Genomic DNA, 106,800 nt, shown 5'->3' with positions numbered 1-106,800 from the left:
CAAACTGCTGAGCAGTTAAGACAGTGAGTACTGTTTAATTTTGTTAAATGTAGGTTGTGCCTTTGATAGGCCTGGAAAGTGTACATTTGTAGAGCAAAGAAATTGGGAGATCCGTCTCCGTGATTGCATAAAAGGCAGAAAATTAGCACCTTTTCCAACAATGAAATCATTTTAGCAGAAAATTATACTTTTGTCAATTCTGAATTTCTTTGAAGGGTTTTCAACTACGTCAAAACCGTGAAACAAAAATATGAAACATATTTTCCAATAATACATTTATGAGAAATTTATGTGGGTTCGTGACTCATTTCTGGCTTACAGAGAAGAGAATGACCTTCCGGTATCGAAGAATGAACGGCCAATTAATCTGAATCTCGCCTTCATTGCGAAATAAACACCCCTTATTACCTGAAGAAGCACCGAAAATCGTCGAGGAAATGATTTTCATCGCTCCTTCGAAATACAGAAACTGACTTAATGTATGTGTCGAACTTACACTGTATTTGATTGATTGATCCGGATATTCAAGAGCTCTGCAAGGAGCGACAAGCTCAGCCATCACATAAGCAGTGAGTAGTAACATCATGTCAAAGTTATTGTTTCTTCTCCCATTGTATGTTCAAAACATTATTAATTCTTTGATGAACAAATATTAAGAGTCTCTTCAATACATACTTCACTTTTAATAGTTCATATCCAAAATCATAACTGTGTTTGGTATGTTGTGAACAGTAGAGTATGCCACAAATGTTAATAATATACACATAGGTAAAACATTATGCCCATATAAGTCAATGTTCCATAGAATTATTTCTGACATTTTACTGGTTTTCGGGTTGAAAAAGATTGAGAAACGATGTTGTAGATGAAATAGATCAGGGGTTTCCAAAAGGCGGCCCGCGGGCCGCATGTGGCCCGCGAAGCCTTTTTTGCGGCCCGTGAGAGCACTGTAAGAAATAATGTGAAGAAAAGTCACAAAAATATGTACTAGCTCGTTCAAAAACGTATTAATTTTTATACACCTTTAGACCCAAGTCAAAACTAATTATTCTTTAATACTAGTTCCTCTTTTCAAGTATTCACTTGTTCTCAATAGATTGCATTTAATTTTAAAACATTTAAAATCAAATTTCAAGTAATAATGTTGTTTTTGCATCCCACTGACTACTTTCGATGGTTTTCGGAGACGCCGAGTTGTCGAAATTTTGTCTCGCAGGAGTTCTTTTACGTGTCAGTAAACCTACCGACACAAGGTTGGCGTATTTGAGCACCTTCAAATACCACCGGACTGAGCCAGGATCGAACCTGCCAAGCTTGGGTCAGAAGATCAGTACCTCAACCGTCTCAGTCACTCAGTCCGGCTCCAAATTTCACTCTTTTATGCAATTTTAAAATAATGTTTTAAGCAATTAAAATTATCAAATCCTCCTTTCAATTGAACTATGCATATTACTTCATAATGGTGCTTCTGTACTATTTGCAGAATTTTAAAAAAATTGGCCTATTCAAGTGCGGCCCGCAAACATAACTAAGGTTTTCAAAATGGCCCTCGAGCCCTTACTAATTGAAAACCCCTGAAATCGATTATCAACAACTTAAGACATTCATATACTTCAAACAAGGAAAATGCATTTTGATGTAGGCCACAAATTTTGTCCAAAATCTTGTCAGGTAAACTTGAATACCCTGAAATTCTAGGTAAGATATCTCTCAAAGTTCCTATTCATGACACTTGGTAATGTTATCTCCTTTGTGTTCTTTATCACAGCATTAAATGTAGTTACTACAGTGTAGTGCAGAAGATCGTCTTCAGCGCTCTGCTAATAAGTTTCCTAGTTTGGACTTTTCCGAGTGTACTACTCAGAGTATTAGTAATATTGTGCTAGGTTAAGTGTGTATTTCAGAGTTTTATATGTTATTTATAGGTGTATTTCATAGTATTTTGTTTTTTCATTATTTTACCTACAGATTGTTATCTAAATTAGATATTTGAGATTTATTTCACTTTAAAGTGATATTAGTTGTGTTAGAAAAAATCTTGTACCCAACGACATAGTCTAGTGTAACTTCTGAAGTATTTTTTCGCTTCTGGTAATTTTAAAGAAAAGTTGTAAAGTGTTGATGGAAATCAAATGACGTACCGTAAGATAGTTTATACGGTATATTAATGCAATGCATTTATAATAATTGGAAGTTGTGTACTAGAAATTGCATGGAAGTAATGTTGTACTGGGAGTACTTTGCAGTTAAATAAAACCACTTTGTAACAAGTAAGACATAGAAAACATTGCCGAAAAAATAAAAAGTATATATCAAATAACATTAACAACCAATAACGTTACCCTGGTATGTACTCATGTACGCAAACATACATGCGTGTGGGATACTACTGTAGGATGGTACCTTACGCGCACAGACGCTTCCTCACACGCACTCACTTGTGTATGCTTTTTAACACGTTTGTTATTTTTAAAGTATGTATATATATTAATGCTATTTGTTGCGTCGACCTATGTGGATCTTTTGCCCCTACTGGCACCATATTGTATGAACCTGCGTGTAATTGGAATGGCGGTAGTGTGGAATGTGGTGTGTAAGGAAAGGAAGATTAAGGACGCCACAAAAAACCCAGTCACCGGGCCAGTGATATTAAACCCCCGACCTGGCCGGGAATCGAACCCGGGGCCTCCGGGTGACAGGCGGACGCGTTGCCCCCTACACCGCGGGGCCGTACTTTAGAGTATCTACTTTTTTATTTGTATGTGTAGTTGTTTAATTTTTTGTCGGGATACAAAGTGTTTTATTTTTATTTACATACAGGCTACTTGTAGTTTATATTGTTTTTTGTTTTGCTAGTTGCTTTACGTCGCACCGACACAGACAGGTCTTATCGCGACGATGGGACAGGAAATGGCTAGGAATGGGAAGGAAGCGGCCGTGGCCTTAATTAAAGTACAGCCCCAGCATTTGCCTGGTGTGAAAATGGGAAACCACGGAAAACCATTTTCAGGGCTGCCGATAGTGGGGTTCGAAGCTACTATCTCCCGAATACTGGATACTGGCCGCAATTAAGGGACTGCAGCTATCGAGCTCGGTACTTTATATTGTATGCTAAATGAAGAAAATGTGTCTGACTGTATTTGCCTGAGGAAATTAATAAATAAAGGATCAGTACATCGAATGAAACTGAATCAGTATATCAGAAGATTTATTTACTATTAACATAAATATTACAAGTTTATGAATTCTTGTAGTTTTTGAGACTATTTGTTACATACCAAAACAGTTATTTGAATACAAATGATCAGCCACAGTATATGATTTGATGGTGAATTCACGCAAACGAGTACATACAATTTAACAACCATTAGCTTCGTAAAGGTACGTCCACACCAAGATATTTTCGTTAACTTTGTTAATAAACATTGTTAATGAACAATGTTAATGAACATTTCTGTCTGTTAATAAACAAAATAGCGTGTTCATTAACTTTTCGAGCATGTTGATAAACAAAATTTCTTTAACTTTTGTGAATGAAACTTTTCATTAACTTTTCGTGTTTTCGTTAACATTTCGGTTCGCACATGCGCAAAGACGTAATTGGAACACGCAAACTCGTAGCGCGCAATACGATACTTCTTTGTTTCTCGAAATCGACTATCGAATCGCAAGCAACTCGTATATTGCGCGGAATTACGAAATACCAGGAAGTATATGACAATATTATTTTGTTGAAATGGAGTGGTCAAATGAAAAGGTCTTGGCGCTCATTGAATCCTACCAGAATTATCCTGTTTTGTGGGACAGTCGGCATCCAAACCACAAGGACAGGAATGCTCGAAAGGATAGTTACTCGGAACTGGCCTCTGAGTTTAATTGCACTCAACATGATATTGAGCATAAAATTAACAAACTCAGAGGTCAGTTCCACAGAGAATTTTTGAAAGTCAAGAAAAGTAAAAAAAGTGGGAGCAGTCCGGATTGTGTTTATACACCAAAATGGTTTGCATATAAGAGCATGCTAGCGTTTATGGTAAGGGAAGAAGATAGCGAGACCACAATAAGCAATTTACAGGTAGAGGTAAGTAAACATGTAGGCTATTTATTATTTTACACATATATATTTCTTAACATTGAGATTATCCATACATAAATAATGTACATTACTGTCAGGGACTCAATATGTAGGTGACCCCTTGGTTTGAAAAGAGTTAACAACATAGTAATAATAGCATACTTATTTTTCTATTAGCATGTAAGAGTCAAATAAAAATTGATGTATCATAAGAACAGTATTGTGATTACATTCTTATACTAATGAGCTATGTAAACAAATATACCATAGAAGAATAACAATCCCATTGCACTAACCAAAACAGATTTATGCACATTGATCTTGCCATGGCACACTTCCTTCCTCACTCAAAAAGTAATTTGTAAATTCAAGGCGCACTTTCTTAGCATCTTGTGCTGGCTTGCCTTGTCCTTCCTGTATAGGTTGCAGTTCAAATTCATCCAGTCTCCATAAACCTGGAGTGACTGTCCCAGTTTCAGTATCTTCACTATCAAATGAACCTGGAGGAGTGTATGTATTTCTTGCAGCTTTATTTCTACGCAAAAAGTTGTGAAGTACAATACATGCAGTCACAATAATTCTAGCTTTAGCTGAACAAGCATTAGTGGTTTTCTGAATGCTCTGAATTTTGCTGTCATTATTCCAAACACATTTTCAACCGCCCGCCGAGCCCTGCTAAGCCGATAGTTGTAGATCCTTTCGGGTGATCCCCTTTCAAAACTACCATGGAATGGTTTCATTATATTCGTGCACAATGGGAATGCTTCATCGGCTACAAATACATATGGAGTATCAGTTTCTCTCCCAGGAAGTGGGCAGGGTTTTGGAATATCTAATAGGTCATTCGTAATTGCTGGATATAGACTAGAATTCACATACACTCCACCATCTGATAGTCTACCATTAGATCCCACATCAAAATAGGTAAACATATAATTTGCATCCACTGCAGCCAAAAGGACTATGCTGTGGGTGCCTTTGTAGTTGTAATAGTGGCTACCACTATTTGGAGGGGATTGTAGTACCACATGTTTACCATCTATTGCCCCAATACAGTGACTGAAATTCCATACTCCAGAAAATCCTCTCTCTATTCTTAACCAGTCTGTGTCAACTTGTGGAATCTGAAATGAGCAAAGAAATAAAGGTTTCATAGTACCTTAACTTACACTCAAAAATTATGGTTGAGTGCCCTTTTAATAATTTAAGACCAAAGAAAATAGTATGCCTATGAAAATGTCAAGAACCAATCATGTTTCAACATTATTATAACAAACCTTGTAACATTTCAGATTGATGATACACAAGTGGACTTCGACCCTGACGATGTATGCAGTGTGAGCACTGAAAGTCAGTTTCCTCTACTGATGGAAATGGAGGGGAGTACTCAAGGAAGCAGTACCTCCTCACAACAAATTCAACCCAAAAGAAAAAGGAAAAGAACTGTTAAAAGCACAGATGATATCATAGCGGAGGCATACAGTGCATTTCAGCAAGTGGCACAAGCGCCAGTGACACCAGAGGATGAATTTGATGTTTATGGACGTTTCATTGGCAATGAACTGCGCCAATTTAAAAACAATCCTCATCTTCTGGCAAGAGTGAAGTTTTAAAGGCATAATATAATATTTAAAGCGTCAATGGAACAATTTCCTAATGAAGGTGGTGAAGCTATAGTTTTAGAAATTCCAAGCGAATAAACTTCATAATGTGCAGTATTTTTATGCTATATTATAATTGTATATTTAATTGTAATTATTCTGCTATCTTTTAATGTATTTCTATTCTTGTTATGTTGTATTTTTTAAAAATTTTGTATTGTAATCTTGTACCATAACGTGTAACATTTCACATCAAACACACGTGTAGTAACATGTTATAACACGTCAAAATCATCCTCTGGTGTCACTGGTGCTTGTGCCACTTGCTGAAATGCACTGTAAGCCTCTGATTTTATATCATCAGTGCTTTTACCAGTCCTTTTCCTTTTTTCTTTTGGGTTGAATTTGTTGTGAGGTATTGTCAGGGTCGAAGTCCACTTGTGCATCATCAATCTGAAATGTTACACGTCTTGGTGTAGTATAGGGTGGGGTTGAGTGGGACTGCGAGTGTGGGTGAGTGTTAGTGAGTGAGTGAGTTGGTGAGTGAGTGGAGGCAAGTGTGGGATTGAGAGTACGAGTTTGGAAGTGTATGTACGGGTGTAATGTAAGTTTTAATGTATTCTTAATTTTGTATTCTTCTAGCTATGTTCTAAGGTACTGTAGTTTTATTTTTGTATTGTAATTTTTAGGAATGTTTTAATGTACTTTGAATATATATGGTGAATGAAACTTATTTTTAAAGTGGATTGTGGTAAATATAATTAAGTAATTTCCATTTTTGCTCCTCAATGAATAACCTAACCTTCCATAACCACTTGTGTATAATCAGAATAATACTAGCCTAAATAGATTACATAAATATTATCTTTGTTTCTTACCTTTACCAATTCCTTGAGATTTTTGTATAAAGCTTCACACACCTCAGGCACAAGAACTGAAATTGCTTGTTTTGATACTCTAGACAAATACATAAGTGAAGTGTAGGAGTCACCAGTTGCTAGGAATCTTAAAGTTATACCAAGCCTATCATTAATGGAGATGGCATTCCGATAATTTGTATCATTTCTTGCAATTTCAGGCCCAATTACTGTCAACAAGAACTGAAAGTCATGTGGAGACATTCTCAGAAAATTCTGAAAGCCTGCTGCATCATGAATTAAAAGTTCTGACATAAGTGTCCTCTCCAAACTTAATTCTGAACGCTTTTCCAATATTTTTCTTTGCCACACTTTGCGTCTGCATTTTCTCTAATTGCACTCATTAAAATAATGAAAGATGCAGCTGTAAGTATTTTCTTCTTCCTGACCCTATCCATTGTAACCTCACAAACAGATATGTTGGTTTGGACACAATGTTAAAGAAGTTTGTTAACAAATGTTTATTTGGTGTGGACACAATGTTAAAGAAGTTTGTTAACAAAAGTTTATTAACATCTTCAGAAATGTTTTCGTTGACATTGTTTATTAACTTTGTTTCGTTAACATTGTTTATTAACTTTGGTGTGGACTAGCCATAAGGAACACAAAAAATATGTATTCTGCTGGGAGAAACACTTGGGTCAAAGGTTTGTTTCTGTTTCCTCTCATACCTCAGCCCAAAGTATTTAAAGTTACGTGTACAGACAATACATCGGCTCAGATTTTGAGTAGTAATATAATGAGAGTTCCAGAACTTATCAGGACGTGGAGCTCAAAATGTCTTTATTTTGATTATTTAGCGAATAAATAAAAAATTAAATAACCAATGACAATAAAAATGCATAAATATAAAACAAATAAAATACATGGATATTCAAAACATGTAGAGAATACAACTTTTCATACGGCTGTATTCTTGCACTTAAACTCTCTTGGCTGCACTCTCCCAATATGCCATAATAACACAGTGCCGTGATGTTAATTGTGCGATCTGTGGTCAAAGTTACTATTGAGATGTTTCAGTCCGCTATTCTGATGATTTTATATTCAAACAAGTGCACGCAGGTGCGATAAAATGGAAGTGATAACACGAAAACTATGAAATTGTGGAGATAGGCAGCTGTTGACTGCTTGGAATTTCTGATGTCCTTATACGGGATATGCCATTGGAGCGTTGAGATAAATAGTAAAATAAATATACATATAGTCCGCGCACCTTTTAGCGATATTTCTTTGTATGGGGGTGGTGAAGTAAGGAGGGAGCTCTCACGGTTCCGATAATACTGCCAACTGAATGAAAATGAAATCTGAATTGAATCGATAATATGATCGATCGATATGAATTTTCTAAACCTTTATTATCTTAAGCCAACAACTGTGTCATACACACTTTATATATCAATTTATAACATTTCTCGATGCGAATCTTGTTCCCAGCATGAATTCTATAGTTTCTCTTTGCTGTGTAAACAACAACAGTACTAGTACGTAAAGTGTACGCCAGATGTCACACAGCGATGCATAAGCGATCATAGTTTGTGTTTCAAAGGTTGCCAATACGAATCTCGAAGATACCCGAGGTCGACCTATTCAGCACTAGGGTGTTCATGTATTGCCAAAAGGTGCGCGTAAGGTACACACAATTTTACGATGCTGTCGATTAGAATGTTCCGAGTCACTTACCTGAACCAGAAATAACTTATTTTCACTGCGCTTTGTTTGAGTACTTGTAGTGTGTTTGCAGCATGTTTGCTCTACGTTATACTTGTCTCCCACTAACAGATCTGTTCAATGAACTCCACCAAAACTAAAACGAATCCCCTGGCTCAACAGCCTCAAAGGCACGAGGAATTCTATCTAAACCGAGGCTACTAATTCACCGTCAGGTAGCTCCTCAATTGTAATCACGTAGGCTGTCTTATCTCAACCACTTCATCACTTCACTGTCCGGCTCCATGGTTAAATGGTTAGCGTGCTGGCCTTTGGTCACAAGGGTCCCGGGTTCGATTCCTGGCAGGGTCGAGAATTTTAACCATATCGGTTAATTTCTCTGTATGTGTTGTCTTCATCATAATTTCATCCTCATCACTTACGGGAGTCAAATCAAAAGACCTGCATCTGGCGAGCCGAACTTGTTCTCGGAGACTCCCGGCACTAAAAGCCATACGACATTTCATCACTTCACTTCACCACCTCATATGTCCTTTCACCTTATTCTCATAGCAACAAAGTATTTGTGATTGTGAGCTGACCACAGAACTGCTGACCCACCCTTAATGCTCTAGAGGCCTTATTGTGGGCCGTAGGGTCCCCCCTGTCCTTCCGTATAGGATGCAGAGTATCAAGCTTTCCGTTTGTACATGACTCTTGATATCGTGATAATCGTTGCAATCGAGCTATTGATGCGAGAGGTCGTATTGAGTGTGACTGCTGAGCGAAGAATATGGGCATTGCTGTTAAACAATATCGGGCGACCATAGGTTGATGGCACGACGTGTGAAATGCGAGCGTGCGGCATGTGCAAAGAGTAACTGGCAACAATACGGCTTGCAGGTATTTCCAATGACAGCAGCAGTGGTGGCAATACTACTTGTAACAGGGGGGTGTCGAAATGAATCCTGGTCGCGGCCCAGTGGATTCAGCTGGATAGGAAGAGATCGAGAAGATCAAAGAAGTAGTCAGACAGACGGAACAAACTAGAGACCTTGTTCGGGAACAGTATAATGAATTGAAGGAGACAAGAGAGTGTGTAAAAGAGGAACTGAGAATAACAGAGAAGGTTGTGCAGAATACTGGTGAGTCAGAAATACTGAAGGCCAAAGTAAAGGGTTTAGAGGAGGATTTAAGATATGTTAAGTGGCAAGAAAATATAATCAACCAGGAAGTCAGGAGGAAAAATATTTTTATCTCTGGTGTACCTGAGAGTGAAAATGAGAATTTAAACGATGCAGCGAATAAGGTATTGGAGGTTATACAAAACCATATAGAGGCAATCTGCAGTGAAGTAGAAGTAGATGACGTGCACAGAGTGGGTAGAGTGAAGAGAAAGAGGCCAATAAAAGTGAAGTTATTATCGACTTTGATGGCAAATAAAGGAACGTTAGGAATTTAAAGGGGGGAAAATTTTGAATGAAAAGGACATGGACAAAGATACCATCAAGGAGCAGAGAATTATGCGTTTACATGTAGGGAGAGAAAGGAATTCAGAACTCAAGGCGTGTATACGAGGACAGCGCATGGTAGTTGGTGATGGTAATTGGTGGTGAGCTTGGACATCAGTACAGCTGAAGGAAATGGATGAGAAGCAGCAGCAACAGCAAAGTGTGGCGCGTATGACCTATGAAGGAAAGTGCAAGGTTGTTACGAGTAATGATCGTGCTTATGCAGCAATTTGTGGAACTACAGATGGTAGAGAGGTTCAATGCACTGCAAGGTCGGTGGAAGGAAGTGAACAGGCAGCTATATCTGCAGAAGTCATGGACGTCGGTCCAGCTGACTGCCAGTTCGAACCACGTTCAGGATCCAGTAGAGGGCCAGAATACAGGAGAAGAGACACAATGGCCATAGGTAAAAATTTAGGTCCAAAAAGTGTTAGTCACATGAGGACACTATGGACAAAGAAATTATTAATTCACCAGAAAGCAGTATTTTAGAAGCAGAGGAAGCGAAGGTAACAAGAAGTAAGGCTACCAACCTGATAAAGGGTAGAAATAAAATGTAACTAGAATGGAGACTAGGATGTGTGAACATAGGGGGATATTTGGACAAGACGGGAAATGAAGAGGTGAAACAATTAATGACCAAAATGGACATTGTTACCTTTGTTGAGAGTTGGATTGCTCCAGGATATGAAGTCCATATGGGCGGTTTTAAAATATATAGTAAGACAAGAGATAGGAGAACTCGGATGGGTAGAATACTGGCCTTAATAAAGGATGATAGGATAACATTGAACTCATAGAAACATTCGGATGAAAGTAAAGGCAAATCGGAAGGGAGAAATAAGCTTATATCTTGATTTTGCCTACAGCCCTCCTGAAGGTTTTACATTTGCAAACAAAGATTTCTTCCTTGAGTTGGCAATAGAAACAAGCAGATTAAAGGATACGCACGAAAGTGCAGGTTTTGTGGTGATAGGGGACTTCAATGCCAGAACTGCAGATTGGAAACCAGTGTACTGTAAAGAGGTAGAGGAAAGAGTAGTTATGACGAGAACAAGTCAGTATGAAGGGTATAACAGGTATGGCGAAAATTTACTAGAGAAGAATAGTATATTTTGAATGGGTGGTGACCAGGAGATGAAATGGGTTACTTGAAAGATATAATAATAGAAACGGGAGGAACTGTTATAGACCTAGTATTATGTTCAAGAGAGGCATTACCACTCGTTGAAATGATAACAGTTAAAGGCTGGGCGGAATCCAACCACTTATCACTTTATTATTAATATGATAAGTATGGAAGAACATTTGTTATCAAGGAAATATTAGAAAAGAGATTTGTGCCCAAATATAGATGGAGGGAAGACCTCAGCAAAGAATTTGAGGATTATTTTAAAGGAAGGTTTCGAAATTATGAAGATAGGGATAATACTTACGATTGAAAATAATAATCAAATAAATGCGACAATACATCTTATAGTAAATACTATAGGCCTATTGATAACAAGACAGAAGATGCGAGTGCGGGGAACAGAGTTCCCAAGAAATACTGGGTGGTACAATTAAGAATGCAGAAAGAAAAGGGTGGAAGAAACGAAATTAAAATCATACAGGAAGGTAGGTGGTCTTGAAACAATTCTGAAGCAAACGAAAAGAGTACGGTATAGAGAACTATTAGTAAACACAAATTACTCATGGTAGACGATCCAAACTGAAAATCTAAACAGAGATTCTAAATGAAAGGATAGTAAAATATGTGGAATAGAATAAACCAAACCTGAAGAGAAAGAAAAAAGCCCAACTCAAGTGAATATAAGTCATCGTGAATGGATAAAGCATTTCAGACAGCTATTAGATGGAGAGAATAGTTGGAAACCTAACATAGAAAAGACTAGGATTTCGAGGGGATTGGAGTGCACCCTGCCTACTTTAAGCAAGGCAATTTCTGTTATTTAAGGTTTAATATAGCGTATGTAGTAATTTCCAGTACCGGTACTCTTTTATTTTAGTTGAAATGAAATGGCGTATGGCTTTTAGTGCCGGGGTGTGTGCGAGGACTTCGTCTCGCCAGGTGCAGGTCTTTTGATTTGACGTTCGTAGGCGACCTGCGCGTCGTGATGAGGATGAAATGATGATGAAGACGACACATACACCCAGTCCCCGTGTCAGGGGAATTAACCAATTATGGTTAAAATTCTCGACCCTGCCAGGAATCGAACCCGGGACCCCTGTGACCAAAGACCAGCATTCTTATTTTAGTTGAATAAAGGCAAGTATTGCTGTAAATCAGTAACTAAGCTCTCAAATATTTTAAAGGTAGCCAAACCAAGTGCTTGTTTGTACTCATTTCACTTGAGACATGGTAGGACTCGTAAATTTACGTAGCGGGAAGTGTTAGAAGGACAGAAAGAATATTAGCCCCAGCCGATCCAAACTTTTGTTGCTTTTTGAAAGCGACAGTGTAGATTATCCGGCAAATCATTTCTTGGCGGAGGTTGATGAAACAAGAAGAGGGATACTTCGATCACGTCAAAAGATGGAGATATTTCTTCGTTTTCTGAACGATCTTGCATTCCAGATAGGTGTTGCAAAAGATTGTGGAGTTCACTATTTTACAGTTTGCAGGACTGTACATAGGGTGGTGTGAATAAAAATGACTCTAAGCGAGTGAGCGTGTGCTCGCTGAGTGCCTGAGTGTCTTCCTGTCGATGAGCTTCTATTCCGCATTTGCGGTGAATAAAAATATAGTGCGGAAGCACAGCGTACACTCGAGTGTCTGGAGCAGCCACTCAGTGTCACTGATCAAGGTCGTGCACGTGCCATGTTATATAACACCTTAGACTGTGATAACACTTCGATGACTTCCGGGTAGTTCAATGCTTAACATGGTACTGACAGTGTGGAATTCTAGTCCGCTTTTATCTCCGTTTAAAAGGAACATACAGTTATGTTTTCTATTGCTATTTGCTTTACGTCGCACCGACACAGATTGGTCTTATGGGACAGGAAAGGCCTAGGAATGGGAAGGATGCGGCCGTGGCGTTAATTAAGGTACAGCCCCAGCATTTGTCCGGTGTGAAAATGGGAAACCACAGAAAACCATCTTCAGGGCTGCCGACAGTGGGAATCGAACCCACTATCTCCCGGATGCGAGCTCATAGTTGCGCGCTCCTAACCGTACGGCCAACTCGCCCGGTAATTACGTTTTCAAAGTCACAATTACCGGATTAGAAGCACAAGAGAACAAGTACAATAAATGCAGTTCATTGTGAACTACTCGCTAAATTTAACTTAAACATTTCCGTCCAACAACTGTCTGATTGGCTGAATGGTCAGCATTGAGGCCTTCGGTTCAGAGGGTCCCGGCTGGGTCGGGGATTTTAATCGCATCTGATTAATTCTTCTGGCCCGGAGACTGTGTGTTTGCATTTGTCCCAACACTTTCCTCTTCATATTCGCACACACACTACGCTCCAACCATCACAGAAACAAGCAACAGTGATTAAATCCCTCCATCTAGGGTTGGCGTCAGGAAGAGCATCCGGCCGTAAAACAGGGCCAAATCCACATGCGCGACACAACTCGCACCCAGGACCCCACAGAGGTGGGAAAAGCGGTAGAAGGAGATGAAGAATTTCCGTCCAACAACTGTTTGTAAAAAATTACAAAACATGAAAAGAAGACTGATATATAAAATAGAATTAAAATGTACGGGAAACAAATGCATATCGTTAAATAATGGGAGAAACGGCTGATGAATCTGATGCAGAGGGAAAATAACCCTACCATCGGTAGGTACCAAAGGTAGGAAATCATAGCCTGAATATTACGACATCAATAAATTGAGGAAAATGGTAGGCCCATAACGTAAATAACAAACATTAATTATGATGAAAAATATATAGAGACAATTGAATGACATTTTTTAGGAGCCAGATCTGCAGGACCGGATGAGTTGGCCGTGCGATTAAGGGCGCGCAGCTGTGAGCTTGCATCCGGGAGATAATGGGTTCGATCCCCACTGTCAGCAGCCTTGAAAATGGTTTTCCGTGGTTTCCCATTTTCACACTAGGCAAACGCTGGGGTTGTACCTTATTTAAGGCCACGGCCGCTCCCTTTCTACTCCTACGCCATTCCTATCCCATCGAACGCGATAAGACCTATCTGTTTCGGCGTGATGTAAGCAAGTTGTAAGATCTGTAGAAGTTACCATCCCTTCAACTTCCTACAGAGGCGTCATAACCCTGCAAACATCGGAATTTCTCCGAATTCGGAAGTCATAGACAGTCAGGCCGTGATACATCTACACTGGTTGAATTCTTCCTTTCCATTGCAAGTGGCCTGTACGTTAATGCTAGGGACGCCTTTTCTGTAAATGTAGTCATTCCCATGAATATGTGGCTTCTGAAGTTGTACATGAGTACAGTCTACAGTTCCGACAGCATAAGGGAACCTCAAACGTTCTTGTCACTTAGCCCGTGCTTCCTGCATCTAAGCAACATTTGCTGGAATTTTATCTAGTAATCTGCTTTCATTTCTCTTCATGTCAAAACCTGCGAAAATGTTTTTGACACAGTTCTCCGAGATGTCTTCACCAACTCCACTCTGAAACCCAGTTTCACCAACATAACGCAAGAAGATTTACAGTTTTTCTTCATTTGTTAGTGCACCACCTCGTTTTTCTTTGGATTGCCCAAGGAAATGCTCCGCTAACCATTCAGCATGCTCCTTGAAAATCCACAGCCTGTTTCCAGTCATCTGACCGGGCCAGGAATGGAATGAATGTAGCAGTGAGGTTAGGAATCGTGTCGGCTGCTAAAGCCTGTCTCACTCCTCTGGGGCAATGATTAATGACTGACAGATGAAATATAATGATATTGGAGAGTGCTGCTGGAATGAAAGACGACAGGAAAATCTGGAGTACCCGGAGAAAAACCTGTCCCGCTTCCGCTTTGTCCAGCACAAATCCCACATGGCGTGGCCGAGATTTGAACCACGGAACCCAAAGGTGAAAGGCCGGCGCGCTGCCGTCTGAGTCACGGAGGCTCTTCAGCATGCTCCTTACTGGACCTTTATAAAACTCTGCAATCAAGTTGCGATGATTCTCTTCTCTTCTCTTCTCTTCTCTTCTCTTCTCTTCTCTTCTCTTCTCTTCTCTTCTTTCTTTCTTTCTTTCTTTCTTTCTTTCTTAATCTGCTTACCCTCCAGGGTTGGCTTTTCCCTCGGACTCAGCGAGGGATCCCACCTCTACCGCCTCATGGGCAGTGTCCTGGAGCTTCAGACTCTGGGTCGGGGGATACAACTGGGGAGGATGACCAGTACCTCGCCCAGGCGGCCTCACCTGCTAAGCTGAAGAGGGGCCTTGGTGGGGGATGGGAAGATTGGAAGGGACAGACAAAGAAGAGGGAAGGAAGCGGCCGTGGCCTTAAGTTAGGTACCATCCCAGCATTTGCCTGGCGGAGAAGTGGGAAACCACGGAAAACCACTTCCAGGATGGCTGAGGTAAGAATCGAACGCATCTCTACTCACTTGACCTCCCGAGGCTGAGTGAACCCCGTTCCAGCCCTCGTACCACTTTTCAAATTTCGTGGCAGAGCCGGGAATCGAACCCGGACCTCCGGGTGTGGCAGCTAATCACACTAACCACTACACCACAGAGGCGGACGAGATGATTCTCTGCGAAGTTTATATAATTTTCTTTTCCGATTAACCACCACCATTACCTCTGCCATGCTATTGATCGTGACACTATCATTTGGAGTCACCTACTGAGTTAGCTCAAGGAAACATGAGCAGGCGCTTACCGGAAAGAGTGCCTGCTTTATCTTTATTCACCAGCAATCTGGAGCAACCACTCTGCTACTCGAGCGACTGGAGTGTGTGCTCAAGGTCACATGTCTGCTGTGAGTGACTGCTTCCGACAGGCGGTTTTTATTCACCTCAATGCGAGGGCCTGCTCTAAATTCGCGAGTAAAGAGTGCGTGCTCATTTTTATTCACACCACCCATAGCGTAGCACTAGCAGCGTGATAAACTTGACTAATTCTGCTCAAATATAGCCCGTTTCTATGGCAACGATCCTAACGAAGCCACATTTTAAGGATTGCATCGCTACGTGGCTTGGCTTGACTTGCCCCAGCCGCTTTTCTAACATCATTCGGAGTTGTACCGTTTTAATTTGTATTGCTTTAACGTGTTTTCTTTCCGAATATTATGTTTGTTGTTGTTAGTTTATTTTCGTTAGCTCATCAGAGGATAGTTTATTATTCTCATACTTTTATTCTTGAAATGTTCCGTTAACAATCGGCGTTGAAGAATACAATAATATCAATGCGCGTAGTGTTCTATTCTGTATTATAATAACATTTCCTTGTTACTGGCTGATGGACAAAAGATATGCCCTGACTGCAATTTTTATTTTTTATACATTTGTTGATATTAGTTACCAGCGGTTGTTGATTTTGTTATAGATTTTAAGATTCATATTAATCAGCAAAGACGTGTTCTGTCATATAGATCTTTTCACGAGAGTTTAATCCTTATGTAAACATGGTATATCCTCGCCTCCGCCAAAGAAAGAGTTGTGATTCGCTGAGCGTGTAGTACCGACCTTCACCCCGTCAACGTCTCGTGTTCGGACGTACAGCGGTGCGCATTGCATACAGCAGTACGAAGATCTGAACAAACAACTAAACCTGGATTCTGTTAAGTTAGTTTATTGAACACATTCACAATGCATTGCCTATGGTCACTTCTGAGCGGTTTTCCTCTTTTGTGCTTCACTACACGCGATGGTCCTACCTCTTGCTCCATTTATCTCACTATAAGTACTATCTGCGCACTTTTTAGCGATAGATTTACACCCTAGTGCTGAATCGGTCGACTTCGGTTATCTTCGAGATTCGTATTGGCAACCTTTGAAACACAAACTAAGAATCGCTTATGATCGCTGTGCGACATCTGGCGTACACTTTACGTACTCGTACTGTTGTTGTTTACACAGCAAAACCAAACTATAGAATTCATGCTAGGAACACGTTTCGCATCGGGAAATATTATATAGTATTATATATTGTGCGTGTAACACAGTTGTTGGCGTTAAGATAATAAAGGTTTAGAAAATTCATATCGATCGATCATATCATCGATTCAATTCAGATTTCATTTCCATTGTTGGTAGTATTTACCAGAACCGGCAGTGCTCCTTTCTTACACCTCACCGAGTACAAAAATCTATCACTAAAAAGTGCGCTTACAGTACTGACACTGACTGCTGCAAGATGCAACTCCTTATCTCCACACTGTACAGTTTGGGACTTTCCCTCACTACGAGAAAGCTTCCTGTATTACACCACGCCTTGTGCCTTCATTTCTCGTTATTTAATCACTATTTTATATTTTTAAAAACATATATATACCGGTATATTGTACCGGTTACGACCTGTTCATAAGTATTTTTTTGAGCATAAGTTACGTTTATTTCCCACGCGTAATGTTCCGAGCGCGCCTGGTTTGTTTACCAGCAGCGAGGACCAGCTAGCGAGTGTGTGACGACTGTGAGCTGTGACGTAGCCACAGGGGCTAGCTAGACCGCCCGCTCGTCTCAACACGTGTTACCAGCCTTGACTGGTATTTTCTGGATTCCACGTCACTTGTTCTAGAGAGTTCGATGGAGAAAATTTGGAAATTTCTATAATAATTGTGCTAGCGAATCGAGCGATATGTCATCTTGTTTGGGATCACCTAAACGTCCCAATGCTCGAGTTTCAAGCAAATCCATCGAGGGATTCGGGAGATATTCAATCAAACCGTATTATGACGTAGACATCCTGGATTGAATAAAAAGGGGACCTACTGTAGCCTATTCACACAGTCTCAGCTGAGTAGTCAGCGGGGACACTCTTGCTGCTACTATCATCGTGGAACTCTGTCATTATACAAGTGTGGGAAGACGATTCTTCCAAGTACTATAAGTGGACTCATAAGACTTCGAGTGTTGTAGAAAATTTTCTAAGTGTTCGTGAAATGGACTTGTATTATTTACATGGGTTCGAGACCAGAATTCTTCTAAGTGTTAATTGAATGTACTTGTATTGTTTACGTGCCTTCAAGACTGAAACTTTTCTAAGTGTTCACTAAATGGACTTGTATTATTTACGTGCCTTCGAAGCTGGAATTTTTCTAAGTGTTCACTGAATGGACTTGTATTATTTTCATGTGTTCGAGATCAGAACTTTTCTACGTGATCATTGAATGGACTCGTATTATTTACGAGTATTCGAGATTGGAAATTTTCTAAGTGTTCGTAAAATGGACTTGTGTTATTTACGTGGAATATTTGCAACTGTTGAGGAACTCATTCTTCTAATAGACAGTGATTGATTAACATTGCTAGTGATGAACTTTAACTTTCCAACGGCTTTGAACAAAGTTAGGATCTCACTTGCATTTACTCAAAGACTTGTACATTTGCCAGTGTTGGTTTAAAAGACTTATAAATTTCGTCAGTGAATTTATTTATGTGAATGGACTTGTGTTTTCGTCAGTGGTCACTCAAAGACTTTATGAATTTCACCAGTGATTAACTTTAAATATATTCAGACTTCCAAGTGAATGGACTTGTGTTTTTTTCGTTCGAGTTTAGGCAAAGACTTGCACCTTCGCCAGTAATGAACTTTGAGTTTAACTATAATTTCACAAGAAGGGACTTGTATTTTTCGTTGCCAAACGTTATTCAGAGACGAAGATTTTCCTAGTAATGAACTCTAAAATTAGTAATACCACTCATATCATTTTAGGAGTGTTGGAAGTCTTGATGTACAATTATCAAGATCTCTGCTTATAAGTTGATCATCCAAGGTGTTCATGGACTCAGTGCTACTAGTGACCTTGGGAACATCAACCCTCTCAGTCTCATTGGGCTGAGGTAGTACATGACTATCTACAACATCGCCTGGGTCATCGGGGTTCAACTCGGGCCTCAGAGTTCGAGACATCTCTACTTGCCGTCAATCCAGACAGTCCAGCTGCCACTGTCTGGAGTATCTGGAGTCCCCGGAATCCCTGGAGTCTTCTGGAACGTGCTTCAACCAGCTTGGCTTGGTAAGCTGGAGAACCCGAGCCATACTATTGGAATACGAGGAAGACAGTCCATTTCTACTTAGAGGTGATGTGCAAATTCATGACTTATTTGAATAAACTCTTATACAATCAGAGTCAAAGTTTTTCTGTAAATAGGACCCTACCTCATGTACCGAGCCCTAGCTACGATTAATCCAGTTTTTCGCCCTGAGAACTCTATTTCATGCTACTTTAAAATTTAATCTGAGAGTCGGGCTCTTTTACTGATACAATATATGACAACCATATTTTAATACGATTACGTACTCTCTAAATGTAATAAACTAAAATAAAATAAAATTAATGCCACATACTACTTTCCTTCGAGCTCGCATACAGTCGAGTGAGTGCGGCGGTTGCTTCTCCAATCAACTACGTCTATGTCCACGTGCAAAGGCAACGTGCTCCGCCTGTTTGTTTACATCAGGATTAAACTCTCGTGAAAATACATATAGATGCTGAAATTATTAGCGCGAGTTCAGGAACGAGTCAAAGCTTATTGAATTCTATTGGGCTTAGCCTACATATTTTATTAAACACCCAGCCTGTATTAAAAGATGATTTATATCGCAGGCGGAGGGAACTGTGGCAACGCAGTGCATCTCGTAGTTACTGCTTTCACCGCTCAAATGTGAAACTTCAACAGTCATGGGAAATGTATGCTATAGAGACCTACAACAAAGAGGTATCAGGAAGCGTAAAGAAATAAGAAAATGCGTTTATTCTCATAGCACTTATAATACGGAATGCCTGCGTAAGTAACTAGGAATTATACCATATTTACCATAATATAGTTTATGCGTTAATGTAATGCATTGATATTAATTGGAAGTTGTGTAATACAAATTAAAAGTAAGTAATGTTGTATTGAGAGTAGCTGCAGGTAAAACAGAACAAATTCGTTACATGCAAGGCATAGAAAACATTACAGCGAGAAATAAAAAGTATAAATCAAATAAAATCGAAAAAGCAATAACGTTACGTTAATATGTACATGTGTGCAAGCATGCATGTGTGTGGGATACTAGGCTGGTACCTTACGCACACAGACGCCTCCTCACACACACTCGCTGAAGTATGTTTCTTGCCACGTTTGTTATTTTTAGAGTTTCTATTTTTCATTTGTATCTGTAAATGCTTAATTTTTCATTTTTTTGTTTTGCTAAGGTACAAAGTATTTTATTTTTATTTACAAACAGGGTACTTGTACTTTAAATTGTATGTTTTTACATGAAGAAAACCTTCCTAATTGTATTTGTCTGAGGAAATTTCTGTTAAACTATTAAACAGAGGATCACGTTACAGTACATCAAATGAAACTATGCCAGTTAGAGTAAATTAGTATAAACAAATGATACAGTTACTATTGTTAACATAAATGTTGCAAGTTTATGAATTATTGTATTTCTGTAACTCAGAATCCAGTCATATGTCACAATTTATTGTTGATGGATCTAAAGGTGGAGATGGAACAATGTCTTTGTGTCACAAGTTGTTCCCTTTTCACTGCAGTATAGCAAGATGTAATTGTTTTAGTAGAACAGGACGCTGCAGTTCTTGATTTGCTAAATTTTCGGCTTCTTCTGTTTACAACTTGAATTTCTTCCTTAATGACCGCTTCTTTTTCTTTTCAGTGCTTGTAGTAAGAGAAAGATTTGTCATCGTCCCTTCTTCTGAGTTTGCAGGCGTACTCTTCTCTTCTTTTGATCCAGAACCAACAGTATCAGCTCCTAGAATTTTCTTGAAAAGTGGACTTCATTAAAATCTAGAAGTTTTAAAAGCCGGTTTTTTCCCCACTAACGTAACTTATTTTCCGTCCGACTCGTTGGCTCAATGGTCAGCGTACTGGCCTTCGGTTCAGAGGGTCCCGGGTTCGATTCTCGGCCGGGTCGGGGATTTTAACCTTCATTGGTTAATTCCAACGGCCCGGGGGATGGGTGTTTGTGCCATCCACAACATCCCTGCAACTCACACACCACACATAACACTACCCTCCACCACAATAATACGCAGTTACCTACAAATCGCAGATGCCGCCCACCCTCATCGGAGGGTCTGCCTTACAAAGGCTGCACTCGGCTCTAAATAGCCACACGAAATTATTATATTGGTTCATATATCCTATGTTCAGCGACGTAGAGGAGTAAATTCGCAAGAGAACGTTAGAGGTGAAGAGTGTTAATATTAGCATTCAAAATTCCCAACAAAAATACATGGAGTGCGCAGAAATGATGAGAACTTTTACTGGTGAACGGACTACATACGTGAACGCATGGCTAAGGACCGCACAGTATCGGTCGGCTGTTTAAATGTGCTGTGTAGTTGGCAAGCGATACAGTGAGTGCATTGCGTGATTCAAACAATTGTAGGGGAGGAGAGTGGACAAGCGCGGCATCGGTAAGGAGAATTTTAGAACGTAATTTCCTGTAAGTTTTCGCGCTTGTGCCCTGCGCCGGTTGAAACACACTATAAAATGAAATAAAAATGTTAATGTTCATACTATATACGACACATAAACAATACCAGAAAATAATTATACCTAAACATACTTCCTCAATGACCTAAGGACTCAAAAGTCGAGCTGTAAAGACCTGTTCTGTACGTCGGGAAACCTATATAACGTGTGGTGTACATTTCTGATTAACTATCAAGACACAATGATAGCGCACGGATCTACGACGTTGGCCTTCGTTTTATTAGGACGTGCTTGCAATGTTTACTTTTATTACATAACTTATTTTACGTGGGTATGTCATTCAGTAACTATTTTGCAGTGCGGGAACTTTGATATGCGCGAAATGTACGGTGTTTACCGATATGTTTCACAAAAAAAAAAAAAAAAAAAAAAAAAAAAGGCTTTGTGCTCAGCCGAAACCGAGAGGAGTTTTACTGCTAGGATTTAAGTTTTGAAAGCCAATCGCTTCAAGATGCCTTAGTGCATGATAATCGGAAGAAAGACGTTACTTTATCCCGGAATAATGATCAGATGCTGCTTTCAGATACGCCGCCATTACTAGCAAGGTTACATGTGAGCGAGCGACGCGTCAGTGTGCTTACGGTAGCACACCGTCCCAGGCTATCAGGCGAAAGAGTTTGGCCGGCCATACGGTGACGGCCGACAAAGAAGTTGCTCACAATTGAACTTACATTTCTTTGTCGATTTTATGGTGAGATTTAACTAAGAGGAAATAAAATAGGCTGGAAATCGATTTTGGTTCAGAACACTACGTCCTCTTACAATTTCCGTAACTTATTTTCAGACACTCTATGTACCCCAATGACAAATATTACCTTAGAATTACAGCTTTCTGGATATGTAGAGATGAAGAAATCTTGAAAAGCCTGCGTAGTTTTTACAAGTAATATTACACTACTAATATGTTTTGAACGATTAAGCAATCACTTCGTTCACAGGCTTGTGCAAGTTCTGGACAGCAAAGGAAATTACAACATTGTGCTGTCGACCTAAGCTTCACTCTTAAATTTATACGGCAAAAGAAATTCCCAATTGTAGATCACGTGTTTAATGAGTTAGAATTCAATACATTAGAGTAAAGTCATTCTAATATGAATCGAGCCTTTAAAGATTTTCGTAAATACTGTGTATTAATATGGATTGCTATTTTATAAGAACAGTTCTCACAGCCTACAGCATTTTATATAAATGTGTTACGGTACAACACATGATATCCAATACTGCGCAATTATTTCTTTCCAAAATTTAATATAAAGTACCTCGAGCTATTAAAAAATGTCCGCAAAACAGTTAAGTAATGTTTACAAGAGCAACTATACTATTAAAACTAAAGTTCACGTTGACTGTTGATATGGCCTTTGTAAATCTAATAAAACTTATTTCCATTTACCGCAGTCTTAGATTATGGACTAGCTTTCAGCAAATATAAACAACTCGTTCCACGATCATTCCTATGCTTTCCTTACGTAAATTCAGAAAAGAAACAGATAATAATAATAATTTACTACAAAATCGAGTAGGCCTACCATAAATTTATAAAATAAAAGGCCAACTCTAAAACAAGAATCTGTATATTAAGGATAATGATTACTGTATTAAGTAGGCATACCTGAAATTATTAGAGATACAGGTTTGGAATGGAAAGACAGGAGGCTGATACTGTCACTCTATGAAGGGAAAATCACGATGACGGACACTGGAAGAAGTATCCAGCAGCAAAAATCAGGAAAGGTGTAAGGCAGGACTGTTCTCTCTCACCGTACCTTTTTAATGTATTCATCAAAGAAGCCATACATATGTTTAAGGCAAAAACCAAAGGAGTAGAAGTAAATGGACACCGTATCCAATGCATTCAATTTACAGATGACATAGCAATTGTAGCAGACTCCTAGAAAGAGTTGTCCAAGATGCTGAATGTATTGTCATCTGCACTGTCAGATTTACGCTTAAACATTAACAGTTGTTAGTAAACATCCTGAATGAATTCACATCAACATCAAGCTTACTGACAAGATAGTGGAACAAGTCACCAGTTTCCATTATCTAGGAAGCCTCATCATCAATGACAACAGGTGAAGTAAAGAAATCAAAAGCAAACAGTGCTTGCCAGACAGGCGTTTAGTAATAAAATAAGTCTTTTAATCAGTGCAAATTTAGATTTTGGAATTAAGAAATTTGTGATTTCTTTTGTATGAAGTGTGCTGTTGTATGGCTGTGAATCAGGGATCAACAGCCAGATCAACAATCAGAGATCAGGACTGGAAACGAATGGAAGCGTTTGAGATGTGGTCTGGAGACGAATTCTACGGATTAAATGGATTGGAAAGAGAATAAACAAAATCATTCTACAAGAAACTCATGCAAGGAGAGAACTGGTGCTGGTACAGAGAAAAAGAGCTAAAGTCACTGGTAACATCTTCAGATACAACACCTTTCTTAACAACCTTCTGAAAGGGAAAATCATGGGGGAAGAATGACCGAGGACGACCGCGGAAATATTCCTTTTAAGACTTTGCAGAGAGTCTTCATTATTGTACCTATTATGAAATGAAGCGAGGAGCTCAGGACAGGGAACATGGGTTGCGTAGACAAGGCATTGCCTTTAGACACTGATGACTTGAAATAAAATTAAAATAAATGTCACACATTACTAATATCACAAGACAGTGGTATATTCTAAAATTATCAAACTCAATTTCTCACATTTAGTGAGCAGGACATAAATGATAATCAACTTTCCAGAGTGACAGAAAACCAGCATCCTGAATGCTGGCAAAGACAACTTTAGTTACAACTCGATAAATAATTCTTACATGTGTACATTTTTTATTTTGCATGAAAAATATTTTTTTCAATTGGTAAGTAGCAACTTTACCAAGTATTAGTGTTAAAGCAATGCAGTTTAATTAGCAACTTATAGTTTTTGGTGCATATTAAATAAGTTATTGAATTTAATAGTTGTTTTCTTGTTTTCATTGTAGTAGTTAGTTCTCTCAGATAAGCAGTGCATCTTTTCAACCCATCTAGACGTAAAAAGCTTCTTTTAGAGCAACCTTCCCAGTTACTGCCCTAAATAAATCTACATCAGTAAGCATTGCTCGAACGAGTGTAAAATATTTCAGTTGATTTCGTGGTGGCTGGAAGAGTCCACGCTCTTCTAGATCTACGTTGCTGATACTTCTTCTTGATGATCCCGCTCGTCTTGATGAGGAGACACACCAACCGTAGTGTAAAGAAGTAGATCAGTTCTACGACGCTCAGCAGGCTGCAGCCCAGGAAGAATCCAGCAGTCCCTCCATGTGAAACTGAAGAAAAAGTAAATTTATATCATACGCGAGAGGAAAGGAATATCCATAGACTTAACATAACCTATTCACAGAAAAAGTTGAACCACATCGTGTTTGCTAAAGAAGCACTAGGATAGCTATCTTACAACTCATATCAACTCACAATAAAGTTCAATAGATATTATTGAGATTTTAAAATTAGTTTCTTTCTTTTCTATTTGCTTTACGTCGCACCGACACAGATAGGTCTTACGGCGACGATGGGATAGGAAAGGCCTAGGCGTGGGAAGGAAGCGGCCGTGGCCTTAATTAACGTACAGATACAGCATTTGCCTGGTGTGAAAATGGGACACGGAAATACATCTTCCGGGCTGCCGACAGTGGGGTTCGAACCCACTATTTTCCGGATACAAGTTTATAGCTGCATGCCCCCAAACCCGCGGCCAACTCACTCGGTTTTAAAAATTAGGAACAGTACATGTGAGGTATATAGAGGAGAGTCGTATAATATGGAATACCATTTACTTTTGGCAGTATAACTTCTTACCGAAATCAGTTATGAAATATAAATAAATATGGTTTGAAAATTCAAATAATTAGCCAAGATTATCTATATTTTTAAATTGTAAATTGTTGATGTCTTCACGTCAAAGTTATTTCTTTCAAAAAGTTGCACTTGGTGGGTAATACGGAATAGTCGGTTAATATGGAATAGTAGGGTAAATAATATGTAAATTAAAATACAGCTTCAATAAATTCTTTCAGTTATATTTAAGGAACGTTCTTACAGGTGGACGTACAGAAATTTTTAAAAATTGAAAGAATAAAATTGGTAATTAACTTAAATGATAATCTGTATACACTAATTATTCAGAGTTTTCTTTTCACAGTCACTTGTTCATTCAGTGACAAAAGTCACAGATGCAGAAACTGAGATCTATAGGTAGTTACATGTTATAATATACCAGGATTAATGCAATTCATTTTAATTAATTTTAAACGTCATTTTACTTTGAAACTAAAACAGTATTCCATATATCCCGACACACCATGTTTGAATTAAAGGATTCGTCATGCCCTAAACTTTGCACAACAAGGAAGTTACACTGGTGTAGCATTATAAGCAACTCTTGTACAATATATAACATTGGATTTCCCAGGACTAAACTCAGTTTTGGTAATTAATACAAGCTTTAAAAGAATTACCTGCAAAAGCTTTTCAAATATGAAAAACAAATATTCTTGCTCCACGCACTAACCTCACTCACGAGCATGTCGAAACTGAATACAAAGCATCATGAGAACATTTACCGTAATTCGACGAGTTTGCACGTGAGAGCAGTACCTTACAGGCAAGATATTGTGGTATTCCATATTGCCCGACTATTCCATATTACCCGATTCTCCTCTACGTAGATGGAATTAACTATAATATTATCGACCGCATTGGTGAAGTTGTGTGGTCGTTGACCGCCTGTTCCCAAGATAGTAGGTTCGATCTCGGTGTATAAATAAAATAGTGCCATTTCATTAGATTCCAGATTCCATGAGTCAAAACTCGACATCCCTCCTTCTATAAAAATCTTCAGCAATTGAAGTGGAAGGGGTATTTTATTTTAGGGCGAAATGTAATGAGTAATGAGATAATGGTCCTTTAAAATGTAATCATAGCCGACGAATGAAGCGGCTACACCATTTGAAACGTTGCTACATCGGTAAACAAAGGAATGAATCACGAAAGGAATAAAAATATATGACTTGTTAGGCCGATGTCGGAGGAAAACGACAGTCGATTGAGAAAAGTCGCGTAGAGCCGGACACAGTTAGTGGAAGCAATGTGGCCCACCATCTCCTCAGAACTATGACTGTTGCTTATGTAGGCAGAGGTCTCACTCGATAACTTGATTCTTTATGTATTCAGTTACGAATATGCTAACCGCGAGCTGTTAGATAACATACTTTCAACTTGTAAATAAGTACAGTTCAAGTTAGGTAGCCTGAAGTGCAGGTGCCTCGTGGGACTAAATTTTCAATTCCAACTCCCGATCTGTCTACAAACCTCTCTGCTTTACCTATGCAGCGCGATTATTTACTCCAAACGGGAAAGCCTTGAGTAAATGATTAATGAAACGTGAATAAACAGTCCATTTTCGTTACTGTACAGTACCATTTTATTTGAAAAAATATGTTCAAAATACCCGCTCTCTTGTTCTACACAAAACACTACACGCCTCATAACGTTTTCTTGCAGTTTCGACAGCATGAAGATGTGGCTTTCATATGTTGCTCTAATCCTTTCCACATCATCCCGTTATCAGGTAATGTTGTATAAATTATGTCACGTATGTAGCCCCACTAAAAATTCATTTCCTCTACCTTCCTCATACACTAACAGCATATAAACCAACTCATTGTGTTCATAACGCCCCTAGTTTGCATCTGATTATGCACCTGCAGAGAGGTTGCCGATACATTGGAAATTCGGACTGAATATATACTTCTCCAAAGCACCTATACTTCAGGCCACCCAACTTACAGAGCTGTATGTATGTGAAGTACCGGTTCGCGGTATAGTAGTAACTAGTATAGTAGTAACTAACACTGGAATCTTGAATGCCTATTTCAGACGCAACAAGCGTTGAAAGCACATTATACACTTCAACCACAGTTCGTAATTCTTAATACTTGACTAATGACCTGTATGTATGTTTAGTCCTCAGCCCGAAGGCTGGTTGGATCCTCAACAGCTCTGCCATCAGCTGTCATAGATGGCCTAGGCATCACTGAAGAGGCGTACTAGGGAAATGAGGAGTGAGGTAGTTTCCCGTTGCTTTCCTCACTGAGCCAGAAGTTGCTATTACATATCAGTCTGCCAAGCCCACTGAAATGCATGCACCAACCGACCCTATGAGCAATATTTTCACACCATTCATAGCAGGGACTGGCTGCATAAGGAATGGCTTTACTAGCATCACTCATACCTCAGTCACTTCCATTCTGTCAAAGCCAAGGATAAAGCTGAGACAGATCAATGAAAGTAACAAGATTGCTCTAGCCCATACCAGAAGACATAGTGCACTGTAAACACTAGGTCCCGCCAGCAAGGGCAAACTAATGACCTACATTCTACTAATTCTGTACCGTGTGTTTCAGACGCATAGGCTACTCCACAGAATATTGGGTTGCTGCACCATTTTGCTCTTACTTTAACATTCCCAAGTTTCGTTTGCGGCGGCGGAAACAGCTCTCCACTGTTCTTTGTCTTGGGATAGACTCTTTAGAGCTGTATACGTAGGAGTGACAACTGGTATCCCTCATGACCTGATCGATCTATTGTAACATCGGTCTGCCTCTAACATTCCTTCCCTTCACAGCTTCTTGAAGAATTGTCTTCAGCATTACTTCGTGACTTAGAACATGCCCAGTTCATACTTTCCTTCTCTTACTTATTCCTCAGTGTGTGGAGTTGCTGCATCTAACAGGCGCATTCGTACGGTAAGCAGATTGAAAGGAAAATCACAATATTATGAATATTATTTCACGTTTCGTCACAATAAAAATGTATGATAACCCCTCTCTCCTTCGTACAGAATACTACTCTTCTCATTATGCTTTCTCACACTCACACTCTTGTTAACATTGCCGATCTGTTAGTTTCTGTTGCAGCACGAAGTTTGTGCACAAGGTGAAATCTGTTTGCAGGCTATGATGAGTACATTTTGCTCGCGCATTTCTTTCTTTCTTAATCTGTTTACCCTCCAGGGTTGGTTTTTCCCTCGGACTCAGCGAGGGATCCAACCTCTACAACCTCAAGGGCAGTGTCCTGGAGCGTGAGACATTGGGTCAGGAGATACAACTGGGGAAAATGACCAGTACCTCGCCCAGTCGGCCTCACCTGCTATGCTGAACAGGGGCCTTGGCGGAGGATGGGAAGATTGGAAAGGGTAGGCAAGGAAGAGGGAAGGAAGCGGCCGTGGCCTTAAGTTAGGTACCATCCCAGCATTTGCCTGGAGGAAAAGTGGAAAACCACGGAAAACCACTTCCAGGATGGTTGAGGTGGGAATCAAACCCACATTTACTCAGTTGACCTCCCGAGGCTGAGTGGACCCCGTTCCAGCCCTCGTACTACTTTTCAAATTTCGTGGCAGAGCCACCAAACGCCACCACGCTAACCATTTAGCCATGGGGCCGGACGATGATAATGATGATGATGTTTAAAGGGGCCTAACATCTAGGTCATCGGCCCCTGACGCTGAGTGCGTGCCGGTGTAGATTATAATACCATGCAATTTAATATGATCTATTGAACCCGAGTGACTTAGGCCCATAGTCAGTCATGATTTGATTGATAAAATAATATATGGTACATTTATTGAAATACAGAAGTGTAGTTGAAAATATTTCATCTATGTAATGTCGAAATATGAGCGAGGAAGGACGACAGACTGGAGCCTGACGGATTAGCTCGACACAACAACATTTAGCTACTTCACAGCAGGGGATCTCATTAGTTGGCGAACAAGGAAATACAAGTCCACAAATAAGTCTTGGTCAGAAAGAGAAAGGGGGGTAGGTGACACAAAGGAAGCTCGCAACATGAGTAATGCGCTGGGATATTTTTGGCAGGACGGAGATTCCCGTGCCGTCATGGAAAACTACAGCGGTTGCGAGGACATTCGCTAGCCTAGGTTCGGGCAGGTGGAGATTTAAATCACGTGACCGCTTGCCGGCCAATCGCTAAAATTTGATGGAAGACTCAGGGATACCATCTTAAGGAATGATGGATGAGATATTCTCGTAACTACAAAAATAATCAGTAATAAATTATTGTGAATACACGGATCGATGTAATGAATTTATTAGATGTCACGCATGGAAAAATAATTATTGGCAAGTTAAATAAATCGAAGGCTGGATTTCTTGGAAACCAGACAGCTTGAATGTCATTGGCTGGACGAAGACCACGTTGTAAGGGACGCTTCCGAAGGCGTGAAATGTGAGGAGCTAAATCCACCCGTATCTCCTAAATCTGTGATCGCCAGGAGTTCATATTTCATCCAGCAAATATGCTAGCGGAGTGGATTAATTTGATGTAAATTTTAACGTCCAATTCGGAGTGCAAGTACCGATATTAAAAATCCACCCCCTCCCTCAGGGGTATGACGTCAATGAATCCGCGAGGGAAAGCTTCATCCATATATACGAGCGCAAGGGATACTCGCCAACCACACTTGAAATGAATCTCTGGAGCTGAACCATCGGTCGCGGCTAACTTCGAATTCTACGGGCGTACAGTAACTCAACATTTAATAGCGCGAGCATTCGCCAGTGTTTAGAAAATGTGATCGCGCTCAAGCAACATGAACTGGAAATAGTTAACGTAGGACAGTGTTTGTCAGTTATAAAAATCAGTGAAGTAAATTAATTGCACTGTAAGAGAGTAATATAAATTGCACCGCAATAAGTACGTAAATAACAGACTGTGTGACGAACAGTACTTTAAGGGAATAATAGCCTGTACTTTGCAATATCGAACCGCTATCATGAACACTTCAAGAAGGCCGTATGAAACGGGCGTATCGCGTCGGACGACATAAATCGCGACGGGCGTAAAATTTGACACCTCGTCGTACGTGTCCAGGTCCATTGTGCGGTAATTAGACGAAGATTAAAATAGTGTAAAATATTAAATTTTTGGGTCTAGGATATTAATTTGTTGTATAAAAGTTAAAGTGTTCAGTGTTAACGTTGTCAATGGTGAAGTTTTGTGATAATTAAGGTATTAGTGTAAAATGGTAATGTGCCAGGAAATCTTTTGTGGAACTACGCCATCAAGAATGGAGGAGTAAAATGCAGAGAGAGGCAGAAAGGAGCCTCTCATCTGCAAAGCTGTAATGGAATACCGAGAAACTAAGATGAGTACTAAACTGTAAATAATATTTGGGAAATGTTATCGTGATTGGGAAAAATGGGATTATTTGATTAGATTTGGTTACCTTCTGTAACAAGATGAGTCGCTTAACGACCCCATCCTAAATTTGTAGCACGGACAGTAGTAAATATAACAATGTAATTAATGGGGTCTTTTTATGTATTCAGTTTGTTGGAGATGTAAATTTTGTAGATATAGGGTAGTACGTTAAGTCATACATGCATTCATATTTTCTTTGTATTCAAGAATAATTTTCTTTACATTTGATTTTGGTTATTATAGTTAAATAGACCCGATATGTCCTTTTCTGTTTGTCATTTTAACGAGCTATGTAATGACATTGAAGGAAAGTCCAGCCTCGTCATACCAGTTGTGTTTTGTTGTTGATTAGTATGTTCATATTTTCAAAGTTGTTAAAATTTGTGAGAAGCGATAATAATAATAATAATAATAATAATAATAATAATAATAATAATAATAATAATAATATTCCAAGTAAATCATATCTGGATTGATTAGTGCCAGAATAAATCGAAGTTGTAAAAGGGGTTATGCGTTAAACATATTAAGAGTGGACTACCGTGTAACAGGCGAAATTAATTTTTTTTAAAATTAATAATAATAATAAATAAAATAAAACTACTTTTTTAAGAAGAATTTACTTTTTTAAATAATTTGGATATAATAATAATTCATGTGATATCGGAAATTTAGTGAGCCGTGCGTAATAATAAATTTAAGTGATCAGGTGTTGAGTTGGTCGGAAATCATTTAATGACGGGATGTCGTTTTTAATTCGGAATTAAAGTGTGTGGTAATTTAATTTGATCAATTAATAATATTGAAATTTAAGATCGGTGCTAATAATCCGTACATGTTAATGAACGTGTGGTTTAAATTACGGTCCAATATTTTTCTTTACGAATAAATGTCGTGTCTTAAATTTGCAATTCAGTAGCCGGAACACGTAGGACTAATATTACGAAACCATGATTGTCAAATTTTGGTAAATATAATTTCAAAATGTTACGATTATTTGTGGAGAATGAACTAAGGCGTAGATCGAAATGAGATAGAAAAATGTTAAAGAATCTGCAGTCAGATAATAAAAGGTCGTACGATGTCAGAAGTGGAATAAATAAGTCAGTTGATAATTCTGTGAGAAATAAATGAATCAAGGAATATTGAGATAGAAAGGGATATAAATTCCGTACGAGAGACACTTAGGATATTGAAATGAGTGTAAAATGTACGGGCAGTGTCACAGAGAAATACTGAGTTACGTAGCGGGTAGAATGCGAACCCGTGACAGCATGTACGAAATAAATAGACTGCACAGCTATTCGTCGAGATACTACGGATCTAAGGATAATGAGAGTTCAGAGTCCACATAAATGATCGTATAGTGTAATCATTGTAATGACGAGCGATGACAATCATGATGTCGTGATAATAATAATAATAATAAATATTGCAGATAAATGATTGGACCGCCTTACTTAAATGAGCGTTGATAAAGATGTTAAACGGGAATCTAAATGATAATATGCAACCGATAATAATATTAATAATGTTAGGACGATGTTAAATCATCGCGGTCAGATTAATAATAATTGTCATAATAATAACAGTAATGATGCCGTTGGTTGATCAGTGAAATAATTATAATTGCGACCGATATCTTAATAGGTTTTGGCGGAAGTGACCGGTTCATTAATAATAATAATAATAATCTTGAGTGACGTTAATAATAATAATAATAATAATATCTTGAGTCACCTATTCATTAATAATAATAATAATAACCACAAGAGGGATATAATAATAGTAACAGTAATAACCATTTGCGTTTGCATCCCGCATAATAATGACGATATTAATCAAACGTGACAGTGCCAGGAACCGTTGAGTGTAATAATAATAATAATAATAATAATAATAATAATAATAATAATAATAATAATAATAATAATAATAATAATAATAATAATAATAATAATAATAATAATAATTTCAAGGATGATAATTTCGTGGATAAATGAATATTCTGACGATAGTGGATTTAATTAATTGGTGACAACATCCCTCTACTCTTATGTTTCAATAATAAGAGTGATAAATATTAATGTCATTTGTTACCTCGTTATCGTACGGTTTCCGCACGGTATTTCCCACCGCTTCTCGTTATCTCATATGTGGCAGTAGTCTACTGAGGCTACTTTGTAACATTTCAGATCATGTGTAAATAAAATATAAATGCTAATTCTGTGGTATGGCATCAGCTGGACATCGTAAGATAGGAACTGTCCGTGTAATCCATTTTTCGTAATTCACGAGAAACATTACCCAGTCCGAGTACCGGTCTCGGAAAAATGTATATAACCGGGGTACATCATCTTAGTTAAATCGAGAAGCCGACCGTAACATGGGTTATGCTCGGGCTCCCGATAAAAGGAAGCTATATCCTTGAACAACGGTTCGATTCAAATGGAATCGATCCGTAAGTTATACTCCACTTGTAATTTCTTTCAGAAGCAACCCAGCAACATATTGATACCACTTGCGGTATAGCAAGTGATTTATTTATGTGACATGTGTGGGAATTTAAATATCGTTGTCAAATGTATCAAAGTTTCGTACGTCGGAGGTGGACGGGTGCACTATTCCTCACGAATGTGTCTCAGCTCTCGTAAGCCTAATCGTATGAGGTTCTGCGACCATTTTCTGTTCTGAATGTCTTTGTCATGTCCCCAATGAATGCGTACCTTGCTAGTGTGCTATCTTCTCTAGATGCCGGAACATACTGCGATCTGTATGTGCTCTGTCTGGACATTTCTTCTTTCTTTCTTAATCTGTTTACCCTCCAGGGTTGGCTGTTCCCTCGGACTCAGCGAGGGATCCTACCTCCACCGCCTCAAGGGCAGTGTCCTGGAGCTTCAGACTCTGGGTCGGGGGATACAACTAGTGAGAATGACCAGTAATTCGCCCAGGTGGCCTCACCTGCTATGATGAACAGGGGCCTTGTAGGGAATGGGAAGATTGGAAGGGATGGACAAGGACGAGGGAAGGAAGCGGCCCTGGCTTTAAGTTAGGTACCATCCCGGGATTTGCCTGGAGGAGAAGTGGGAAACCACGGAAAACCACTTTCAGGATGGCTGAGGTGGGAATCGCGGGGTGGCAGCTAATCACACTAATCACTACACCACAGAGGCGGACGACATTCCCGCACATAAAGCGCAGACACTCTCCACAATCCACAATTTCTTCATTCTAGCCATTCCACTGCTACGGGATTTACTGACCTGATGTTGATGCGCTAGAGTTATTTGTGTCCTGAGTGTGGAGGGTGGAATTAAACCCAGGCCGAAATATCGGTGGCAAATTCAGCGTGGAAGATTTGGCAGCACTTAAGGTGTTAGTGAGAAAAGTGATACAGAAAAACTGTCAATGGGATAAGGTGCAAGAAATAAAGGACATGATGGAAGAACAGAGAAAGGAGATAGGGAACATGAAGAAATGGTTAGAAACGAAGACTGAGGAATTGAACAATAGAGCGTGCAACAATGAGAAAGAAATAGAGTTATTAAGAGGGAACGTGAAACATCTAGAAGAGGAGGTGATGATGATGATGAAGAAGAAGAAGAAGAAGGAAGCAGTGGGATGCAGGCAGGAAAGAATGAAGAAAGCCATATTTATATATGTGTGGAAAAAGGCGAGAGGGAAGGCAAGATTGATATAATCTATAAGGTGGTAGAGGTCATACGGGATAGGATGAAGATAAATTTCATTGAAGCTGACATAGACGATGTGGAGAGAGTGGGCAAAGCTAAAGGACGGAGACCAATTAGGGTACAGTTTTTCTCTACCCTAATGGCAGAAATTGTGTTAAGAAACGGCAACAATTTACAGGGTCAGAAAGTATGGGCGAAAAGAGACATGGGAAAAGAAGATGGTGAAAATATGAAGATTTTGAGCAGGCATCTTTGGAGAGCGAGATAGCAAGGGCTAAAAGTCCGTATAAGAGGTCAGAGACTAGTGGTGACGAATGGAAGATGGGTTAGAGAGCACTCAGTGTCGAGGCTGAAAGAGATGGACGAACACGTCAGTTCCGAGGTGGGAGTGATGGCAGTGCAAGATGGAAGGAAGGAAGGAAGGAAGCAGAAACAACTAGGGGTGGAGTGGAGATCAACCCAGGTGGTTTGGACAATGCAGTGTGGACACAGAAGAACAGAGCAGTGAAGGGCTGAGTGAGGGCGAGCCGCAAGAACCTGCGCGAGCAGAGTGCAGTGGTTTAGAGAGCAAGAAAGGGCATGAGAAGAGTGATCGACAGAAAGGTAAAGCTGTTATGAACAGAGGAAAAAGTAGGAGCCTAAAAGAATTGTGGGGGAAAGTGTGCAAGGGGATGGAGGATACGGAGGGCATGGAAAGGCAACGAATGTTAAAAAAGGAGGAATAGAAATAAATAATGAGGGGGCTAGAGCTACAAGGAGTAAGATTAAGGGAGGAAATTTAGAAGAGAGGGAAGATAAGTTATAACTATATTGGAAAATAGGATGTGTCAATACTGAGGGGCTAATAAGCAAACTAGGAAATAAAAAGGTTAGAGAAGTAGTAGAAAGTTTTGACGTTGTGGCACTTTTGGAGAAGTGGCTGTGAACAGGGAAAGAGATTTCATGGAAGGGGGTTGTGATTAAATATAAATATGGAAGAAAGGAGAGGTATAAAGGACGCGCTCGAGGAGGAATGGTAGCACTAATTAGGGAAGAAATTAGTGAACTAATAGAGGATATCGAGAGAGATATAAAAGAAGCTATATGGATGAAATTTAATATGGGATGGGTAGAGGGAAGGATGAAAAAATTAAATCTAGCGTTCGTATATTGCCATCCTAGCAGTTCCGTACATACAAATAAACATCTTTTTGAAGAGCTATTGGTGGATATTAGTATGATAAGAGAGAAGTTTGCAGAAGAAAAGGACATGTTGCTATTTGGAGATTGGAACGCTAGAATAGGGGAACAGAGCTTAGTATATAGTAGGCAAGAAGGGAGGTGTATGTTGAAAGGTAGAAGAAGAGAGGATAAAATTATAAACAGCTTTGCGGAGAAGCTCTTAAAGTTGTGCGCAGCGGGGAATGTATATATTCTGAATGGATGGAAGGAGGGTGACAGTACGGGTAAACTGACCTATGTTTCAGAACAGGGAGGTAGTATGATAGATATAGTTTTAAGCTCGAAAGGAGTGTTAGAAGATATTGTAAGGATGGAAGTAGGAGACTGGATTGAATCACACTATTTCCCAGTATGGGTTCTGTTAAAAAGGGGGGAGGAGAAGCATAGAAGGAAAGAAGTTAAGATAAAGGATGAACTGATTGATTGATTGATTGATTGATTGATTGATTGATTGATTGATTGATTGATTGATTGATTCTTGTTGCTTAAAGGACCTAACATCGAAGGTTATCGGCCCCAAAGGGTGAACTAGGGAGTGGGTATAATAAGTACAAACGGACAGAGAAAATGGAACTGGATTGGGATATGGTAGCAAACTAAGAATTACACTTACTGAAGTATGGATGGAAAGTAGCGTTAGAGGAGAATAATATTGATAAAGCCCTGGAATTCCTGCTTCATCCAATAAACGGGATAGCTCAGACGGAAGAAGGTAGAAGGAGAAAAAGAAAGAGGGAGAAGAATGGTTTAATAAAGAGTGTGAAGGAATGCGAAAGAGGGTGTTGGGAAAAAAGGTGGGAGCAAAGAAAGAGGGGTCTTCCGTAAGTTAAGAAAAGATTACAAAAAGAAAATTTGTGAGGTAGAAAAGGCGTGGTTAGAGGAACAAACTGAAGCCATAAATAAGGAATGTAAGTCGAACAACATTGAAAAGGTTTGTAGAAGGATAAACAAAATAATTAAGGGTGGAAGGAGTCTAGAGAAAACGAGTATTGAAGATGTACAGTGGGTGAGCTACTTTAGTGAATTACTCGGACGGAAGGGGGAGGTATGGTTGAGTGAGACGGGGGAAGAAGCAATTTGAGAAGAAACTTCGGGAGTGATAAGAAGAATCAGGGACAAGTCGGCGGGGGGTTGCAATGGTATCAATAATAAGTTTTGGAAATAAATTAGCAAAAATGGGACAATGATAGAGGGCACAGTTAAACTATTCAATAAGATTTTTGATGGGCGGAAGTACCTTAAGGATTGGGAAACAGGAATTGTATGTCCAATATGTAAGGGAAAGGGTAGCAAAACAGTATGAATAAATATAGGGGAATATCTCTGTTAGATTCCTAAGTGAAATTTATACAGGGGTGTTAGCGAACAGGTTAAGTGAATGGGCCGAAAGAAACGAAGTATTGTCAGAGTACCAAGGGGGATTTAGAAAAAAGAAAAGAACAGTAGACAATATAATGATAGTGAAGACGGTTTTGGAGAAGTATATGAGCTTGCCAAGAGGGAAGGTGTATGTAGCGGCAATTGACTTTGTAAAGGCCTTCCATAAGGTGAATAGAGGGGCTCTATTAGAGAAACTGAGTAGATTCGGGGTTTCGGAAAAGATGATACGGGCAGTGGAGGCGATATATAAGATGGTCAGGTGCTGTGTAAAATTGGGTGACGATAGGTTGAGCAGACCCTTAGAGTCCAAGGTGGATTTAAAGCAAGAGTGTAAATTATCGCCAATTTTGTTTATTTTATTTATTAACATATCTTAGATGGACACGGGAGAAACAACTGGGCCGTGCTGGTGATTAATGGGTTGGAGATACCAGGATTGATTTTTGCGGATGATGTGATATTGATGACTCTAACATCAGCTGGGAAGCATAGGAGCTTAAATGCAGTGTCGGATTTCGCAAAGAAATGGGACTTGAAAATTAACCGGAACAAATATAAAGTGCTAGTCATTCAGGTACACAAAGGAAGGGAGGAGGAGGGGAAATGGGTCTTGCAGGGAGAAAGGTTGGAACAAGAAGTAAGTTGGGATATTTAGGAGTCATTTTTAACAGAAAAGGGACTTAGGACGATCAATTTAGAAGAGCGAAAAGCAGGGGAGTGGCCTCCCTAGCCACAGTCGAAAACTAGCTGGCTAAATTTTCGGGTATCAGATATAAAACTTTGAGGTTAGTTTTAAGATCGGTGCTTTTGGTAGGGTAATGTATGGGGCTGAAGTATGGGGTTTGGATGAGAAAAGAGTGGAATTAAGAGAAATCATTAGTAATTTCGGTAAGTCGGTGATCCGGCTCCCGCAGTGCACAGCTAATTCAGGGTTTGAATTAATATGTGGGGAAGATTTGGAATTTGAGTGTGTGAAAAGAATAGTTAAATATTGAAAAGACAAGAGGGCCGGAGGGTGTTACAAGCCGCGTACGAACAACAACTGAAGAGTATGTATAAGGGATACTGGCTAGTAAAAATTAAAGGATACTTGAAGATGGTAGGCTTAGGGTACATGTGGGGGGAGGCGTGGACGAAGACAGAAGGCAGAGGGCTGAAGGTTCTTTCTAGGAGGATTAGAGATATGCATAGGCAGAAATTATTAGAAGAAAGCAGACTAAGAAGATCCCTTAGTGTTTTAATAAAGTAGAGGAAGTAACGTTGATAGATTAAACAGGGGTGGGTTGGTATGGGATGATGGGACTACATAAGAATAGGGGTTGTTTAAAAGGTAGAGATAAGACAGTATGTAAACTATGTGGGGAAGTGAACGAGGATTTTCACTTAATAAGTAATTGTAACGAAACAAGTAAGATAAGAAATAGTTTAATGAGTGAAAATCATCGGAAACTATAAGGAAAAGGGGATGAGCAGATTATTATAAGGTGGATTATAAAGCAATGGGAAGACAGGGGAGAGTTGAACAGGTATCTATGTGCGATAAAAATCCTGTGGGAGAAAGATGAAGGAGGATGAGTCATAGAATGGATATGTGTATGTGTAAAGGATGTAAAGAGAGAGATGTGTATAAGGAGGCGGAGTTGGAGGGTGGAGTTAAAGCCTTGTTGGTAAGAATGAAGGTGGTTTTGAGTTAGTGATGCATTGTGGTTGGTGTTTGTATGATGGACTGATTGGTGTTATGGAGGTATGTGCAGTAAATTCAGAGATGATGAAGTATACCTTAGAGAGGATATGGGGGTATGTGATTGGAATGGTGATGTGTTTTTATGGGAGACTTGTTTAATAGTTTGCTATTCAGTAGATGGAATTTGTATGGTAAATTTAATGGTAAGTGGAGTTCTGGAGATGTGTATATAGTTGAGAAGGTAGAATTTTAGCTTGGTGGTTAAGTGTGGTCAAGTTTTAACGAAGAGTATTGAGTTGGTGAGTTGGTGGAGTATGTGAATTATGTGGTATTTTGCAACTGTAGAGGCCTTATTGATTGTGATATGGCAGAAGAGTATGCAATTGTTGACCATCAGTGTACTAGAATCCACTGAGAGTAGGTCAGTGAGCAAGGAATGCAAAGCAAGTAGCTGAGTAAACAAGGACACATGCAGAGTATGTTGAAACGCGAAGTCGGTGGTTCTTGCAGCAAGGAATGGTAGTATGCAAGGACAGAGAAGAGATAGATTAGTCTTATTTAGTATATCCAATTAGTATATAGATTTTCATTTGATAATTATCATATTATTATTATTATTATTATATTATTCTTATTATTATTGCATTATGAACATGTATTTGGGCTGAACACCTGTTATGTTCAATAAATACTAATACCAATACTAATACTTACCAAGTCAAAAGCTTTCTCTAAATCGATTGCCGTGATGTACAATTTTCCTCTTTTCTTCTTCATGTATTTATCCATTGATGTTTTTTTTTGCTAGCGGCTTTACGTCGCACCGACACAAATAGGTCTTATGTCGACGATGGGATAGGAAAGGCCTAGGAGTTGGAAGGAAGCGGCCGTGGCCTTAATTAAGGTACAGCCCCAGCATTTGCCTGGTGTGAAAATGGGAAACCACGGAAAACCATTTTCAGGGCTGCCGATAGTGGGATTCGAACCTACTATCTCCCGGATGCAAGCTCACAGCCGCGCGCCTCTACGCGCACGGCCAACTCGCCCGGTCATTAATGTTTTAACAACCATTATGTTGTCACTAGTCCTCATACGCTTCCTAAGTCCTGACTGGGGTCCCGACAGGATTGAACACCCCTCTGCCCAATTCATGAGATTTTTGCCAGTATCCCTATATAAATCTTATTTAGAGATTCTAGTAACGTTATCCCCGATAGTTACCAAGATTTGATCTTTCACCCCTTTTCTTATATATAGCGGAAATAACTCCCTCCTGCTCCAGCTTTACCTTTTCGCCCGTTCTCTATTAAATCTTTTACTTCACTAATTGAAATTTCGTGATCTAAGGTAAGCAGAAAGTACTCTAATTCTCTCGAGATCCCAGTCTTTTCTGTGTTGCGTTTCAAATCATCCTCCCCATCTAATAGCCGCTTGAAATGCTTGATCCAATCCCTATTACTTATATTCGCTTGTGTTGTACTTTTTCTATCTCTGCAGAATTGGTTTATTCTATTCTACACTTTCTTACTGTCCTTTCTTTTAGAATCTATATTTATATTTTAGTTAAAGTATAGTGGGAAGGCAGGGATGAAATGGCTTCATAGAGTAGTAAAATTAGCGTGGGGTGTTGGTAAGGTACCTTCAGATTGGACAAAAGCAGTAATTGCACCCATCTATGAGCAAGGGAACAGGAAGGATTGCAATAACTATCGAGGTATCTCATTGATTAGTATACCAGGCAAAGTATTCCCTGGCATCTTGGAAGGGAGGGTGCGATCACTCGTTGAGAGGAAGTTGGATGAAAACCAGTGTGGTTTCAGACCACAGAGAGGCTGTCAGGATCAGATTTTCAGTATGCGCGATTGAAAAATGCTACGAGAGGAATAGGCAGTTGTGTTTATGTTTCGTAGATCTAGAGAAAGCATATGACAGGGTACCGAGGGAAAAGATGTTCGCTATAGTGGGGGACTATGGAATTAAAGGTAGATTATTAAAATCAATCAAAGACATTTATGTTGACAATTGGGCTTCAGTGAGAATTGATGGTAGAATGAGTTCTTGGTTCAGGGTACTTACAGGAGTTAGACAAGGCTGTAATCTTTCACCTTTGCTGTTTGTAGTTTACATGGATCATATGCTGAAAGGTATAAAATGGCAGGGAGGGATTCAGTTAGGTGGAAATGTAGTAAGCAGTTTGGCCTATGCTGACGACTTGGTCTTAATGGCAGACTGTGCCGAAAGCCTGCAGTCTAACATCTTGGATCTTGAAAATAGGTGCAATGAGTATGGTATGAAAATTAGCCTCTCGAAGACTAAATTGATGTCAGTAGGTAAGAAATTCAACAGAATTGAATGTCAGATTGATGATACAAAGCTAGAACAGGTCGATAATTTCAAGTATTTAGGTTGTGTTTTTTCCCAGGGTGGTAATATAGTAAGCGAGATTGAATCAAGGTGTAGTAATGCTAATGCAGTGAGCTCGCAGTTGCGATCAGCAGTATTCTGTAAGAAGGAAGTCAGCTCCCAGACGAAACTATCTTTACATCGGTCTGTTTTCAGACCAACTTTGCTTTACGGGAGCGAAAGCTGGGTGGACTCAGGATATCTTATTCATAAGTTAGAAGTAACAGACATGAAAGTAGCAAGAATGATTGCGGGTACAAACAGGTGGGAACAATGGCAGGAGGGTACTCGGAATGAGGAGATAAAGGCTAATTTAGGAATTAACTCGATGGATGAAGCTGTACGCATAAACCGGCTTCGGTGGTGGGGTCATGTGAGGCGAATGGAGGAGGATAGGTTACCTAGGAGAATAATGGACTCTGTTATGGAGGGTAAGAGAAGTAGAGGGAGACCAAGACGACGATGGTTAGACTCTGTTTCTAACGATTTAAAGATAAGAGGTATAGAACTAAATGAGGCCACAACACTAGTTGCAAATCGAGGATTGTGGCGACGTTTAGTAAATTCTCAGAGGCTTGCAGACTGAACGCTGAAAGGCATAACGGTCTATAATGATAATGAATGAATGAATGAATTTATATTTTAAGTTTATTTCTCCTGCCACGGATACTTCGTGTTTACTAATAGTTCTCTATACTCTTTTCGGTTGCTACATAATGCATTTCTTGTTTCAAAACCTCGTACCTTCCTGTAGGATTTTAATGCTTTCTTTACTTTCGCCCTCTTCTTTTTGCATTCTTCGTTGTACCACCCAGTATTTCTTGGCGGCACTGTTCCCTTCACTCGCATCTTCTGACCTGCTGTCAATATAGGATTTTCTATAAGCTGAATTGATGTATCTAATTGGTTATTTTCGATCTAAGTTCTATACCTATCTTCATAATTTCGAAACTTCTCCCTTTAAAATAATGCTCAAAATCTTTCCTGAGGTCATCCCTCCATCTATATTTTGGCACTAACCTCTTTTCAATATTTCCTTGATAACAAGCCACACTATTCTCTTCCCTACTTATCAATTTGATGATTACTGGTAAGTGGTTGGATTCTGCCCAGTCTTTAACTGTTACCCTTTCGACGAGTGGTAATACATCTTTTCTGTTATATATATCAAGTTACCCACTTCATCTCCTGGCCACCACCCATACAGGATATACAGTTCTTCCGTATCACATAATTCTAGTAATTCATCGCCGTGCCTATTATACCGTTCATCTTGACTTGATCTCTCATTAACTACTTTTCTCTCTACCTTTTACCATACACTGGTTTTCGATCTGCAATCCTCGCGTGGAAGTCCCCTTTAAGTATAATACCTACATCTTCATACATATTCCTTAAACTGTTTATTTCCGTTCCCAACCCAAGGAAAAAGTCTTTGTTTGCAAATGGGGAACCTTCCGAAGGGCTGTAGACAAAACCAAGAAATATGCTTATTCACCCTTCTCATTCGTCTTGATTTTTATCCAAAGAACTTCTTCCATTTCTCTTTTAACAAGCTCAATTTTCTCCTGTATATTATCCATTATTTCACCAGGATACCTGCCCAATCGAACTCTCCTGTCTCTTGCCTTGTTATATATTTTAAAACCGTCCACATGGACTTCGTATCCTGGTTCAATCCAACTCTCAACAAAGGTAATAATGTACATTTCAATAATTAATTGTTTCATCTTTTCATTTTCTATCTTATTCAAAAATCCCCCTATATTCACACATCTTAGTCTCCATTCTAGTTATTTCTTATTTTTACCCTCTGTCAGGTTGGTTGCCTTCTTGTTACTCTCGATTTCTCAACTTCTAAAGTGTTGCCTTCTAATGAAATAGTCATTTCCTTGTCCGTAGTGTCCTCATGTGACTTGCCCTTTTTGGACCATAAGTACTTTCGACTTGAACTTTTACCTTTATCCATTGTTTCTCTCCTCCTGTCTTCTGTCCCTCTGCTGGATCCTGGACCTGACTCTAACCGGTAGTCCTCTAGACCGACGTCCACGGCTTCTGCTGGTACAGCTGTTTGTTCACTTTCTTTCCCCGACCTAGCAGTGCGCTGAGCCTATAGCTCGGATAACACTTCTCCTTCCGCCACAACTGCTGCTTCAGTGTTCTCGTGCGTGCCAGCCGTGACACTGACTTTCCCCATTGCTGACGTCTCTGATCGTTGCACCGTCTCCAGCAATTCCTAGGCAGACCATTTCCTCGACCAAGAATTGCCTACCACCACAAGCCTGTTTCCGGTGATAAATGCTTTTAGACCTGTCTTCCTTGCTTGAAATAAATGGAAGCGTAATAATTTCATATTTTTAATTTTTTCGCATCCAGTTCTTTCCTAATTCAAATTTTTGATCCTTTCAGGCGTTCCGCGTTCTCCAAAATTTTTCTAGCTTTTAGGCTTGACACCATACGTACTTTAATTGGCATTCTTCCCGTATATTTTCCCATTCTGACAGCATTATCAGTGTCACTCACACTACACTCCACTTTGACTTTTTCGCGTATTAAGGCGGTTACTTTGTTCAACATCTCGTTAAAATTTTCCTTCTCCGAATCAGACAGTCCATATATAATTATATTTCTCTTCCTGTCTTCCTTTCTCGCGTTAATTCCTCCGAATCAAGCTTCCTTGTCCTTATATCTAAGACCAGACATGTAATCTTAATTTCCTCCAACTCACAGTTATTTTGTGCCAGACACTCCTTGATCTCACTTAGTTCCGTTTTAAAATCAGTCTTCATGTCTTGCAGCTCCTTGTTCTGGTCCATCAATAGATCTTTCATTACTTTCTTCAGCTTCTCAGTATCCTCCCAAGACAGCCCAGGGCCCGGATTCAGCTCCACACTACTGATCACCATCACAACACATCATGTTAACACAAACTGTGTAAAGTTACAGGGACTGTTGACATTGTGAATGGATATTACTTCCAACCTACAATGCCACCTCCCTATAGCACACCTGTCTTGTTTGGTCGACACTCCCATTCTTCCGCGATCGCACTTTAGTCACACACTCAGCACTACATATCCGTTCAAATTGCTAGTTGGATTACAACTGATGGATGGGAAAAGATCTTAATATGAAGTTGGATTTCAAGAGCAGAAATTGGGGCAAATATTCATTTAAAGGAAGTGGAATTAGAGATTGTAATTATTCACCAAAGGAGATGTTCGATAGATTTTCAAATTCTCTTAAATAATTTAAAACAAGATTTCATAAACAATTGATAGTGAATCTGCCAACTGGACGACCGCCCTAAATGCATATCAGTGGTGATTGAAACGCTCAGCCTTTCGAATCGTTTAGTTGAATTGACTTTGTTGCCTGACGACAGCACAATCAGAATGTCGAAACTGGTAAATAAGCCGCTTCCATGACATTACTTCAGAAGGTCTGCAACACGGTAGCTGAGTACATATTATTATTATTATTATTATTATTATTATTATTATTATTATTATTATTATTATTATTATTGTACCGGGTGGTACACCTCTACGCTGCACGTTTAAATCTTCCGCATTAAAGTACTCCTCTACAGGAGAAACAGTGAACTTAAAACTGGACCTACTCAAACTTTTCCTCTGAAGATGTCACTGTGTGAATTTCGACTTGGTTTTGTTTACTATTTATCAAGAAGTTTGGACATTCTCTCATAGATGTCACTGCCTAAAAACTATGATCATGCACGCTGGTGCGAAGTGAAGGAACTTTCTTGAAGAAATTTTGTATTCATAAGTTTGTTCTTTACTAAATTTTCGTTCATTCAGTGGTGGGTAGGCAATATTTATCCTTCTTTCCACCAGTTTTGAATCTCGCCAATCCAGAATTTCTGTAATTAATTTCTAACCAACCACTGGCTTCTTCTTCATTTTGATGTGTAACTTCAAGACTGACCAATAAAGTAAGAGGGTGTGGCTTGATTATTCATGAAAGGTCTCGAAGTTTCCCCGAGGTTTTATATACTGCTGATTTTCTTGTCTCTTGTCCACTTGACTAACATCTAACCTAGTGTATGGACGTGTAGCAGGAGGCGGGAAGCGCCTCTTTTATCTGGGAGCAGGTCTCCAACAAGGTAATGGCCTTTGAACATCTTTATTTCTTGCTAGCTCAGGAGTTCAACCCGCGGGAAAGGTCCGAAAACTTTACGATGTAACCTAATTTCCTAAATATGTAAATTTCTACCAGCTTATGTAAAAACTTAAGTAAATTTGTAACGGTAATTCGGGGATAGAGAGTGATTTTCCCTCTCGAGCTCCCCTTCATTTTGGTTTGAGGTGACTACGTTTAGGTAACTGAATGTCTTTTCTTCAGTAATGTTCCGATTTCTTTCTTATACGGGTCACCTCCATAGTTTAGGAATAGCCCCTGTTTCATCGGCCTAGTGCATTTTAGGTTTTAAGTTCATGTAGGAGTGCAAATTCACGCCTCCATTCCTTTTGTATGTCGGGCCATTTACTTAACCTGTTCTTTTTCTGCTAAGGCCCAGTAGGTTGGATACAAGATACCCCCGTTTCATTTTGTAAGTTGTGCCTTGAGGGGAATTAATTGTAAAGCCTGGTATGGCCTTTAATAGGCTCGAAAAATTGAGAGCGCGTCAGCTCTTTTATGTATTGTGAACGTGCCTCTGGGAGGCCTGATATTGTAATGAGGAGCAAGGGCTCCGCGTGTTAGGGTATTTCTGCTCTTGAAACAAAATTTGGGTTTTGAGCTACCACTCAAAAATTGTAAAACTAAGGGCTTGTAGCCAAAATGTGTTAAAGATTTAAAATCTTGAAATTTTTTCTTTCTTCTCTTTTCTGAATCTTGTTTTAAATTTGCTATGTAATTGTTATCTTACGAAGCGAGAATTTGTTAACTTGTTGCTGTTCAAAAAATATATAACCTTCCATTTCTGTTTAAATTCTTTCTTGACAGAGTAGTTAGACCCATTCACCCCAGCTCCTTTCACCTCTGCTGATCCACCAAACCACGGTAACAATTATTATTATTATTATTATTATTATTATTATTATTATTATTATTATTATTATTATTATTATTATTATTATTATTATTATTATTATTATTATTATTATTATTATCATCATCATTAATAATAATAATAATAATAATAATAATAATAATAATAATAATAATAATAATAATAATATTAATTTAGGACTCCCTGGTCATTTAAATGAATGATTTACCTAGAAGATCTTCAATGGAGTAGATGACATCTCTCTTGTATCGGCTACGCGGAAACTTTTGAATATTCCAAAGAATATTTAGGTCATCTCTCCGTCTAGGCATCGGGGTTCTTCTGTAAGGAGAGAAAGATAGTACTTGTGTCAAAATATGGAACAATACAATTGTAAAGTAAACTATAACTTTGTAAATAAGACAAGCGAATTCAGTACTAAGTCATTTGTAAATACCACATTTCCTAAGGAAAACCATTAAGGAAAACGGATCAGGAATATTCAACACAATTACTTTAAAGTGACTTGTAAGGGCATTAATCCTTAGAGGCGCAGTATTGTGTACGTGCAAAGTGGAATTTACTTGCTTTCTGTACATTCTCTTAGACAGCTAAGTATTGTTATTTCTGCTTTACAATTTGCAAATGTGCACGTTTACTTGCACCTAAGATGAATTCACCATGCCGCTAGTGTAGACCCTCTTTTGTTTCTAGACTTTACATGCCACTGAGCTGGAGTGACGTGTATACTGTAAACAAATAAGGTACAATCAGCACTCACAACATTAATTAACATGAACATTTTCTAAGACAGAAATGTGAAATTAGCCCCTGTTAATAATAGTTTTGTATAAATGGAAAACATTCTCAACTCATCACTCTTTGACTTAGAATTTACACGCGTTCTTAAAAATATTTTTCTGATGTTTATTTGCTACTTTGTTAATGATAACAAATAATATTTAAAAGACCTGACACATTCATAACCATTATAAACTGCGAAGAAACATTTGAAAGAATGAACTGTGAACAAGCACAAAAATCAGAACCATATTCAAAAATACCGTGTCTCATGGAAATGTAATAAAGCATCAAAGAACTGAAAAATTAATCACCAGAGTTCGATGGAATAGTAGCTGTAATGTTGCAGGTTGGAGGGGATAAGGCAGTGATGAACTTACATCAACTGATCCACGATATATCGGAAACGGAAATAACCACCAGAGACTGGAAATTCGCCGTTATACGTCGACTTCATAAGAAGGGAGGCTGCAACAGCATAAATACCTACAGAGGAAGTTCACTCATACGAGTGTCATAAAAAGTGCTTTCCGAGGCCTTACCAATCGTACTAGAAGAACAGATGGATAATAAATGGGCGAATATCGAAGAGGCTTCCTTCCTAGCGAACTGGCGAGTGGAACAGAGCCTCATGGTTAGTTGGTGGCCTAAGGTAGTATTGTCACGATGTTTTCGAAACAGGGACAACAGAGTTGGATAAAGATTGAATGTGCCAGTGGTCGTAGAGTACAGCACGACAGTGTCTTCGAAGTCCTCAAGAGGCTTGCGGGGAATCTGCATTGCCTTACAGAACAGTGGAACGGTAAAAAAACAACAACAACTCTTCAACGAGGGACGCCAAAGTTTCACACATGCGTCGGCCAGATCGACCTAGCGTCAGTGAAGAAGTGCCGCATTACTCGACACTGGTCAACGCCATACGATTAGTGGGCTGACCCGAGACACCAAATTAGCGCATACGACTGTGCTTCACATTCTGAATAAATGCCTGGGCATGAGAATAATTACACTACGATAGGTTCCACGCCATTTGACAAAAATGCAAAATGGTTATAATTGGACGCTGCCGCTAACCACTTGGAGCTCTATGAACGCGAAGGAGCGGCTTTTTTACGCCATTATCATTGCGCTGGATGACACATGGGCCAAATCGTACGAGCCATATCTGAAACGCCAATCGAACAAGTGTCATCTTTAAGGGTCACAATGAAGATCGAAAGTTCTGCAGAAACCCAGCAATGTGAAAGGTATGGTCATTCTCGTGTACGACTATGGTGGTGTTATCCTAACGCATTACTTTCCTCCACAGCAGACCTCCAGTGCGCAGTGTTACTGTTCATTCATGGAACACAATCTCCGACCAGCTTTTAGAAAGAAGCGGTAACAATTTCTGCAGGACCCACCCATCATTTTGCACGACAACGTTCGGCCGCATACAGCGCAAGCTGTGGCTAAATTTGTTCGGTCGATGGGGCTGATAATTTCTGTACCATTCACTGTACTTCCCGGACTTAAGCCCTCGGAACTTTCACTTGATTCCTAAGATGTAGGAACCACTTCGTGGCATTCGCTTCAGAACTGTTCCAGAGATTCGCCAGGCATTAGACCGCTCCATTCGAACTACCAACACAACAGGCGCTGCTAAACGTTTCGGGTTGTACACAATGCTCGTGACTACTTTTAAGGACAGTAAAACTCGGTAACGTGTATCTCTTTCGTATCAGTTGCAATTAAATAGTTGTCACTATTAAAGTTCCAATCCTCGTGTATTTCGAACTAAAATTAACAAGTGCAATGAATACCAATGAAAACAAAGTCAAAAGGCCAAGATCATCTAGCCGGAGGAAAGGAGGAGGAATCTCAGAAGAAAAATGAAGATACTCTTGGAGGAGAAGGAAAGACTAACTAGCAGACCAGTCGCTGGACCGAACTCGAAAAAATGCTTATCTAAGAGTTAAATACTCTAACACCAAGTGTATTAAATTGGATGAAACGTTTTCCCGTTATGTAAAGTGATCTCCTTTAAGTTTTAATTGTGACACGAAAATTAGCTATTGAACGAAGACGTTTTGATGTGCCCATCAGTGGTCATGCAGCTGTTTTGCAATATTTCCAAAATTTCAAAATGTTGATCAGTGACGATTATGAACCTGATTCCTTTTATAAATTATCTGCACTGGTACATTAAGGAATTCAGTCAACTGAGAGAAAATTGTGTAACATTGATCATGAGTGTCAATGTAGTACTGGTTTGAAAATTGTTACTAATGAGTGTTTGAAGTGGCAACAAATGCAGTTATCAATCAGTAGCGGGAGTTTGAAGTGGGGCACCACAAAAATTTGGGGAGACATCAAAATTAAAAAAAAACACTACAAAATGGCAAGTTCCTTGGTGCTTTCTTAACGAATTTCGATATAAACATAAAATATAAGTCTACCAACTTTAGTGCGGTAATAATAGTACTATACAATAAAACTTTCACCAAAGGAGCAATATTTACGCATGTATTACAATTAAATAGAAGTCCGACATTCTTTTGCAATTAAAATGTCATTTAGTATTTGTCTATACACTAACAATGTAACATACACATTTCCTGATTGAGACCGCCAGACTGATGAACGCGCCCGCTAAGCGGGCGAATCATACTAAATACACAGTGTCGAACCCCCTGCTACCCTTCCTCACAGCAAATGCTACTCGCTGCTGCGCAAGTCTGCACTACTTGCTGTAACGCTGTACGACTCGGTTAGCCGCAACGAATGCGAAATTTTGTGCGAATTTCCGCTTAATAAATAAATAAATTAATGGAAGGAATTCACTGAAAATAGGGATTGTACAAATTGCTTTGTTTATTGTACCAGAGGTACACCTTCCCCGGCTATTTAAATTGCGCGCCTTCTCTACGGCCATCTATACCAACGGACATGGACTTTAAACTCCCCTAAACTTTCTTCTTCCATGGTGAAATGGCTCATGGACTAAAAACAAACACCTTACGAAATTTCATTTTTGTTATTGGAAAAACTTTATCTGAGGATTGTTTTTTTAATATACCGAAGCTGTCAACACTTCGGCTGGTTCCTCCTGTATTGTAATCTACCTATCATATGCTTGTAAATATTATCTCTAGCCAATCAAACCTGGGGGTGTGTTTGGAAATTCAGCCTATCAGCATAGTGTAGCTTAATTTAATCTGGAAATTTCCCTTACGGAACTATATTTACAGGACACTTTAGGGCCTTCTTGTCTGAATTGCTGCAGTGCTTGAGAGTGCGACTTGATGGATGGCTAGGGAGGCAGGGGTGCGGCAGTAGTAGAGCAATACGGGTTCTAAAACAATGGGTGCTACGTCAGCATTTTCCCACGAGGTCATTGACCCGTAGTAGTGTAACTATGCGGGTTGTGAATCGAGGTCATTGACCCCTAGTATAGTAGTTTTGCAATGCCGATTCGCGTATTTTGCATAAGAGAGCAAGCTTAACCTCACAGACGGCATCTTGGAGGGGCCTAACCTCACTTTTACTGTCAGTTTCCCTTACCGACGCGGATTTTGCACAAGAGAGCAAGCTAAACCTTACAGTCTCCATCTTGGACGGGCCTAACCTCACTTTAACGGCTAGGTGCCTTTCCCGACACCATCTGGTGTAGTAGGGCACGGGGATACGCGGATTTTGCCGACGCCATGTTGAGTAGTAGAGCATTGGGGATTCTCATAAGAGAGCTCACGTAACCTCATGGAGGGGCCTAATTACACAGGGCCTAGTTTGACGCTCAAATGCCCATCCCGACGCCATTTTGGAGGGGCCTAACAGAACAGGGCACATTTTTACGGTTTCAGATGACCTCCCCGTCGCCATTTTGATTCTCCCACCAGAGGGAGAAGATATAGTCTAACCTAGTTTTGTGACCAGATGCCTTTGCCGAAGTCATCATGGAGGGGCCTAACTACACAGGGCCCAGTTTTACGGACATATGCCCCTCTCGACGCCTTGTTAGAAGGGCCTAACTACACAGGGCTTAGAGGCTCAGTTTTACGGTTAGATATCCTTCCCGCCCGCCGTTTCGGAGGGCCCAACTACACAATCACTATCTAGGGCCCAGTTTTACGGTCAGATTGCCCGCCCGTTGCTATTTTGGAGGAGTCTAACTAAATAGTCGCTATCTGTGATTTTAAAAGGAGGTGAGCTTAAGGCTTTATGTCTCCATCCGACAGACTACTTAGGGCCGGGTGCATAAAAATCGCTAACTGTAGTTCAGTTTTGGTCGAAGATCGGAAATGAACTTCGTTCTTTTCTCTGTGTGAGTTGTATAACACTAATCTGAGATCACTGAACCAAGTTCAATTTTGATCTAAGGTCGACGAAACAGAGTGGACAACATCACTAAACAAGAGAGATAATTGCGATTGTATCGAATCGAGTTGTATCGAACATGCGATTTAGATAGAAACGATCGACAATTCTGGACGCCATTCGACATTCATTTGTCTGCGATACGTAAACAAAGCCGCGAAATGGAGAAGAAAGATGAGTGTAACAAGAAGACGCGTACTGTAAATTTTAAGAAAGATATGTTAATTGATATTGCGTTAGAACACAAGGACATTATAGAAAATGAAAAGACCGACAGCTCCACTACGAAGTCTAAGGAGGAAGCTTGGAAACGAATACCATTGGAGTTCAATTCCAGGAATGTGGTCCAGCAGGAATGGAAGTCCCTCAAATTATGTTATGAGAACATGAAGAAGAGGGTAAAACAGGCAAATGCCGAAGATAAGGTACAGTTGTACAAAACGGGGGGCGGTCAGTATGTGCCGCCTTCCTTAGACGAAAGTGGGCAAAAACTTTTTGCTGCACTTAAGCCGCAGTTTCATCCCATCGTGTGCGAGTTCGACGACGATGTTGGCTTCCATGCGGAAGTTATCACCGAAGTGAAGGACATGGAAGTCATCACTGTAGATCCCGAATGTCCTTCAAGTTTTTTAGTGATAACGGAAGGTGATGAATTTCAAGTAGATGAGCGAAATGGAGAGGTCGTGTGCAGTTCCAATCCAGGACATTCAACTTCACTGCCTGAAAAGAGGAAGAAGGAAGATAAGGGGGACTTTTTATAAGAAGAGGCTCGAGTGTCTGGAGGAAGAGCATGCAGTGAAAATGAAGGTATTGAATTTGGAACTAGAAATAAAAATGAAAGAATATAAAAAATGAATAAGTGTTAATAACAAGTTATAGTGTAGTTAAAAGTTCAGAAAGTGTTAATGACAAATTATAATGTAAATTAAAAGTTCAGAAATACCTGAAAGTGTTGTTAATCAGTGCAGTTCTAAGCGATGTGTTTCCTCTTCCATTTCCCTGATTTACAACATGTTCAGGCAGTTCCTGATAAATCATCCTTCCTCTGAAAACAGCATCATCAACATCAGGAGTGTCATCATCTGCATTAATGGCCAAGGTATGTAATACAAATGTTGCCACTATGATAGGTGGAACTCGAAGTAACTTTACTGCTAGTTTCATTCTTAAACACGGAAATCGCCTTTTGACAACATCGAAATACCGTTCGATTACCGTTCCTGTGTGCCCTGTTATATGCTCTTCTGAACGGCTATCTTCGTGCATTGTAGGTGAATAGTGACAACAGCGGCGTGCACTATCTCCCAAGAGCACACACCTTGGGGAAATTCTCCAGCCTCAAATTGGGCATGGATTCTAGAATTCCTAAAATTATTGCTTTCATGTGCAGTTCCTGACCACCTGGCAACAATATTTTGAAAACGAAGTTTTGATTCGCAGACAGCTTGTACATTTAAGGGAAACCAACCATGGCGATTTCTGTATATTTCGGCATTATTGCCACCAGGTGATATAATTGGTATATGTGTACAGTCTATTGCACCTAGAACTCTAGGAAAGTTGCAAATGTTATAGAAGTCTCTCATTACCCTTCTTACTTCACCCCCCTCAGTAGGCATCTTGATGAATTGAGATTTTAGAGCTGCAATCTCTCTAGTGACTTTGTGTATAGTCCTACTTGCAGTTCCTTTATTTATATTGAATACATCTCCAATTACTATTTGGAAGCTTCCAGTTGCGTAAAATCTTTGTGTGAGAAGGATCAGGAACATTGGATTCAGTGAATGATTTCGTTTAGTTTGTGTCCTTAATTGTAGATGTAATCTTTGTTCTAGTTCTTCCACTACACGTTTTCCTAATCGAAACCGTATTTTAAATTGTCGATCATTTAGTTCTAACAAGGGATTCCTTCTATGTTGAAACACGCGAGGAGCTCTTTGGAGTTCAAAAACTCCATTCTCGGATGAAACATCAGAGTAATCTGAAATCTGAAAATAGCATAACCTATAGGTCCTAAGCATAAAACAGTGGAGAACAAACAACTTGTTAATAGTAGGATTATTGTTAAAATAATTACAGTTACCATTAGTTACCATTTTACTTTAATCAACAGTAGGACTATTTATTATTTTTCTTTGTTATTATGTTATAGACACCTAAATAGATTTATTTCTCACAAAAATAATAATTATATTCCTTCTGCTGAACTTAGTTCAACCAAGTTAATCTGAGAAAATTCACCAGTCAGATTTGATCTTCCATCAAGAAGACATGATCTTGGATTAATGTTTATAAACCAAAATTCTATGTTCAGCTTGACTGGAGATCAGTTTCAGGTGGTTGAACTCAAGATGAACTTTTATGCAACCGGCCCTTAGTTGTGCATCTGTGTTATCGAGTGGTCTGCTTATGGCTTTACGTCTCAATCTGATGGACAAGTAACGTGACGTCACAGTCATATCCTTGCGTACGAAAGCAAGCCTAACCATACAACGCCATCTTGAAGGGACCTATTCTTACAGACACAGTTTTACTCTTCTTAAGGCTTTACGTCTCCATCCTACGGACAAATAACGTGACGTTACAGCTTGAGTGATTTTACAAGAGGTCAGCTAATGGCTTTATGTCTCCATCCTACAGTGACGAAAAAGTCTAAACATGCATAACCATGACGACGTGATCTTACGCCCCCATCCGACAGACTGTCTCCGACGGGGCTGAGCACTTGCTATACTAAAATCATTCTGTTTTAACATGGAGCGATGACGTCGACATGGTTGGCATGTTTAGACTTGTTCGTTACCAAGGTTAGTCTCTAGTAAACTCAAGCCTTTATAGATGGCATAAGTGTGAATATTCCTTTAGTCTCTGAGATGATTATAGAGAGTAGAGCTCTTTATTCCATCATGACAAGAGCATTAATAGTTGATGTACAAGGCTTTAAAGTACACCGCCCTTTGCTCTTTTGCCAGGAGGAGGAAGCCCTTTTGCCAGGCGAATGAGGAGGAGCCCTTTTGCCTTATGAAAAGAGGTAAGCCCTAGGTTCCATTAACTATGTGTGTAGCACGAACTTTTTTTGGGGAGGGGGGGGTTCTGAACACAAAGTTTTAACTCATGATCATTAGCACGGTAAACTTTTCGTTTTTTAGGACCAGACATTTATCAGTTTCCTGTGTACTTGTAGAAGGAATAGTACACAATGTTGAGCAGCAAACTATAAGTCTGTCAGGTCATTCAATGCAGTTGTTTATTGAAGAATAACCACAGATATACACAACACGAATAGATTACATTACTGTAAGGTACATTGTGAACAGTCATTGATCATGAACAACAGAGATTACACATCGTCGCGAGTTTGAAGTTAGAAGAGATAAACCATTTACCAATAGAGATTAATTTGCTATGCCTTACAAAGTAGAAGCGTTCTTGCAGATAACAATCGATAAGGGTGTTGTTGCTGTCAAAACTGTACCAATTTCAGCTGAATCGTTTATTCATGCTCTTCAGTTATGTTCTTCTGTCGAGTCGCAAGGTTAAAAACTAGAAGAAACGAAAATTCGATTAATAAAGGTCAGAAAAGTAACCAGTTTGAAGTTAGAAGAGAACTACAATTTATCAATAGAGATTAGACGTATGAGCAAAAGGTTATATGCAAATAAACAAAACCTATGGCACTACAGCCCTTGAAGGGCCTTAGCCTACCAAGCGGCCGCTGCTCAGCCCGAAGGCCTGCAGATTACGAGGTGTCGTGTAGTCAGCACGACGAATCCTCTTGGCCGTTATTCTTAGCTTTCTAGACCGGGGCCGCTATCTCACCGTCAGATAGTTCCTCAATTCTAATCACGTACGCTGAGTATATCTCGAACCAGCCCTCAAGTTCAGGTAAAAATCCCTGACCTAGCCGGGAATCGAACCTGGGGTCTCCGGGTAAGAGGCAGGCACGCTACAGGTTATATATATATATAGTTTAAAGGTTAAGCTCGGAAGAAACCAAGTGTTAACCAAAAGAGGTTACACATCGTTGCTACTTTAAAGATAGAAGAGACTAATATTTTATCAGTAGAGATTAAATGTAAATTTTCTAAGAGTAATAAGAGATACGCTGTTAATAACCCCTTGTAGTTCACTTAATAGCTTGAATTGTCGGGGCCTGGTGTGATTCCAGGCTGGGTCATGGATTTTATTAGATACACGGGTCCTCGGCTGTATGATTAGCATACTGACCTTAAGTTTAAAGGCGTTCGGTTCGATCCCCCCGGCGGGTCATGATTTTAACTGCGTATAAATAAGTTTTCTGGGTTGATAACTAAGTGTTTTCGTCGTAATAAACTTTTCTTCATCTACATAAACCAGGGGTTAGGGTTCAATTTTCGGCTAGGTCATGAATTTAACTTGTATGATTACGTTTCCTAACTTGTGAACTAAGTGTTTTCGTCGTGTTGATCTAAATATATTGAAAGGTTAAGAAGGAGGAGAAGAATAAGAAGAAGAAGTAATAACCTGTTATGTATTCTACTTTCCGTGTTTGAAACCATTGTGGTGCCTTATCTCAATAACTAGCAAATGTGCCCGTGCTTCGCTACGGTACTCTACATTCTATACGGATATCGAAGTAAATTACTGCTCATGAAGTGAATAAGATTTTTAAATTGGGTGTGTCTTGGCTTTATCCGAGAATCAGTATTGTGAAATCCACAGACGTTGTTTCCAATGAAAGTGTGATTTGCGTAATTGCGATGATAACGGCAAGTCCACTTGTTTACTGCAATTCACAAAGAAGAAGGTAATTTTCATTTAACGACAGACCCCATTGCCTAGTGGGCGGCCAAAATCGATTTGGGGAGGTTTCATTACAATGGCAGACCCCAATTCCTACTTTCAGATAGATTACAGTTGAGGAACTTTTATTATATTTGCAAGGACCTTCCTTACTGCCAGTCAAAAGTGAGTTGCGTTCTTATCTTTATAATGGCAGACGCATTTTCTAATGCCAGTCAGCTTCCTGCCAGTCACACCGAGTTGGTGAGATTCCATTATAATAGCAGGCCACTATGCCTAACGTCAGTCACATTTTAGATGGGTCAATTTGTTTATAATGGAAGACACCCTTGCCTACTGACAAACAGGAACGGGTAAAATAGTTTTGAAAAAAAAATTGCACGCTCCCTTGCCTTCTGCTAGTCAAATCGAGAAGGGAATTATACATTAAAATAGTGCACAAGAGATGGAGGACGACCCCATTCTTACTGCCTGCCAAAGTCGATGTGGGGAGGAATGAAAACAATAGCAGAAGCCCTCCTTCTGACAGTCACTATCGATTTGCAATGTATTTAATACCAATGACAGACAAACCCTTTCTAGATTGCTACAAATCGACGTCAATGAAAGAATATAGTCGTCATACGGAAGTATAAGGATGTTAACCTTCATTTACAGAATAACTGCTGCTAAACGGTACATCAAATCGAAAAACGGATTGTACGATAAGACGCACCATCTGGCCACATCCTGGGGACATCAGCTTCTCCCGTACCAAGTTTCAAATTTCTGAGATTTCTGGAAGTGCCTCATGAATTCACGTCTCTTTTCATTTTTAAATATTTATATGTACATCGCTCCAGCCCGACTTGCATTTATATATATAGATGACGGATAAGCATGATCACGTTGAAAAGTGCAGACTTTCACTTCGAGATTCATATCTCCTAAACGGTGCATGATATTAAGAATCGGTTTGCGCCATCAGACGTCTTATTTGTCGCTCTATATGTTTGTTTCGGAACCATGTCTTCGTATCTCCCATATTTAGGGGGTAAATGGAGTTCAAAATTTTAGGGTGAAATTTGGGTACATTTTTAACATTTTCATTACTTTTTGCCTACTTATGTATGAGCTAGAATCATGAAATTTGGTCCACATATGGCCCTTGATCGTGCCAATGCGCGCACCCAACTTGATGATCCTATCATTCTTATAAGTGTGTCAAACAATGAAATTTACTTGTAAAAATCACCAAATTTACGAACAATCCAGAAATACGGCCAAATTTAACGTATAAGGAACAGAGATACGACAAAATGTCACAGGACCAAAGTTGTAGATCACTCCGAATTGAAGCGACACTGTGCCATCCGTTTTGTGATACGACTTACCGTTTAGCCAAAAAATAGCTCAAAAGAATGTCTGCACAGTCATTAAAATTGCCTCCATATTTCGATATCTTTGGAGGTAAGAAGTTAAAAAATTGAACATCTTGGAATTTTCCCGTCCTTTAGGGACCAAAAGCTATAATTTCTCCAAATTTGAATTTTCTACCTCGTCTGGCAGGTTGTGCCGCCATCTTGATTTGGGGGGACGGGGGATAAAAATTAGGAAATTCCCGAAAATTTTGAAGCCCACGAAACTTATAGGTTGTCGTTTTGGTTATATTATATGACTGCGTTCTTATGCTGAGCCCAAAATTTGAGCCCCCCAGCGTGCCCCTTCAGGGAATTTTGAGAATTTCCGATTTTTCTAGGGATCCTGGGGTCATCAGCTTCTCCCGTACCAAGTTTCAAATTTCTAAGATTTCTGGAAGTGCCTCACTAATTCACGTCTTTTTTCATTTTTAAATATTTATATATACATCGCTCCAGCCCGACTTGCTTTTATATATAGAGATTATATACTGCTTTGACCGCATCAGCCCGCCTAGTAGCCATGATCGTTAAGTCGTTAAAGTCTAAACGGTCTGACACCGAGGTTAGCCGGTTTGAGTCCCACGTTGGTTGAAACAGTTTTCACCATCAGAATATTAGCCGGTAGGGTAGAGGAGTTGGTGGTATACAATTTCTAATCACTAAATTGCGTGCCAAAAGCCTGGATTAAATTCCAAATCTCTCCACAGTGCTCATATAGAATGTGGGCATATGACGCCGTTGATCGTGCTTCGTCCGTCAGACGGGGGCGTTAAGCCTTGATCAGAACCCTTGACGCTATTCAAGAGGAGTAGGTTATGTGCCGGCACCAGGTTTCACCCTCTCTCTTCCTACTGCCATATATCGCGTCATTCATTTCATCTCATTGACTCCTCTGATGAGGTTGACGTCAGGAAGGGCATCCGGTTATAAAAACTCGCCACGACAGATTCATCTCACCTCATACACGAGCCCGTAGAGCAACGGGGCAAGGGTTGGACAAACACACGGTTTTGTTGCACCGTCCGCTATATGTCCACCATCTTTACTCACTGTTGTTCGCAAGCTCTCGGTAACTGTTTCTTGACCAGCATTCCTGTATTCTACAAATTAACTTCAAAACCAGGTAACAAGAGTTCGCTTAGAGAAAATTTATTTTATAACAGACAAATCGAGGTCCTATATCCGCTACTCTACGCTCAGGTGTTTAGAGCCTACTAGAACCCCTTTTAGTAGCTATTTGAAACTCTTGCCGTAGTTCCAAAAGTTAGACTGATAAAAACTCACTCATACAGTAGCTCAGAACACATCATGCCTAGACTCAGATAAAGACCGCGGGTTGGCTAACCCATGCTCTCTCAAGTCAACTAGCCTCTTTCGACAGTATTCCATAAGACGACGACATCCTATTGTCTCAGGGTGTCAGAGGACGTAGCGCGTAGCACTTTATCTTACCTATCTTGCCATATGGTGACCCTCAACCTTTCTGAACCGGGGCTTGGGACCGACTTGGCATCGGATTTAGCACCCTAAGTATGCATAAGGACGTAGAACTGGGATTTTAAAGAGTTAGGAATTTTATAGAGCTTTATAACATTATGGCTACTCAATCTATCACTAGGCGTAGCTTAAACCAACACGAGCTGCTGATTGAAAAGGTTATGCAACATGTGTAACGCCTGTTCTGGATGAATTTTAAGAGGAATAACTGGAAGAGGAGGATATGGTGCCCCCTCATCCTTTTTGAACCAGACTTGGGTCCGGCTTGGCAGCGGATTTAGCATGGCTGATAAAACTAATATGTCATAAGTTACAAGTTGTGAGCCCCTGAGGGAGCCCTCTAGTTAAGTGTAAACGAATAGAGCATATCAGTTATCTTGCATAGCAGCCCTTGCCTCAGTTCTCGAATGTCAGGCTGATAAAACTAGTAGGTCATGAGTTAGAAGTTGTGAGCCTCTGAGGCAGCTCTCTAGTTATGTCGATACGAATAGAACATAGCCGTTATCTTGAATAGCAGCCCTTGCCTCAGTTCTCGAATGTCAGGCTGATAAAACTAGTAGGTCATGAGTTAGAAGTTGTGAGCCTCTGAGGCAGCTCTCTAGTTATGTCGATACGAATAGAACATAGCCGTTATCTTGAATAGCAGCCCTTGCCTCAATTCTCGAATGTCAGGCTGATAAAACTAATAGGTCATAAGTTACAACTTGTGAGCTCCTATGTCAGACTGATAAAACTAGTAAGTCATAAGTTACAAGTTATGAGCTCCTGAGGTAGCTCTCCAGTTAGGTCTATACGAATACAGCATAGCAGTCATCTTGCATAGCAGACCTTGCCTCAGTTCTCGAATGTCAAGCTGATAAAACTAATAGGTCATAAGTTACAAGTTGTGAGCCCCTGAGGTAGCTCTGTAGATTTAGGGCTAGGAGATCGTCATCATAGTAGCGAGAGGTGTAGTAACGCCAGCGCTAACAAGCTTTGACCTGTAGCTATGGTCTCAGCAGCTCTCTCAAGTTAGGCGCCTTGCATCATAACACTTTGTCAACATTCCTTTACTACACCAGATGGGGAAAATACAGCTTAGCTCACAAGGTCATTCTTTTTCTGATGACGTGTACATGTCTTCACATTTATTGTAGTCAGTACACCTTCATCATGCACACATTTCAATCAGGGTGAGGATACTTGACTTGCACTTAAGTTCTTTAGTTTTGAGTTTATATCAAATCCACGTTCGAATCCTTAGGAGCGGCATTTACTCTGCTCCCTTAGGGCTGAAGTGCCCCCCTATAAGAGTTGGCCAAGGAGGTTTGATAGACGATAGCTTAGCACACAACATGCCTAGACTCAGCTAAAAACCCTGAGTTCGCCAATGCAGACACAACAGCTCAGCACAAGTTGCTCGGCTCCTACCTAAGGCAAGGGTGCCCCTGGAGGAGCTTTACCATATCAGAATGAAGTGTCCTACAAGAGTTGGCCAAGGAGGTTAAATAGACAGCTTCCTACAACATGTCTAGACTCACCTAAAGGCCCCTAGTTCACCAATGCAGACACAAGAACAGCACAGGTTGCTCGACTCCTACCTAAGGCAGGCTTTACTCTGCTCGACCCCAACCACCCCGGATTGAAGTGTCCTACAAGAGTTGGCCAAGGAAGGTTAGATAGACAACAACTTAGAATACATCATGTCTAGACTCAGCTAAAGACCCCTAGTTCGCTAACCCATCTCTCAAGTCAGGCACCCCTTTTAGTTGTCTTTTTCGACAGTATTCCATAAGATGACGACATCCTATTGTCTGAAGGTGTCAGAGGTCGTAACGCGAAGCTAGGGGTGGATTGCGCGTGGTAACCATCTTGCCCATTAGACCCTTGGCCAGCTCCGGCATTTTTTCCCTACTGTCCTCCTCCCCAGTTTCATCTCCCGACACAAAGTCTCACGCTCGGGGAAATTAAGCCTACTACCGAATTTATTCTTTCTTTCTTTCTTTCTTAATTTCTTAATCTGTTTACCCTCCAGAGTTGGTTTATCCCTTGGACTCAGCGAGGGATCCCACCTCTGCCACCTCAAGGGCAGTGTCCTGGAGCGTGAAACTTTGGATCGGAGATACAACTGGAGAGGAAGACCAGTAACTCGCCCAGGCGGCCTCACCTGCTATGCTGAACAGGGGCCTTGTGGGAGATGGGAAGATATGAAGTGATAGGTAAGAAACAGGGAAAGAAGCGGCCGTGGACTTAAGTTATGTACCATCCCGGCATTTGCTGGAGGAGAAGTGGAAAAGTGAGAAACCACTTCGAGGATGGCTAACGTGGGAATCGAACCCACCTCTACTCATTTGACCTCCCAATGGTGAGTGGATCCCGTTTCAGCCCTCGTACCACTTTTCAAATTTCGTGGCAGAGCCGGGAATCGAACCCAGACCTCCGGGAATAGCAGCTAATTACGCTAACCATTTTACCACAGAGGCGGACACCAAATTTATTACTATATTTAAAATATTTCTATCTTATTTAGGTCACTTACAGTATGTTTGTTACTGTACGGTACATGCTAAAAAGATTCACGATAATTTTACTTGTGGAAATGGATTTTATTAAGCTTTTGATTTATTACACTTCATTACCCATGATTTCAGAGTAAATGCTCGACGGTGAAGTGCGGTCTTGGGTTAAGCCACTGGAGTACGAATGTAGAACACTTGGGGTTCGATTCCAGGTCTGGCTGACAATTTTATCGAATAATAAGTGAATACAACTTTAAATAGCAGAGTACCAAGGAAGTGAGAGGTGAAGATTAGCCAACAGGAACCAGTTGGATACAACAACTGAGTAGGAGGTCTCACCTCGGCAACATGGATGTTCAGAAACTTAGGAGCAAATATCTGAAATATAGCGGATGAGAAAACATGAAGTAAGGAATTCTGAAAAACTACAATGTCCAGGAAATGGTTGAGAAGAAATACCATAAGAGTAAGGTAAGGTGTTGAAAGGTTGAATTGAAAATGGGGGTAGAGCCTGTGGGGTTTATTTATTTCGTATGGCGTTAAGAGGGCACAGAGAAACTATATATATGCACACTTAAAACTATATACACTTAAAGTAGATAAAAACAACAATCGGACAAAGGATCAATCGATGGTAATTAACTTATAATTTAATGTCCAGAGAATTTAGCCAATTCACTGCCTCTTCATTTGCCGCATGAAGTTCGTGGTATCCTCCCTGGAAGCTCCGAAGTGGACACAACATTACAACATGGTGGACTGTCTGAGCCACGTCACCACAATCGCAATGAGGGCTGGAAATTTTCCCCCACTTGTGGAGCCAGAAGTTGCATCTTCCAAGACCGGTCCGCACCCTGTTCAACGAAGCCCAGATACTTCTTGGCAAGTTGAACCCAGCAAGTTTCCTACAAGGGTCAGATATCAATCCTAGCTGGTCAGGGTTTGAAGCAGCCCACTCTTCCCTCCAGGCATTATTCATGTTGTACTGTGATTCAACCAGTCTCTTTCCTAGTTGCCATGATGGATGTCGAGATTTTAATCTTCCATGCTTCTGAGGATTGCAGTCCTGATGAATTGGCAAGAGTGTATTTGCAGTACACTTTAACCATACCTTCTTCAGAGCAGTTAGCCTTCGAAGGTGAGGAGGATGGATGTTAATACTGGCAGCCATTTAAGTGGTGTGGATTTGAGTGTGCCAGACACTGTCCTCATGGTATCATTCAGCTGGGCATCAACTTTTCCTGTGTGTGTGCTGTTGATCCATACAGGGCTACAATATTCTGCAACGGGGTATACTAGGGCAAGAGCTGTTGTTCGGAGGACATTAGCATTTCCTCCCCAACTAGTGCCACTGAGTTTGTGAAGGATGTTGTTACGTGTTTTAACCTTTGATGCTGTTATGCAGAGGTACGTCAAAGAGCGATCCAGCACAATACCCAAGTATTTTGGATGAGTACAGTATTTTAGCTGTTGGCCTCTGAATTGAACTTGTGGAATGTAATGGGCTCTCCTGTTGTCTAGATGGAAGGTACTAATCTCTGTTTTGTTTACATTAGGTTTCAATCGCCAGGTGTTGAAGTATCTATCCATTTTAGCAGATCTTGTGTGAGAATGGCTTCAGCGGTCTCAAAGTTTATGGACTGTGCTATTAGGGCTATGTCGTCAGCATATATAAACTTTAGGCACGTAGTAGATGGAAGATCTGCCGTGTAGAGATTGAAGAGAAGTGGAGCAAGAACAGAACCCTGCGGCAATCCATCATTTAATCTGTAGAATCTGCTTCTGTTTCCATTGAGATGTACTTGAATTAGGCGACTGCATAACATGTTGTTGAGCAAGAAAGCTAGGGTCTTGCAAGGAATAATTTTCAGGAACTTCAGGATCATCCCTTTTCGCCAGACTGTATCATAGGCTGATGATAAATCCACAAACTCAGCAACCATTTTCATTTTTTCTTGAAAGCCCTGCTCAATATGACTGGTTAGTGCCAGAACCTGATCGCAACAGCCCCTGTTAGATCTGAATCCTGCCTGTTCAACTGGAATGTGCTGAAGTACTGTAGCTGAGATTCGGTTATAGATCAATCTCTCCAGTAGTTTGTAGCAGATACTCAGTAGAGCAATAGGTCGATAATCTTCCGCATTACAGCCACTTTTCCCAGGCTTCACAACAGCAACTACTTTAGTTCTTTTAAGAAGAGGTGCGAGCCTTCTTTTCATTAGGATGTCACTAAAGAATTTAGCAAGCCATTCCATAGTTCTAGGACCACTGTGCGTCAGAAATTCGGGATGGATATCATCCAAGCCTGCTGCTTTCCCCGATTTTGTTTCCTTCAAAGCAGCTGAGATCTCTGGAACAGAAAAATCCTCAGAGAACTGCGAGTTTGTTTAAGCTCTGGACAGTTCTATCTTAAGCTCGTTTAGGATTTGCTCTGTTTCATCCTTTTTTGTGTCTTCTGATGCTCTGGTTAAGCCAACAATTCTGTTTGCTATATGTTCCGGCTTTATTTTAGAGTTATTGCTATGATAATTAGGGGCACTACTGCCCAGCTTCCTAAGGAGGGACCATGCTTTTCTGCTGGAGTGTTGGAAGTTAATACTAGACCATTACAGTCATTTCCATTTTCACTTATACCAACACGGATGTATTCTTTCGCTCGTATACTACGTCATTACAGTTCTTGTTTGAGTTCCTGTATGTTTTATGTTTTTCATCCCGCAATTTTTCGTGCTGAACGACACTACTTAGTGTTGTCTAAAATGTATGCCATTTTTCCTTCCTGGCAGAGTCTAAGCAATGTAGTAATTCATCAGCGACTTCCGGGGTCATCGTTGCTTTACGTCCGTAGGTATAACCTTAAAGTGCCCTACGCGTGTCCTCCGAGTGGTGCTAAGTAAGCAACAACATTGGCTGCTGGACCAAAAGAAATTTTCTTGAGGATATCCCAGCAAATAGAGGAACTATGATCATGAGTACAAACGGTTCTTCTCAGAACCATACAACAACAAAGCCTGTGAGGTGGAAAACCCGCACAGCAGGTTCAACGACCTACTTTTAAACAAACCGACATAAGAGTCCTCCCTGTATTCTAGACAACTGAGGTAATGGCTCCAGTTTCCCGTCTGGGGTCGGCCGACCGCTGCCTTCGACATGCTCCCACCCACTAGCCCACCTTTGGCCATAACAGACCAGAAATCCACGATTTGGTTTTAGTTACTGATTGGTTGTAAGCGATAACATGCTCGCGCATTCACATTAGAGTATATTGGGTCTTGCTGTTTTTCTTTAGAACCATTACAGTCATTTCCATTTTCACTTATACCAACACGGATGTATTCTTTCGCTCGTATACTACGTCATTACAGTTCTTGTTTGAGTTCCTGTATGTTTTATGTTTTTCATCCCGCAATTTTTCGTGCTGAACGACACTACTTAGTGTTGTCTAAACGACTTCCGTTATCAAACCCTAGTATACATTTTATTATTTTATTTCACTACTTCTATAATCATCCGTCCATATAGCAATAATTATTCTTATCGTGTAAACTTCAGATACCGTAATTAAAGTATTCGTTTGTGAACGCAGAAATAAATCAAGTTAAGAGAAAAAGAATCGCCATTACCTGCTCAACCGCGTGTGTTAAAATATTCAATAAGTGCTCACAATGATTGCGGAGGTTTGACATCTTATCCCAAACGATAGGATCCCGCTACGATAGGCCTAAGTGTAAGCATCATGGAAGCCTATATCAAATATGGAGTTTTCCGAATGTGTGTAAAAACACGTCATTGAGTCATTAACCTTAAAGGACTGGCTAAAATCTATTGCTGTGCATGTGAGATAGTGAGCAGTAGTTAACTTACAAAAGAATCAAGGGTTTTTGAAGGTAGTGGATAAGAATTTTGCGTATTCCCAACAGCAACACGCTCTTTTACACATTTTAACGCTATACCACAACACTAGGATCTGATTATGGCTTCTGATTGGTAGACGTTAAATTATGACGCTTCCGCATTGTTATGAAAGTATTTCGGTATTACTCACAGCAAATTAATGAAATTATTATATATCTTCCCCACCCCCTCAATTCTTGCAATTCCCGCTCGATTTAGCGACCGGTCGTCGTAGACAGAAGAGTGACGGGTTGCCTGTACATCTTACATTCACCTCTTTCACCCCTGAGGTGCCACTTAATTTTGGTATTCATCGTCTAATACACACAAGGATCCAATATTGATCGTCTAGAGTACACAGTTATTAATACTATACTGTATTAGTTACTCAATAATCCCGTCATTTCTCATCACATTCAAGTACATTTTGTACTCTATGTGTTTAAAGGAAAATTGTTCTTTTACCTTGCAATTTCTTTCCAGATCTCCGTGTTCAAGCCTGTCATATTTATTTTCACGTACCCAAGTGCTAGTTTTATTCTGTATAAATTACACTGAAAATGTTTTTCTGATAGGCCTACCTTGCTAATTCATTCTACAGTTCCGTGTTATCCATTATTGTTCAAAAGTCTGCCGAGCTCTTTTCAGGTATTTGTGTTTCTTCTTCATTAGAGTCGAAATTTAAAATAATTGTCATATATTCGTTATGTCATGCTTTTGGCTGTCTATGTCCAGTCAATACCAGTGTGAGTAAAACACTATTTGTGGCCTGCCCTGCCTTTCAGTTGTGATATAACATCTATCCTCTCTTTTTCTGTCTTTATGTACTCCGGGGTGTACTAAAATGAACAGACGGTTTAAAGAAGCCAATTTTTTTAAATATAAATAATTATTTCAACTTTATTGTACCACGGCCCGAATTTTCTTAAGCAAATATACAGTATAGTGTACGTATAACTAAATTTTCATGACACTGGCATCATGCTATCAAAATCCTAGTATTGTGATCTACTGTCAAACGTAGGTAAGTCTGCAAGGAAGGCAGCACTAATCATAAAAATTAAATAAGAGGATTTGAATATGAACGTAGTCGATGCACTACGAACTTTTACCTTGCGCTAGACTTGAGAACTATTAGGAGAGGGAAACTTAAGCATTTGCACCATACCAGCTAAGTAAATAAGTATCTCCTAGTCATAACTTAAGAGGAACTTCTACAGTATCATGCTCGTATATCCACAGTCAAGTACCTAGGATGAAAATTAAACAATTAAGTAAATAACTCTTTGAATACGACGATAACAATACAGATCACATGAGCTACAGATTTAAATTACTTCGCAATAGATAATGCAAAGTCCTAGAGTACCGTTGGACGCATGCGTGAGCATATTATCGTTTACAACCAATCATTAACCAGAACCAAATATCGGATCAAGAGCTGGCTAGTGGTAGGAAACACGTCGAAGGCAGGGGTCGGCAGACAGCAGAGGGGAAACCGGAGCCATTACCACAGCAGTCTAAAATATAGGGAGGACTCTGTCGGTTTGTTTAAAATTAGGTCGTTGACCCCTGAGGTGCGGGATGCCTACCTCAGAGGCCCTACCCCAATTTTCAATTCCCCCCTTGAACAACTTCCCTTACTCATGTCGTATTTCTTCTGAACCATTTCCTTGACAATGACCTTTTCTCAAATTTCTTCCTTCATGTTTTCACATCGGCCATTTTTCAAATATTTGGTTCTAAGTTTCCGAAGCCATCCATGTCGCCGCCATGACCCCTTCTACTCCGCTGCTTCTATTGGCTGCTCTGCACCTCTCTCATCCTTGATTCTCTATCACTGAAAGTTATATTAATTTACTATTAAAATCTGCGTCCTACTGGGATTCGAACACCAGCGTTCAGCATCCGTACTCGAGTGCGTTACCCCTAGGCCATAAAACACTGTCTGATGCCGTCATTGAAATACTGGATAGTGAATTTCTAAAGAGAATGAGCTGAAAAGATCCATTCACTCAAGTGTAAGTACCATAAATTTTAGTAGGCGCAATGTTGCCAGCCTCTATGGTGTAGTGGTTAGTGTGATCAGCTGCCACTCTCCGAGGCCCGGGTTCGATTCCCGGCTCTGCCACGAAATATGAAAAGTGGTATGAGGGCTGGAACGGGGTCAACTAAGCCTCAGGAGGTAAACTGAGTAGAGGTGGGTTCGATTCCCACCTCAACCATCATGGAAGTGGTTTTCCGTGGTTTCCCACTTCTCCTCCACGCAAACGCCGGGATGGTGCCTACCTTAAGGCTACGGCCGCTTCCTTCCCTCTTCCTTGTCTATCCCTTCCAATCTTCCCATCCCGCACCAAGGGCCCTGCTCGGTAAAGCAGGTGAGGCTACCTGGGCGAGGTACTGGTCATCCTCCTCACTTGTATATCCGACCCAATGTCTCACGCTCCAGGACACAGCCCTTGAGGCGGAGAGGTGGGATCCCTCGCTGAGTCCGAGGGAAAAAACCAACCTTGGATGGTAAACATTAAGAAAGTAAAAAAAAAAGAAAGAAAGAAAAGAAGGGGAAACGTAGAAAAAATACATTCTTTCTTTCTTTCTTTATCTGCTTACCCTCCAGGGTTGGCTTTCCCCTCAGAGTCACCGAGGGATCCCACTTCTGCCGCCTCAAGGGCAGTGTCCTGAAGCGTGAGACATTGGGTCGGGGTATACAACTGGGGAGGATGACCAGTAACTCGCCCAAATGGCCTCACCTGCTATGTTGCACAGGGGCCTTGCGGGGGTATATGAAGATCGGAAGGGATAGACAAGGAAGAGGGAAGGAAGCGGCCGTGGCCTTAAGTTAGGTACCATCCCGGCATTTGCCTGGAGGAGAAGTGGGAAAACACGGAAAACCACTTCCAGGATGGCTGAGGTGGGAATCGAATCCACCTCTGCTCAGCTGACTTCCCGAGGCTGAGTCGACCCCGCTCCAGCCCTCGTACCACTTTTCAAATTTCGTGGCAGAGCCGGGACTCGAACCCGGGCCTCCGGGGGTGGCAACTAATCACACTAACCACTACACCACAGAGGCGGACAGAAAAAATATATACGTAATAAATGTACTGACTTAAAGTAAGAATACGTTATTTGATATTCGGTAAAAAATACCCGCCGTAGTGTGATTCGAACTCCAGCGTTCAGCATTCATAATGCTGTGCGTTACCCTGAGACCGCACATCTTTGACGAACGTTACTATTGAGATACTGGGAAATAAATTTCAAAGACAAAGGATCTCAAAAATCCATTCGCGCTGATAAGTGCAGTGTAAGGGAGGGCTAGTTATTGGGAACACGTCAAAGGCAACTATCGTCCGACCTAATAGAGGGAGGACTCTACGCCTGCTTATCCAAGACACGTCGTTGACTTCTACTATGCGGGTCGTCTGCTTCAAAGGCGCATGCTTCGCGTTCAGCCCAACCCTTGAACGCAGTCCTTTCTTCATAACGTATTTATTTATAGTCCGCCTCTGTGGTGTAGTGGTTAGCATGATTAGCTGTCACTCCCGCAGGCCGGGATTCGGTTCCCGGCTCTGCCACGAAATTTGAAAAGTGGTACGTGGGTACTGGGTCCACTTAGCCTCGGGAGGTCAAATGAGTAGAGGGGGGTGGGTCGATTCCCACCTCAGCCATCCTAGAAGTAGTTTTACGATCGGGCGATTTGGCCGTGCGGTTAGGGGCGTACAACTGTGAGCATGCATCCGGGAGATGGTGGGTTCGAGCCCCGCTGCCGGCAGCTCTGAAGATGGTTTTCCGTAGTTTCCCATTTTCAAACCGCAAATGCTGGGGCTGTAAATGAATGAATGAATGAATGAATGAATGAATGAATGAATGAATGAATGAATGAATTACATAATTAATTAATTAAGTAATAATAATAATAATAATGGGATAACTAAAAATAGTACACCTAAAAGTAATATACAGCGTGCCATTGACCTAACGAGGGCGTGGGACGTAGCGGAAGGTCAATGGGCTCGTTAGGCAGCTGGACTAGGACCAGTGGCAGAGCAACAGTTTTTCAACACCTCTTATTCTTTGCTAGAGTGGAGAGAAAAGAGGGCTTGATTAAGATAAGTTCCATATTTCAAGTTCCTAAGCATATAAACAGAAACAAATAGAAATGTTAATACATTTTAAAATATTTGAGTGTGATTTGATACAATCTGATTATATTAATCCAAGAATGAAACATGTCGTTGTATTTTAATTTGCATCCTGGACAATTTTCGGTAGTGACTTTTTGTAAAGAACGTGATTGATATATTCCTCTATACTAAGATTTCACGTGTCACACGAGCAGGACTTCGTGAATATGTGTCTTAGTGTGAACATAGCGCAATGGCTCTGAAAAAAATGGGTGCTAATATGTCTTCTCAGTGCGAGTGAATGCACGTGTGTGCGTATCCATCAATTCCTTAGGTTTTTAATGAATTTGTGTAGGCATATAAACCTAAAACACAAACTGTGTTAGTTAGTTTGTGCTCAGTTTTCCAGTTGTAGGTTCGTGGTTGGGAGAATTGCGTATGCAAGTTAAGGGTGACAATCTTGGTAAACATACGTGATTTATTCGTTACGAAATAATTACCAGACAGGGTTTTAATTAATTTTCATTCCATTGTGCGTTTCAGAGCTTATACTCTATCGTCAGGCAGTGAAAATATGATATTTAATTGTTGATCTATTTAATACACAGTTATTTTCTATGAATATTATACTATTTTATTGAAGACTGGGGGTTATGTACATTATGGGTTTCTTACATCTATGTTGAGTCAACTATAGGTGAGTGTCATCCCGGAAATATTCAGTTGCTGCTGAATTTTAGTTTTTAAATATTCATTTAAAATTTTATCATTGAGTTTGGTTAAGGATCTATTAATTGATGCCTATAAATTTCTAGAATTTCTAAAATGTTCAATGTTATCTTTTTCAGATATATCTGTGAAACAGTGAGAGAATTTTGTATATTTGATGCTTAATGACCTGTGTCTGACTCGGTGCCTGAATGGTCAGCGCACTGGCCTTCGGTTTAGAGCGTCCAGGGTTCGATTCCAGGCCGGGTCGGCGAATATAATCGATTCAGATTAATACTTCCGGCTCGGGGACTGCGTTTATGTGTCCATCCCAACACTCTCCTCTTTATATTCAGACAGCATACCGCACTACCAACCACCACAGGAACACGCAATATTGATTACATCCCTCCATATAGCGTTGGCGTCAGGAAGGGTATCCAGCCGTAAAACAGGGCAAAATCCACACGTGGGATGCAATTCGCACCCGCAGCCCACAGGTGTGGGGAAATAGGTAGGAAAAGAAAAGGAGATGCTTAATGACCTGTGACAAGTAGATGTGCAACAACTGCTGATTTTCATGCTTATGTAAGTAGTATGGTCAACACCGGTTCTAAAACAATGCCTGTTGAGTCAGCATTTTCCCACAAGGTCATTGATCCCTAGTAGTGTACCATGGGGTTTCTGACCCGAGGTCATTGACCCTTAGTTGAGTAGTAGGACAATGATGGTTCGCAGATTTTGCGTACGAGAGCAAGCCTAACCTCACAGACGCCATTTTGAAGGGGCTTAACCTCACAAGACCCAGTCTTACGGTCCGATGCCCTTCCCTTTTGCTTACGAGACAAAGCCTAACCTCACAGGGCCCAGTTTCACGGTCAGATGCCCTTCCCTCTTCATGTGGCCTAGTTTTACGGCAAGTTCCCATTCCAACCTCATGCTTTTGCGTACGAGGGCAAGCCGAACCTCATAGTCGCCATTTTGGAGGGAGAGAGGCTCACAATTTTACGGCATGTTGCCCTTCCCACCTCATGATTTTGCGTACGAGAGCAAAGCTAACATCGTAGTCACAATTTTGGAAGGATATGGCCCAGTTTTACGGTCAGATGCCCTTCCCTCCGCAGTCGCCATTTTGGAGGGGCCTAACCTTACAGGGCCCAGTTTTACGGTCAGATGTCCTTACCCCCTCAGAGGAGCCATTTTGGAGGGGCCTAACCATACAGTCGCCATCTTGGACCCAGTCTTACTGTCAAATGCCCTTCCCTCCTCACAGGCGCCATTTTGGAAGGGCCTAATCACACAGTCGCCATCCTGGACGCATTTTTACGGACAGATGACCTTCCCTCCTCGCAGACGCCATTTTGGAGAGGCCTAACCACACAGTCACTGTCTTGGGCTCAGTATTGCCGACAGATGCCCTTCCCTCCCTACAGACACCATTTTGGTGGGGCCTAAACATACAGTCGCAATCTTGGGCTCAGTTTTATGGTCAGATTCCCTTCCCTCCTTACAGATGCGATTTTCGAGGAGCCTAACCATACAGTCGCCATCCTGGGCCCAGTTTTACGGTCAGGTACCCTTCCCTCCTCACAGACGCAATTTTGGAGGAGAATAACCACACAGACGCCATCTTGGGCTCAGTTTTACGGTCAGATGCCCTTCCCTCCCCACAGACGTCACTTTGGCCAGGTCTAACCACACAGTCGCCATATTGGGCCCAGTTTTATGGTCAGATGCCCTTCCCTCCTCATAGACGCCATTTCGGAGGGCCCAACCGCATAGTCGCCATTTTGGGCTCAGTTTTAAGGACATAATGCACTTTCCACCTCACAGACGCCGTTTTGGAGGGGTCTAACCACACAGTCGCCATATTGGGCCCAGTTTTACGGTCAGATGCCCTTTTCCTCCGTACAGACGCCATTTTGGAGGGGCCTAACCACACAGTCACTATCCTGGGCGCAGTTTTACGGTCATATGCCCTTCCCTTCTCGCAACGTAATTTTGGTGGGGCCTAACCACACAGTCGCCCTCTTGGGCTCAGTTTTACGGTCAGAATGCCATTTCCTCCTCACGGACGTCACTTTGGAGTGGCCTAACCACACAGTCGCCATCTTGGGACGAGTTTTATGCTGTAATGTCCTTCCCGCCTTACAGACGCCATTTTGTTTACAGGGCCCTTATTTTACGCTCAGATGCCCTTCCCTCCTCCTCTTCTGGCCTAGTTTCACGGGTAGATGCCCTTTCCTCCTCACAAACGCCATTTTGGAGGGGCTTACCCACACAGTTACCATCTTAGGCCCAGTTTTGCGGTCAGATACCCTTCCCTCCTTTTCATAGGACCTAGTTTTAGATGCCCTTTCCTCCTCACAGACGCCATTTTGGTGGGCCTAAAATTGTAGTCGCCATTTTGGGCCTAGGTTTACGGGCAAGTGACCTTCCCTCCTCACAGACGCCATTTTGTTCACAGAGCCCAGTTTTGCGGTCAGATGCTGTTCCTCCACCTCATCTGGTCTAGTTTTACGGGTAGATGGCCTCCCCTTCAAAGTCGAAATTTTGTGTACAGGGCCTAGTTTTACGGTCAGATGCCCTTCTCTCCTCCACATCGGACGTAGTTTTTCGGTTAGCTGTCCTTCCAGTTACATCATCACCCTAGAACTGTCTTCCTCCTGACTGTGTTTAGTTTTGCGGTTAGAGGCCCTTCCCTCTTCGGGCCTCAATTTACGGCCAGATACTCTTCATAATCCTAGTTGTGTCTTCGTCCTGATCTAACAAAGTTTTACGGAGAGATGCCTTTCCCTCCTTCTCATTTGGCGCACGGACACCCTTGTTTCGGAAAAGTAAAAGAAATAGTATTATTATTAATCAAACGCAATCAAAATTAACAGTACAATGCCCAGTTTTACGGCCAGATCCCCTTTTCTCCTTCTGATTTTGGCACAGTTTTACGGTATTATTATTAATCAAACGCAACTATATTTAACATTACTGAGGAACTATCTGATGGTGTGATGCCAACTCCGGTCTAGAAGGCAAAGAATAACGGCTGAGAAGGTCTGCTATGCTGACCATACGACACCACATAATATGCAGGCATTCGGGCTGAATAATTTAATAATTAACATTACATGTTATCCTTACTTCTGTCACCTATCATCCCGTTTAGCAGCAGAATTAGGTGATGAGTACAAGAAATAATCATTAAACACATGGATAAAAGAGCAATTACCATTTTTTCAAGACTGTTATACTTACGTTATTGAAATGTTATCAATCTGGTGAGCACGGTGTAGAGATGTTCATTTATCTTTTCTTATCTTATGATAAGACGTGAGCCTTGAGTACAGCATTTTTGCTTACGTTTCTTTTATTTTTTAGCCTTTGGCAGGTGAAAGAAGAGGAGGGTGCGGAGTATGAGCGAGGAGGGTGCGGTAAGGAGGAGGCGAATTTTATATGTGTACCACGAAATTTGTTTATGGTCCTGAATTTTACATTTACCTTTTTCAGCCATTGATATCAGGAACATGATCTTGTTTTATTATATAATAATATTAAAATATAATTAGAAGGATAAAGGAAGAGGAATAGAAATGTGATGTTAAACTATTATACTAAATATAAAAACAATATAGATTTTCCCTTTTTGTATTATTCATCATCATCAACATCATCGTCAAAATTATTAGCGATTATTTCGTATATTGCAAACAAAAATAGAAAAAATAATTGGTAAAATATTATCAGCATTATTAGTGATTTCGTATAATGCATTTATATATATATATTTTTAATAAAGCAGATGAATGTGTTAAAAATGTAGAGAATATGATATTTATCATAATATTACATCTTTAATATAGAAATGAAAATAGAATTTAAAAATGAATGGAGATGTAATAATCTTTTATGATTTCTTGTATTTACATCCTTTTTCAACATTTTTTATTGAAATGTAGAAAACTCTTTTATTTTAGATAATCTTATCCCGTTTACACTTAATCATTTTATTTTCAACAATGAAAGGTTCTTCAATATAGATATTTTATAACATCGTAAACTACAATAACTTACTCTATTCTGATTATTTACAATTTAAAAATCATTTCATGAAAAACAGCTAAAAGTTTTTGTATCCCCAATGTACACTCGTAAGAGAATCACTTTTCCACTGTCGTTTATTATCAAGTGAAAATATTGAACATTTATTCTGTTCAACAGTAAAAACATTCCCATCTATCTACAAAAAATCAGCATTTTAGATGCCAGTACATTACGATAGTTTTGAACATGTACATGTCTAACTACACTTAAACGCACACCGATTGCCTTTCGTACAGATTGTGAATTTTCTGTCTCGTATGCATACATTTTCGGTGCTAAACCAATAAACTCTGTCACAATATTCATACTATATTCATCTTTCATAAGACCTATTACTTTCTTATTAAGTGGCTTAATATCAAATTGATTACATGGTGAAGAAGAAGAAGTGTCGAAGAATTCAGAATGGTTGCACATTACATCGTGGACGTGTGTATTCCGAATATGCTAAATAAAACTCTCTGTATCCATATCCCAAAAAGATCTGTAAACTGCTGCTTTGCAAAACCATAAGGAAAATCATACATTTTTAGTTTTTAGAAATCTAGTATGACCATTCTCAAATAAATTGGATTTGTGTGAATTATCTCAGTTTTTCATTTCAACAGTAACAAGGTCACGATCTATGACATTATAGCTTTTAAAATTCGGTTTCGAGATGTACATGCATGCACCATACCGTCCATCCCATTGATTACTTACATGAATGTCACGATGTTTGCGAACATTTCCCATAATTTTTCCATAGGAGGTATTCATGAGTCTGTAAAACGTACTTTCAAATGTTGAAGTGGCAGGTTGACGATGCTCTGTATTTAAATCCATATACGGTTTAAGTCATGCTTCCTGCTTAAACGCAATAATACGGTGAATACACTCTAATTGTAAACCTTATTCTGGACATTGAACAAGACATTGAATGTGAATAACATAGAGAATGCTAATATCGCCCACACGTTGACTGAATTATATGAAACGCTCATGATTTTGAACAATTACATAAAACTTTGTGCACTTTTATCGTGCAAACTCACCGACGTTAAATGCGAGTCGTAGCCTGAAAAGTTATAAAAAGCAAGGAATAAATTTAGGAACACTATATAAAATGTTACATAATTGATGTGCAGGTCCGCGATATTTTCCTGTAAAGTGACAGTGATCTCTATTTCTAATCTCAGGGAATCTAATAGGCTGTTTACAAATGTGGCATTCATCTGTTTTATCGTGCATAATCATATCATCAAATGTCAATTGAATTGGAACTGGATATGTTAGAAGTAAATTAAGGGGACTTGCTAACTCTTGTAATTCATTTAACAGCCATGGGGTACAGTTTTCTCCACGATACATCTTAAACATTATAAAGATGAATCGTATGAACAAACAACTTTATATGCAATAGAAAACGGTGTATGCTTCTGTATATAATCAGTATATGGTTCAAACAAATCTGGTTGGCAGCGATGAAAAGCAGTAAAACGTTCGAAATCTGCATAAGTAGTAAACGGAACAGGTTCATGACGATAACAATTCTCAAATTTCATTTCTGCATTATCACAATTAGGAAGAATAAGCTTTACGTCTGGGTATGTTATACAATCAACTAAGTGAGTAGCTAACATGTTTTCTGATGAAAATTATTGCAAGCAACTGCCATATATATATATATTTCTTTTTTCGAGTGATGAAGAATGTGAGCTTAACAAACGTGAAAGGTTTGTTATAAGGCAGTAGTGGTTTGTGTTTTTATTACAAACATACAAAAGATGAATATGATGACGTTTAGGGGAAGAAGCTGTATAAAGCGGTCCTATAATTCTCTCTCCCTTTATACCGTACACAAAAAATGAAAAATCAGGATTTTTTTCTCAAATTTGTAAATGTTTGTTATGTTCGGAATTGCAAAGTATATTAAATCTGCATGGGAAAAACATTTTAAAATCTTCACATATACATAAAAAAAATCACCAAATCTTGTAGATATTATTTGAAGTGAAGTAATACTTAATTGTTCATTAACAGGAAGTTCGGGAAGTCTTCGTGTTGGTTTTCCTGCGAATCGACCGAGATTGTTAATTGCCTCCATTCTAAAATAAATTACTACTAAGCAATTGAAATAACAACAAAGTGCGCTTTTTAAATAGATTAAAGCATACCTTAAAAAGATAATGAAGATGTGTTCGCCGTCTCCTGTAATGATGTTAGAGAACTATCAAATCAGGTCACAAGATTTGAAAACATGAAACTGGACAGCAGATTCACTAATAATGGTGTCGTTGTTGGTGTTCTCGTAGAAAGTTGTGACTTTGATAATGCCTGTCTTCTTTTTACCTAAAATAAAACAAAAACACGATAAAATTCTACTATTTATACATAACTAATGATTAACTTACTTTTCAAATAAATGCAGATATCAAGTCACAAGATTTTCAGTTGAGACTGGTCGGCAGGTAAATTCACTGTTGTTGATGGTGATGTTGATAATGATGATTTTGTAAAAACAATCAAAAAATGGAATATAATAATAATATGTATATTCTTTCGTAAACACATGCTTACCTTCAGAAAAGCTGAACTTGATGTAAGCGGGCTCCGCTTGTTAAAAGAGTGGATGAGTATCGTTCGTATGCTGTTATATATATCCGCATTGTTCAAAGTTCAAGCTATCGTCATGATTTTTAAAACACCGTTATGCGCGTCGAATGTAGGAATTTTGCACAACAATTAACTTTGTTCTCTGCTGTTGAACATCGTAAATGATAATGCTTAAAAGAAAATAATCATTGTATTACTAAAATGATGCACGCGTCACACACACGGGCTGTTCAGACAAACTTGACTTTCAGGCTACTGCCTGCTAGCGTTATTCACGCTGGTAAGCCACTCTCTATAGAGTGGAATGTAGGCAGGGGTGTACCTCATCGGAGGGACTACACGCAGCAAGAAATACCCACATTAATAAACCACGACTGGCTTGAAGATTTTATCCAATCTTAGTTAACTCCATTGCCACAGTGGCTGGGTGTATGTGATGTCATCCACCCTACAAGGCCGGTGTTCAGCATAGACGCTGCCTGGGGTGAGGTACTGGTCATTAACATCAGTTGTATACCCTAAGGACGCTGCCCTCGAAAGGGTAGAGGTGCGATATCTTGCAGAGTAAAAAAGGGAAATAGAGAATAAGAAATACGACGGTCTTATGATATTGAGAATTATTATTATTATTATTATTATTATTATTATTATTATTATTATTATTATTATTATTATGTTCGACTCGCTGTCTGAACGGTCAGTGTACTGGCCTTCGGTTCAGAGGGTCCCGGGTTCGATTCCCGGCCGGGTCGGGGATTTTAACCTTAATTGGTTAATTCCAATGGCACGGGGGCTGGGTGTATGTATTGTCTTCATCATCATTTCATCCTCATCACGACGCGCAGGTCGCCTACGGGAGTCAAATAGAAAGACCTGCACCTGGCGAGCCGAACCCGTCCTGGGATATCCCGGCACTAAAAGCCATACGACATTTCATGATTATTATTATTATTATTATTATTATTATTATTATTATTATTATTATTATTATTATTATTATTATTATTATTATTATCGACATGTCACCAAGCAAGTGCTGTGGCTGTATCACTCAGCCCGACAATTATTATTATTTATTAATATTATCATATTCCGACTCCTTGGTTCACGTTGACAAGCCGCTCCCTGTACAGTGGAATGTAGACAGGGGTGTACCTCATTGGAGGGGTGTATGTGATGTCATACCTCTGCAAGACCCCTGTTCAGCGTAGTCGCTGCATGGGGCGAGGTACTGGTCATTAGCATCAGTTGTATCCCCTTAAGGACGCTGCCCTTGAAACGGTAGAGGTGCGATCTCTTGCAGTGTAAAAAGGGTAAAGAGAATAAGAAAAGAAAAACGACGGTGTTGTGATATTGAAAATAATAGTGATAATAAAATAATATAATAATATATATATATTATTATTATTATTATTATTATTATTATTATTATTATTATTATTATTATTATTATTATTATTATTATTATTATTATCGACATGCCACCAATCAAATGCTGTGGCCGTATCACTCAGCCCCTGACAATTGTTATTATTATTATTATTACCCGACACCTTGTTTCACGTTGATAATCCGCTTCGTATAAATTGGAATGTATGGAGGGGTGTATATCATCGGAGGGATGTATGTTGTGTCATCCACCTACAAGGGCCTTGTTCAGCATAGTCGCTGCCTGGGGCGAGGTACTGGGCATTAACATCAGTTGTATCCCCGTAAGGACGCTTCCCTTGAAACGGTAGAGATGCGATCTCTTGCAGTGTAAAAAAGGGCAAGGGTAATAAAGAAAAGAAATACAACGGTCTTGTGATACTGTAAATTATTATTATTATTATTATTATTATTATTATTATTATTATTATTATTATTATTATTATCATCGATATGTCATCAAGCAAATTCTGTGGCTGTATCACTCAACCCCTGACAATAATGACAATAATAATAATAATAATAATAATAATAATAATAATAATAATAATAATAATAATAATTGTTACCGTGTTTTAGCGGTAGTTATGCGTAAAAGAAGGTGCGGGTGTGAATGGGTTTCAAGCTACGAAATTATAGTGCATGTAAAATTAATTTAAAATTTAACAAGGTTATATTTTCTTTTCAAAAACAAAGCAATAACAGACATGGCAGGTACAATGTAGCAAAACAAGGGGAGTTACAATATTTACAGGTTTTGGGCTTCACGCCCTGACTTCAGCGATCAGCTCAGTTTTACCACAAACACAAGTTTTAACAGAGGGGCAGAAAACCCCATTCATCCCTAGGAGCCCCTGGCTCCGAATTACACAGAAAAGCCTCCACGAGGCATATGACACTCCATTTTCAAAAGAGCGATCCGCTCTTAAAATGTAAGCCTCTCAAAGGCCACACCAAACTCTACCTTCAAGCTGTCCTCTAAGGACGTATTCACAGGGGTAAAATACCCAACCTACTGAGGTCTATGAAAAGGAGGTTGATTACATGACCTCTAAAATAACAATTTGAGAGGAGGCTAACCGCACTCCTGATACACTTTGATTTTTTAAAACCTACTTTGGCACTAGGCCGTTATTACAAGGGCTAATCCCATACTACAGAGGTGACTTAATAGCAATTTACATTACATTACGGAAGAATTGGTTGAGAAAATAAGTTCACCTTAAGACGATGTGAGTGGGAGCTCGAGAGGGTTAAGCACTCTCTATCCCGATATGTCGTTTTAAAATAGAATAGCTACCGGTTGTTTTTACATTTTAGGAAAAGGTTACATGGTTGAACGCTTAGAACCCGCCCCGAAAGTTAAACTGCTGAGCAAGAAAAGAAAGAATTTATTAATCGGCCATTACCTTATTGTTGACCGCCGCCGAGGAAAGAGGCGCTCCCCGCCTCCTGCTATGTACTTAATACACTGAAAGATGGAACAGAAGTGGCCCGGAGACCCCAAAATCAGCAGTTTATATCCTCTCACGGAAGATTCTAGGCGTTAGGGGAAAGAAAACACCCTCCCACAAAAATTTTATTGGCTAGGGAAAAGAAACCCCTACATAGAGGAAGAAGAAACACATTATTGATGGAAAATTAATTAAAGAAATTCGGGATTGGCTAGATCCAAAATAAGGGGAAAAAGAGGGGTATACAGCCAACTTAAACAATAACAGAAAGAAATTTAGCAAAGAACAAACATTTGAAATAAAAATTTCTTCAACAAAATAGTTCTTTGACTCCGCACTAGGTTGCACTATTGTTGATCTTCAGTAGTGTCCTCTAGAAGAGAAAGTTCACACTTCTTACTTCAAGCTAAACAAAAACACATCAAAAGTGACACAGTTCAAAAACTCAAAATTTTCCACGTGGTGACATCTTCTGAGAAAGTAGAGAATTAATAGAATAGATAAAGTTCAACCTTCCTCCAGAAGAGGAGTTTCAACTGGCGCCACTTTTAAATAAACGGTGTAGAGGTGTACCGCCCGGTACAGACCTCCCCCCCCAAAAGTTCCTCCAGGGGTGACACATGAAATCAGTTTGAAACAAGTTCCAAGTTATAAAGTGAATATGAAAATAGATTACAAGATTTTCAGAATGTTGTGTGATTCAGTTCCACAATTTGTTGTTGCAGGTGAAGTAAAGTCTTTCTGTTTTTAGAATTTGAATTTCTGAAGATAAACTTTTAATACTTAAAGGTGAAGAAAAATTTTGCAATGTCCTCCAAATATTGTTGTTGAATTTCCCAAGTGTAGTTATTGCTTATGGTGACTGTCCATGTAGTTGATGTAGATTGAGTCGGATGGCCAGACCGGCCGTTGCAGCTTGCGTCCAACGGAGGCCGCTCGGACCCCTCAAGTACCCTGAGATACCGCTCGCCCGCACTATGAGGGGAGCAGAGGTGTTGAAGTACGCCGCGCCCGCGGTGAACAGATACAGGCTGCGGGCATGTAGCAGGTCGTGCGCCGCACATCAGCCTTGGCCGGGAGGAGAGTTCCGGCTCGCTGTGCACATGTCGTCCTCGCTGGAGAGGAGGGGGCCCATCCCCCTCCCCAGTCGCCGCACGGCGCTGCGCGGCTGCGGGGGCGCTGAAACATTAAAGCTAGGCGGCAGAATTGTGTTGGACTATCATCTTCTTTGAGGGTACAGGCTTGTGGAGAGGTTGAGGGACCGGCGGCGTGTAGATATCCATGGCATTTACTATTATGAAGCCACAGTGTAAGGTGGAGCAGGAGACGGGAGCGTGGTAATGGCCGTGGCAAGAACAGGATGGCAGTTTAACGGGTCGGGGCAGGTTTTACATAAGGCTTACATCTAAAACCAAAATATTACAGAAGGGGCAGAATGCCTTAAAAGTGAAACTCAAAAAAAATATAACCTTCATATCCTTTCAAAATACTATGAAGCAAGTTAACACAGAAATTACACCGGTTTCACCTGGGACAGGTGAACTCTAAATATCCTCTCGGTGGCTGGATTACTTAGCAATAAGGTAACCGGCGTAAGAAAATCGAGAATGATACAAGGCCCATGAAATCTGGGGGCAAGCTTGCCCGCGGGAACAAAATTTTTGACCATAACCTGGTCGCCTACCTTCAAAGGGGTGGGTCTCCGTCCACGATCATACCTTTCCCTAACCTTTTCATGAGACACTTTAAGATTGGCTTTAGCCTTCTTCCAAAGATCTTTAATGTTGTCCGGATCTATTATCTCGGGTAGAATGTCATTCAGAGACCAGAGGTTAGAGAGCGGCGAGTTGGGAACAAACTTGAACATTAAAGAAGCTGGAGTAAATTTGTGTGATTCATGGACCGCCGAATTCAAAGCAAAAGCTAACCAATGCAGGGACGTGTCCCACCTAGAATGATCTTCATGATGATAGGCAATAAGTGCGGACCTGAGATTACGGTTAACCCGTTCAGCCAGAGATGGTTGAGGGTAATAAGCGGAAGTAGTTACATGAGAGATGGACAAGTCAAAACAGAATTTACGAAATAAATTAGATGTAAAAGCCTTAGCATTATCAGATACAATGTATTGGCACGGACCAAAAGAAGCGAAAATAGAATTTAGGCAAGCAATGGTGGACTGAGCGGTAGCCAGCTTAGTCGGAAATAACCAAGAAAATCTGGTAAAACCATCTACACATACAAAGATGAATTTGTTGGCATTTCCCTTCGACTGGGGGAAGGGTCCTACATAATCAATATACAGGCGTTCCATGGGGCGCGACGCTTGATGAGAAGACAAAAGGCCTACTTTAGTGGACATGGTGGGTTTACTGATCAAACAAGATTTACAAGCTTTTACAAGTTCCCGAATTTCACCGTCCATACCTTTCCAGATGAACATTTCACGAATCTTTTCACGAGTTTTAAAGATACCCAGGTGCCCCCCCAATGGGGTCTCATGATAGTATTTGAAGATCATAGGTACAAGAACCGCTGGAACAACTACTTTCATCAACTTATCATGCCTCGAAGGGCAACATAGAACACCATTCCTCAGAACATAAGGGACAGCATGTTCCCCAGAAGAAAGGGTTTCCATTATCGGAGCCAGCGTCGGATCTTCACGTTGGTATTTCTCAATATCCCTAAAAAGCATGGGAGCATCTGTTAAGATGGCATTAACACCAGATAGTATGGACTCGGAAGGTGATGAACTGTCGACCGGTTCGTGGGTCTCTACGTCGTTATGAAACATACGGCTGAGTCCATCGGCAACAACATTTTCAGTACCTCTGATATACCGTACATCGAATTGGAAGGCAGAAATACGGATGGCCCAACGGGCTATACGACCTGTACGACGCGGCCTACCTAAGACCCAGCTTAAGGCTTGATTATCTGTCTCCAGATCGAATTTGACGTGTTCCAGATAGAGACGGAACTTTTCTAAGGCGAATAAGACTGCCAAACCTTCAAGCTCATATATGGAGTACTTTGCTTCTTGAGCTGACAATGTCCTAGACGCATAGGCGATGGGTCGCCTCCCTAGTTCAGTCTCTTGAAGAAGAACTGCAGCTACTGCTGACGACGATGCGTCGGTTTGGACGATGAATTTCTTCGAGAAATCAGGCATAGCAAGTACAGGGGCATTACAGAGAGCTAATTTTAGATCTTCAAAAGCGGCTTGTTGAGAAGGTCCCCACTCGAATTTGATGCCTTTCCTACGAAGAAGGTTTAAGGGCGCCGCTCTATTAGCAAAGTTAGGAATGAACTTCCTGAAGAAATTCACCATACCAATGAACCTGGCGATACCTTTGATGTCCTTGGGAGGTTTAAAATCACGGATGGCCTGTGTTCTAGAATGATCGACTGCTACTCCATCGGGTGACACAATATGCCCTAGGAATGACATAGAGGGCTTAGCAAAGGCAACCTTGGACAACTTAACAGTTAACCCAGCCTTACGAAGGCGATCGAGAACTTCTCGCAGATGATCTAGATGTTCTTCAAAGGTCTCTGAAAATACGACGACATCATCTAAGTAGTGATATAAGTACTCAAATTTGATGTCGGAAAAGACCCTATCTAGTAGCCTAGTGAGCACAGCTGCCCCCGTGGGGAGCCCGAAAGGTACGCGGTTGTATTCGTATAAATTCCAGTCCGTGGCAAACGCTGTAAGATGTTTAGACTCTTCGGCTAGGGGAATTTGATTATAGGCCTGATTTAAGTCCAAGATGGTGAAGAACTTGGCCTTACGAAACCATGAAAAACAAGAATGAAGGTCGGGAAGGGGCACAGATTGCAACACCACCTTCCGATTGAGAGCCCTGTAATCAATGACAGTCCTGAAGCCTCCTTGGGGTTTCGGGACTAGAAAAATAGGCGAAGAATACGCTGACTTAGAGGGCCTAATAATACCATCCTTCAACATCTGATCGATGATTTCTTTCAGAGCCTTCATTTTAGGTGGAGATAGCCTATACGGTGGAAAACGGACAGGAATCGAATCCGTGACCTCAATTTTGTATTCAATAAGGTCAGTAACACCAAGAGTATCAGAGAACACCTCGGGAAACGACTGACACAGTTTCCGAATACTATCAGCCTGCTCCTCAGGTAGATGTCTAAGGTCTAACAACATCTCATCCTGGGTAGGCGAAATAGATGAACATGATGCAGAATTACACTTTAATAGAGGGATTTTACAATTAGAGGCAAATTTGAATGTGCACGACTTACTCTGAAGATCGAGCACCAGACCAGTGTGAGACATGAAGTCCGCTCCCAGTATGATGGGGCAAGACAAATGCTTGGCCACAAACAATTTGATTTTCCATGTAAATTTAAAAACACGAATTTTGACATGTAAGGAACCTAGAATTTCTAATGGAGATGAATTAGCCGAAACATATTTAACAGGAGATGAGTCATAGTCAGGGAGTTTACAAACAGATTTCAATTTAGAATACCAATCAGCCGAAATAATGGAACAAACGCTGCCTGAATCTAAGAGAGCTGTTATAGGCTCGTTATTCAACTCAATCCTAAGAAAAGGAACAGGTGCGGGGGTATCCGCCGCAATCCTAAGACACTCTCTGGGGCATTCAAAAAAAGAATTTGAAGATTGCTCATTCCCTGAATTCTCGACCCTTTTGCCCGGGGCTGAGCCTTGGAAAGCAGAATTAGTCGACTCAGCCGAAGCCGCTAGTCACTTTTTATTATTGGCATGGGTGGAATTTGCACCAGAGCAGGAGGGGGTGCTATTTGAGTTTGGGCAATTCTTGGCGATATGTGAGAAAGCCCCACATTTAAAGCAGCCTTGTGATGAACCAGCTCCATTCCTAGTCCCACTTGGCTTGATCAGTGGACACTTGTTGCGCAGATGGTCAGGTGACCCGCAACCATAACATTTACGGAGATTGACTGGTCGGCGAGGTGGAGGCCGAGTGTTACTAAAGGAAGGCGGGGGTTCTTTCGCGACACGCAAAGAATCGGCGTATCTAACTCCTTCCGCTGAGACGGCCAATGCTTCAAGTTCAGAGAAGGTTTGCGGACACGCCGCGAAACACAAATATGACCTGTAGGATGGTGAAATACCTTCTACAATAGCCTGCACAATCTGATCTTCAGGAAAGTGCAGAGCAAACACCCTAGTGTAGAATTTGATATCTTGTATGAAATCAGCCAAGTTTTCATCCAAGCGCTGTACACGGTAATAGTACTTCTGAATCAGGGAGGACCTGGCCCTAGCCGGGATGAAGTTAGCTAGCAAATGGGCATGGAAATCCTCAATAGATGATTGCTCGGCAATGGCTCTTACGATTTTATCAGAGAGAATACCAATAGCATACGGATAGATAATTTGCAAAATTTGACATGGCGAAAGAGAAAAAACAAGAGCATGATCCTGAAATTCCACTAGAAATCTTAAAAATGAAATTACATCACTGGTGGTGTTGACGGAAAACTTAGAGATACCTCTAAGCAACATTGCCAATGGATGAGGCAAGCTACTGAACCCAGGTGACATAGTCGTTAAAGGTTTCAATGGCAAAGAAGTTAATTCAGAGCGGATGTTACCCAATGACGCACGGCGTTCAGATTCGTTGTTCGATGGGGCAGAGATAGTTTGAGCAGCAACGGTTATCCTATTGACTTCTCCCTGAGGAGGCTCTTCATCACTACCTACATTCACTGTGGCGGGTTGATCAGTTTTGGGAGGAACTTCGCCGGTTAGCAATTGAGTGACCTTATTAGACAATTCCGAAATAGTTTCAAGGAGCGTATTAGCGTCCTTCCTCTGAACGTCATTCACCTTTAGAGACAACAGATCATTAACTCTATTTGCAAAGTGATACAGCCTGCCTTGCACACGCTTAATTTGATTAGGAGACGGATCGTTTTCATCAAAAAAGCTGACTACAGATGCTAGCCCAGTAATATTCTCGACGATCGTGGAAAGAGAATCATCAATTTCTTTCTCTCCCAAATTGGGGATGGAAATGGGCAAATCAAGGGACTCTCTAAGCTTGTTGGTGTCGATTGCAACCGTGCCTCCAGATTGCACATTTCTGATAGTTAACTCGTATATCAACTCCTCTTTGCGCAAATAGTTAAGGAGGAGAACATCGCGAGGGCCGGGCATGATGACAGAACAATTTTGAAAAACTCAAAAAATTCCGGCAACTGAGACAATTGTTAGAGTTCGAGTCAAAGCAATGTTTAGCCGTCAAAAGGGGCTAAATTGAGACCCATTCAACCACGCTCTGCTACCACTTGTTACCGTGTTTTAGCGGTAGTTATGCGTAAAAGAAGGTGCGGGTGTGAATGGGTTTCAAGCTACGAAATTATAGTGCATGTAAAATTAATTTAAAATTTAACAAGGTTATATTTTCTTTTCAAAAACAAAGCAATAACAGACATGGCAGGTACAATGTAGCAAAACAAGGGGAGTTACAATATTTACAGGTTTTGGGCTTCACGCCCTGACTTCAGCGATCAGCTCAGTTTTACCACAAACACAAGTTTTAACAGAGGGGCAGAAAACCCCATTCATCCCTAGGAGCCCCTGGCTCCGAATTACACAGAAAAGCCTCCACGAGGCATATGACACTCCATTTTCAAAAGAGCGATCCGCTCTTAAAATGTAAGCCTCTCAAAGGCCACACCAAACTCTACCTTCAAGCTGTCCTCTAAGGACGTATTCACAGGGGTAAAATACCCAACCTACTGAGGTCTATGAAAAGGAGGTTGATTACATGACCTCTAAAATAACAATTTGAGAGGAGGCTAACCGCACTCCTGATACACTTTGATTTTTTAAAACCTACTTTGGCACTAGGCCGTTATTACAAGGGCTAATCCCATACTACAGAGGTGACTTAATAGCAATTTACATTACATTACGGAAGAATTGGTTGAGAAAATAAGTTCACCTTAAGACGATGTGAGTGGGAGCTCGAGAGGGTTAAGCACTCTCTATCCCGATATGTCGTTTTAAAATAGAATAGCTACCGGTTGTTTTTACATTTTAGGAAAAGGTTACATGGTTGAACGCTTAGAACCCGCCCCGAAAGTTAAACTGCTGAGCAAGAAAAGAAAGAATTTATTAATCGGCCATTACCTTATTGTTGACCGCCGCCGAGGAAAGAGGCGCTCCCCGCCTCCTGCTATGTACTTAATACACTGAAAGATGGAACAGAAGTGGCCCGGAGACCCCAAAATCAGCAGTTTATATCCTCTCACGGAAGATTCTAGGCGTTAGGGGAAAGAAAACACCCTCCCACAAAAATTTTATTGGCTAGGGAAAAGAAACCCCTACATAGAGGAAGAAGAAACACATTATTGGTGGAAAATTAATTAAAGAAATTCGGGATTGGCTAGATCCAAAATAAGGGGAAAAAGAGGGGTATACAGCCAACTTAAACAATAACAGAAAGAAATTTAGCAAAGAACAAACATTTGAAATAAAAATTTCTTCAACAAAATAGTTCTTTGACTCCGCACTAGGTTGCACTATTGTTGATCTTCAGTAGTGTCCTCTAGAAGAGAAAGTTCACACTTCTTACTTCAAGCTAAACAAAAACACATCAAAAGTGACACAGTTCAAAAACTCAAAATTTTCCACGTGGTGACATCTTCTGAGAAAGTAGAGAATTAATAGAATAGATAAAGTTCAACCTTCCTCCAGAAGAGGAGTTTCAACTGGCGCCACTTTTAAATAAACGGTGTAGAGGTGTACCGCCCGGTACAATAATAATAATAATAATAATAATAATAATAATAATAATAATAATAATAATAATAATAATAATAATAATAATAATAATATCCTTGCTTCACGTTGATAAGCCGTCTCTATCATCACTACATCACACTCATGTCTCCTATAACACTATCCTTTTGGGCGATAACATACAGTGTTACCCTAATCGGAGGGTCTGCCTTACAAGTGTGCTACATACATCTAGAAAGTGTCACATGAAGTTATTATAGTATTATTTGATCACAGTAGGGTACAATCACGTGGTTTTGCAGTGGAAGGCAGTCACAATTTTCAGCCGCAGTCGCATTAATTTCTTAAGATAACACACTAATGTCCAAACATAAAATTTTTAATCATGTTTAATTCTCTTATTTTTCATATATTATGGTAATCTGAAGTAAAAGTGATTGAAATGTGCGTAGAATTAATCACGTTAATGCATCTGTAAATACGCCGTTTTCCAGAGGATGCTATTTTATATCAATGTTTTAATTCTAATGTGTCGTTTCTGTGTGGTAACCTAGGAAATTCGAGCTGATTCTCGCATACAACAATGCGCGTGTAGCTGTAAAATGTGCTAGATAAGGAGTACATTACTAGAATGATAATAAGGAGCAGGAGGTAAGAGCATCTAACCGTAAAACCACGCCAGACGACGGAATGGGATCTGGCCGTAAAACTCGGCCAAATTAGGAGGAGGACACTACTAGGATAGTAATAAAGAGGTAAGAGCGTCTAACAGTAAAACTTCGACCAATCAGAAGGAGGGAAGGGGACCTAGCTGTAAAGATGAGTCCTATATACAAAATCTACCCGTAAAAGTATGTCCGATGAGAAGGGGAGAAGGGCATCTGACCGTAAAACTAGGCCCTGTAAACAAAATAGCGTCTGTGAGGGGGAGGCCATCTGACCATAAAACTGTGAGGTTAGGCCACTCCAAAATAGCGTCTGTGAGGACGGAAGGGCATCACCCGTGAAACAAGTCCGATGAGGAGGGAAGGGCATCTGACTGTGAAACTGGGCCCAAGATGGCGACTGTGTACTTAGGCCCCTCCAAAATGGCGTCTGTGAGGGGTTCAGGGCCAGTCGAAAGAGAATGCCCAAAATTACCGATAATATGGATGTAGGCAAGTGTGTATGTTCCAGTACATCTCTTAACTGAACTTGGTACACACATGACTTACTGTCTGGAAAATATACTGTGGGGTAATACACTCGTGACCACCTTTCGGGCGGGGTCGAGGAAGGATGACATGTAAAAATAATCGAAAACGACCTATGTTCATGTCGAATCCATAGTTTTGTGTGTTGCCGAGATGAATAGTGGCATTCCAAATGGCGTTTAAATCTAAGTTTAGTCCCCATCGGTATGATGGTTGAGAAGAGATGGAAAAGTATGTCCAAAATGACCGAGATTATGGATGTATGAGAGTATGTTCCAGCATAATTATCGACCGAACTTAGTACACAGATGACTCACTATCTGAAGAAAAATACCGTAGGGGTAAAACACCACTAGCAGTCCCAGAGGCGGGGTGGACAGGTGTGGAAATAAAGTAATACAAAACGACCAATATTAATGCATAGTCCATAGTTTCGGGGATCGCTGAGATGAATAGTGACACACTGGATGTCGCGAGGGGTGAAAAAAGAAAATGTTAAAATCACCGAGGTTATGGACGTAGGCCGATGTGTGTTATGTTCCAGCGTAGTTTTCAACCATACTCGGTTCACGCATGACTTACTATCTGGAAAATACAGTGGGAATAAGACACCACTAGCTCTTATAGGGGAGGGGTTAATACATACAAATAACCGAAAGCGACCTATATTAGTGTCGAATTCATGACTTTCGGGTTCGCTGAGATGAAACAGTTCATCTCTGTGACGATATGACAGTATCAATATTTTTATCTGGGATCTGAATATTATACGAGTCATGTAATTTAATTACGAGTCTGTATGGCACGGTTCATCTTATAATTATGATAAATGCATGAAGCGCATGGCATTTCTATGTTGGCAATATGTGTGTGTATCGAACTGTAAAGCGTACTCTGACGCCATCTGTCAGCGAACGCTGGAACTAGTATTGTGTACTAATTCTTATCGCCAGAGAGCACTACGTTCGCTAGACTCTACCGCTTCGAGCAGACTACTAATGAAAGTGACTGTCTGCTGTTAGAACTGCTTGCGAGTGGACGACTTGGTAGCCATGTCTGACTTCCCATCTCTTAACATGATGGAGAAACCGACAGGGATTGGTTAAAATAGGGCATTAAACCCCATCAGGGGATTGATTATTCTTATTTTTAATGTTAATATTGTAAACCTGATGTAAAATTTTAATTTGTTTTAATTCTTCCCTGTGAGTGTTACTAGTGCATAAGTCAATAACGGCAAGTTACATTGGACATCTCGCCACCATGTAAGAACTAATTTAACGAAATTTCTTCTGTTAATGCGATTTTACCCTTATGTGTCGTTTAATTTATTTTCGTGTGCTTCTGTTGGTGATATTTTTGTATTGGTATTCGCTTTGGTACGCCGTTTAAGTTCCAAGTGGGTGCCATGTAATTGATATGCTATTGTTTGACCGGTAAATTTTACTTTGCCTTCCTTAATTTTATTTTTCACCTCTGATATATTTGTTTTTCTGCTCGTATGGCGTGTGTTTCATGGCATTATTTCCTTGATGCATGTGTTACGGCTATTTAAAATTTATTGCGGGTCTTGGCTGTGTAATTCTTGGCCTATCCGTGCTTATTTCAATTTTGTTATTCTGATCTGATTTATGGATACATCATTACGTATGTTTCGACTCCATTATGCCCGTGTATTGACCGATGCGCTACGTAATCGCTATTTACTACAGTTTTAAAATTATTATTATTATTATTAATTATCATAATATCAATTTTCATAAAATATTAAATTCACTTTTGGTATTGTATATAATAAAGGGTTAAGTTTATATCGTTTTATTATCACTACGTGTTATTAATTAATTTATATTTCACATTAACTTGGTTTTCCCTAGATTAGTTTTAAATATGTAATATTCTAAAGTGGTAGTTCTGGTAACAATTACATTTTTCATTGGGGGCTTTCGGACAGCCCTTAGTATAAGGTATCTAACATTCGCGGTTCTTATCTTTTCTTCGCATTGTTGTGTTATCTTATCCAGACTTGCCCAGTATGTAACTGGGTCATTGTTGTCTTATCTTGGGACATTTCTTCTTGTTCTTGCGTGGCGTTGTTAATGTGATAATGAATTATTTTCGGCTTGCTGCGAGATCATGTTTGACCTTGTGTTAAATATTCTCGTCAGGATATGTTTATGTTTTAATTTCAGGTGATGAGTTGTGAAACTATGTTTCCGTGGGTATCGCGGGTGAATGATCTTTTCATTGGGGTTTGTCAAAAGCTACTCAAAGTTATCCAATCTACGTTTCTTTCTTCATAAAATAATTTTAGTTAACATAATGCATTCTAGTAACTTGTTAAGACAAGCTAAGTATTGGTGCACCATTTTTATGTATTAATGGAATCGTATTAATTTTAAAGAAAACTATATATTTTTTAATTTTATTTCATCTATTTATTTATATTATGATTTTGTGTTTGGTCATATCTTAAGATTTTCCTTTGTAAAAGAACTATTTAAAGGTTTTTCAATTTTTATTTAATGTAAATTGTTTGATTTAATTATAAGTTTTATTCGAAAGTTGATGTGATTTTTGGGTGTGAGCTCAGTAGTTCCCTAAGATCCTAGACCTTTTCCTTAATTTGTTTTGAGCCTTAGCACATTTTCTGGCTTCCACGCATGTATGGTAAGTTATTTACCTGACGTGCTGTATTGTATTATTGTTTTGTCCTATTTTTGTCGTGCACGTTACCCTATGGCGTTGTCAGCGTAACGTCATTCTTTGACATCTCGTGATGGCGTTGCTTCTCAACAATAATCTTACGTTTCCTTTATCAAAGTGCACCAATCATCAGGTAACATCAGCATGTTTATTTTACTTTTCAGCCGTACAAGTTTGTGGACTGAATTCTTTCGCTGTATGAGGCATGGCTGCTGATACTAACCTCAATTGCTCTGTTTACTGCTTTTATATCTCTCTATTCCGCTTCTTTTTTATCTGGTTCTTCTCTTGACCTGCGAGAATGTGATGACAATTACGACGGGCAACAGTTGGGAAATTTCACTGACTCTGACATTTCTGTTGCCTTCCTTTAAAATAATAGACCACAGGGAGCCAACTTCGTGCATTTACAGAGTGAAGAGGGCTACACATCAACAGGTGTTGTATGTGGTTTAATGTGCACAACAACAACAATATTATTAATAATATTATGCCGTTAAAACAATGTATCACATGATTGTGAGCTAACATAACCCCATAACGTAAGAGTAAATATACCTACAAATGACCAGCTGTTGTGTGGAGTTTAATACGTCATAGGCCTTTGTTCATTATGATGGTGTGAAAATGTAATAATACTTACTCACCACTGTGTGATTAGTAACTCGGTAGTCTTGTCTTGGCATTGTTCGTAACCATGTCTGCTGCATAACCTCATATTTCGCATACTTAAATGCATGAACTTTGTTATCACTGTCATAATTCTCCTTATATTTGGGTACACAACACTTCAGTATCAATGCACACAATGGTATTAGCAATTGGCACCATTAAACGAATAAAACACTTCTAATTACACCATAACATGATCAAACTTATTGCTGTGTTAATACTGAAAAGCTTCAAGCTTGCCTCCCGGTGCTGTCGTCATAGTACATTTCCGGAATGATTGTGAGGCCTTATATCTATGAGGTGTTGGTTTATACTTTATTAACGTACTGTTGTATCGATTGTGTTGGTTACTGCCACTTGAGTGGTGACGTGTCAAGTGGAAAGTTCAGAAAATCAATACCCGAGAAGAAACTTGAACCAATCAGAGAAGGTGTTGGTAGATGAACTGGAGTTCAACCAATCAAGCACGCTTTTTTAATAAATGTGTACGGAAATCAGCTACTGGGCGTAGGGTGTCATTTTTTGTACACTCTTGAGTATGTAAAGCAGTCAAATTCACCATAGTATGAAATAAACTTAATTAATGGGACGCAACATCAATAACATTACCATTTAGAACAACAATCGCATAAAGGATAGGCAGTTCAGTGTAGAGAGTTCAATACTTATAGATGCATTATTCTGATCTGCCGTTCCTAAACTAATCAGAATGTTCATCATCTTTTAAAGTCGCATGCGTAGGTTCTTAGGAACTAGGGGTTAGAAGGTAATATTTTGTACATTTAAATCTCTGAGTTGTACTTACACATGCCCCATAATTATGTACGTGATGATATCGCAGGGGTGAGAGCATTTGCAATCTATTTTCTCGCCGTTGGTGCCAATGATTTTCCCCAAATTGGCCTTATACTTGTCAAGACAAACCAAGCCCTTCGCATTGCACACTGGAACATCGTTCACACCTGTATATAAAATAATGTTCTAAATATGTAATTATACAATTTCATTCGTACCGGTATCTGTAACTAATACAAAGCAAATACAACAGTTTTCAGTTGATAAAAGTTTTTGAATGAATATTAGTTTGAAAGTTAATCAGATTGGAGTATGGCCATCTCCAAGTTTTCATATATTTACTCGTTCGTCGTAGCTTCGCTCTCATCGCAGAAACATGATACTCACCTTTTCAGGTCGTGGCGTGATCCGATGAACACTAAGTAGACCACTAAGATCTCTCCCTTCTTTCTTCTTATCGACGTTGAAATGCATCAAATATATAGATATACATTCCACAGTATTAATAGGATGTCAAGAGGATGGGATAGGAAAATATATAACTACAATAGTAAAGTTGATGGGCACGGGACTCGAATCTGCTTTGGAAACGCGTACATTGATCTTATATTAAAGAACTAGCAACATGCCCGTGCTTCGCTACGGTTTTAAAGTGAAAGTTATTATTTAAAGTTTTACATTTTGGAGAGTCCACTGTCAGCTGAACCTGTAAATACGCCCTCACTTCGTACGTCAAACCTTTTTCGGGATATTTTGATTTATTTTCTGATCTAACACTCATTTGAACCCCATACGGAAAAATTTTAATGTTTTAAACCCTACTTTATTTAACATCTAGGACGTAAAAGCGACCAACCTGTGAAATTTTGATTTTGTACGTCGATCTGCAATGGAGGAATTAATGCTTTTTAAGGGGTGTAGTTTTTAAATATTAACATCTAGGATATAGAAGACCAGCCCAGATAAAAAAATAAGTTCGTGCCTGAAACTGTTTCGGAAGAATGTCTCTTGTGTTTTTGAGAGTCAAACACTATCTAAACACCTTAGGGGAGAAATATTTTGAAGTGTACGATATGTTACACCTAGGACATAAAAGCAGACCCTTCTCGTAAAATTACAACTTTTTACGTCAAATGAATTTGGAGGGATGAATAATTTCGGTTACCCTCATTTAACACTTTAGGGGAGGAACGTTTAAAAGTATTTTCTATTTCACACCTAGATTTAAAATATATACCGCTATTTGGAATTTAGTCTTCGAACGTTAAATCGTTTCGGAGGGAGGAATGAACACGTTTGTTTTAGTATCTTAATCTCCATTTAACTCTCTGAGGGATTAAATTTGTTTCAAACCTTCTATTATTTAACACATAGATCATCATTTGAAATTTAATTGTGTTATTGTGAAGATGCCTAAAATGACTGGATTTATTTGTTTTGTGTTTGTTTAATTCAAAAATTTTAAACTTTTCTCCATAGATGGCATTACAAAAACTGAAGTAATGCACTCTGGTCTAAGGTAAAAGAATTAATGAATTAAGGAAGTTTTGGATTATTATGTTTTATCAACTAAATTCAATTTAATTTATTTTGTTATTTCAAGGTTTGCAATACTTCTTTCTCATTCCGCCACTTTTTAATCTGGCCAATAAGGAATTTTCTGTAATTATTTTTGTTAAGTTTGTTAAGTTTGGGATTTAAAGAGAAATATAACCTATGTTAAAGTTTTAACTTAATCTTTGATGCAGTAGATAGACCTATTCCCAACAGCACGTTCTTTCACCTCTTTCTGTGATCCACAAAACACGGCAACAGTTATTAAAACGTATTTTATTTCGAATATTTCTGTAGACCAATATGCAGCATAGCCTTTTTCCAATTTACCTTTTAATTTACTTATTCAAACTTTATCACCAATTTTACATTTTGGCTTATTCATCAAAGTTATTTCTTCAATAAAACTATTTTCTAATATTTGTTTCTTATTATTTTCATTAACATCTATTAGATTCATTTTATTGTACTGTTTTGTATTATTACAGTTATCTAATAATTTTGATAAAATATCAACCCATTTAAAATTACCTTGAAGATCAAACTGTTTCCACATCTTCTCCTTTAATTTTCTATTAAACCTTTCTACAACACTAACTTTTAATTACAAATAAGTTGAATAATATGTCTTAAGGTAACGAATTTTTCAAGTAAAGTCTTTCTTGAAAGTAAGTTCACTTCTAGGGACCCGAAAATGATTAAATTAAATGTTCTATTACTTGTAATGTTAATTCTATTTAGAGTTTTGTAGCACATGAGACGCAAACCTTTGCTAATAGTTTATCTACATATTTAACACTGAAATTTGCAAAAATTGTGAAATAGTAAATAAAGGTTTTCTTGTAAAAATTTAATCTAGCACTTTAGGCAATTGCGTTAGACCCGAACGATTTTCATTTAAAGTTTATAGTGTTTGTTGAGCTACCCATTCCAAAATCACTGATTCTACCGTTCCACAAATGGAAAGTTAGTCTGGTGGAACCACAAAGTTTTTAAAGCACTTATATCACCTGCACACTGGAGTGGACTGGAAAACATGTAGTTCAGCGAACCACACGTTGAGTCCCCTGTAGTCGGAAGTCGTGATGTCCACCCTGGTTCCACGTCTGATTCCCTCGTTGAACCAAGGTCCGATGTCCCACGTCGAACTAAGTCTTCTCTTCCCTCGTTGACAGGTGTAGATGATTGCGGCAGGCACTCGTCAGGATTTATCGTATTAAAATAGAGTTGTAGAACACGAAAACGTTCAACTGACTATCTTTAACTTTGGGAGTGTCCTTTTTAACATAGCACATTATTTGGTAAAGTGTACACGAGTGGGTTATTTCAATCACTGGCAGCATATTTCAAGACTTTGTACTGGAAATCATAGTCCATTACACGCCTAATTCTATTCTCCATAATAAATGTCACTTGGATATAACAGCTTATTAAAAGCACAATTCAATTGTTCGTAATATTACTCGGATATCACAGTCTATCTCTAGCACAGTTCAGTTGTCCATAAATCATGTCACTCGGAGATTACAGTCTATTAAAAGCATACTTTATTATGAATAATTATGAGTGTCGTTACTTGGGAACGAAATTTTCTTTCATTGATAAAATCAAATTGTAATGTAGTGTCACTAGAAACAGAGTTTGTTAACTACATTGTATTTCACAAATGCTGTTGCAGAAATAAAATCTGATCGTAGAGCTCATTTCGCGTAATTTTACAAGTGTTTGCACACAATGGTAAAGTCTGCTCATGAAGACGAAGTTTAAGTCTCGTAACATTTATAAGAAGTAACACACGACAATAAAAGTCCATTCGTGAATACAACAGATTGAGGAGTTCAGAGATTGAACGTGAAAGAAAAAATGCAACTCAATGTCTCACACTCGTCACGAATGTATCATTATTCAACACAGTCTTTAAATGTATACGTTAAAGTACGGTTGCGGAACAGTCTATTTCAGAGGGCTAAGTAGTTTGTAATTCTCTAAAAACTGTTCTCAATTTACGCGCGATTGTTCGTATTAAGAGCTTTAAGTAGCCTCTATACGAATAATGTTACTTGTTCAATTACTACTGTCTTAAACTGTGGTTAGAAACATAAAGTTAATAACTACAAACATCACAAGTCACTGTGATATTCAATCGAAAAGTTTCTAAGTGTCATAGCACTCACTGAACTTACAAGTCCATTTGAAGATTCTTCGCGTAAAGCAGTGAGTTCGAACGTCGTGTATAAATCCACTCTCACCAGCCTGCATAAGCTACGGATGTGAGTACTGAAATTGAAATGTTGACCCTGTCGAAACGGCTCTCTTTTATATCATCTAGCCGGGCGGTCTCTTGTGCCTCGTGGAAAATTATATTTCTATTTCATTGAATATCTTCTAATTCCATAGGTCGATTTTCATAAATTTACAGGGGTTTACGTATGAAGTATGGGCTACTGGGTGATATAGTTTATAAATTGAAATTCCAACTGGTTTAGACTTTAGAAAATGTTCTGGCAGGTTCTAGATCTTCACGACTTGTTTACGTGCTGTTACGTCATCGGGAACGTGGAAAAGGTGATGTGGACTGCACGCTGAATACCTGGGCGTGCCGTTCCGTTGAGAACTCATGTAAACTCTGGCCGTACCGTTACAAATATCGGACTTTATAAAAGTATGTTACTGGTGACCAATGTTTCCTGGTACAGTATGTTAGATTTAATTGTCAATGGTTTACTCAAATCTGCGAAACTAAATGATGACCCTGTTAAATGATAATAAAGATATACAAGATCAATTTTTGTATATCAGTACCTGTATATATTTTTGGAGCGATATTTCTTGAATTGGAAACTGAAACAATTATTTTTCTAACGTTGAGTTCATGTAAAAATATATGCTTTATTTCACTATCCAACTTTGTTGTAAAAGTCGTATTTATTTCAATATTATCAAACACTTTCCTGTTGATTTCATTTATATTTTATGTTATGTAATATATATAATTTTTGTAATTGTTGTTGTAGAATAATCTTCAAATACTTTTTCAATGTTTTCTTTTGTATAATATTGTTAAACTCATCTTTAGTTTTATCATTTGAGCTGGTGAATATTTCTAATGCTTCATTAAATTGTTTCAAATTAATTGCACCACTATCTTTAACACCATCATCAATATTTCTTAATATATTTTTTCTGAATCCAATATAATACTTAGTACACCACATTTGTTGACTTCCTCATCAGATTTGTCTTTTGATATCAAATCCTTAATTTTATTACTAAATGTTTCTTTTTATAAACATTATCATTAGTATTATTTATTAATTCTAATATTTTGGATTCTTTATCGGAATTTTCTTTAGATAAAAAAGGCCTAACATTATCATCTGTATCTGTTGTTATTATATTATCATACTCTTTAATTTCATTTCCGAATATATCCATTTATTATATCCAAAGCTTCACTAACATAATAATTTTCTGAAATCAGTTTTAGAACAAAAATACACAAATGACCATATATATATTCATCAACATTTTAAATTCTTTGGGAGTAATACAACACATTATTTGAAGCTAGATAATTAACTAAATGTTACGGTATATTGTCACCAAATGAATCAAAAACAAACTTTTTATTATTTATCTTAAGATAACAAATCCAGTAAATACCAACATGATAAGAAATATCTAAATTAACAATGCCTGATTCACTTCTACGAGGATTTTGAGGTAATTCATCAATTAACAATATTTCTAAAATATTTTATTTTAAATTCTTTAACTATTTTTTCTATATCAAAATTACTCAGTGGTTAATTACATCCTTTAATTAATTTCAATTTTTTACAAGTTTCACTTTTTGATTCAAACCCCAAACCCACAATTCCCTGGTTTAGAAATACCAAAGAAGACCTGCAAATGCTACATATCTCAGCTGAAGACGCCCTTAACAGAGATCTCTTCCGCAGGAAAATATTGACGAACGGGCTAAACCGAGACGAGCAACCGAAGAGAAGACACGGTGCCCCCTTGGCCAGAGGAGCGTAAGCAGGCCCACTCACAAAGAATGAGGGAAATTTGGGCTTTAAAGAAGGCCAAGTTCAGTGTCAAATGCAACAAGACTTAACGTGGTCCTTGATGGCCCCAGCGAATTATATATATATATATATATAATGAATAGAATTTCTCAATTAAGTGGCACATCATCTGTTTTAGAAAAAAGATCAAATGTTCCATTGCGAGATGAATTTTAAAAAGTTGGATAAATAGGATCTTATTAAACTTCATAAACTCCAAATATTACAGCAAAAAGCAATAAACTACACTATGAAAAAGTATCAGGTATGACAACTGAAATGCTTATTCCACTAGAACAATATAATTTAGAAAATTTACAAACATATATTCATATATAAGATAAGTATTGAAAAAATTAAATTCTAAACTTCTTGGAAACAATTAGTGAATATAAAATATATTTTGATAAATAAAAAAGTATTGTTTCCATTCTAGGTTTTAATAACCAATTTATACAACCAAAAACCAAAACACCTGCTCACAACTTACCAAAAGCAATTCTTTCCAAATGATTAAAATCAATTTTAACTATGCTGATTATGAGCATTTGCACCGTGAAACAAATATTATTGCTTCTTTTAAACCTCGTTTAATATTTGGTACAAAATCATTTATGAACCAAAATATTCAATATTTTGTTCAGTTATCAATTTAAGTCAAAACTTAAAAATAACTATGACCAATGAACATGATGAATTAATAAATTTTAATGGTGCAGAAGTAACAGTAATTTTAGAAATGAAATAAAAATACTGTAAAACATGAGAATTTATTTTATTATTTTGTAATAAATGAACGATTTAGAAAGTTATCAGTGACATTCATTTTCTGTCAATGAAAAAACAAAAATAATAATTTAAATTTGCCTAACAAGGACCTAGAAATAGATCTTGAAGTTGGAGATGGTTGGATTGATAATGATGACTATTTGTATCTTACTTTCGATGCAACTCATGCTGATGGAACTGATTATACTAACTATGAAAGGAACTCAATTGTGAAACTGACCATTTTCCCACTCAATTATGGCAAACATTAACTACAAAAAGCGAGGATATACTGTCTGTCAAATTAATCATACAAATACTTATTTAACAGTGATTTATCGTCTAACTTCAACTCAAAGTGATAATATAATGTATGAAGGCAATTTATTGATAATAAACAACAGAAAAAATAATGAAGTGAGGTCTTGTACCCATTAAGACTTCTAGGTGGATTTTTTAAAGATTATGATAAAATTATGTGGGAAGGTGATTTAACTGTTACTTTTACTTGGAGTTAATATCCAAAAGATTCTTTGCATAAATGGTTCAGTAAAAATGCCGAGGGAACTGATATCGCTGCTGGAACTCGACCTGACGAAAGCACAGTTACTGTGAATTCAATGGAAATAGGAATTCCAGTTGTTAAATGCGATCCAAACTCTAATATACAATTAAAAGCAAAAATACTGAATGAACCAGAAATACCTATATGATTCTATAACCTACAAATTCAAGAAATATTTGGCATTGGTGAAAAGAATCCCTTCGAAGTAGATATTACAAATTACTCCAATTCAATGGAATTCGTTAGGTCATATTGTATACTTGTTGTGTTTAAAACGAACAGAAAAGGAAATCTAGATCTAATTTCTTCTAAGTTTGACCACGTTCAACGTCAAAATATTTACCTAAAATAGAATTAACAATATATTTACAGAAGAAAGGTGGAATATAAGTCCCCCTAACACTTATCTCAAAGCCTGTAATGCTTTTAGAGAATTTAAGAGTATAAATGAGTCGAAATGGGATATTTCTGTTAATCCCCAGGAGTTTATTAATTAATATCCTCTTTGTGTTATCAATGTGAGTCGACGAATAAATGTGTTGACAGCTCAGGAAACTAATATGACACTGCGTGAGACATTTAATGCTAATATTGCTGATAACACACTTGTTTATATAACTGCATACGGCCAAAATTTCCTTATGATTCTAAACATGGAATAGTTACTGATAATTTTTAACAATAAATTAATAAAAGTTTAAAAAAGAATTTCTTGACTTAATTACTGTTCGTTTTGATTTTTAAACACATTGTTTAGATGTCAGAAAATAATAATAATTAGAATAATAATAATAATAACTTTTTATTTCAGAGTTTCCGTAGGTAGGGCCTGTATTACATGTTAATTTTTCGTTATTTATTTTCAACAAACTAGATGTTTTGTCGGTATTCATGAAAATAATAATAATATAGACCAGCCATTTATAAGAGCAAGTAAAATGTCAATGTGGTATATCAATTTGCATGTGCCAACCTACTTCCGTTTGCCAGGCCAGCCTACTTCTGTTTAACTCCGCCCACCTTGATAATACATCTAACCAATTAAAACAATGGTATAATAGTTCACACATATTGATCATAATTTGTACATATTGTTTATAGTTTATACATACTGTCAATAAATAATTGTTTCCTTTTGATTTAGAAAAATACAGTGAATCATTTTATATTGCCTTTATTGCTTTTTACTTGAAAAAGAAATAGATTCACTTTTGATATATTTTACTAAAATTTGCAATTTCGTGTCCTTTTTGCGATGTTTATAATTTTATAGAAAAAATAATTTTTGATATTTTTAGTGAAATGGGAAATTTTGGGAAAAATATATAAAAATCTAATAACAAACCGCAAAATTATGAAATAGTTAAAAAGTTGTTAGATGGTCCAGAGTCCGGCTTTTGAATCTACTCAGGGTAAATAACGGCACGACCAAAGAGGCAATTTGAACTATCCTGCTACGTAACAACATAACCGAGGAAGTAGCTTGCGAAAAGCTCAACACATTGGGATCTAAAGAAAGTTTTAGAGTTGGCATTCCTTTCAATCATCTCGCCAAAACAGAGAAACCAGTGTTATTGCCAAAAGGGATTCTCGTCAGGATATTTCTTTATCGAGACCACAGACATGACAAAGGAGCTGATTTCGAATAACCAAACTATAAAACTTGTATATGGAACACGGAAGGACTCAAAGACGCGTTACAGTTTACACCGTTGGATCCGACAACGAACTATGACGTAGTGATCACGAGAGAGACTTTTCTACGAGAACCTATAGTCCTACCAGTATTCTGTAGAGTACATGCATTCGCAAATACCACAGGAGGCAGGCAAGATGACGAAGTGTCAAGCTTCCTCAAACCAACAGCAGGAAGCATACTGGAGTACAGGACAGATTTAAACACCATAATAGTGATGACAACAAGACTCTCAATAGTATAAATATACATTTCTCGAGATACGGCAATGCAAGATGAACTAGACACTCTTCTAAGGACCACAAGTCACGCAGCAATTCAAAATAATGTAATATTATCCGGAGACATCAACTGCAGAACTGACAAGACAAGTACAACGACTGACCTGGTTTCGGAAACTCCAGAGGAAGAAGGGATTGCGCCAGTTAAAGAAAAACTTTTAAACCTATTTCGCGCACAACGGGCAAGCGTCATCGATCAAGTGTTTTACAAGGGAAAATCGATACCTATATGAAAACAAGAAGGCCTGTGGGCCTCATGAGCTTCTACCATTCAAGAACACATCCCTGAGTACACAGAGATAGAAGCAGCACCACAGGCAACATTAGTGAAACCGTCTCCGAGCCATATCCTCCAGAAACTTGGCTTTCTGCACACGAGGCTTCATGCAAGCGGTCTGCTGGCGACACTTTCTCGCTCAGTGGACACTCCCTCTGTTAGGGAACGGGGATCCGTCAACGGAGCTTCATACACGCGGTTAGGAAGGGACAAGAAGGCGAAACGGTGGATGCCCGTCACAAGCTACATGCACTGCAAGTCGCGAGCTTGAAGCGACGAATCCGCTCTGCTTGAATGTCGTGTTCTGGGTCATCGCCCTCTACTATGACTGCGCTAATACGCCTTTCCAATACAGCTATATGAGCAATATGGGCCTAGTTCCCATTTTTACCACCGAGCGCTGTTTCGCTGGCATTAAAACACGATTGTTCATTACAGCACACGTGAAGTGTTTTGTATATTTCTGTTCAAATATAAAGCCAATCACTCGATAATTATATTTGAATCACACCTTACACCTTAATAAAGAAATTCAGTGAAGAACGTACCCCTCCGCAGCGGAAAAACCGTACAAAATAATGTTAACGGTAGGTAGTAAATACTGTAGAAAATAAATAATTTCACACACTTTTCTGTTTAGGTGTTTCGCGTTTTTGCGTTCAAATCTTTCAAAGATATCTGTTATTTATATGGCTATGTTATTTAATACAGGAACACCACACTCGCAAGTAACTACACTCAATAACTATGAATGTCCGATTTCAGGACAACTGAAGTGAGGAAAATCACGCAACACAGACACTAAATGGTCACTCATAGATGCAACAGGATTTTTATGTACTAATGGTTGTGCTATCAATACAAAATCGTGAATAACTTTCAAAATCCACAGTGGCAAATCAGATGGGTAATGCAGCTTGCTGTTTTGATCTCTTTTATAAATCAATCCATTAGCACTGTTGAACACCTTGGTCTTGTCAAAAGAATCAATCATCTTGTCCGGCTGCAATGTTGCTACATTTGTGCTACTGACACGTATGTCGAATCAATTTTTTATCGATAACTTGTATTTGACAGTGGTACCTGCATTAAAACAATCGTGCCTATCTGTATAGGAATGGTCTTTTAAATATCATAGGGCTGTTATTACTTCAGTCGCGAAAATATCATTCGCGCGCAGCACATTCATTTCTTAAACTTAGACGGCTCGATATTTTTTCATGTAAGAAAAATGAACCCGTTTCGCAGTTTCATTTGATTGCATCTGATACAGTTCCTTGATAAAATCATCAAACCATCAACCATAGATTTTTTTGAGTAAAGAATTTCTTACTTTTCAGAATGTGCCATTTGTCGAGAGCAAGAAGAGGCATTTCACTACCAACAGGATGACAGATCTTCGGTTTAATGTGTTTTGAAGAAGACATTCTTCTTATCCTGCTAACATTTGTCTTATGATTGTCACTCACAATGCGCAATACGAAAAAACAGCAAGCTTCGACTTCCTTTATTGCTTTGAGTGTTAAACTATGTAGCTCTGTACCTAAAAGCCTCTTAAAGAAGAAAAACGCTGCTGTAACCTTTATTTTGTAGTCTCAGCAGAAATTATAAAACAGAAAATGTTATTGACTAGGGCAATTCGATTTCTACTTTCGTTTGGATGACGGACATCTTCAATAGTTTTTATTCGCTCAACATGGAATGAAGCGTCTTTCTGTTGAAAGAAGGTACCGAGTTTCTTGTCATATAACGTCTGCTGTTCGATGGACTACCAACAATCACAATCTCTCTGCTTCACTTAGGCACTGACTTTCTGCTAAGAGGCGCTCCTTTACTAACAGTGTTATTCACGTCTTGTAGTTCATATCTCCTACGTAGCATGAAAGTGTAGATTTATTCGGCGTGGCAAACATATCGTTAGAATGATCTTGAATTGAAATTCGGCGAGAAATGTTTCTTGAAATAACATTTAGCCATTTATGACGTAGCTCGTTGAGAGGAAATTCATGAAACGAAATCCCACTTCCCGATCTGCTTTTCATCTTACATTAAGGCATATAGCAGTAAACAATCTTATGTACATAAAATCTAAAACGGATCACGGCCAAAGAAATAACCAAATAAGGTAAATACAGGCTCAAATTACACCAGCACTCTTAGCAATGATTACTGAGCGTGTCTCGTCAAGCAGACTAATGCCAGCTTCTCAGCGCTCCAAGCGCCTGAACTGGCAACTACGCCGTGTTCGCTCGTTTACATGTGAAATTGGGCGAATGAGAAGGCGTATTAGTGCAGTCATAGTAGAGGGCGATGTCCAGGTAAAGCAACGAGCTAGAATAACATAGAGAGGCGGAAGCGCTGCCTGGCTGAAGCTAATTGAACGAACGTCCGCCATGTTTTCAGTTGTCACTTAAGCAATGGGGCTGGCTCTCGAATGACGAAAAATGTTGTAAATACAACCTCATATAATGTTATTCTAGCTCGTTGTGGTTACGGAAGCCTGGTTCGTCGAGGAAATTGAAAAGAGGGACATTTTGTACAGAAGTGAAACATGGAGTGTTTGTTTCTTAAGAATATGCTTATTTTTGGACATTCAGTAAAACGTATCATGCTTAATAATGACAGTTATTTTGCGCTACAAATAGCCTACGAGTTACATTCAGTTCTAAGTAGGAGTGAACCCAGTATTTTCTTTATTTACTTTGCCTTCACTGTAGTGCAGTGTAATAATAGTAGAAAACCATGTGCGTGAAGTTTCATGTGCGGAAGGCCTTAGACCTGACAAAACTGCAGGACGCAACAAGTACTGAAGAAACAAAAACTCTCACCGCTCATGATCAATTAGATGACGCGATGCAGTGTATCAGCCGCATGATCAGCAAAGCATTCGTCACCAGAAGAAAGATACACGCAAAAAATTGGTTTGATACCGAGTGCTACATTACTCGAAAAGTAACACTGCGTGGATGTACAGAGCAAAGTGCACAAATGACAGAAGAGACATGGAAGAATACGCTAAGATGAGGAAATGATACAAACTGTTACTTAAGGGCTGAGCACATTGAAGCCGAAGCTAGGGAAACAGCAGAAGTACGCAGCGAGAACAGACCCTTTCTTAGCTTCAAAAAAGAGACAAGCTCCCAAGGCGAGAGAGATACCGATAGAGACATGGGTGAATCATTTTTCCAGGATTCTCAACCAGAACAGCAACAGACCATCTAGTCGCAGCTACAAATAGCATTACTACAGTATCCATTCAAATTACCCCAGCGGAAATACAAACCAATATCACGGCTGCTAAGAAGGGTAAAGCAGCAGAGCCTGACAAGATATTCATGGAACGCATACAAGAGACAAAGCCTACCGGTACTTCTCCCAATATGAACAGATCTGTTTAATAACTTTCTGATAATAAGAACCATTCCAGTCAGCTGGACAACGGTCCAAATGACAATACTTTATAAAGGGAAAGGACACACGGAAGACCACAATTCCTACAGAGAAATAGTTCTAGAATCTACAGTGCTCTACAGTATTTTCTCTAAAATTTTAACCAAAAGACTAGCCAAGGAGATGGACATGTTCATACCAGATTGTCAATTCGGTTTTCGAGAGGGAATGAGCCCTCTACAAGTAGTGACATTACTGCAATTAGAAGTGGAACAGGCCTTGAGGCACCAGAAAGGGAAATAGCATAATTACGATCTTCATGGACAATATAAAGGCTTTTGATTTAATTAACAGGAATATCCTCATACACAAACTAAAATAGATGCTGAGAGAAGATTCTCACCCACTACGGAGAACAGTTGAGGTAATTCCAGCATACAACTGAAAATGAAAACCTACAACCTGTTTTCCAGTCATTGACCGGGTCAGGGATGTAATTAATGAATCATATATAGGCTATTATTACGATGGGGTCGCCACTCCCAAAGTGATATATTAATGAATGATAGATGCTACGAAATGAGAATGGAGAGTGTTGCTGGAATGAAAGATGACAGGGAAAACCGGAGTACCTGGAGAAAAACCTGTCCCGCCTCCGCTTTGTTCAGCACAAATCTCACATGGAATGACCGGGATTCGAACCACGGTATCGAGCGGTGAGAGGCCGACGCGCTGCCGTCTGAGCCACGGAGGCTCCAGCATACAACTACATAGTTATTAAACAACGGCGTTGTCCTCTCAGAGAAGGTGAAGGCCCTTCAGGAACTCTGAAAAGCAGTGGCAAAAGGGGCTCTGGTTAAGACGCAGCAGGTCGTTATGCACGTTAGGTACCAAAATGGGTGTAAAAAGCAATGTACATTTAAATCTTACAGCAGTTGTATAGTATTTTTGAAATGATTCCACATACCGAATGTGAGTTGATTATGTGTGTAAGTTACAGAAGATATTATGAGTAGAATTTTGTAAATAATATAAATTTATTAAGGGTGAGCTGTGTGTTTAATAGAAATATTGTTAATGAAAATTGTATAATACTGTATTTTAGGGGGAAAGTCTTCTTTCCTTTTTAATTTAAAGTTTAGTTGTTGAGAAGAATGTAATTTTTGTGTATCATTTGCCACCGAGGTAGACACCTCATTTGCAAATAAAGTATTTTGATTTGATTTGAAGTTCAGACAGACGAACGGCTTACTTCAGGGCGACCCCATGAGTCCCCTAATACTTAACACCTTAACAGCTGATATTATGAACGCAGTTCCAGACTACCCCACAGTTAAACTGTGCCGTTACTAACGATACGTCGTATTATTATATTGGACATAAGCACTAATTAATTTCCTGTGTGTAAATGAAGCATTTC

General features: G+C 39.4%; 1 long non-coding RNA gene across 1 annotated transcript; it reads right to left on the bottom strand.

Moving 5' to 3' along the window:
• Positions 1 to 24,031: 24,031 nt before the first annotated feature.
• On the bottom strand, positions 24,032 to 92,860 carry LOC136874825 (uncharacterized). Its single transcript, XR_010860306.2, has 3 exons — positions 92,790 to 92,860; positions 46,231 to 46,343; positions 24,032 to 24,654 (listed from the first exon to the last, which is right to left on the bottom strand). It is a non-coding gene; the product is annotated as an uncharacterized lncRNA (long non-coding RNA).
• Positions 92,861 to 106,800: the final 13,940 nt, after the last annotated feature.

This window comes from Anabrus simplex, chromosome 5 (genome assembly GCF_040414725.1).
Source record: "Anabrus simplex isolate iqAnaSimp1 chromosome 5, ASM4041472v1, whole genome shotgun sequence".
Taxonomy (NCBI): Eukaryota; Metazoa; Arthropoda; class Insecta; order Orthoptera; family Tettigoniidae; genus Anabrus; species Anabrus simplex.
Note: the sequence above shows the minus strand (reverse complement) of the source record. Positions and strands in the feature narration are given on the sequence as shown.